This window comes from Mus musculus, chromosome 8 (assembly GCF_000001635.26).
Source record: "Mus musculus strain C57BL/6J chromosome 8, GRCm38.p6 C57BL/6J".
Classification (NCBI taxonomy): Eukaryota; Metazoa; Chordata; class Mammalia; order Rodentia; family Muridae; genus Mus; species Mus musculus.
The window spans coordinates 102102937-102247115 of NC_000074.6; the positions used below are offsets into that span (position 1 = coordinate 102102937).

The following is a 144179-nucleotide window of genomic DNA, read 5'->3' on the forward strand; positions in this document are numbered from 1 at the left end:
TGTACAAAGTCAAGGTGCAGAAAATTGAAGAAGCTTTCACAGAATAAGGCAGCATCTAATCTAAGAGTAACCCTGATGAACCCTACAGGAAGATCTATGAACACAAAATTTGCTTTCTTACTCTTTATCATTTCATTGACATGCACAGGGGTTATTATACTCACTGCTCATGGTGAAGACAAATAGCATTTCATTATAAGTACATACGCATGGCCACATCAGTTGTAAATATCTCCTAAGCTTTGTTTAGCAGTTCATGACAGGATATCAACTGATGATAATTATATGCATTCTCTATTCAGTCTGATGCTTCAACCAAAGAGGAAACCTCTGAGTTTTTCTTGTTTTTCTTATTGTTATTGGTCTTTTTTTTTTTAAATAGGTAAATCCTTTCTGAGCCAAAGCAGTCCCAACACAAAGGAGTTTGCAGGGATGGTTTATACAGAGCTACTATTTTATCTACAAAATACATGCTTTTGTTGAACTATGGTACTTGTGATGATAAAACATATTAGACCTTTTTTTTTAAAAAAAAATAATATTGCTGCCGCTGTTAATTTGTAATTTCATGTATAAACGGCTGAATGGAGAATGCTTGAATTCCTGCCATTAATTCCTCTCTACAGATCCTGTTCATCTGCTGGTTCTCTCACAGACATGTACAGATTAAAAGGTAGACATTTGTGGAACAAGCCTTGGAATCCCTCCTCCCCAGCACCCTCCCCCCAAACTTATAAGTTTTTAGCTTAAGGAAAGAGTTCAGACACGTCTACATTTCCAGTGTTTATTGATTCTGGCATGTAGATAAAGGAGACTGAAGTAATTAGAGACATGTATAGCTCCTGAAGGCATCAATCCTATCATTCCCGCTATGGGAAAATGAGAACTAGACAATGGGATCTTCTCCTGGACTCCTGGGACCCTAGGTTGTCTTTCTTTTCTTCTGCGTTAAGACATTGTCGTTGCCTGGATACAGTTGAGCTTGAGAAAAAAATGCCACTGAGTTGCTGTCACGATGGGCGTTTTATTACCGTGATTTATAAATGGATTATCTGTGAAAATGGGTCTGGTTTTAATCATGTCCCCCTCTGCAGGAAATGGACTGCTTTCATTGGTTCGTCTCAATGACAGGTCCAGACATCCTGATATTTTACAACAGTTGGCAGATGCTTTACTGCAAATGATATGCATCCTCCAGAAAGAATTAGTTAACTTTTAATAGCATTAACCTCAGGATGCATGCTCTGCCCACTCCCTCAATCTTATTTCAGACTCTGCCTTCTGGGGCACCAAACTCCCTTTAGATTTCCTCTAATTCTGTTTTAAGAAGGAAGCAATCAACAATAAATTGTTTCTGCAGTGTTCCTCATATGGGAATCTGGCTTTGATGTCTCACAACAAAAGGGTTTCAAGTGGGGCACAAGAAAAGATGCACAGCTCCCACTTTTCTGGTTGCACAAAAGGAAGATGGAACTGCCTGGGATGTATGTACCTATTACTGTCAATTTAATGTGTGGCTATGACGTGCAAAAAGATTATTTTGTTATCTTATAGATTTCAAACACCTTCCTATCACAAAGGCATCATTGTCTTTATTCCTAGTTGTTCATCACTCAATTTGCTTAAATGAAGTTGTTCAGATATCAGTAAGATTCTACTCAGGCTTCTAGAAAAAAAAAGTCCTCATTTTTGATTACTTCGTATTTCCTAATCTAGTTTTGTAAGAGAGAGGGGGGAAGGGAGAGATAGAGATAGAGATAGAGATAGAGATAGAGATAGAGAGAGAGAGAGAGAGAGAGAGAGAGAGAGAGAGAGAGAGAGAGAAAGAGAGAAAGAGATCCCTGGGACATAAAGGTTCCATATCTGGCATTTGAGCTCTTGCTCTTGCCTTTTTGCTCTCCTCTAGCTCTGTCCTCTCACCCATTCCCTTCACTCCACCATCCCCTCCCCCCTCTCTCTCCACATGTTCATGGCCAGCCTCTATTTCTATTCCTCTACTTCTCTTCATATTCTCTCTCTCTCTCTCTCTCTCTCTGTCTGTCTGTCTCGACTCCCCTCCCTATGCCATAAATAAACACTATTCTACACACACACAAACACACATACACATACACACACACACACACACACACACACACACACACACACAAAACAAATATGTATTTGAGTAATAGGCACAATGTGAATAGTGCAAATAATGTTTTTGTTGCTATGTTATTGTTGTTTTTGTTATTTTTGATAAAGAAAGGCTATTCATGTTGCCCAGATTGGTTTTGAACATGCAGTCCTCTGAGCAACCAGATCCAGCCCTTTCATTCTTGGGATATATATGATTCTGGTCAAAGTTTTTTTAAACCATAATATGGGATCTATATTTGTAAAAATGTTCCTTTTAATCAGTACATCACAGAAGTGGGATGACAGGAGGGTTTAATAATTTCTTTTTCAATGTTTCAATTGGATATTTTATTTATTTACATTTCAAATGTTATCCCTTTTCCCAGTTTCCCCCATTACCATCCCCTCTCCCTTTGCTTCATTGAGAGTATTCCACCACACAGCCACTCCCACCTCCTCTGCACACAAATTCCCCTACACTGGGTAATCTAGCCTTCTCAAAACCAAGGATCTCTTCTCCCATTGATGCCCAAAAAGGCCATCCTCTGCTACACATGCAGCTGGAGCCATGGGTCCCTCCATTTGCATTCCTTGGTTTGTGGTTTAGTGCCTAGAAGCTCTGGGTTGGGGATCTGGTTGGCTGTTATTGTTGTTCTCCCTGTGGAGTTGCAAAGCCCTTTGTGACTCTAACCCAGAAAGTGAAAGTTCTATAAGACAAGAACTACAAATCTCTGAAGAAAGAAGTTGAAGAAGATCTCAGAAGATGCATTTGAAGGATTAATATAGCAAAAATAGCTATCTTGCTGAAAGCAATCTACAGATTCAATGCAATCCCCAACAAAATTCCATCTCAATTCTTCACGGAGTTAGAAAGTGCAATTTTCAAATTCATTTGGAATAAGAAAAAAATCCAGGATAGCTAAAACTATTCTCAACAATAAAAGAACATCTTGGGGAATCACCATCCCTGACCTCAGACTGTATTACTGAGCAATAGTGATTAAATATGTATGGTGCTGATACAGAGACAGGCAAGAAGATAAATGGAATAGTATTGAAGACCCAGAAGTGAACCTATTGTTACTTGAAATTTGACAAAGGAGCTAGAAGCATGCAGTGGTGAAAAGACAGAATTTTCAACAAATGGTGCTGGTTCAACTGGTGGTCAGCATGTAGAAGAATGCAAATCAATTTATTCTTATTTCCCTGTACAAAGCTCAAGTCCAAGTGAATCAAGGACCTCCACATAAAACCAGAAACACTAAATCTAATAGAAGAGAAAGTGGAGAAAGGCGAGAAAGGCCTCAAACCCATGGGCACAGGGAAAATTTTCCCAAACAGAGCACCAATGGCTTATGCTTTAAGATCAACAATAGACAAATGGGACCTCATAAAATTGCAAAGCTTCTGTAAGGCAAAGGACATTGCCAATAGGAAAAACACGGCAACCAACAGATTGAGAAAAGATCTTTACCAACCCTACATCTGAGAGAGGGCTAATATCAAAAAAAAAAAAAAAAAAAAAAGAACCAAACCTCAAGAAGTTAGACTCTAGAGAAACAAATAACCTTATTAAAAGTGAGATAGAGAGCTAAACAAAGAATTTTCAAATGAGGAATATTGAATGGCTGAGAAGCACCTAAAGAAATGTTTAATGTCTTTAGTCACCAGGGAAATGCAAATCAAAATAACAATGAGATTCCACTTCATACCAGTCAAATTGGCTAAGATCAAAAGCGCAGGTAACAGCAAATGCGGGAGAGGATGTAGAGAAAGAGGAACACTCCTCCATTGTTGGTGGGATTGCAAGCTGGTACAACCAATTTGGAAATCAGTTTCGTGGTACCTCAGAAAAATTGAACATAGTATTACCTGAGGATCAGCTATACCACTCCTGAGCATATACCCCAAAAAGATGCTCCAACATCCAACAAGGGCACATGCATCAATATGTTCATAGAAGCCTTACTTATTATTTATTCTAAAGTCATAGAATTCTACATATTTCAATTAATATTCTGGTAGTGAGATCACAGGCAGATATGCTGGAGCATTACATACATATCTGCCTCTGACCTTGGGAAACTGTGTGAGTGGCCTGGCAGTAGGATACTCATTATAACCCAGGCCTTCTCATTCTAGGAGAGGTAGGTTCCAGAAGGATCTGAGAGCTATTTCTAGAAACACATCTAAAAGATTTTGTACCACTCCTCCTCATTTTAGGAGTTCAAATATCTGAATCGGGTCATCTAGCATGAGTATGCTCAGCAGCTTAATGCGTTTTGCAAGTAGAAACTCTACTTTTAATTAACTAGCATTGATTAGCATATGTGTTTCCCTATCTCATTACAAACAAATTGGACCAAAAATCTGATCATATGAGCATGAAATAAGCACTATTAAGTTTCTATTTGGATAGAGCTTCAACTAAACCTTTTTTTTTCCCCTAGCATTAAAAAGCAAAAATATCCTGAAGCAAGACTTAGCATAGAGTTTATAATGAAAGCTACCTCTCACCGTGTTTAATACATTTTTCTCATTTGGTAGAATTGGCTGGTCACCTACACGGTCATAAAAATAATCTCAAATAAACTTTACATTCGTGAGAAAGTTCATCAAAAGCAAGAGATCTTTGGATATATATTAACAGTTACATTTTGGAAGATGTTACAATTGCCTAGAATAATGATAGGCAGGCTGTGGGTACACTCATTTCATTGAGAAAACACAGATACTGGCAAAGATGAACTTAAAGAAACCGTAATATTTCCATGGTTAAAACACATGTTTATTAGAGAACGTTGAATGTGTGCTCTTAAAATCGTAAATCACTATATCACCATGAAATTATTTTCACAGAGTTAGCAGTGCATATTGATGAAGAGTAAAAATAGGGACAGAGAATGTTAACTAAGTTCTTCCTATGGTGGACATTTAAAAACAAATAGAAGGAAATATAATAAGGAATCTTAATACTATAGTATCATTGTAGGCATATTTTTCATTTTAAACATTTATTTATTTCTTAAATTATGTATTTATATGTGAGGTTAAAGGCATGCATATATGAATGAATGTGCCCAACGAAGTCATAGGTATCAGAAATCCCAGAGTTCGGGCTTTTAGTGATTGTGAATAGCCTTACATTGGTGCTGAGAACTGAACTCAGTTGTTCTGTATGTGAAGAACTGCTGAGCCAGCTTCTCTAACCCCATTTTGCTTCATAAAGCAAATATACGAATATACAAACATATGCATACATATGTATATATTATTGTATATACACAATATATCCATAATTCAGTATTTAGAGTGGGATTAGCTTCAGTACATTCTGTAAACTGCAACCTCTATGGATTCTTAAACCCATTATGAATACATCTATACATATGATATGCACATAGTCTTATATGCTTCAAATAATCTTTAAATTTTTGATGATTTCTCTAACATGTTGCTCTTATACAAATACCTATTGTATTTTACCGTCCATGAAATCACAACAGGAGAAAATGTTCAGCTTTACCATAGATGCAGTTAGATTTGTGCAAATGCTTTTAACATGCTGTGGGCTAGATCTGTTTATATGAAGCCTATAAATTCACGCAGCCCACTGTACATATGTTTGGAAGAGTCTGGAGTATACAAGACCCAGTCAATTTTCCTATTGGGTTGCACTATAAATTAAAATAGTTAATATGAATTCTCCCATAACTATTTCACATTTCGTACTCTAAGCAGGAGGTAGATTTGTATTGAAAATTATGCTATAGAAGTGGGTGTTGTTCTCAATGTATTAGTAAATGACTACAGAAGGCACTATCTATAGAAAGTAAGGATATTTGTTTTTCTCTTTTGGTCAGAGTTAAGTTAACAAAAGCTACCTAAGAAAACCTGAATATATTTATTTTTTCTTGAACTTTAATCTCAATCTTGATCATCACATTGGAAGCACTGCATTATTTTAAGCTTCTGAGAATATATTTATAATTTGTAAAACCATGCCTGAACCTGATAACTCTCATGAATACTTTGAGCTAAAAATGAAGTCTTCAACCTTGGACCTCTTTCATAGAAGCTAAAGCTGGAATCCAAATGAAAGATTCATGGGATGTATTAGCTGGGCAGGTTCTGTCAATACACAATATCCTGTGATTTATGGCCCTTTCCTGCACACATGAACATTACTGGAAAATACTAATTATTATTAAAACAATTCTAAGTAGAAAGTTCTAAATTTTATGTTCTCAAAATAATAATACTCGAGAATGTCAAGTTTAATATTTTCACTTTTCTATTTTTCAAATAGTGCTAAATATACACTGAAGAAATGCAATCTTTAGAATTACTTTTAAAGCAGGGAGAGGTGGACTAAAAGTCATTACTGGTTCATTAATGCCGCCATTGTGAAATCTGACCCAGCGCCTTGAAGGTATGAAGGTATGCTTCCAAGAGGAAGGACAGTTGGCTCAGAAGTCAACTGCCATCTGGAATATCAGACCTGATGTATTAGCTTTCCTGGCATTAAAGTTTAAAACATACATACATACCTACACAACCACACAACTACACACACCCATACCCAGAGAGAGAGAGAGAGAGAGAGAGAGAGAGGAGAGGGGGGATTTTTTTTCACTAGAGTGCCTAAGTTATAATATCTCTAACCTTTTTTTTTTCTTTTGATTTTAAGTGTAAATTAAGGTTTTAGTACTTCTAGGAAGATCCATGTTTTCCTCATAGATCATGTTTCTATAACATGTAATTAACCAGTATGTTTCTGTTGCATCTTATTTTTATATGTAAGTCATTTTATTGTCCACTATTGAAATTAGGTATTAACCTTTGAAAATTTTTTTTAAATTTTTTCTCTGTCTATCTTTTCTCATTCTTTAACTTATAGGAAATAAACCATCTTGGCAAAAATAGATAAAATTTAACCAATCATAAAATATCAGGCATGGAGCACTTCACATAAAAGTGTAAGAAAGTGGTATGACCTTGATCTTCATAACCATCCTGGTGAGATGAGCATGGTTTTCCTTGCCAGAGAAATTAGCTAAGTGAAGAACAGAGAGGTTTTCTAGACCAATTGGTATAGGCAGAGCTGGACCCTAAACATGAATTTCAGTGATTGCCAACCTCATCATTTTCACATTTGTTGTACCATATGTCAATGATCACAGCATCTTGTATATTAATATGCCAGTCATAAAGAATATTTAGTAGGTTTTATTTCACAGTTCCTTAATAAGTGGCAAGACATGGTACCTAAACTGGATGGGATCATACTTCAAAATCATTATGAGAATTAGTTTTGTTTAGCTAGTTAAATTTAGAAGGAGTCAGACTAAAAGTTAAATCTCTAAATTAGAAATTCATGTGGGCTGTAAGCATTGCTATGCAAGAAAAATCTTAAAGGTTCCAATGTAGAAATGGTCCCTTTGTGTGGCTTATCCATCATTCCTTTCAGTTTAGTACCATACCTATCCTGAACCATCATTCGCACACATTAATAGCACTAATTCCTTCCACATGATGATAGTTCATGTACTGAAGATGCTTAGGAATAAGCATATGTTCCACAGAAACCAGAGAATTTAAGGTAATATAAAACATCTTTGTGAATAACTTCTCTCATATTTTAGTGATCTGCAGGACTCAGTCATTGCAAAACCAAGTTTCCTGCAATAGTGACAGTTGGTGTTTATTATAAAAATTATAAAAGCCCTGGGTAGTCGTGCTTATGATTTATTTTGAAAGATAAGGTACTATTTAAGAAAGAACCACATGTACTACAAATGGTGATTATCTGATATATAAGTACAACATGTACTTAAGCCTGCAAGCATACCCAGAAATCCATCATCAACACACAAAGCATAGTACATCCACATTTATTGATGCAAGTTATTTTGTCCTAGGTTCAACTATGATGAAAAATTTTAAGCCTTAAAACTTTTAGTCTCATTAAAAATTATAATATGAATGCATAGGAAATGTATCTTTGCACGTAGATTTTTCTTCTATTCCTGGAGGAAGCCTGAATTCTTGCAGCATCAGTATAATTACACAGAACGCATATATGAGTACACGAGGCTATGATTATCCAAAAACTTTTGAGATTTCTAAACAACATGTGCACAGATCTTAATGTGGTAACATGGAGGGGTGAATTATCTTTTACAATGAGATAGGAAGATGAGGACAGACTGATCATCAAGGAAACAAAGACTAAGCAAAGCAACTCAAATTTCTTTAAAGACTTAGAAACTTGTGTTGCACGTGCTCCTAAAAGTTCAGTAATTTCTATATTGCTCTCATTCCTTTAACTTAGTTAGGCATTGTGATGAGCATTCTGAGACCTCCTCTCATTCTTTAGTCATGACTAGTTATGTTTATCTCTTCTGCCCTTTGGTTGCTTTTGGTTTCTCCATCACAATAAAAGTAAGTATAATGACAACAAGTTTTCAAGAACTTAGACTTTCATCTAAACCAATTGTACCTTCCTACTTTTTAAAAGAAAAAACTATTTTCTTTAGCCACACTCTCCCCCTCAGCAAATATTTTAACAAATTTCTCAACACCCCCACACCAAATGACCACAGGTTAATTGCTCATTTCATTAAATGTCCATGATTTAGTAATTTAACATATGATTTTGTTTTATATTAAAAGTGAATAAAGACACAGGTCCCAGAATTCCTTGGAAAACTAATAACAAAAATGTCAAAGGTCAAACTCTTACCATGGACACAGGCACTGTCCAAGAGCATCCTGCTGTCAGAAGATGTCTATGATTTTAACATCCATTTAACAATGAGCCTGAATTTACTAGAAATTCCCAACAGAGCAAAGGGCTGAGTATAGAGGGCACCTGAGCCCCATCATGCAATTGTACAATTCTTCCTAAAACCTGAGCACCTGTGTACAGACAACAGTGAAGCTAAAGGGTTGTAGATTCAGATGCCTACACTGAATTCAGTGTCTGTACCCTTTCTTCTGGATTGGACTTATATTTGTTTTACAAATTTCTCAGTTTGAATTGTTCTAAGAAATGAGGTGGGGGCTGGAGAGATGGCTCAGAAGTTAAGAGCACTGACTGCTCTTCCAGAGGTCCTGAGTTCAATTCCCAGCAGCCACATGTTGGCTCATAACCAACTATAATGGGATCTGTTGTCCTCTTCTGGGGTGTCTGAAGACAGCCACAGGATGCTCATCATATATATATGTAATATATTATATATATTTTATATATAATAAAATAAATGATGAGGAATAAATGATGAGGAATACATTTAACCACTAAATCAGACCACAGGACAAAAAGAAAAGGAGTAACTTTGTGTATCATGGTCAAAAGGAACTTTGAGCTGAGGAAGATATCAATAACAACTTAGATGACAATCCAAACTAGAACAACTGAAAAGGTTAAGGGTTTGTTTTGTTGTTGTTTATTTTTTGAGGAACCAGACCTGAACCATTGAAAAATAAACTAAATGTCTGTTTGCATTTAACTTTCTAAAAAAAAAAAATCAATGGAAACAAAAGCGATGGACTTACATATGTGTATCACATGCACACGTAAATATTATTCTATAAGTGAGATTAATGAGCAGAAAACTGGACATAGTACTACCGGAGGATCCAGCAATACCTCTCCTGGGCATATATCCAGAAGATGCCCCAACAGGTAAGAAGGACACATGCTCCACTATGTTCATAGCAGCCTTATTTATAATAGCCAGAAGCTGGAAAGAACCTAGATGCCCCTCAACAGAGGAATGGATACAGAAAATGTGGTACATCTACACAATGGAGTACTACTCAGCTATTAAAAAGAATGAATTTATGAAATTCCTAGCCAAATGGATGGACCTGGAGGGCATCATCCTGAGTGAGGTAACACATTCACAAAGAAACTCACACAATATGTATTCATTGATAAGTGGATATTAGCCCCAAACCTAGGATACCCAAGATATAAGATATAATTTGCTAAACACATGAAACTCAAGGAGAATGAAGACTGAAGTGTGGACACTATGCCCCTCCTTAGATTTGGGAACAAAACACCCATGGAAGGAGTTACAGAGACGGAGTTTGGAGCTGAGATGAAAGGATGGACCATGTAGAGACTGCCATAGCCAGGGATCCACCCCATAATCAGCATCCAAACGCTGACACCATTGCATACACTAGCAAGATTTTATTGAAAGGACGCAGATGTAGCTGTCTCTTGTGAGACTATGCCGGGGCCCAGCAAACACAGAAGTGGATGCTCACAGTCAGCTAATGGATGGATCATAGGGCTCCCAATGGAGGAGCTAGAGAAAGTAGCCAAGGAGCTAAAGGGATCTGCAACCCTATAGGTGGAACAACATTATGAGCTAACCAGTACCCCGGAGCTCTTGACTCTAGCTGCATATATATCAAAAGATGGCCTAGTCGGCCATCACTGGAAAGAGAGGCCCATTGGACTTGCAAACTTTATATGCCCCAGTACAGGGGAATACCAGGGCCAAAAAGGGGGAGTGGGTGGGCAGGGGAGTGGGGGTGGGTGGATATGGGGGACTTTTGGTATAGCATTGGAAATGTAAATGAGTTAAATACCTAATAAAAAATGGAAAAAAAAAAAGAAATTCATACAAGAAACCAGAGAGATTACACAGGAGTTAGGAGCTCTTGTTATTCTTCCAGAGGACCTGGGTTCAATTCCACAGCACCTACATGGGGACTCCTGACCATTTTTTACCATGGTTCCAGTCATGTACATGGTGTGTACACATATATGCACACAAAACAAGGGTCCAAACAATAGCTAAAAATTATTCAGATATCAGAAAATGTGTTCTAATAGAACTTTACTAAGACATAGTATGAATTTTCAGAAACAAGAAGCTTTCAATAAGACATTTTCAAGCAGGTATCTCTTGTTCATGAAAATCTGGAAGAAAAATAGCCTTGGCAGAATAAGTAGAGAAGCAAATGTTCAATGAAAACCTTGCCTTCTACACTGACATTATGAGCTTTATAGTTGATAAACAGTTACCAAAGTTGCCTGGCAACTATATTAAATTATGTGTGTGTGTGTGTGTGTGTGTGTGTGTGTGTGTGTGTGTGTATGTTTTTGCTTTTCTAATAACATAAGCAGAAGTGACCTTTTTGAATCTTGTCTAAATTCTTATATTCATAAAATTTGAAACCTAAAGATACATAAAAATAGTCTACACTGAATTTTATGCACGTTTAAGGTTTTGAATATCTTGGAAGTTAATTTGGAAAGGAGCTTGAGGTATCTTCTGTTTCTCCTACAGTTTGCCTGGGTCATGAAGAACAACTTCGTCATTTCCTTCAGTTCTAAAAACATACATATAAATAACACTGCATACATTGAGACAATTATATTTGGTAATATAACTGTTTATACATATACATATGTGCATGTAATAACAATGGAAAAAAGTCTATAAATCTGAAATAGAACAATGAGCCAGTATAGAAGGTTTCTTATGAAGAAAGGAGGAGAAAAAAATGTAATTATATTTTATACATATATGTATACCTATTGTCTTAGTCAGGGTTTCTATTCCTGCACAAACATCATGACCAAGAAGCAAGTTGGGGAGGAAAGGGTTTATTCGGCTTACACTTCCATACTGCTGTTCATCACCAAGGAAGTCAGGACTGGAACTCAAGCAGGTCAGAAAGCAGGAGCCGATGCAGAGGCCATGGAGGGATGTTCTTTACTGGCTTGCCTCCTCTGGCTTGCTAAGCCTGCTCTCTTATAGAACCAAGACTACCAGCCCAGAGATGGTCCCACCCACAAGGGGCCTTTCCCCCTTGATCACTAACTGAGTAAATGCCTTTCAGTTGGATCTCATGGAGGCATTTCCTCAAATGAAGTTCCTTTCTCTGTGATAACTCCAGCTGTGTCAAGTTGACACAAAACTAGCCAGTACAATTGACCCCTTGTCAACTTGACACACAAACACATCACTAGTAAGCCTCAGCCCTTACATTCTTATTCATCCCCAAGATCTAAATAACTTTAGAAGTCCCACAGTCTTTACATATTCTTAAAATTTCAATTTCTTTAAAATATCCATCTCTTTTAAAATCCAAAGTCTTTTTACAATTAAAAGTCTCTTAACTGTGGGCTCCACTAAAACAGTTTCTTCCTTCAAGAGGGAAAATATCAGGGCACAGCCACAATCAAAAGCAAAAGTCAATCGCCAACCGTCCAATGTCTGGGATCCAACTTACGATCTTCTGGGCTCCTCCAAGGGCTTGGGTCACTTCTCCAGCCATGCCCTTTGTAGCACACGTGTCATCCTCTAGGCTCCAGATGCCTGTACTCCACTGCTGCTGCTGCTGCTCTTGGTGGTCATCTCATGGTACTGGCATCTCCAAAACACTGCATGACCCCTTCAGTCCTGGGCCATCAATTGCAACTGAGGCTGGACTTTCACCAATGGCCTTCCATGGCCTCTCATAGTGCCAAGCCTCAGCTGCTCTGCTCAACTCCTTCATGCCTTCAAAACCAGTACCACCTGAATGACCCTTACACATTACCAAGTCCAGCCACAGCACAAGGTACAACTTTGGCTATATCTGGAACACAGCCACTGTGCTCTCAGAAAACACTTCCCAGAAGATGTCACCTCAATGATGCTGGTCTCTTCTTAATCACCGCTAATTTCTTAGCTCCAGCTAACCAGCATCAATAGTCCCAGTAATGCAAAGTTTTTGCTTTAGTAGTTCTGGTATCTTGTTAATCACAGCTGATTCTTCAGCCCCAGCTAACCAGAACTACAGAATCTTCACAATCAAAACAGGAATGGCCCTGAAAAGAGTCTTTAATTTTCCCTCTGAAATTTCACACACCAGAGCTCCATCTTCTGCAGTGTTCTCAACATTATCTTCCAAGCTCCTACACAACATCTGACAGAGCTCTTAACAACGGATGGATCTTCAAGCCCAAAGTTCCAAAGTCCTTCCACAGTCCTCCCCAAAACATGGTCAGTTTGTCACAGGAATACCCCACTCCACTGGTACCAATTTGTCTTAGTCAGGGTTTCTATTCCTGCACAAACATCATGACCAAGAAGCAAGTTGGGGAGGAAAGGGTTTATTCGGCTTACACTTCCATACTGCTGTTCATCACCAAGGAAGTCAGGACTGGAACTCAAGCAGGTCAGAAAGCAGGAGCCGATGCAGAGGCCATGGAGGGATGTTCTTTACTGGCTTGCCTCCTCTGGCTTGCTAAGCCTGCTCTCTTATAGAACCAAGACCACCAGCCCAGAGATGGTCCCACCCACAAGGGGCCTTTCCCCCTTGATCACTAACTGAGTAAATGCCTTTCAGTTGGATCTCATGGAGGCATTTCCTCAAATGAAGTTCCTTTCTCTGTGATAACTCCAGCTGTGTCAAGTTGACACAAAACTAGCCAGTACACCTATGTATTTCAAAATTAATTTTTGCAAAAAAAAAGGAACAGATTTGAAAGACATAAAGGAAGAACTATAGGTTTATCATACTCTGGTTTACAGTTGGTATAATGTGAAATGAGCATGTGTCTCTATTATTGGAAGATTAGGCAAAGTATCTTCAACCAAACAAAAACATTCTTCAGAAATTCCTCAAAATAAGAATGTTTGAGGATGAAGCAAGGCAAAGGAAGCCACTGCTCTTCTTGGCTTCTAGAATCAAAGGCTGCAGGCACTGTCACTTTGCTGTGCACCCTCTTTTACTTTAGCACTCACTTCAATTCCTTAAAGATCACTTTTTGGCTCCGGGTGTCCTTTGAAAATTGTGTTTTTAAGTTCTTAAAAGAATTCAGCAAAATATGCAATCTCGGCTAGAAACTTTCCTTTATGAAAAGCACGTGCCTCAACCACAGCATTCCTCCAAATTGTGCACAATGATGTGTTAATTACAGAGCACCCCAGGTTTTCTTAAGTACAGCTTTTAATGAAAGAAACATAGTCATAAGACTAACTGCAGCTGTTGAGGAAAAATAAAAATAAAGTCGAAATGATAGGGTGGATTAGAAAGGAGTGAGACAAATAAATCAGCTTGCAATGAAATTGTTGGACTTATGCCAAAAAAGTCATAGGAAGAAAGTGCTTGCTGGAGTGGTCCTCCTGGTTAGAGGATAATGAATGGGAATGTGCCTCCTCAATGCCACACTATCCTCAGCATCAGTAGCACATCGGTGGGTGGAGTCAAATTGTTGTGTAACTTAAGCATGGAATCTTAATCCAGAAAAGCCTCATGTTTGAAAGAGATTCTTAGAATACTGAGCTGTTTTCACAATCAAGAAGGACACCCTTTGTTACCGGTACTCCAGGAGAGATGCCAAAACGAATATATATATATATCTTTATGTGTGTGTGTGTGTGTGTGTGTGTGTGTGTGTGTGTGTATGCTTTTACACAGGTGAGCATGACAGTATGTGTAGAAGGTAAAAGAAAGATTAAAGACTCTAAATTCGTCCAGCCATTATGTAAAGCAGGAGAGAAATATTTCAATAAAGTGAAAGATGTGCTGTATCATACAGACAAAGCACTGGAGAGTATACATCAGAAGAGAAGAAAGCTAACATCCAAAAGCAATGCGTGTCTGCTCTGTCTTGTCATGGCAATATGTGCAATAGATAAAATATGCAATTAGCCTAGGGGGGTCCATTAGTGGATGCCCTTGTATTTCTGTTTCGCTGTGATGTAACACTGACCAAAAGCAAATTATAGGAGGGAAGCATATATTTCATCTCCCAGCTTCACAGTTGGCTGAAGCTTCATAAGTCAATTAGTGATCAGCAAAATACCTGACTTTATTACAGTCCAATCTGATGGAGGCATCCTTTCTGTATAGGACTCTCCTTCCCAGATGACTCTAGCTTATGTCAAGTTAAAGAAACCTAACCAGGACAGTGGATTTGTATGTAAGAAAAGCATCTTATAGATCCACAACACAGTGTTGTTCAGCTACAAAGAAGAGAGAAATGGTGCTGCCATGTGAAGAAAAATGATTGCTTGACCATCATGCTAAGAGATATAAGCAAAGGAGAAACAAGTGTGCCATGTTTTCTGTCACATGTAGAAACTAATCGTTTAAACAAGAGTGGCATGGAAAATAAAATAGGATCTGGGACTTGAATTGGGAAGAGGGAGGCACTTAATGAGAGAGTTGAGAAGAGAGTAAGCATCAACAGTGACAAAGACGCATGTCTGAAAGGCCACAGCAAACACATTAATTTGTTCAACTGATACAAGTTTGTAGAATCATATAAATTATTAACCTTATACTAGAATACCAAGAATAAGTCACGGAGAGCCTCACTTTCTATACTCCCAATAGTATAAATGGTCAGAAAGGCAAATCAGGTCTTATGTAGCCACTGATATGGCTAAGGTGTCTTAGAGATATTGAGTCTGACTCCACTGTTCCTTCCTTTTCCACTAAACCAAGCAGTGAGATTTTCATTTGAGAAATAAATTCTGTAATGAAATCATGATTTCAACATGTTCTGTAATAATAATTCATTTCAGCAAAGTGACAGAAAGATAATATGTTCCTGTTAATCTTAATGGTTGTTAAATGAGGATGTCTAGACCAAAAATTCTTCCTAATCATTTAAAGGTTAGTAAATATTAGATATTTAAAGATGGGATTATTACATAATAATGCTTCTGCAAACTGAGAGCACACATTGAATCCAGGAGATGGCATGAGATCAGAGCTGGGTTCTTTAACTCTCTTGGCTCTTTCTCCAAGCAAGTTAACATGGTTGGGAAACTGGCACAGGTATGTTTTTACTGGAACTGGTCGACAAGTATCAACTGAAACAGATCCAGCTAACCAAATTTATTGCATAGACCGGGCAAATTATCTCTAGACTCCACGCATTCTTAAGTACTTGCGAGTAACATATAGAGTTTGGGAAAGGGATAGTCATTCTTTTTTGAGTTTATTAGCCACTAGGGGATTTCCTATTCTCAAGATGCTCTCATACTTGTGCACATTTGGACAACCTTAACTGGATTTGGCAGACTATCAAAATTTTCAAAAAGAAGATATTAAATTATGAGGGGGGAGTGTTGAAAGAATCTGGAGGGAATAAATGAGAAGTGAGCATGAATGTATTTGATTGTATGATTGTATAAAATTCTCAAAGAACAATGTAATTATTAAAATGGTAGATGTTGTCTGGACATGGTGGCCCAAAACTTTAATTCCAGCATTCAGGAGGCAGAGGCATGGAGATCTCTGTGAGGTCCAAGCTAACCTTGTTTATGTAGTGATTCTGAACCTACCCAAGACTATACAATAAGACACTCTCTCATCCTGGGCCAGAAGGCTGACGACTGATGCTCCAACTTCCTCACTTACTGGAGCTGTATAGGTAGGCAGCTGTCTCTACAACTTATTTCAGTTCTGGAAGCTGAGTTAGGCGTCCTGTATTTCAGGTAATGTTGCTCATTCTCAGATCTCTGATGGTGTTGGAAGACTACTTATAGTCCCATAGTCAGCTCAGGCTACTTAACATTGAGAAAATATGTTTGAGAAGACAGTTCTCAGATAGTAAAAAGGCTAAACCAGGATATAACATATGGTTTTATAAATATCTTAAGTTAGGATAGATGACAGGGCATTCTATCTAATTGTCAAATATGATGTTTGGTGTATTTTATACTTTATAATTTACAAAATGGTAAAAAACAGTACATTAATAGATCTTCAAAATGAGTGACAATTGTGATTCAAATCTTGGATTTGGAATGGCCCAATTTTCTCCTAAGAGGAGGAAAGACCCTCCAATTTTATAGTCTCTTACTTTCTAATGATAATCAACGTGACATGCAAATGGTAGAAACCAATACTAGCATCTTTAAAATAGTAGTACCTATAGGTTATTTTCTTTTAGCTACTTATGAGTGGATACATTTAAAATGTAAACAAATAAAATAACCAATAAAAATTTAAAAACTAAAAAAATCTTGGAAGGTTTAAAATTAGAGTGTAACAGATGGAAAAAGAAAGAATCTTAAAATGTTTAATATTATTATATACATTATTTTATGCATGAGTATGTTATCTAGATATATATGTGTATGTGTTTGTGTATGTACATCGTAAACTATCATATGGGTGATGGGAAGCTTAGGTCTTCCAGAATAGCAGCCTATACTATCACCTATTTAGTAATCGCTCAATTTCCTTCAACATTTTTTTTATAACATGCACACATAGGTCTCCTGATATTCCACAGTTCATTAAAACATGCATGGTGTTTGACACTTTCTTTCTTTTCTAAACCACTGTCTGGCTGTTTGTCTTCAACTTGTTATGCCAGGTTCACTGGCTTCAAAGTCTTCATCCTCCTGAGTTAGCTCTTAGTGCTCAGATGCAGCTACAGACTATCATATCTGCTTACTACTGGTGCATTTCATTCTTCTTGGTCACAGCCCAAGCAGGGTTTGTAGGGGAAAATCTGAGAACAAAGAACAGTGACTGAGAGGAGGAAAGAAGCTCTAATCTTGTAGTCTCTTACTTTCTAATGATAACTAATATGACATCCAAATGGTAGAAACCAATACTAGTAACTTAAAAAGAGGAGTGCCTATAGGTTATTTTCTTTTAGCTAACTATGAGTGGTTATTATAAAAAATGAAATTTGTGATTTTGTAAATCAAAACAATACCTTCTGTTTCCACAGGTTCTTAGGTTGTTTGTTTGTTTACATAGTTTTGTACAGCATCTGAGAATTCTAATACCCAGGAGGCTGAGGAAATAGAAAACAAATTTCAAAGCTAATCTGTGACTCAGCTGTACCTTGTCTTAAAGAGAAGAATGAAATTAGGGTTGAGGATAAAGATCAATGATAGAGTGTGTCTTTAGCATGCCCCAGGCTAGGTTCAATACTAGCAACAAAGAGAGAGAGAGAGAGAGAGAGAGAGAGAGAGAGAGAGAGAGAGAGAGAGAGGAGAAAGATTCTGTGCTACTGTGCATCTATACTATTGATCAGTAAGTTAAGTCTCAGTATTCTGATGTTATTTCTAGAACACAATATTAGCATTAAATTTAAGCTTTTCTTTCTGCCTTCATTATTATTTGACTTCCACCAAAACTACCATAAAGCTACCACTCCACCCTTTCATCCTTCTTAGATGTAAAATACACACACACACACACACACACACACACACACACGCACACACACACACACACATATTATATAATTTTAAGTAATATTTTACAAACATATTATGTATTATATAATTTTATTATATATACATTTGAAATTATGTACATTTATGTATAGTTAAGTATTTAAACATATTAATCCAAATATTTCTGTAGAAGTTAATAGATTATATAATATGTTATATGCAACATAATAACAATTAATAATTTTAGTGAGTCATATGCACTTCTTAGACTTAAACAAATGGAAAAATACTCAAATGTGAATTTTAGAGAGAATGGTCAAAATACTGCAGTCCTATGAAATATGTGGACATACTTAAATTATGTATTATTTATTTTAAGCTACATCCTAAATTGATAGTCACCAATTTAACTAGTTATATTATCTATGAGTCATTTGAGAAAAATCTCAAAAAAATCATGTTATTTTTGTTTCTAATTTCTAATAATAAATAAATGAACAGTGTTTATAGGTACTATGTCTATGAACCAATAGTTTGGACTCTGGTTTCAGCTCCTCTTTTACTACTTATTAAAATTTGGAAGGCCATGTACATGTTGTTCCAAATTTCTCATATTTAAAATGACAATCATAATATTGATCTCACCCAGCAACTGTAAAATATAAATACATTAATAAGTGAGACATTATATGTTAAAACTCCTAACACACCTCTGAGTTTTAGAAAAATACACAGAGAGATTGACCTCTTTGGGGAATAAGAGAAAAAAATACTCTAACACAAGAAAATTCTAGCAAAAAAAAAATCGTTCTCTAGTTATAAAAATCAAACATATTTTCTCCTAAGAAAATATATTTCATTCCAAAAATTTGCCAAATTTTCTCCATAAAGCAGCCAAGCAAGGAAGTGTACATGTGTGAATGTCATGCACTGCTAAGTTCTTACCCAAATAATCCACTTAGAAAATAGTCTATCTCTTCACATCTGTGGAAATAATAAAAAGATGAGTAGTGGAGACACATTTCAGTTGTAAATTTGAGGAGAACTTTTTTCATACAATCTCACAATGGACCCAAGTAAAGGACACTCTGTCTCTTCAGTAATTAAAGCTCTGGTCACTTGGGGGAATTTGATGGCTGCCCTTCCTTTGGAATTTCTCACTTCAGGGAATAATAAGCTGTGCTTAGTGAGGCCTTTTGCTCCATATATTGTAAGGGTGATTACAGCATTGATGGGCTTTCTTGTTATCATAAGGTATACATGTGCCTTTCATTTATTCTCATGCGCAGCCAAGTTGCATTTTTTCTGTCAATGTGGTGATGTTTGAGTGTTTCAGAATAAGTATCCAGGCACCACCACTTTTTCTTCTTCTTCTTCTTCTTCTTCTTCTTCTTCTTCTTCTTCTTCTTCTTCTTCTTCTTCTTCTTCTTCTTCTTCTTCTTCTTCTTCTTCTTCTCCTTCTCCCTCTCCCTCTCCCTCTCCCTCTCCTTCTTCCTTCTTCCTTCTTCCTTCTTCCTTCTTCCTTCTTCCTTCTTCCTTCTTCCTTCTTCCTTCTTCCTTCTTCCTTCTTCCTTCTTCCTTCTTCCTTCTTTCTTCCTTCTTCATCCTCCTCTTCCTCCTCCTCATTCTTCTCCTCCTCCTCCTTCTTCTTCTGGATATTTTCTTTATTCGCATTCAAATGGTATCCCCTTTCCTGTTTTCCCCCGTCCAAGAAACCCTCCATCCCATCCTCCCTCTCCTTGCTTCTATAAGGGTGTTCCTCTACCCACCCAAATCCAAAACCAAAACCAAAATGCAGACTAGCGTGCCTGAACTGGGCCAGATTTTTTTCATTGTTGAGGTTAAGAATACGGTAGAGAAATTTCTAAAATTTGGATTTTACAAGGTAGCCAAGATATGTATGAGTAGGCAGGCTAAGCACATTGCAAAACACAGTTTCCTCTTCTCTTTTCTTATCCATTTTTGTGAGAGGGAAATATAGAAAGGTTACTATTCCAACTGTATTAGAACAAGATTCTATGGAATGGTCCAGGAATGCACCCAATGGGACGCTAAGTATTATAAAATTCAATAATGATTTCTTAGTTCTCAAAACAGACTAGTGCAAAAAACAAACAAACAAACAAAAAACAAAAAAACCACTACCACCACCACCACCAACAAAACCACAAAAATATATTAGTTATGTAAAACTTTTCCTGATATGGTTTAAATTCTTAACATTTTGCATAATCTCCTCCTATTGAGTTAGTATTGGAAAATTTAAAGCTAATAGACTTATAGCTACATGCTCAGGATCTTATTTTTGCAGAGCAGACATTTTCTAACATAGCCAACCTTTTATTGTTATCACTGGATGTTTTCAGATCTTTCTAACTTTGTAATCAAGACTGATTTGTGAATGGGAAGATAAGTAAACATTTACTGAGGAATCCATAAAAGGGACATATTACAGACAAGAACAAACAAACAAAACAAAAACAAAAACAAAAAACAAAAAACAAACCTGTGTGGCAACTAAAGTTACTTTTCATATGTGATATAAACTACTGTAGTCAAGTATTCTTGCTCTCCAATTCTCAAACTGGCTGTGCATGGTTTATATACTTGGCCTTAATATGTATGCTGCTGGCTACTTTATAAAATAGCAAGCTTACATTTGAAAGGAGGTATTTGTATTACTATGAAATAGTTGCAAGTAAATTAATTGATAAGAAGATGTAAACTATGAAATAAAGATATTATTCTCTTACAGACATGCCTTGTATCAATTCTGATATGACATTTAAACCAATCATGCTCTATCACCATCTTGACTTCAAATCCTTTTGAAGGCTTTATGCTTTCTGTCCTAAAGTTCATTTCATCAACTCATAGGCTAAATGGCCTTTAAATATTTTCAAACAATATCTTTAGTACACTAAAATCTGGAACTAAAAATATTAGCTTGTGTAATTAAACCTGGGGAAAGAAGAAAAATTCAACTCTCTCAACTATGAGTCCCAATTGGTTATCCAAGGCAAAGTGGCAAAGTGGTCATCCTTGAAATCATATACACAAGCCATATTAAGTGGAGACAGAATGTTACATTTATATCATATATCATGTGTGTGTGTGTGTGTGTGTGTGTGTGTGTGTGTGTAGTAAAAATAACCTAAAGGTCATCAACTTGAGAGGAACTGTAAGGAAAATGCAAAGTCTCCAAGGGAGGACAAGAAATAGTTTATTTCTTGGTTTAATTACCTTTAAATTACATAATTAACTAAAAATTAGGTTGAAAAGCTGCCAAAGGACTAAAAAGACCAGCCTTATAGTTAATTTTCAACCAATAGCAACAACTAAACTTTAAGTAATTTACAGGCTGCCAATTCCTTAGTTCCCTTGATGTCCACACAAAGCAAATGCCAAGCTAGATCCAATCAGCTGGTTCTCAAAGTCAAATTCTTCTGTCTATAATGTCTACTTGATTGCTGCCCTGAGTCCTTTTTGAAATAACTATCTTTTCTCTTGGTCTTACCAATTCCTGACTGTTTTATTCAAGTAAATTCAGCTAAACCTAATTACTGAATGTATTTTTTTAATCAGGAACTAAATATGAATTGATACCCTAGACTTTAGTTGCCCAAAAGTTAACAGGTTATACAGGAACTTAGTTAAAATCTCTGGTCAATTGTGAAGAATCTTTATATAATGAAAATCCCCTTCACTGACATTGTAAACTTCCTTTATCATATGCAACGAGGATTGGAACATAGTTACTAATAATTTCTAATACAAAGGACTAGTAGACGTTTCTGTTTGTTATGGAACATGCTGTATAGTAGAGGATAGACTTTGACTTTTGATACTCTTTCATCCCTTTACAAAACCTACAGTTGCAAGCATACACCACTATGCTTGGTTTATTTTTTTTTCTTTTTTTTTTCCATTTTTTATTAGGTATTTAACTCATTTACATTTCCAATGCTATACCAAAAGTCCCCCATATCCACCCACCCCCACTCCCCTGCCCACCCACTCCCCCTTTTTGGCCCTGGTATTCCCCTGTACTGGGGCATATAAAGTTTGCAAGTCCAATGGGCCTCTCTTTCCAGTGATGGCCGACTAGGCCATCTTTTGATATATATGCAGCTAGAGTCAAGAGCTCCGGGGTACTGGTTAGCTCATAATGTTGTTCCACCTATAGGGTTGCAGATCCCTTTAGCTCCTTGGCTACTTTCTCTAGCTCCTCCATTGGGAGCCCTATGATCCATCCATTAGCTGACTGTGAGCATCCACTTCTGTGTTTGCTGGGCCCCGGCATAGTCTCACAAGAGACAGCTACATCTGCGTCCTTTCAATAAAATCTTGCTAGTGTATGCAATGGTGTCAGCGTTTGGATGCTGATTATGGGGTGGATCCCTGGCTATGGCAGTCTCTACATGGTCCATCCTTTCATCTCAGCTCCAAACTCCGTCTCTGTAACTCCTTCCATGGGTGTTTTGTTCCCAAATCTAAGGAGGGGCATAGTGTCCACACTTCAGTCTTCATTCTCCTTGAGTTTCATGTGTTTAGCAAATTATATCTTATATCTTGGGTATCCTAGGTTTGGGGCTAATATCCACTTATCACTGAATACATATTGTGTGAGTTTCTTAGTGAATGTGTTACCTCACTCAGGATGATGCCCTCCAGGTCCATCCATTTGGCTAGGAATTTCATAAATTCATTCTTTTTAATAGCTGAGTAGTACTCCATTGTGTAGATGTACCACATTTTCTGTATCCATTACTCTGTTGAGGGGCATCTAGGTTCTTTCCAGCTTCTGGCTATTATAAATAAGGCTGCTATGAACATAGTGGAGCATGTGTCCTTCTTACCTGTTGGGGCATCTTCTGGATATATGCCCAGGAGAGGTATTGCTGGATCCTCCGGTAGTACTATGTCCAGTTTTCTGAGGAACCGCCAGACTGATTTCCAGAGTGGTTGTACAAGCCTGCACTCCCACCAACAATGGAGGAGTGTTCCTCTTTCTCCACATCCTCGCCAGCATCTGCTGTCACCTGAATTTTTGATCTTAGCCATTCTGACTGGTGTGAGGTGGAATCTCAGGGTTGTTTTGATTTGCATTTCCCTGATGATTAAGGATGTTGAACATTTTTTCAAGTGCTTCTCTGCCATTCGGTATTCCTCAGGTGAGAATTCTTTGTTCAGTTCTGAGCCCCATTTTTTAATGGGGTTATTTGATTTTCTGAAGTCCACCTTCTTGAGTTCTTTATATATGTTGGATATTAGTCCCCTATCTGATTTAGGATAGGTAAAGATCCTTTCCCAATCTGTTGGTGGTCTTTTTGTCTTATTGACGGTGTCTTTTGCCTTGCAGAAACTTTGGAGTTTCATTAGGTCCCATTTGTCAATTCTCGATCTTACAGCACAAGCCATTGCTGTTCTGTTCAGGAATTTTTCCCCTGTGCCCATATCTTCAAGGCTTTTCCCCACTTTCTCCTCTATAAGTTTCAGTGTCTCTGGTTTTATGTGAAGTTCCTTGATCCACTTAGATTTGACCTTAGTACAAGGAGATAAGTATGGATCGATTCGCATTCTTCTACACGATAACAACCAGTTGTGCCAGCACCAATTGTTGAAAATGCTGTCTTTCTTCCACTGGATGGTTTTAGCTCCCTTGTCGAAGATCAAGTGACCATAGGTGTGTGGGTTCATTTCTGGATCTTCAATTCTATTCCATTGGTCTACTTGTCTGTCTCTATACCAGTACCATGCAGTTTTTATCACAATTGCTCTGTAGTAAAGCTTTAGGTCTGGTGTTATTAGACGCGTTCTCTCGCCCGGCCAGGAAGAACACAACAGACCAGAATCTTCTGCGGCAAAACTTTATTGCTTACATCTTCAGGAGCAAGAGTGTAAGAAGCAAGAGAGCAAATGGCGAAACCCCATCCCTTTTTAAGGAGAATTATCCTCCACCTAGGACGTATTACTCCCTGATTAGCTGCAGCCCATCGGCCCAGTTGTCATCACGGGAAAGGCAGAACACATGGTGGGAAAACTGCCCCTGCATGTGTGCAGACTATGTTTACCACTTAGAACACAGCTGTCAGTGCCATCTTATAATGGCAAATGTGAGGGCGGCTCCTCACAGATCCCCCTTTTCTTTTAATAAGAGCAATAGGCCACCCATATTAATGAGAGTGGAGATAGAGGTCAAATCCCCAGTGTGCAGGTAAAGGAGCCGTACACATAACCTCCTCCCAGGCTCATCACCCAGAGGGGTCCTGGTCTGGTCCCGTGTTGTTTTTCCTGGGGGAAGGACACTTGAACACTCAACCTTCTTGAAAGATGACATGTCTCCCTAGAATAGGCTCATATATGCCGCAGAGCCCTTCTACTGCAGTGCTTAGCCATGCAACTCTCTCGGGCTGCTGAAGCACACTCACTCTATCCCGTGCAATGAGACTAGCCTCATGGGAATATAAGAGCTGAGTGGCCAGCGACCTATTGCCTAAGCATAGATAACCATATATCAGGGGGAGCACCATGTTCTAGAGCTGCAAGCGCCTGGGCAATAACCACCTTGTCTCTCCTAGTTTGGGCCTTAAGCTTACAGACCAACCAAAGAAGCAACACTAATCCACAGCAAAGTGTATCTCCACATAATCCCACCCCCATCCATTCTTTAAAGAAGGAAAATGCTGAGGAGATCCAATTGGGTAATCCTTTGATCAGGGACAGGTCCAAGCGCTTGGAGTTGACCTGAATGATGGCAAGTCTCAATTCCCGAAGGGTCTGTTCAAATTCAGCCATCCAATTCTGTAACATATACTGAAAAAGACTTTTTGACAAATTAGCTGCCCTAGTAAATTTAACATACTGAATGGAAATAACACACAATCCCGGAAACTTTTGTTCACAACCCTGCTGAGTTATTTGTCATAATACATCTAGTTGTATCTGGACAAGATCTATGAGTTGATTAACCAGCATGAGACCTCTCTGTACTGGGCCAAATAAGTTCATTTGCTCATTAATGGCTCTGAGGTCATGGAGCAGTCTCCACTTTCCTGACTTTTTCTTAATTACAAAAATTGGAGTATTCCAAGGTGAGGTAGAGGGCTCAATATGGCCTAGTTTTAATTGTTCCTCTACCAGTTGAATCACAGCTTCCAGTTTTTCAGAGGATAGGTGCCATTGAGGAACCCACACTGGGTCCCCTGTTTTCCATGGTATGGGTCGTGCTGCCCCAATGGCCACTAAGGAAAAACCCAGACCCTGTCTGTCTTGGTTTCCATTAGGTGAGATAGGCTCTATCCTTCCCTGTTCTTGATGTCCTAACCCTTTTCCTTCTTTATAACCCATCTTTGCCATGATATTTTTTGCTTTAGCTGAATACCCTCCTGATGGGGCGTTTTCATTGGACAAAATAAGGCCCAAATGCTGCATAATATCCCTTCCCCAGAGGTTAACCGGGAGTGGGAGCACATAAGGTATGAATTTCCCTTGCTGTCCTTCAGAGGATTCCCACGTCAAGGCAACGGAGCTTATAGTGGGACATGATTGATATCCTAGGCCCTGTAATGAATGAGATGACTCTGTGGTGGGCCATGCTTTGGGCCACCAATGTGTAGAAATTATACTTTTATCTGCTCCGGTATCAAGGATGCCTTCAAACTCTTTTCCATTAATCTTAAGGCGGAGCTTAGGTCTATCATTTAAAGATACAACCAAATAGGCAGAATCATTTCCTGAGGAGCCCATTTTCTTTATCTCAGGTCCTGCAGATTTCTCCCTGGTATTATCAGGGAGGAGCAGCAGCTGAGCTATCCTATCTCCTTTACTAATAGAAAAAACGCCTTTAGGGCTTGAGCACAGGACCTGTATTTCAGGGGAATGTTGACAATCCATAACTCCAGGGTGGACTACTAAGCCCTGCAAGGTGAGTGAACCCCGGCCGAGAATAAGGCCCATGGTTCCCAGGGGCAAGGATGGTATAGGCTCCACTGGCACCGGCTGAATACTCATTTGAGGCATTAATAGGAAGTCGGAGGCGGCACGCAGGTCCACCCTTGTGGGTCTTCCTGGGTCGCCTCTCTGACTGCTTCCTGGGTCCTGACAAACCGGTTCCCATATCTTTGAGGGCCCTGGGACCGAGGGCCCGATGACCCGTTTTTTGGCACATAAGCTGATTGACTATCAGGTGGGGGAAGGACTCTGCCCTTTATATCCCTCACAGAGCGACACTGGTCAGCTCTATGATAACCCTTGCCACACTTAGAGCAAAGAGTGAGAGTCCCTCCCTGTTTATCTGGAGCTCTGCAATCTTTCTTAAAATGCCCAGGCTTTCCGCAGTTAAAACATGTCCTCTGATTATTTCTGCTCATGGAGCGGTTCTGAGATTGGAGGATGGCAGCCGCTAAGCCTGCATTGGTGAGAGGTCCCCCAAGCTCTCGACAGACCCTGAGCCAGTCTTGTAAGCCTTTGTTCTTTCTTGGGGCTATGGCCGCTCGGCACTCCTTTGTGGCTTGCTCATAGATTAGCTGTTTTATCAGAGGCGCAGCTTGCTCTGACTCTCCAAAAATACGCTCTGCTGCCTCTGTCATTCTGGCCACAAAATCTGAGAAGGATTCCTGTGCACCTTGAGTAATCTTGGTCAACTGCCCACTTGCCTCTCCCTTCTTAGGTAGTGCTTTCCATGCCTTAACAGCAGCAGCTGAGATCTGAGCATATGCTCCCCAATGATAATTTGTCTGGTTAGCAGCGTGTTGTCCCTGACCTGTAAGTAATTCAAAAGTCCACGTTCTCTGATCCCCTTTCATGGTGGCATTGGCCCTTGCCTGCGTCTGGCAGGAGTCCTGCCACAAGGCTTTCCACTCAAGATACATTCCCATACTGGGGGCTACAGCTTTTACTACCGTCTGCCAATCACCAGGAGTCATAGCGTGATTCGCAAGCCTTTCCACTTGTGCTATAGTGAAATTAGCACTGACTCCATAGTTACGGACCGACTCGGCAAGCTCTTTAATCTGTATATACGCTACCGGAGCGTGGACACGCCCACCCTCGGCTCCTTCAAAGACCGGAAATGCCTGTTGTATTTTCCTTTGTTCCTCCTTTGGAATGAACGAGTCTGTGCATTGCCTCTCTGTCCATTGCCTCTCTGCGCAGGGCTGATGCACTACGCAGGGCGGGGGCTCAGCATAGGGTGGAGGTGCACTATGACCTTGAAGCCGACTGCCAAGAGGCCAAGCAGCAAGCTGGCCTTCGCCAGCCGCTTTTGGCTTCCTTAACTGATTAGCTAGCACTTTACCTGGCTGGTACCCTTTTTTCTCATAATGAGCTGCTTCTTCCTCCCAGTCTGTTTCCTCAGAGGAGAATTCTTCATCTGCTTCAGAGCTACCAAGAGCTGGCTTCCTGAGCTCATCCAGCGATGAGCACAGGCTCCTTTTCCTAGAGACCTCCGCTAATTGATCTTTCTTCTTTTCTTTTTTCTTTTCCTTCCTTCTAATCTCTCCCCAGGTATTCTTACCTGACCTAAACTTTTCCTCGGGTTCAAGACCCGTGGAAAGGCCTGTATACTTATTTTGTGTACCATATTTTCTCTTTGTTCCTACTCTCTCTCCCCGCTTTACTTCTGATAGATTGCCCTGAATTTCATCCAGAATCCGCCCTGCCTTAACCACTTGATAACATGTGAAAAGGAACAAAAGGGCTTCTAACATTAGAAAAAATTCAAGGCCAAATATACCTTGCAAAGCCATTTTCCACTTTACTTCTGATAGACTGTCTTGAATTTCCTTAGAAAGTTCAAGATCAGACTTACCTCGTAAAGCTGTACTCACTGGTACTCTCGTTCCCCAGCTGAAAAGTTCTGAATTCATACAGTTGAATCCTTCTTAACAGTCTGCTTTACGGGAACCTTTATTACCGCGACCCGCAGTTCTGGTTCTGGAATGAGGGATCTTCCTTGCGCCAGTCCCGAGTTTTTTCTCGTCCCGGGTTTCAGCACCAATTGTTATTAGACGCGTTCTCTCGCCCGGCCAGGAAGAACACAACAGACCAGAATCTTCTGCGGCAAAACTTTATTGCTTACATCTTCAGGAGCAAGAGTGTAAGAAGCAAGAGAGCAAATGGCGAAACCCCATCCCTTTTTAAGGAGAATTATCCTCCACCTAGGACGTATTACTCCCTGATTAGCTGCAGCCCATCGGCCCAGTTGTCATCACGGGAAAGGCAGAACACATGGTGGGAAAACTGCCCCTGCATGTGTGCAGACTATGTTTACCACTTAGAACACAGCTGTCAGTGCCATCTTATAATGGCAAATGTGAGGGCGGCTCCTCACAGTCTGGCATGGTGATTCCGACAGAAGTTCTTTTATCCTTGAGAAGACTTTTTGCTATCCTAGGTTTTTTGTTATTCCAGACAAATTTGCAAATTGCTCCTTCCAATTCGTTGAAGAATTGAGTTGGAATTTTGATGGGGATTGCATTGAATCTGTAGATTGCTTTTGGCAAGATAGCCATTTTTACAATGTTGATCCTGCCAATCCATGAGCATGGGAGATCTTTCCATCTTCTGAGATCTTCTTTAATTTCTTTCTTCAGAGATTTGAAGTTTTTATCATACAGATCTTTCACCTCCTTAGTTAGAGTCACGCCAAGATATTTTATATTATTTGTGACTATTGAGAAGGGTGTTGTTTCCCTAATTTCTTTCTCAGCCTGTTTATTCTTTGTATAGAGAAAGGCCATTGACTTGTTTGAGTTTATTTTATATCCAGCTACTTCACCGAAGCTGTTTATCAGGTTTAGGAGTTCTCTGGTAGAATTTTTAGGGTCACTTATATATACTATCATATCATCTGCAAAAAGTGATATTTTGACTTCCTCTTTTCCAATTTGAATCCCCTTGATCTCCTTTTGTTGTCGAATTGCTCTGGCTAATACTTCAAGTACTATGTTGAAAAGGTAGGGAGAAAGTGGGCAGCCTTGTCTAGTCCCTGATTTTAGTGGGATTGCTTCCAGCTTCTCTCCATTTACTTTGATGTTGGCTACTGGTTTGCTGTAGATTGCTTTTATCATGTTTAGGTATGGGCCTTGAATTCCTGATCTTTCCAAAACTTTTATCATGAATGGGTGTTGGATCTTGTCAAATGCTTTTTCTGCATCTAAGGAGATGATCATGTGGTTTTTGTCTTTGAGTTTGTTTATATAATGGATTACATTGATGGATTTTCGTATATTAAACCATCCCTGCATCCCTGGAATAAAACCTACTTGGTCAGGATGGATGATTGCTTTAATGTGTTCTTGGATTCGGTTAGCGAGAATTTTATTGAGGATTTTTGCATCGATATTCATAAGAGAAATTGGTCTGAAGTTCTCTATCTTTGTTGGATCTTTCTGTGGTTTAGGTATCAGAGTAATAGTGGCTTCATAAAATTAGTTGGGTAGAGTACCTTCTACTTCTATTTTGTGAAATAGTTTGTGCAGAATTGGAATTAGATCTTCTTTGAAGGTCTGATAGAACTCTGCACTAAACCCATCTGGTCCTGGGCTTTTTTTGGTTGGGAGACTATTAATAACTGCTTCTATTTCTTTAGGTGATATGGGACTGTTTAGATGGTCAACTTGATCCTGATTCAACTTTGGTACCTGGTATCTGTCCAGAAATTTGTCCATTTCGTCCAGGTTTTCCAGTTTTGTTGAGTATAGCCTTTTGTAGAAGGATCTGATGGTGTTTTGGATTTCTTCAGGATCTGTTGTTATGTCTCCCTTTTCATTTCTGATTTTGTTAATTAGGATTTTGTCCCTGTGCCCTTTAGTGAGTCTAGCTAAGGGTTTATCTATCTTGTTGATTTTCTCAAAGAACCAACTCCTCGTTTGGTTAATTCTTTGAATAGTTCTTCTTGTTTCCACTTGGTTGATTTCACCCCTGAGTTTGATTATTTCCTGCCGTCTACTCCTCTTGGGTGAATTTGCTTCCTTTTTTTCTAGGGCTTTTAGATGTGTTGTCAAGCTGCTAGTATGTGCTGTCTCCCGTTTCTTCTTGGAGGCACGCAGCGCTATGAGTTTCCCTCTTAGAAATGCTTTCATTGTGTCCCATAGGTTTGGGTACGTTGTGGCTTCATTTTCATTAAACTCTAAAAAGTCTTTAATTTCTTTCTTTATTCCTTCCTTGACCAAGGTATCATTGAGAAGAGTGTTATTCAGTTTCCACGTGAATGTTGGCTTTCCATTATTTATGTTGTTATTGAAGATCAGTCTTAGGCCATGGTGGTCTGATAGGATACATGGGACAATTTCAATATTTTTGTATCTATTGAGGCCTGTTTTGTGACCAATTATATGGTCAATTTTGGAGAAGGTCCCGTGAGGTGCTGAGAAGAAGGTATATCCTTTTGTTTTAGGATAAAATGTTCTGTAGATATCTGTCAGGTCCATTTGTTTCATAACTTCTGTTAGTTTCACTGTGTCCCTGTTTAGTTTCTGTTTCCACGATCTGTCCTTTGAAGAAAGTGGTGTGTTGAAGTCTCCCACTATTATTGTGTGAGGTGCAATGTATGCTTTGAGCTTTACTAAAGTGTCTCTAATGAATGTGGCTGCCCTTGCATTTGGTGCGTAGATATTCAGAATTGAGAGTTCCTCTTGGAGGATTTTACCTTTGATGAGTATGAAGTGTCCCTCCTTGTCTTTTTTGATAACTTTGGGTTGGAAGTCGATTTTATCCGATATTAAAATGGCTACTCCAGCTTGTTTCTTCAGTCCATTTGCTTGGAAAATTGTTTTCCAGCCTTTCACTCTGAGGTAGTGTCTGTCTTTTTCCCTGAGATGGGTTTCCTGTAAGCAGCAGAATGTTGGGTCCTGTTTGTGTAGCCAGTCTGTTAGTCTATGTCTTTTTATTGGGGAATTGAGTCCATTGATATTAAGAGATATTAAGGAAAAGTAATTGTTGCTCCCTTTTATTTTTGTTGTTAGAGTTGGCATTCTGTTCTTGTGGCTGTCTTCTTTTTGGTTTGTTGAATGATTACTTTCTTGGTTGTTCTAGGGCGTGATTTCCGTCCTTGTATTGCTTCTTTTCTGTTATTATCCTTTGAAGGGCTGGATTCGTGGAAAGATATTGTGTGAACTTGGTTTTGTCGTGGAATACTTTGGTTTCTCCATCTATGGTAATTGAGAGTTTGGCCGGGTATAGTAGCCTGGGCTGGCATTTGTGTTCTCTTAGTGTCTGTATAACATCTGTCCAGGCTCTTCTGGCTTTCATAGTCTCTGGTGAAAAGTCTGGTGTAATTCTGATAGGCCTTCCTTTATATGTTACTTGACCTTTCTCCCTTACTGCTTTTAATATTCTATCTTTATTTAGTGCATTTGTTGTTCTGATTATTATGTGTCGGGAGGAATTTCTTTTCTGGTCCAGTCTATTTGGAGTTCTGTATGCTTCTTGTATGATCATGGGCATCTCTTTTTTTATGTTTGGGAAGTTTTCTTCTATTATTTTGTTGAAGATATTAGCTGGCCCTTTAAGTTGAAAATCTTCATTCTCATCAATTCATATTATCCGTAGATTTGGTCTTCTCATTGTGTCCTGGATTACCTGGATGTTTTGAGTTAGGATCCTTTTGCATTTTGTATTTTCTTTGACTGTTGTGTCGATGTTCTCTATGGAATCTTCTGCACCTGAGATTCTCTCTTCCATTTCTTGTATTCTGTTGCTGATGCTCACATCTATGGTTCCAGATCTCTTTCCTAGGGTTTCTATCTCCAGCGTTGCCTCGCTTTGGGTTTTCTTTATTGTGTCTACTTCCCCTTTTAGTTCTAGTATGGTTTTGTTCATTTCCATCACCTGTTTGGCTGTGTTTTCCTGCTTTTCTTTAAGAGCCTGTAACTCTTTAGCAGTGCTCTCCTGTAAATCTTTAAGTGACTTATGAAAGTCCTTCTTGATGTCCTCTATCATCATCATGAGAAATGTTTTTAAATATGGGTCTAGATTTTCGGTTGTGTTGGGGTGCCCAGGACTAGGTGGGGTGGGAGTGCTGCGTTCTGATGATGGTGAGTGGTCTTGATTTCTGTTAGTAGGATTCTTACGTTTGCCTTTCGCCATCTGGTAATCTCTGAAGCTAGCTGTTTTAGTTGTCACTGTTAAGAGCTTGTTCTTCAGGTGACTCTGTTAGCCTCTATGAGCAGACCTGGAGGGTAGCACTCTCCTTAGTTTCAGTGGGCAGAGTATTCTCTGCAGGCAAGCTCTCTTCTTGCAAGGCAGGTACCCAGATATCTGGTGTTCGAACCAGACTCCTGGCAGAAGTTGTGTTCCACTCACTAGAGGTCTTAGGATCACGTGTGGAATCCTGTGTGGGCGCTTGCGGGTGTCAGGCGACTCAGCTGGCAAGGTAGCCGGGGCTCGAGTGGAGTGGAAGGGGTTTGTGCCCCAGATCAAGCCCGGGTAGCCTGCTTCCCTATGTACCGCAGTCTCAAGTTCCGCGCGATTGGATTGGGGCAGGCACTGTGATCCACTCACCAGAGGTCTTAGGGTCCCGTGGGGAGTCCCGTGTGGACCCTTGCGGGTGTTGGGCAAGACTCTGCTGGCAAGGTAGCCCGGGGCTCGAGTCTCGAGTCGAGCGGAAGGGCTATGCTTGGTTTATACAATGCTGGTTTTCAACTACAGAGCTTTACTGATGCTAGGCAAGCACTCTATGGAATGTGCAGTAATCCTAGCCAAGCTTGTATTTAAATTTTTGAGAATTTTTTATATAGGTTCCACTCTTTAAACAAATAAAATATCTGAAATGTGTAATCTGTGTATGTTACTGAAGTGGTGAATGTCACATTACATATGTACTAGTGTGTGTTACTCAAAACTTAGTTTTATCATGAGACATTTGAATTGGCCTATAACAGGTATACAAATGAATGAAACCCATCTTAATATTGTCAAATCATTGGCAATTAGAATTGAAAATTGAGATTTGGAAAACATCTCACAGAGTAAAGTACTTGCAAGGAGATCTGAGTTTAGATTCCCAGGGCCCATGTAAAATCTGGGTATGTATGCCAGAATTGTTAGCAAGAACAGGTATATTGTGGGCAATTTCTGGCCCTAAAATCCAACTAACATGGTTTTCTCCAGGCACTCAAGAGGTTATAGCTCAGGAAAAAAAGGAAAGAGTAATATAGGAGGATACTGCACATCCACCAGTATGTTCTACTGGTACATGTATGGCCAAGCACCCCTGCACACAAACACACAGACAGATTCAACACACATAAGATCGCAGAAAATGTAGTATTGAAAATGTTAAGTATATTATGCATTACATACTTAAGTGTTTTATTATCCTAAAATTATAATCTTATTTATAAAAAAGCATTCACTGTAATAATAAATCAAGCATTTACTCATCACAAGAGTTCAAAATCTGAGAGTAATTTTAGATTATAAAAGAGATATTAACTTTTATTTTTAAGTGCAGACATAATAAGTGCATTTTACCATTTCCTTAGATTGTGATATCAGCAATAAATCTACTTTCCTTACATGATGTCATATACAAAACAACAACAAAAACAACAACGAAACCCTGTAACATTCACAATAGGGATGTGATAGTATTTATAACCTCAGCTATATTTAAATTGCCCTAATTATAATTTTATTCTCAATTATCTATATTAGATTATGTTTAAAATTTAAGCCAAATTCTCTTCAATTTGGAGACAGGAAAGACATGGACCATTTTTGAATGATAAAAACATGAATGCTTAGATGCTTCGGTGTTCTTTAGAAAAAAAATGCCATATACTTTAATAAATGTTCTCTTAGTTTGAAAATAGCTACTGGCTTAAAGAAATTTATCATTTTGGATCTCATTTGTAAATAAAACATTTGCATCTCTGGTAGTTTGTATTCAAATGTAGAAATAGATGCCTAAAAAAATCCCTTTTTATTGAACATAGAGATTATTTTCTCATACAAAATATTCTGATGACAATTTCTTCTCCCTCTACTCTGCCCTTTTCCTCCCCACATCCCTTCACTTTTTGATCTACTTCCCCAACAAATTCCTCTACTTAGAAGACAGTCTTCTAAGATATATATATATAATTGCAAAACCAAAGCCTTCACATCAGTGTTGGACATGGCAAACCAATGGAAGGAAAGGAGCCCCCAAAAGGCACAAGGATTGGTTCCAACTTGCTTAGACACTGAAGAGTCCCATAAAAACCATGAAACTGAAAGTCATAATATTTATAAAGAGAACTTGATGCAGACCCATGCATGCAATGTGCTTGCTGTTTCAGTGGCTATGAGTTCTGTTTTGGTCTTACAATGAGTTCTCATTTGCTTATAATGCCTTGTTCTCCCTGGATCCTCCATGCCCTTTGGTTCTTACCCTATTCCCATCCTTTTCCAAAAATTCCCTGAGCTCTAAGTAGAGGAATTTGTTGGGTTCAACCATTTAGAGGTGTCATTCTGTCCAGCTATCTCTGTCTCTCTCTCTGTCTTTGTTGCTGTCTCTGTATCTCTCTCTCTCTCTCTCTCTCTCTCTCTCTCTCTCTCTGTGTGTGTGTGTGTGTGTGTGTGTGTGAGAGAGAGAGAGAGAGAGAGATTTGTTCCCATCTTCTTCACAAGGAAGTTTCTCAAATGATGGCTGAATAAAGCACTAATTTATGAGTATGGCAAATTATCATTGGGAGTCATTTTATCACTACTATTTTTTTTTCTTTTTTAGTAGAATTAGTATATGATTATTTTCTCTAGGTCTCTGGGCTATGTAATGAATCCCTGCTTATTTGTTAACCATGTCGTGTCAGGTATGGGTTCCATCACATACTCACCTTAATTCAAATCAGGCATTGGTTGGTTACCCCAACAGGTTTTATTCTACCATTGCTCTATTGTATTTTGCCAGCAGGACAGTATTACAGATCAAAGGTTTTGTGACTGTGTTGTGTATACATTTCTCTTTTGGCGACATACTTGCTGAGTACTTATTTTCTGGAATATATGGGAGTGGGTGGGTAGGGGATTGCGGGGGTGGGTATGGGGGACCTTTGGGATAGCATTGAAAATGTAAACGAGGAAAATACCTAATTAAAAAAAAAAGAAAAAAATAATGAAGTTAAATATACTGAGATTCTGTTATTGGGTACACAAAATTCTATAACTATTTTATTGCATGTGTATATACAAAGTAAATATAGTCTTTCATATTAAGCCCCTAAAATATTTCATATGCTTAACATATCTTTTACGTTTCTGATAGGGTGTTTGAACTTGGATATCAAAGCCAGAGTTTCTTCTTCCTAAACAAATTCTATACCATTGAGCTACTTCTCTAGTCTTCTATACAATTCCATTAAGTATCTAAAGTTTGTCTTTAATTTGAACACTTTAAGAAAACTCTGAGTTTTAAATATTATGTAAAAATTTGTAGTGGTTCAAATGAGAGAATATCTACTCAAAGACTTGGATACTGGACAACTTTGTTCCACTTAACAGGACTCTTTGGAGAGGATTAAGAGGCATGGCCTTGATGGAAGTATATTACTAGGGACTGGCTTTGAGATTTTTAAAAACTCTACTTTCTGCTTGAAACTGGAGATGTAGGCTGCCTTTACCAATTTGAAAATTATTCTTTTAAATTGTAATTTTATTACCCCTGGTACTTATCTTCACAAGTACTTGTAAAATGGACGAAATTAATTTATTTGATTCTTGGGGTTAACTTTGGGTTACATATTTAACTTCGTCTTTTGCAAACTGAGTAATTCGATTAAGTGGGGTCCTTGTAATTTAGTCTCAACTTGAAGTATTTGCAACCAGAAATGTGCTTTGTATAATAGGTAAATAAAAATGTTACAAAATACATTGTAATTTAGAGCTTATTGAGAATGATTTTTTTTTTTGCACAGAGTAAAGGAAGTTTTAAATTAATAAGTGCCAATATAATGTGAGTGTTACATTTGAGAAATGTGAAATAAAGTAATGTCAGGATGAAAAAAATAAATCATAAAAGGATTTAACACTTAGAAATTCAAGATTGTTATCTGCGGCTAAGACCTCAAAAGTGGAAATGAAATAATAAATCAACTGCTACTGCAGGCTTATTTTCTATGAACCCAAACAAGTTATCAAAGGAGCAACAGAGAAATAAAATCAGAAGTGACAAATTAAAAACACTGGCTGACTTCCACCTACACATATCAGTGATTTCATTAAAAGCTAGTCAGCTAAATAAATGCCTTAAATAAAAGATAAAGATTGTTACATTGAGAACATGAGGGAGGATCTCTTTTCTTTCTATAAGAGATGCATGTTATATTGAACAGCTCGGATGAACTACAAGTGAAGGATGAGAAAGAACCATGCAAAGAATAAGATTAAAAATGCATAACTGACATGAATATATGAATAAAAGACAAAGTAGATTACACAGCTAAAATACTGAAAGAGAAAAAGTGGAAAATTACATAATCATACAAGGAGCAATTTGTCAAAAGGAGAGACAATTATAAATACATTTTTACCTGATTAAAGGTAATCAAATTTTACAGGGCCATCAGTAATAAAAAGAAAAATAGATAAATCCTCTAAAATAGTTGGACGCTTTAACTCTTGCTTTAATAATCAGTAGAAATAGTTAATAAAATGAAATGAGTATATAAAAAAATAAGCAACGTTTCCAACCAAGTTGACCTATTGGGCACGGTCAGGAAATCCCCATCAAAATTCCAGAGTAACCATGCCTCTCATGTTCCTACAGAATTATCTTCCAGATAGGCCATATGCTTGCCGCCTGAAAAAAATCTCAGTAAATTTCAAATTTTAGATTTATCCACCAGAAATGTTTTCTAAATACAAAATTTAGAAATCAGTACTACTAATATATCTATAGACTCCTCCAATAGTTGCAAGACAAAATTTCTAAATGACCCATGAGAGAATGAAGCAATTAATCACAGTAAAAATATGAAAACATATTGAACCAGCTATGACTGGAAAGAGAGGACTATAACAGTCTTGAGCTACAGCAGTAGAATGCTCATAAGGCCTAGCTATAAATGACACTAAAGGAAAAAGACAAACTTACATAGTATGATCTATATTTTAACTTAAGATAGAAGAATATAAAAATATACTCCCCAAATGGGAAAATTGGAGCCCAGGAGATTAAAAGACAATGGAGAAAGTTTACAAAAATTTACATAGAAAAATAGGTGAACAAAATCAATAAGAAAAATAAGATATCCAAACTGATATTGGAAGCAGTAGAAAATATGATTGTATTAAAACTTGAAAATCAGTTTCACCTTAACAAAAGTATCCACAAAGATTTGGAAAGTATGAAATATTATCAAATTGGACACTTTGATCATCTAAGGAAGCCAGCATAATTTCATACAAATTGGAGGGTGGAAATGTTAAGAAACAAAAATAGCAGCAGTTAATATCCCTTAGGATCAAGTTATAAAAATATTGAATACAACATTACCAATTCAATCTAAGTTTTTAAATCAACTGGTTATACGTCTGTTTGTGTGAGAGTATGTGCTTGAGTATGGGTGTCTGAGGAGACCCAGTAAGCACCAAACACTCTGATGGTAGAGTCACAGGTTGTTTGTGCTGTCAAAGAAGCAATGGTATTCAAACTCTAGTCCTCTGGAAAAGGATTAAGTGCTCTTAACCAGTATGCCCACAAATTAATTCTTAAGTTAGTAAGCATCCAACACACACACACACACACACACACACACACACACACACACACACTTTTGAAAATGTGCCAGCAGCAAGAGTGCCTAACCCATGAATACTTACTTTACTTTCAGATAAATATTTCTGTTGTGCATATTTTTATGGTTTTTGTTGGAGCTCTATATACTATAATTAATCCCTTCTAAATTGTTTGTATATAAACTATCATGTCATATACACCTTCATACACACACACATACACACACACACACACACACACACACACACACACACCACTAGCATGAGGTGTGGGAATAATATAATTGAGACTTGTACTGTAGTAAACTTGTCATGACAGCCATTTAATAACAAACTTAGTTCAAACTTCAGTTTATCTTGGTGCAGACTGGTCTGTGTCTTTTCTACATCCACCTAGAGTGTCCCAAACGCAGAGGCTACGAGCAAATGTAAGTTGAAGAAATACAACTATCCATAGAACATCTAATAATGTGTCTGAGTATTTGAAACCCACAAAATCCCATTCTTTTTTTTTTTTTTTTTTTTTTTTTTTTTTTTTTTTTTTTTTTTCCATTTTTTATTAGGTATTTAGCTCATTTACATTTCCAATGCTATACCAAAAGTCCCCCTTACCCACCCACCCCCACTCCCCTACCCACCCACTCCCCCCCTTTGGCCCTGGCGTTCCCCTGTACCGGGGCACACAAAGTCTGCGTGTCCAATGGGCCTCTCTTTCCAGTGATGGCCGACTAGGCCATCTTTTGATACATATGCAGCTAGAGTCAAGAGCTCAGGGGTACTGGTTAGTTCATAATGTTGTTCCACCTATAGGGTTGAAGATCCCTTTAGCTCCTTGGGTACTTTCTCTAGCTCCTCCATTGGGAGCCCTGTGATCCATCCATTAGCTGACTGTGAGCATCCACTTCTGTGTTTGCTAGGCCCCGGCATAGTCTCACAAGAGACAGCTACATCTGGGTCCTTTCGATAAAATCTTGCTAGTATATGCAATGGTGTCAGCGTTTGGATGCTGATTATGGGGTGGATCCCTGGATATTGCAGTCTCTACATGGTCCATCCTTTCATCTCAGCTCCAAACTTTGTTTCTGTAACTCCTTCCATGGGTGTTTTGTTCCCACTTCTAAGGAGGGGCATAGTGTCCACACTTCAGTCTTCATTTTCCTTGAGTTTCATGTGTTTAGGAAATTGTATCTTATATCGTGGGTATCCTAGGTTTTGGGCTAGTATCCACTTATCAGTGAGTACATATTGTGTGAGTTCCTTTGTGATTGTGTTACCTCACTCAGGATGATGCTCTCCAGGTCCATCCATTTGGCTAGGAATTTCATAAATTCATTCTTTTTAATAGCTGAGTAGTACTCCATTGTGTAGATGTACCACATTTTCTGTATCCATTCCTCTGTTGAGGGGCATCTGGGTTCTTTCCAGTTTCTGGCTATTATAAATAAGGCTGCTATGAACATAGTGGAGCATGTGTCCTTCTTACCAGTTGGGGCTTCTTCTGGATATATGCCCAGGAGAGGTATTGCTGGATCCTCCGGTAGTACTATGTCCAATTTTCTGAGGAACCGCCAGACTGATTTCCAGAGTGGTTGTACAAGCCTGCAATCCCACCAACAATGGAGGAGTGTTCCTCTTTCTCCACATCCTCGCCAGCATCTGCTGTCACCTGAATTTTTGATCTTAGCCATTCTGACTGGTGTGAGGTGGAATCTCAGGGTTGTTTTGATTTGCATTTCCCTGATGATTAAGGATGTTGAACATTTTTTCAGGTGCTTCTCTGCCATTCGGTATTCCTCAGGTGAGAATTCTTTGTTCAGTTCTGAGCCCCATTTTTTAAGGGGGTTATTTGATTTTCTGAGGTCCACCTTCTTGAGTTCTTTATATATGTTGGATATTAGTCCCCTATCTGATTTAGGATAGGTAAAGATCCTTTCCCAGTCTGTTGGTGGTCTTTTTGTCTTATAGACAGTGTCTTTTGCCTTGCAGAAACTTTGGAGTTTCATTAGGTCCCATTTGTCAATTCTCGATCTTACAGCACAAGCCATTGCTGTTCTGTTCAGGAATTTTTCCCCTGTGCCCATATCTTCAAGGCTTTTCCCCACTTTCTCCTCTATAAGTTTCAGTGTCTCTGGTTTTATGTGAAGTTCCTTGATCCACTTAGATTTGACCTTAGTACAAGGAGATAAGTATGGATCGATTCGCATTCTTCTACATGATAACAACCAGTTGTGCCAGCACCAATTGTTGAAAATGCTGTCTTTCTTCCACTGGATGGTTTTGGCTCCCTTGTCGAAGATCAAGTGACCATAGGTGTGTGGGTTCATTTCTGGGTCTTCAATTCTATTCCATTGGTCCACTTGTCTGTCTCTATACCAGTACCATGCAGTTTTTATCACAATTGCTCTGTAGTAAAGCTTTAGGTCAGGCATGGTGATTCCACCAGAGGTTCTTTTATCCTTGAGAAGAGTTTTTGCTATCCTCGGTTTTTTGTTATTCCAGATGAATTTGCAAATTGCTCCTTCTAATTCGTTGAAGAATTGAGTTGGAATTTTAATGGGGATTGCATTGAATCTGTAGATTGCTTTTGGCAAGATAGCCATTTTTACAATGTTGGTCCTGCCAATCCATGAGCATGGGAGATCTTTCCATCTTCTGAGATCTTCTTTAATTTCTTTCTTCAGGGACTTGAAGTTTTTATCATACAGATCTTTCACTTCCTTCGTTAGAGTCACGCCGAGATATTTTATATTATTTGTGGCTATTGAGAAGGGTGTTGTTTCCCTAATTTCTTTCTCAGCCTGTTTATTCTTTGTGTAGAGAAAGGCCATTGACTTGTTTGAGTTAATTTTATATCCAGCTACTTCACCGAAGCTGTTTATCAGGTTTAGGAGTTCTCTGTTGGAATTTTTAGGGTCACTTATATATACTATCATATCATCTGCAAAAAGTGATATTTTGACTTCCTCTTTTCCAATTTGTATCCCCTTGATCTCCTTTTGTTGTCGAATTGCTCTGGCTAATACTTCAAGTACTATGTTGAAAAGGTAGGGAGAAAGTGGGCAGCCTTGTCTAGTCCCTGATTTTAGTGGGATTGCTTCCAGCTTCTCTCCATTTACTTTGATGTTGGCTACTGGTTTGCTGTAGATTGCTTTTATCATGTTTAGGTATTGGCCTTGAATTCCTGATCTTTCCAGAACTTTTATCATGAATGGGTGTTGGATCTTGTCAAATGCTTTTTCTGCATCTAACGAGATGATCATGTGGTTTTTGTCTTTGAGTTTGTTTATATAATGGATTACATTGATGGATTTTCGTATATTAAACCATCCCTGCATCCCTGGAATAAAACCTACTTGGTCAGGATGGATGATTGCTTTAATGTGTTCTTGGATTCGGTTAGCGAGAATTTTATTAAGGATTTTTGCATCGATGTTCATAAGAGAAATTGGTCTGAAGTTCTCTATCTTTGTTGGATCTTTCTGTGGTTTAGGTATCAGAGTAATAGTGGCTTCATAAAATGAGTTGGGTAGAATACCTTCTACTTCTATCTTGTGAAAAAGTTTGTGCAGAACTGGAGTTAGATCTTCTTTGAAGGTCTGATAGAACTCTGCACTAAACCCGTCTGGTCCTGGGCTTTTTTTGGCTGGGAGACTATTAATAACTGCTTCTATTTCTTTAGGGGATATGGGACTGTTTAGAAGGTCAACTTGATCCTGATTCAACTTTGGTACCTGGTATCTGTCCAGAAATTTGTCCATTTCGTCCAGGTTTTCCAGTTTTGTTGAGTATAGCCTTTTGTAGAAGGATCTGATGGTGTTTTGGATTTCTTCAGGATCTGTTGTTATGTCTCCCTTTTCATTTCTGATTTTGTTAATTAGGATTTTGTCCCTGTGCCCTTTAGTGAGTCTAGCTAAGGGTTTATCTATCTTGTTGATTTTCTCAAAGAACCAACTCCTCGTTTGGTTAATTCTTTGAATAGTTCTTCTTGTTTCCACTTGGTTGATTTCACCCCTGAGTTTGATTATTTCCTGCCGTCTACTCCTCTTGGGTGAATTTGCTTCCTTTTTTTCTAGAGCTTTTAGATGTGTTGTCAAGCTGCTAGTATGTGCTCTCTCCCGTTTTTTCTTGAAGGCACTCATAGCTATGAGTTTCCCTCTTAGAAATGCTTTCATTGTGTCCCAAAGGTTTGGGTACGTTGTGGCTTCATTTTCATTAAACTCTAAAAAGTCTTTAATTTCTTTCTTTATTCCTTCCTTGACCAAGGTATCATTGAGAAGAGTGTTGTTCAGTTTCCATGTGAATGTTGGCTTTCTGTTATTTATTTTGTTATTGAAGATCAGCCTTAGTGCATGGTGATCTGATAGGATACATGGGACAATTTCAATATTTTTGAATCTGTTGAGGCCTGATTTGTGACCTATTATGTGGTCAATTTTGGAGAAGGTACCATGAGGTGCTGAGAAGAAGGTATATCCTTTTGTTTTAGGGTAAAATGTTCTGTAGATATCTGTCAGATCCATTTGTTTCATCACTTCTGTTAGTTTCAGTGTGTCCCTGTTTAGTTTCTGTTTCCATGATCTGTCCATTGGTGAAAGTGGTGTGTTGAAGTCTCCCACTATTATTGTGTGAGGTGCAATGTGTGCTTTGAGCTTTACTAAAGTTTCTTTAGTGAATGTGGCTGCTCTTGTATTTGGAGCATAGATATTCAGAATTGAGAGTTCCTCTTGGAGGATTTTACCTTTGATGAGAATGAAGTGTCCCTCCTTGTCTTTTTTGATGACTTTGGGTTGGAAGTCAATCTTATCAGATATTAGGATGGCTACTCCTGCTTGTTTCTTCATACCATTTGCTTGGAAAATTGTTTTCCAGCCTTTCATTCTGAGGTAGTGTCTATCTTTTTCTCTGAGATGAGTTTCCTGTAAGCAGCAAAATGTTGGGTCTTGTTTGTGTAGCCAGTTTGTTAGTCTATGTCTTTTTATTGGCGAGTTGAGACCATTGATGTTAAGAGATATTAAGGAAAAGTAATTGTTGCTTCCTGTTATTTTAGTTGTTAAAGGTGGCATTCTGTTCTTGTGGCTGTCTTCTTTTAGGTTTGTTGAGGGATTACCTTCTTGTTTTTTCTAGGGCGTTGTTCCCGTTCTTGTATTGGTTTTTTTCTGTTATTATCCTTTGAAGGGCTGGATTCGTGGAGAGATAATGCGTGAATTTGGTTTTGTCGTGGAATACTTTGGTTTCTCCCTCTATGATAATTGAGAGTTTGGCTGGGTATAGTAGCCTGGGCTGCAGTTTGTGTTCTCTTAGTGTCTGTATAACATCTGTCCAGGCTCTTCTGGCTTTCATAGTCTCTGGTGAAAAATCTGGTGTAATTCTGATAGGCTTGCCTTTATATGTTACTTGACCTTTTTCCCTTACTGCTTTTAGTATTCTATCTTTATTTAGTGCATTTGATGTTCTGATTATTATGTGTCGGGAGGAATTTCTTTTCTGGTCCAGTCTATTTGGAGTTCTGTAGGCTTCTTGTATGTTCATATGCATCTCATTCTTTAGATTTGGGAAGTTTTCTTCAATAATTTTGTTGAAGATGTTTGCTGGACCTTTGAGTTGAAAATCTTCATTCTCATCCACTCCTATTATCCGTACGTTTGGTCTTCTTATTGTGTCCTGGATTTCCTGGATATTTTGAGTTAGGATCTTTTTGCATTTTCCATTTTCTTTGATTGTTGTGCCGATGTTCTCTATGGAATCTTCTGCACCTGAGATTCTCTCTTCCATCTCTTGTATTCTGTTGCTGATGCTCAAATCTATGGTTCCAGATTTCTTTCCTAGGGTTTCTATCTCTAGTGTTGCCTCGCTTTGAGTTTTCTTTATTGTGTCTACTTCCCTTTTTAGGTCTAGTATGGTTTTGTTCATTTCCATCACCTGTTTGTATGTTTTTTCCTCTTTTTCTGTAAGGACTTCTACCTGTTTGATTGTGTTTTCCTGTTTTTCTTTAAGGACTTGTAACTCTTTAGCAGTGTTCTCCTGTATTTCTTTAAGTGATTTATTAAAGTCCTTCTTGATGTCCTCTACCATCATCATGAGATATGCTTTTAAATCTAGGTCTAGGTTCTCAGGTGTGTTGGGGTTCCCTGGACTGGGCGAAGTGGGTGTGCTGGGTTCTGGTGATGGTGAGTGGTCTTGGTTCCTGTTAGTAAGATTCCTCCGTTTACCTTTCGCCATCTGGTAATCTCTGGAGTTAGTAGTTATAGTTGACTCTGTTTAGAGATTGTTCTTCTGGTGATTCTGTTACCGTCTATCAGCAGACCTGGGAGACAGATTCTCTCCTCTGAGTTTCAGTGCTCAGAGCACTCTCTGCTGGCAAGCTCTCTTACAGGGAAGGTGCGCAGATATCTTGTATTTGGACCTCCTCCTGGCCGAAGAAGAAGGCCCAAAACAGGACCTTTCTCAGACACTGTGTTGCTTTGGCAGTTCCCAGGTGGTACAGACTCTCACCTAAGCAGACTAAATTCCTAAGTTCCTTGGAGTCCCGGGACCAAGATGGCGACCGCTGCTGCTGTGGCTTAGGCCGCCTCCCCTGCCGGGTGGGCACCTGTCCTCCGGTCCGGAAGGTGGCCGGCTGTCCCCGGCCCACACAGGGTGCTGCCTCAGCGCCTCTGTGCTTCTGCCTGTTCCAGAAGCTGTCAGGTTCTCTGGCGCACCCTCTCACCTGTTCAGACTAATTCCCTAAGTTCGGCGGGTCCCGGACCAAGATGGCGACCGCTGCTGCTGTGGCTTAGGTCGCCTCCCCAGCCGGGCGGGCACCTGTCCTCCGGTCCGGAAGGTGGCAGGCTGTCCCCGGCCCACACAGGGTGCTACCTCAGCGCCTCTGTGCTTCTGCCTGTTCCAGAAGCTGTCAGGTTCTCTGGCGCACCCTCTCACCTGTTCAGACTAATTTCCTAAGTTCGGCGGGTCCCGGACCAAGATGGCGACCGCTGCTGCTGTGGCTTAGGCCGCCTCCCCAGCCGGGTGGGCACCTGTCCTCTGGTCCGGAAGGTGGCCGGCTGTCCCCGGCCCACACAGGGTGCTGCCTCAGCCCCTCTGTGCTTCTGCCTGTTCCAGAGGCTGTCAGGTTCTCTGGCGCACCCTCTCACCTGTTCAGACTAATTTCCTAAGTTCGGCGGGTCCCGGACCAAGATGGCGACCACTGCTGCTGTGGCTTAGGCCGCCTCCCCAGCCGGGCGGGCACCTGTCCTCCGGTCCAGACGGTGGCTGGCTGTCCCCGGCCCACAAAGGGTGCTGCCTCAGTGCCTCTGTGCTTCTGCCTGTTCCAGAAGCTGTCAGGTTCTCTGGCGCACCCTCTCACCTGTTCAGACTAATTTCCTAAGTTCGGCGGGTCTCGGACCAAGATGGCGACCGCTGCTGCTGTGGCTTAGGTCGCCTCCCCAGCCGGGCGGGCACCTGTCCTCTGGTCCGGAAGGTGGCCGGCTGTCCCCGGTCCACACAGGGTGCTGCCTCAGCGCCTCTGTGCTTCTGCCTGTTCCAGAAGCTGTCAGGTTCTCTGGCGCACCCTCTCACCTGTTCAGACTAATTTCCTAAGTTCGGCAGGTCCCGGACCAAGATGGCGACCGCTGCTGCTGTGGCTTAGGTCGCCTCCCCCATTCTTATTTAGTAAAGACAGAGTCAGAATTAACTCATTGTTATTAAGTCTGTGTGACAACAGGGATGTATTTACTTTGGTTTCATGGGCACACCAGGGTAGTAGTATCATATTTAAATTTTGATTTGTTTTCTGGAAGTACATTTTGCCCCATAGTAGGAGCTACTAGGAAGGTGGGTTCCCCACCCCCACCCCCAAGGACCGGAAATGTGTGTGAATGTGTGTCTTCCATGGATTTCGACGTTTTTCTTATTATTTTGTGGAAGATAGTTTGATTTGCAAAAATTGAACAATTTCAGCTTTTCTAAAGCACATTATAAAATCTGTTTGGCTGTTCATGGAATTGATAGTTCTCTCTTCCCTATTTCTTTTTACAACAGAATAAGTATACCAAAAGCTGCATTTCTATAGGCATCTAAGTGTTTAGCACACTCTACAGAATTAAATTTTCCCTCCAATGAGTGGTGGACTACTACTAATATGTACTTATGTATTTATTACATTGGATATGATTATTAAGACGATTTCACTGATGTGATCTCACACAAGAAATCGTATTTGACAGACACAGCACTATCAGTTTAGTCCCCACAATAGATCTCAAACATTTTCATTAAGAAACAATTTTCAGGATGTTTCGAAGTATCTAGCTTTTGCAAAACTAACCAGTTTTATTGACAGTGAGTTATTTCCTTCCTCCGTCCAAGACAGTGGGCTTTTTCATTTTAAGTACCAATTTATTTCGTGATCAAACACTATATCATTCATACTTATATGGCATTAAAATTTCTAATTTGTATGATGTCAAAGTCATCTCCAAAAGCTGTATGAATACTTCACCATAATTTATATTACTGGTTATGTTTCTTTATAATCCATGCTATTTAATATTTCTTATTTTGCTTATGTTTTCATTGATAATGAGGTAACTGAATTAAGGGGTTCAAACAATCAAATGATATTCCACTGTTCTTTAGCTCAGCAAAACTGTTGCTAGCATCCCTAGGAGCTACCAAGCAACTAGTTGTGTAGATTTGTATATGTGTCCACAAATTCCAAGTACAGTTACTTCACATTAAACTTACTCTAAATCTAACCCCACATTGCTCTTTTTCCATCTCCACCAGCACCTCTCAATCTAGGAAAGAAACGCATGAGGAAAATCTCTCTTGGCTCTGAATTCTCTTTGCTGAAAAAGTTAAATATGATGACTTCAGAAGAATTCTGAAAAGTTGGAGACCTCTTTTCTTAAATTCCATCCAATCACAAATTAAATATTAAAAATAACTGCTGCTTAATGAATTTATTACAAAAACTATTTGGGATGTTTTCTGTACAGCATTGCTCATAGCCCAACAATATGATCTCAAATAAAATATTGTATTTCCTTTTTTTCGATGTTCACAGTTTAAATTATACATGCATGTTTATCACCATCTTATGTGACCTTGGAAACAAATTCCTTAAAATCATACATGTGATCAAGAATTATTTTGTTCCCAATTCTAAGAAGGGGCAAAGTATCCACACTTTGGTCTTCGTTCTTCTTGAGTTTCATGTGTTTTACAAATTGTATCTTATATCTTGGGTCTTCTAAGTTTCTGGGCTAATATCCACTTATCAGTGAGTACATATTGTGTGAGTTCCTTTGTGATTGGGTTACCTCACTCAGGATGATGCTCTCCAGGTCCATCCATTTGCCTAGGAATTTCATAAATTCATTCTTTTTAATAGCTGAGTAGTACTCCATTGTGTAAATGACCCACATTTTCTGTATCCATTCCTCTGTTGAGGGGCATCTGGGTTCTTTCCAGCTTCTGGCTATTATAAATAAGGCTGCTATGAACATAGTGGAGCATGTGTCTTTCTTACTGGTTGGAACATCTTCTGGATATATGCCCAGGAGAGGTATCCCATAATCAGCTTCCAAATGCTGACACCATTGTATACACTAGCAAGATTTTGCTGAAAGGACCCAAATATAGCTGTCTCTTGTGAGACTATGCCAGGGCCTAGCAAACACAGAAGTGGATGCTCACAGTCAGCTATTGGATGGATCACAGGGTCCCCAATGGAGGAGCTAGAGAAAGTACCCAAGGAGCAGGGGGATCTGCAACCCTATAGGTGGAACAATGATATGAACTAACTAGTATCCCCATGAGCTCGTGTCTCTAGCTGCATATGTATCAGAAGATGGCCTAGTTGGCCATCAGTGGAAAGAGAGGCCCATTGGTCGTGCAAACTTTATCTGCCTCAGTACAGGGGAATGCCAGGGCCAAGAAGTGGGTGTGAGTGGGTGGGGGAGTGGGGGTGGAGGGTGTGGGGGACTTTTGGGATAGCATTGGAAATATAAATGTAAATGAAATAAATACCTAATTTAAAAAAGAATTATGTTACTATTAAGAAACTTTCCATTTCTTAAGAATGAAAAGATAAGGACCCAAGGAGCTAAAGGGGTCTGCAATCCTATAGGAACAACAACAATATGAACTAACCAGCACCCCCCAGAGTTGTGTCTATAGTTGAATATGTAGCAGAGGACGGCCTAGTTGGCCTTCAATGGGAGGAGAGGGCCTTGGTCTTGGGAAGATCATATGTCTCAACACAGGAAAATGCCAGGGCCAGAAAGCAGGAGTGGGTGGGTTGGGGAGCAGGGCGGGGGAAGGAAGGGTATAGGGGGGTTTGGGATAGCATTTGAAATGTAAATGAAGAAAATACCTAATAAATATTTTAATTTAAAAAAAGAAAAGATAAAATTTGTAATTTTCAAAGTCCTTCTTCATATATATATCATGAGGAAAATCTCTCTTATCCTTATCCTAGAATGAGGCAGAGTTCACCTATCATTTTATGAACAGCGTGAGATACCAGTCTTTTACAGAACACAAGGTCACTAAGAAATTACTCATTTCTGGATGTCTACATGGACCTTTAGTTTTTTATAAAGTACCTTTTGGAAGAAAACACAAGTACAAATATTAAAAGTTGTCATGTAAATACATAAAATATCCAATAAAAAATAAGCTGTCTCAAAAAGAAATGAGAAATAAATCTGTGGTGTGGAAATGTTTTCTTTTCCATGCAAAAGGGGGTTCCTCAAAACTTTAATAATCAAGACAGCTTGGCCTATATCCTGATTGACATCAATAGCATCATTGCAGGACTGAAAGCACCAGGGAGCTTCCTAATTATCTAAATTTGTATTATTGAGGTGAGATTATTACAATGTTTTCAAAGAAACACTCAAAAATGATTGCAGTTTTCGAAGGCATACATTTAAAGAGTACATGTCAATCAATTGATAATTTTCCTGCTTATTTAATAGTAGGCATAACCATCACCAACGATGGAAGTACAAGACACTCTGTAATTTTTTGTATAAAGTTATCTTTACTTCATTCCTACAAAATACTATGTTTGTAATGTGTCACTTGCTCCTACTATTATCTTTTTCCTATGTAGTTACAAAATATCTTTTATATTAGTTCAAGTATTAATTTCTGTATTTATTCATTGCCTTTTGAGTAGGAATTTATATTACCACATACTTCATAGGATATGGAGAATAAACAGTCTCCCCAAACATGTATTGAAACTGCAGTACCTTCTTCAGATATTCTGGGTGGGAATACTAACTCCTCTCATGCAGTGCTCAAAACATGTTATGAGTGAAATATTTGCTTGATTTCCTCATTGGCTCTATTCCTTATGTTTTCAGAAATCAGGTAGGTACAAAACAGGAACATAATGAAATCATTTATTTGCCCATGCATGATGGTCAGTTATTTTAGAAAAATCAAAGAAATAAACATGCAAGAAATTGACATCTCTTTAATTTCTTCCTGTCACATGTGTAAATATAGCATTAAGTCACATGACATGGATGTTCAGACTTACACCACATTACATTCAAATACATTTGAAAGAACAAAATATTGTTGAGAGATCAAATGTGTATGTCTTGATCTCTGGAAAATTATTCTTAAAATAAAAGTGATGTCTAATTATTGTGTGTGATAAGCTCTTATTTTTATATTTAATTATGTTTATATGTCTATTGTGTCAGATCCTCTCACAGACTCCAAATTTCAACTATACACATAACAGTCAGATATATCATCCAAATTATTTTATAATAAACGCAGACACAGTACAAAGGCACAGGAATAGTGGAAACTAAGGGAGGCAGGGACATCTTTCTACTCCCTTTCTTTTGTTTCAGTAATATTCAATGGGTATCAGGACTTACAATTCAGGTACTTTATTTGATGGAAGTATTATTAATTTAAATTTACAAATGAGATGAGCTGTCTTCCCCTTGTCAAAGAGCTACAAACTTCTAAAACTCGGCTTTTCCTCTCCAAAGCCAATGTTAATACCCAATAGTTAATTTCCTCTGAATGTCACTGGTTACTAAATTAAAACTCCATATAGATACCCATGTTTATTTTATATGTCTTCTGGTCTAAAACTTTTATTGAAATTTATGTCATAGACCATGAAATTTCAGATATTCTACTTGAATTATAGTTCTCCTGAAAAACAGACTCATATTACTTTAGTTATATAGAATAGTGTTTCTCAAAAAGTGGGAGTGGGTGGGTAGGGGAACATCGTGGGGGGGGGAGGGTATAGAGGACTCTTGAGATAGCATATGAATTGTAAATGAAGAAAATATCTAATAAAAAATTGAAAAAAAAGAAGTATCTTCTGTGCAATGATTTGTCCCTGCTACATGACAGAGATGTCATTGGTGTATTTTCTGTATATCTTTTTTAGCACTTAGTCCCGTAACAAATGTAATATTTAATTTCTAATTAGAGCTACTATGCTCTATATTATTTGGCATGCATATATCATTGCTGAGAATATAGAGTCTTTTGCTAATATCTTTTCATTATTCCAACCCTATCTCCTCCTGGTAGCTGTAACTGAAATTCTCTTTCACTGAAGTCCATAGATCTCGATCCTCAATCAAGTGATACTGTGCAAGGTTTTTCTTTTCTCCTCTGCCAGAATTTATGTAAACCATCCACGTCAAAGATCACCCACATTACTTTTTGCAGAATATTTGATCACACCCGGAGAAACCTTTCTAGTTGTGGTGTGGCTCAGTCCTAGAACACACTTTTTATTTTTTTAATTTTGTACTTTAATTTCTTCCTTTCTTTTTTTTTTCTTTTAGTTATTCATTTTTTATCATGCTCACTGACCCCTCCTGATCACCCTATCATACTTAATCCAAGAGTTTAACAGGATATTTTGTCACACTGTGAGACTGTATACTGGAAAAATACTATTTCTAGTTAGGGTGTGGCTCAGCCCAAGCACACTCTGTTTAAAGAACTTTCTGTTTATTGTAAAAAAAGATTAAATAAAATCAACCATAGGTCAAGAGGCTGAGCAAGCAAGCAGTGAACAAAGAATGAATTTAGGAAAAAAATCAGAAACTGAGAGGAAATTAGGAAGAAGATAGACAGAAAACCACTCAGTAAGTAGAAAGAAGGGACATTCAGTTGGAAGGGTTTTTAAGACAGTTTGCAGAAGGAAAACTGTCTGCCTCCCCACCCCCACCCTGGGACATCTGTGGAGGATCAAGGTCAGCTGAGTGCTTTCTCTGACTCTCTGACATGGCAGGCTTTCACCTCAGCATCTGTCTCCTGGATAATCACTTGGTAAAAATCAAAGGATCAGGACTTTGTAAAACAACAGCATTTCAATTGGAAAGATATTTTTTTCTACTTCTGAGTGTTGCATAATGGTCTCTTACATATTCAAAATTCATTATCATCATATGCACCAAAATGCCTTTATTCACCTGTGGGTGAACTTGTGGCTGTGATAGCTTTGATTTTGAGGCTAAGATCACACTGAACCACCTGTCTGTCTCCTTCATTTCCAAGTCTGAACTTGCAGATTACTTTCTGATTGATCATCTTCTTGGTACCTGGCTCAACATGTTACATTATTTTAGCAAACATTTACTAATTTTTAAACGGATATGCTAAAGTCTACACTTGGAAGTTCTTTGCTTTCATTGGTTGTTATTATTGTTGCTCATTGAATCTTTGACTTAGAAAGGTTCCTTCTAAATAGATGTATTTTTACAATAATCTTCTTTGTATCTTTGATACAAGTAGCCATAGTTTGATGTTTATTTCAGGGCTTTCAGGATGAGATAATAAAGCATCCTTTAAAATCTTATAGACTCTCTCTCTCTCTCTCTCTCTCTCTCTCTCTCTCTCTCTCTCTCTCTCTTTCTCTTGAGGCCTCTCTTGGTGGTAAATGTGTTTCTTTCAGCAGAAAATACAAACACAAAAACAAATGATCCTATTACTTGGTAATTGTCATCTCCCAGGGCTGCTTCTGGTGCCTAATAGGGATTTTTTTTTTCCTCTAAGAGAGGTCTAAATTGGTTCTATTACCTAATAAGCGTCAAATGCTTATTAAATATCCCTAGCAATGAGTTATAGGATAGACTATCAGGAACTGTGAATAGCATAGTCAAAGACAAAAGTGTGCTGGTCTTTTAGGCAACAAATTCCTTTAGAGTTAATTTTTCAAATTGAGTGTCTTACAGAAATGTAGACAAGCATTAGGAAATATTACAAGTGATATTTTATTTTCTCAGGTATAAAAATACTCTACTTTCAATTTTTTATTTTCCATTCTTTCTTTAATAATTGTCTATTTTTAATATATATATATTCCCACAAACAAATATAGAAAAAATATATGTTCAAGTTAATAGGATTGCCAAGTTCAAGGACTGTGTCAAATCCCCCACCCCCGCAAACAAACAAACAAACAAACAGACAGACAAATGAACGAAAACAATGACATGCATGCAGGTCTCTAAGAGAATAGAATATAACTCCACAGAGGCTTGGCAGATGCTCATCTTACAATGTGCCCATGCAATGTATTGCTTTATGAGTCCAGATTACTCTCTACTACAATATTGCTTTTAATGGTTTATTTACTTTTGAGTACTTTCTGAACAATTTAAAGGGAAATAACATTTGTTCTTAGGAGATTTTCTGCATGTAAATTGTGGAAAGCTGAGTTTAATATGTTATTTTTCATACACCCCTTTTCCGTATTTTGATCAAATTCATCTCACCATCCTTTCTTACCCCCCTTTTTCCCTCTCTCATAAGGTACCTCATCCAAATTGTCCTAAATATTCTCATAATTATAATTTTAATCTAGAAATTGCATATAAAAACCTTGTTTCTTTCTTTCTATGACCAGATTGCTTTAACTCAACATGATAATCTCCAATGTCATCCATTTTTCTGCAAGTGACATAATTTCACATATAATGGAAAGTAACAATCAATTATGTAATAGGCACAACACTGTCTTTTCCTTTATCTGTAGATGGACAGTTAGGCTAATTCACATCTCAACTACTGTGAATGTAGACTGATAAAAATGCATGTGTAGGAATTCTGTGGTATGCTGACATAAATTCCATCTAATAAATATATATACCTGAAGTACAACTATGTCACATGTAATTCTACATTTAGCTATTTGAAAAACTCAAAGATAAATGGATTTTAGCCAGAAAGTACAGAATAACTATGATAAAGCTCACAGACCAAAAGAAGTTAAAGAGGAATGAAGGCCCAAGTGAGGATACTTGAATCCCACTTAGGAGGAGGAACAAAATAGCTATAGGAGGCAGAGGGACAGAGGGGTCTGGGTGGAAGAATGGAGGGAAGAGGGAAATAGGGACCAAGATCAGGTGTTGGAAGACAGGAGAGAGGTCCAGAGGGCAAGGAGAATGGATAATAATCTGCAGCTACCTAAGGATGGGCATAGGAGAAATCTCTAGGCAGTCCCTGAGTCCTGGGATGAGGGAGGCTCCCAGGAGTCAATCAGGGATGGACTGAGATGCCTAACTGTGGAGCCATAAAACCAGAACAGACCCCTTCTTGTAGCAAGGCAGGACCCCCAGTAAAGGGATATGGACATCAACCCATCTACAGAACTTTCCACCCAAAATTTGACCTGCCTAAAAGAAATGCAGGGACAAAGATGGAGCAGATACTGAAGGAATGGCCAACCAACAGCCAGCTCAATTTGAGACATATCCCATGGGTAAGCACCAATCCCACAATATTAATGCTGTCCTCTTATGCTTACAGACATGAGCATAGCATAGCTATCCTGTGAGTATCTCTTCCCAGCAGCTGACTGAAACAGATGAAGATAACCAGAGCCAAACATTGCATGGAGGTCAGGAACTCTTATGGAAGACTTGAGGAAGGGATTCAAGGCATGAAGGGGACAGGAACCCTATAGGAAGACCAACAATGTTAACAAATCTGGAATGCTAGAATATCTCAGAGACTGAGCTGCCAACCAAAGAGCATTCAGGGGCTGGACTAAGGCATGGGACACAAATGTAGCACAGATCTACCTTGCCCTGCCTCAGCTAGAATGAATGAGACTAATCTTGCAGAAACTTGATATGCCAATTTGGGAAGATACCAAGGGGGTGGGGGAAGGGTCCCACCTTCTCAGAAGCAAAGGGAAGGGAGGAAGAAGGGAGAGACTCTGTGAGGGGCAGACCTGGAGGAAAAGCAGCATTTGAGATATAAATAAATAAATAAATAAATACAAAACAAAAAACAAAACACACACACATACACACACAAATAAATAAAAAACAGAAAAAAGAAAATCCTCCCAAATGATTTTGATTCCCAGTTATGGCATATAAGTAACCATTTATTCCATAACCATAATAAATACTTGTTGTGCCACCTCTCTTTCTCTATTTTCTTTTCATTTTTAAAAACATTTTCATATATACAAAGTTTTGATTGACCTCCTATCACATCCTCTCCTCTACTTCAGTGTCCCACATTCATATAAACACTTCCATCCCATTATTCTTACTTCCTATCATACATGTTCTATTGCCCTCACCAACATCCCTTCCTCTGGGATCATTATTTCCTGTTTCATTTGCCATAGCTAATGTCTTTGCTTCTACACACTCAATGCAATGAGATATAAGTTAAAAATAAAATAGTAACTATGACCCAAAATGAGAACGAACACATGGAGCCTCTCTTACTCTGACTGAGTTACCTCCTGAAACAGTATTTTCCAGTTCTACTGATCTTCTGGCAAATTCTATAACATTATTTTTGAACTGTTTGAAGAAATTTTCATAGCATACATGTATGGCATATGCCTTATCCTTTGATCATGTAATGGACAGTTAGGTTAATTAGAATCTCCCTTTTATTTTGAAAATAGGTATATGAAACATGTGTGTGCAAGGATCCTTGTGAAAAAATATAGAGGAAGTCTCATATATTCCCAAGAGTGGCAGATTTGGATAATAGGAAACTTCTGTTTTCAGATTGTTGGAATAGTTTTTTACACTTACACTCACTGTGATAAAGAAACCCCCATTACCCATATTACTGCTAGGTTCTGTCTCCATTTTCTTTCTTGATGATAAAATTTTTCACTGGTGTATCATTGAATCTTAAAATAATTTGTATCTGCATTTGCTATATGGCTAAGGATGTGAAGTATGGTTTTGGTTATATGTATATGTATATGAGGTATGACTCTATGCTCACTTCCTGAAGGAAACCCAAAGAGGTTGTTTGCTTTCTTGTTTTAGGCTTTGATCATTTTACATTCTGTGAATACCACCCACTTGTAGAAGGCATAGCTGAGAAAAGTTGTGTCTTGTCCTGATTGACTGCTTTGCAGAAGCTTTTGGGTCATATCCCATCTCTCTGGTCAATTGCTCCCCTTATTTCCTGGGCACGGAAATATATTAAGAAAGCTCATATCTCTACCTATATCTACAAGCATTTTCTCAAAGTTTACCCCGGGTAGTTCAAAGTCTCATATGATATGCTCAGGTCTTTCATAAATTTGAAGCTGCTCAGGGTTGGAGATAAAGATCTATTTTCACTCATGCAATAGCAATACCCAGTTTTCTAGCATCACTTGCTAAAGGGGCAGCCTTCTCTCAAATGGATCCTTTAAATCACTTTCAGCAAGTATGTGGCTGTAGCTATGTGGGTTTATATCAAAATTTTATGTTCTGTTCCACTGATATATATGCTGATTTTCTTCTGATATGATGCTTTTGTTATCATGTTTTTATTTTATAGTATGAAATAAACTATGGTGATACCATCAGCCTCACTTATGTAGTTAACTTTTTCATTTCCTGGATTGGTTTGGTTATCTAAGATCTTTTCTGCTGTCATGTGATTTCTTATTGTTTTCCTTTAACTTATTCATCTATGTAAGAATGAGGGTAGAATTTAGAGGAAGATTTCAGCAAATATGTGGATTGCTTTGGGTAAAGTAGCCATGGCCAAAGTATTAATCTCTCTAGTCTCTGCATATGGGACCTCTTTTTGCCTTCTAGAGTCTTCTTCAATTCATCTCTTAAATGTTTTAGGTTTTATTGTAGAAGTTTTTCATTACTTGGGTTGGGTTTATTCCAAGTTATTTGCATGTATACGTGTTTGTGATTGTGTGTGTGTGTGTTTATGTGTGTGTGTGTTGAATATATAATAATTTATCTAAGGTTTTTCTGAGCATCTTCATTGTTATTGACTTGTGGTAAAGCTATTTCGTTGCTTGTAAGGTATCACATATCATTATAATGTTTATTTTCATAGATTTTATGGCTAATAAACATTGCTATTGTAAAATTAACATAGATATCAGATAAAATAAGATCTATGACCTCTTTCTCTCTCTCCCTCTCTCTTGTCAAGGAAAAATAGATGAACACATCTGATAAAATGAAATTTAGTTTTATGGTTTTGTATAACTATTATGAGGTATGTCACCACAGTAATGACTTCAATGAGCTTGCATTGTGAAGGAGCATGCATTTTAAAAAGTTCAATTATCATTTTATCACTTTATTAAAGATATAACAATTATCTTTTTTCTCATGTCTGTGGCCTGGCATCAAGCTTTGGACCTGACCCCATAACCACCACTCAAAATGTTTGCTGAAAGAGTAAATTTAGTTTGGATTTAATTCTTCTCTCCTTGGGATCATTAAGTGCAAGCCAGTTAACTATTGTCATGAAATGTCTAAACACAGTTAATTTCTGATATACATGCTAAGTAGGGTATTTGTATTCAGTTGGTGTTTGTTCTAACTCTCCCTGACTTCAAATGAGACTTGTGTGGCCAAAGACCCTTGGAACTGAACAACATTGATTGCTTTCTCTTTATACAAAAGCAATAACAACTATATAAACTCTACTTTTGTGGAGAAATGTTTATATGCAAGCAACACTGATTCTGTCTGTTTTAAAACAATCATATTCCAGCCCATTAGTTGTATATTTAAATTTTTCCACATTTTGCTTTTCTACTTACTGACCTCTGACTGAACCAGTTTGTGACCAGTGTATTAGTCATGGTAATTTAAATCCGTAAAGAACCAAATCAAAGCAAATTTTAAAGGGAAAGCTATCTAAACTTTTAGAAAGCTAGAAAAATGGTTTTGTTAAATAATAATATAGGGCGAAGGTAGAAAGCAAAGAAGGTGTAAAGAAATCTGATTTCTTGAGACAGATATCAAATGAAGAAAACACAGCATGTCTATTCTTTTAATCCTCTTTCTCTCTATATCAATTGTTTTATTTGTTTTGCTTTGGTTGTCTTGTTTTAATACAGGGTTTCTCTCTATGTAGCCCTGTCATGGAATGTGCTCTGTAGACCAGGCTTGCTTAAAACTCATAGAGATCTACCTGCCTCTGCTTTATGAATGCTGGTACTAAAGGTGTCCTTCATTACTTCCAAGGCAAGCCTTAGATATTTCTAGCCATTAAGTATCTATATAGTGACTATATACTTTCCAAGTAAAGTCTGCTCATCTCCTACCACCAAAAGCACTTCAGCATTTAAAATTTATCTTGGACCTTATATTTTTCCAAAAGCTTCATTGCAAGTGTTTAAATGAGAAGAGAATTTTAAAAAAGAATGGTCAAGTATATCTATCTATCTATCTATCTATCTATCTATCTATCTATCTATCTATCTATCTATCTATCTATTGGTTTTTTTTTTTTTTTTGGTTTCTTTTCGAGACAGTGTTTCTCTGTGTAGCCCTGGCTGTCCTGGAACTCACTCTGTAGACCAGGCTGGCCTCGAACTCAGAAATCCACCTGCCTCTGGCTCCCAAGTGCTGGGATTAAAGGCATGTGTCACCACTGTCCAACTGAATATTGCTGCCTTCTACACCAAGCTGTATCTTGAGAGAACTTGTCAGAGAACTAAGTTCTGCTTAATCTCCATTTTCATCTCTAGTGTTTTAAGTACCTATTCCTACCTATTAGAGCAAGGAATAAAAATCTACAACCCACGTTGAACATTCTTTTTTTTTCATTTAAAATATTATTTTTTAATTGGATTTTTTAAATTTACATTTCAAATGTTCTCTCCTTTCCTGGTTTCCCCTCCAAAAAACACCCTCCCTCTCCCGCCCCCCTCTCTCTGCTCCCCAACACACCCACCCCTGCTTCCTGGCCCTGGCATTCCCAAATACTGTGGCATAAAGCCTTCACAGGACCAAGGGCCTCTCCTCCCATTGATGACCGAGTAGGCCAACCTCTGCTACATATGCAGCTGGAGCCATGAGTCCCACCATGTGTACTCTTTGGTTGGTGGTTTAGTCCCTGGGAGTTCTGGGAGTATTGGTTAATTCATTTTCATATTGTTGTTCCTCCTGTGGGGCTGAAAACCCCTTCAGCTCCTTGGGTACTTTTTCTAGCTCCTTCATTGGGGACCCTGTGGCTGTGAGCATCCACTTCTGTATTTGCCAGGCACTGGCAGAGCAAACAGGAAGTCTAGTAATTCATCAGTTCTTTTTTTTTCCCCAGATAAATCAGCCAATATGTCTATTTTATAAGAAACTTGTACTGACTTTTTGATAGGAATAATTGTTTATTAAATGGCTGTTAGTAATAGCTTTGCCAACAGATCTGGAGAAGAGTGGTCTGGGCAAGAAGTGGCATCCACCGGGGTGCTTCCTCTCATTCCCTCCCCAGGGAGCTGTTACCACTGCCCCAGATCTGGACATACAGTCCCTGTGCAGCAGTCTGCACCAATCATCTTGATGAACTCTTAACTATGCCAGAGATAATTTTACATATTTGCTTCTCCTTTATGCCTTGGCTTTTGACTCAAAATCTTTGTCAAGTATGTCATATACTAGTGCACAATACAACTCAACAGAACTTGGGGAAAGCGATTCCTGCATTTTTAACCATAATAGTAGAAGGCAGGTTTCCCCCCAAAAATGTATAGTGAATTCACCAAACATGGGAATAGAGGTGAAATTTATATAATCTTCTTTCTTGAAATGATGAAACATCATGGACTACTGCTAGGACAGATACTACCTTGAAACCTTGATATGTATTTAAGAATCTGATTTTTGTAGTACAACTGATAACTTTGAATTTGACACCTTGATATAAAGTTAAGAATATGATTTTTATAGTATGACTAAAGGCCGGGTGATGGTGGTGCACACCTTTAATCCCAGCACTTGAGAGGCAGAGGCAGGCAGATTTCTGAGTTCGAGGACAGCTTGGTCTAGAAAGTGAGTTCCAGGACAGCCAGGGCTACAGAGAGAAACCCTGTCTCGAAAAACAAACAAACCAAACCAAACCAAACCAAACCAACCAAACCAAACCAATCCATTTAGTTGCAATAATTACTATTGAAATTAGGGTGAAGTACGTGGTACATTTAGCAGCAGAGCAAGTACTTGGTAAATGTGATCAAAATTGCTCACAGGTATAACCAGGCCTAGTTCATTTAGCTGTTCTCTGATAGGTCAGTGAAACATGCGGTTATTCATTATCAGAAACTGGAGCCAACTCCAGTCCAGTTCATACTGGAATCAAAACTCTTATGATCCAGGGCACTGGAGAGGTGACCTACTGGTTAGGACCTCTTTCCAAGGACCCAGGTTCAATTCCCAGTTCCCACTCCACAGTTCTCACTCACCATCGTCTAGCTCAAGCTCCAGGGAATCTGAGATCTTCACACAGGTCCACTTGCAGGCAAACCACCAGTGCACATTCAAAGAAAACAGATCTGCACAGCTTTCTCATGACTATGGGGACTTTTTTTGGTACATATGAATATGAGGTACGTACTGTTTTAGTTACTTTTCTGGGTGCGATAACAAGTCTGACAAAGGAGAGGCTTGATTGGCTCATAGTTTGAAGGTACAGTCCTTCCTTGCGTGGAAGGCATGGCAGCAGGAGCCTGAAGTAGCTGATCACCTGGCAGTCACAGTCAGACAACAGAGAGCAATAAACGCTGTTTCCTTTTGAATTGGTCTTATATTTCAGCCCAAGAAGTGTGATGCATGCACCCTGTCAGGGAACATTTTCTTTTTTCAATTAACCTCATCTAGAAAGTCCCTCATGGACAACCTCAGAGATTTGTTTCCCTTTCAACTTCTAATCCGCTAAAGTTGACAATCACAACTAACCATGAGACACATCAATTCTGTGCACGGGCTATTTTTAATTATGCAACTTTCTTTTTTTTAATTTTTTTTATTAGGTATTTTCCTCATTTATATTTTCAATGCTATCCCAAAGGTCTCCCATACCCAACCCCCAATCCCCTAACCACCCACTCCCCCTTTTTGGCCCTGGCGTTCCCCTGTACTGGGACATATAAAGTTTGCAAGTCCAATGGACCTCTCTTTGCAGTGATGGCCGACAAGGCCATCTTTTGATACATATGCAGCTAGAGACAAGAGCTCCGTGGAACTAGTTAGTTCATAATGTTGTTCCACCTATAGGGTTGCAGTTCCCTTTAGCTCCTTGGGTAATTTCTCTAGCTCCTCCATTGGGGGCCATGTGACCCATCCAATAGCTGACTGTGATCATGCACTTCTGTGTTTGCTAGGCCTCGGCATAGTCTCACAAGAGAGAGCTATATCTGGGTCCTTTCAGCAAAATCATGCTAGTGTATGCAATGGTATCAGCATTTGGAAGCTGATTATGGGATGGATCCCTGCATATGGCAATCATTAGATGGTCCATCCTTTTGTCACAGCTCCAAATTTTGTCTCTGTAACTTCTTCCATGGGTGTTTTGTTCCCATTTCTAAGAAAGGGTAAAGTGTCCACACTTTGGTCTTCGTTCTTCTTGAATTTCATGCGTTTGGCAAGTTGTATCTTATATCTTGGGTATCCTAAGTTTCTGGGCTAATATCCACTTATCAGTGAGTACATATTGTGCGAGTTCCTTTGTGGTTGGGTTACCTCACTCAGGATGATACCCTCCAGGTCCACCCATTTGCCTAGGAATTTCACAAATTCATTTCTTTAATAGCTGAGTAGTATTCCATTGTGTAAATGTACCACATTTTCTGTATCCATTCCTCTGTTGAGGGATATCTGGGTTCTTTCCAGCTTCTGGCTATTATAAACAAGGCTGCTATGAACATAGTGGAGCATGTGTCCTCCTTACCGGTTGGGACATCTTCTGGATATATGCCCAGAAGAGGTATTGCTGGATAATCCGGTAGTACTATGTCCAATTTTCTGAGGAACTGCCAGACTGATTTCCAGAGTGGTTGTACAAGCTTGCAATCCCACCAACAATGGAGGAGTATTCCTCTTTCTCTACATCCTCGCCAGCACCTGCTGTCACCTGAATTTTTCATCTTAGCCATTCTGACTGGTGTGAGGTGGAATCTCAGGGTTGTTTTGATTTTCATTTCCCTGATGATTAAGGATGTTGAACATTTTTTCAGGTGTTTCTCTACCATTCGGTATTCCTCAGGTGAAAATTCTATGTTCAGCTCTGAGCCCATTTTTTAATGGGGTTATTTGATTTTCTGGAGTCCACCTTCTTGAGTTCTTTATATATATTGGATATTAGTCCCCTATCTGATTTGGGATAGGTAAAGATCCTTTCCCAATCTGTTGGTGGCCTTTTGTATATTGACAGTGTCTTTTGCTTTGGAGAAGCTTTGCAATTTTATGAGGTTCCATTTATCGATTCTTGATCTCACAGCACAAGCCATTGCTGTTCTATTCAGGAATTTTTCCCCTGTACCCATATCTTCTAGGCTTTTCCCTACTTTCTCCTCTATAAGTTTCAGTGTCTCTGGTTTTCTGTGGAGTTCCTTAATCCACTTAGATTTGACCTTAGTACAAGGAGATAGAAATGGATCAATTCACATTCTTCTACATGATAACTGCCAGTTGTGCCAGCACCATTTGTTGAAAATGCTGTCTTTTTTCCACTGGATGGTTTTAGCTCCCTTGTCAAAGATCAGGTGATCATAGGTGTGTGGATTCATCTCTGGGTCTTCAATTATGTTCCATTGGTCTACTTGTCTGTCACTATACCAGTACCATGCAGTTTTGATCACAACTGCTCTGTAGTACAGTTTTAGGTCAGGCATGGTGATTCCACCAGAGGTTCTTTTATCCTTGAGAAGAGTTTTTGCTATCCTCAGTTTTTTGTTATTCCAGATGAATCTGCTGATTGCCCTTTCTAAATCATTGAAGAATTGAGTTGGAATTTTGATTGGGATTGCATTGAATCTGTAGATTGCTTTTGGCAAGATAGCCATTTTTACAATGTTGATCCTGCCAATCCATGAGCATGGGAGATCTTTCCATCTTCTGAGATCTTCTTTAATTTCTTTCTTTAGAGACTTGAAGTTCTTATCATACAGATCTTTCACTTCCTTAGTCAGAGTCATGCCAAGGTTGAGAAGGGTGTTGTTTCCCTAATTTCTTTCTCAGCCTCTTTATCCTTTGTGTACAGATAGGCCATTGACTTGTTTGAGTTAATTTTATATCCAGCTACTTCATTAAAGCTGTTTATCAGGTTTAGGAGTTCTCTGGTGGAATTTTTAGGGTCACTTATATATACTATCATATCATCTGCAAAAAGTGATATTTTGACTTCTTCCTTTCCAATTTATATCCCCTTGATCTTCTTTTGTTGTCTAATTGCTCTGGCTAGGACTTCAAGTTCAATGTTGAATAGGTAGGGCGTGAGTGGACAGCCTTGTCTAGTCCCTGATTTTAGTGGGATTGTTTCCAGCTTCTCACCATTTACTTTGATGATGGCTATTGATTTGCTGTAGATTGCTTTTTATCATGTTTAGGTATGGGCCTTGAATTCCTGATCTTTCTAAGACTTTTATCATGAATGGCTGTTGGATTTTGTCAAATGCTTTCTCAGCATCTAAGGAGATGATCATGTGGTTTTTGTCTTTGAGTTTGTTTATATACTGGATTACATTGATGGATTTCCGTATATTGAACCATCCCTGCATCCCTGGGATGAAACCTACTTGGTCAGATTGGATGATTGTTTTGATGTTGAACATTCTTTTATAGTTGCCATTTTAATTTCTCAAGCTATAAAATCGTAAAGTGTTGTGACTCAATAAACACTCATGTGTTTGACATATTAAGTAAATTCAGAATTTCAAATGCTCACATGGTATAATTGTGTACTTGAAAGTTTTTAGGGAATAAATTCATGTGTTTTCATTTATCACTTCTTATAGGCTTTCCATGGCATGGATTTTCCTCCTCTGGAGTTTGCATTTCAGCAACATAGGTAGATATTTATACACAACTTTTCTGTTTGTCTAGAGAAGGACAACACTTGCAGAGCACAAGTTATAGCAAATTTGCCTGTTACTATATTTTAGAATACACACAAACACACACACACACACACACACACACACATATATTCCATTAAGTATACAAATCCTCGACAACAGAAGTGCAAAAAACAGATAATCTTCAGTGGTCATGCCTTTTCTACATGTATGTTTCATTCCCTATGTCAAAGTGTCCTTGTTCCCAAATACCTAGGTCCTTAGACATGAACATACGGAGAGTCTAGTTTAAAAGCAGCCTTATAAAATTATAATCAGAGATTGGGATGTGAAGTTTACAGAACAACAGTGCTCAGTCACTAATCTGCATTCATGCCCAAAATGCAGCTGAAAATTCCAGTATGGCAATTCACTTAGAAAAAAATATATTTAAGCACTTGTTAGAAGTCAGAAAATTCCAATGCAGGAATTTTCTTAGAGACAAACATATTTTTTACAGAATAGCAGGGAGTAAAAAAAAATGTTCTACCACCCATCTGTCCTTTATCTTTAAAAAATAAGAAGAAGAAGTGGGCATGGCCTAAAGCTGAGAATCTACACTGGTTTTGTTCTTTACACGAATACTGAAGGTTCATCCTGGGGAGATTTCCCTCCCCAATATCTCACATATTTAGTAAATTACAATATCTCTAGGATACTTAAAGGTCAAGAATTGATGTCAGAGGCATATATTGTGCAGTTTGTTACAAAAGATTTAAAACCAAAAAAAGAAAAAAAAATCTAGGCCATATCCTTGCTGATGAGTTACAATGTTGTCACTTTTGACAACATATAACATTTAGCCTCATTTCATCATCTACCAAGTGGGGGTAATACCATAAACCTTCAGGGTGTTGGAACTTATAAAATATGATTATGGCTTAAAGTTGGCTCCATTCTAAATTGTGACCTCAGGCCCACTAAAGCATTGTGAGGTTTTCTGCTTCAGTTTGTATTAACCTATGTACTGCTTGATTCACCATTGCTATCTGCATTCAGACAGGTGTCAAAAGCTACTGCCAATGGCTGTTAAACAAGGAAGATTTAATTTTGAGCTATCTTTTTAAAAGGGCAAATTCCAACGTTTGCCAACCAAAGTAAAACTTGTTTGCTGCACTGCTGTTCCTTTTGGATCACAAGATTTTACCTGAATCTTCAACAGATGAGTTCTAATTACTGTGGGTGGAAATCATGTTGCCATTGATTTGGAATCTGATTCAATTATCAAAGGCATGTTGCTCTTAAAGCATGTTGCTTGCTAAGTGGCTTCCCACCACCGTAATCATTTACCCTCAGTGACCAGTACTGTTCTTAGAAGCACTGCTGACAAGGGAAGATTTCATTTTTAATGTTCGTGGGGTCTGAAGACAATTTCCAGCCAGTGTGGAAAAAAGGAGAAATCTTAAATGAAGGTATTCTTTTATGAAAGGAATGTGTTCTAAGATAAAAGAATGAGATTCTGGTGTGACAGGGAGACAATTTATTGCCTTGAATGATGGCACAGAGCAGCAATTCCTTCTGAGTTGCAGGTGACCCCTACTCTGATGCATGATATGAGTATAATCACCCTTCTCCACATGGAATGGACCCTTCATTTTTAAACCAAGCTGGCGCAGTGATTAGTTCTGCTAAGTGACTCTGAAGAGACCCATTTGTTTAGTACTGTATGTAATTTTAAAAGAAAGGACATGTCAGCACCAGGGAGGAGAGTCAAATGAGGTCACTAAAGAAAGAGTAGGGAAATTCTGCCTGCACCACTGCCTTGTTTTACTCTATCCCATCTCCAGTGACCTATGCTGCTGAAGATGGATTCAGCAACTAAATGGAACCTTCATTTTCTCATTCACTGAATGACCAGGCCAGCTCCTCTCTGCCCTCAGAAACAGATCCTCATTTCTCTATTTCATAGGATATCACACTTAACCCTTGATGTGATAAGACCATTTGAACCTCACCATTCCCTGTACGTATGCACTGATAGTCTTATAGAAGTCCTGCATATTCAAAATTCACATCTCTGCGATGGCATTTGATCCATGTAGGTGGTAGAACAGTGTGTGTGCTCCATCTGCAGTAAGGGTGAAATATCCTAGACAAACCCCTTTCTGTACTCATAAATTACAACTGAGCAAAGTAGTCAAGCACTGCCGTTTTTGGCTTATAGTGATCTCAAACTTCAAGTGCCCTATACTTTGAAAACAAAGTTATCACCAGGGCCCTTTGGAAACCCAGCTGATAGTTCAAATTCATCTGAAAATATTCTTACAATAAACATCTCATTATGCTTTCACAGGTTATACATTTTATTGAAAATAAAAGACAAAAATAGACTAAACATCACAACTGGCTCACCAAGTTTTCTCTCCTGTTCCACAATCCTAAAGGTGTTTTTGAGTCATAGCCTCTAGTTTCTAATACTACCTGTCTCTTGCTTATGTGTCCCTGTCATCCATTTACAAGAAATGATGAATAAGTTTTTGTTTTTCATATTTATGTTTCACAGTGCTACAAGAAGATGATCATGTGAAAAACATATCAAAAGTTTGAATTAAGTATAGCAAGAAAGAGAACCAGAAGGGAGGGTGGGGCAGAGAGGGAGTGAGAGAGGAAAGTGCTTTTAAAATATGAGCAAAAGTATTTTAAAAAAATAAGGCATCACTATTCACACATTGCTCTTCTGTGCTGCAGCCCTGAACTGTTCAGTACAAAGGCTTATCTTCTTTCGGCCTATTATTTACTGCTCTGGTTATCAGCTTTTGGAGTGCTTCTTTGAAGGGGTTTTGATGGATCTCATTGGCTTCAGCCCTTCTGAGCTACTTAAAAGGGTTTGAAAATGGAAAGCTTTGAAGGGTAGGGATTATAACTTCCTTTCAGTTGTCTGTTTCTCTCCAGAAACACTAAATGGAAGCCAACCCAGGAATTCATAATTTTCTTTCTTATTTGTTTCTTTCTTGGTTTGTTCTATTTTCATATCAACAGTAACCAGGGAATTATGCTTTCATTTCACATTCAAGGATTTCAGATTGGATACTTCTGTGAGATGAGGTCTACTGATGTAAAGTTTCTGTATAGTCAGTAGTGACCACTTTATCTTTAGGGACATAAATACTAGGCTATCAGATATCAGAGATTCAAGATAAACTGGGAACACTTATTCAGTCAGTTAAGCAGTCTTTCCAGAGCCCTATTTCTTTATCTTTAAAAAAATGGAGATAATACTAACTCTGGGGAAGAGACATAAAAAATAAATGTCAAAATGCAAACACTAACCATTCATCTTTTCCTACAATAGTGCTAGCATTTAGTAAACTCCATATTAGTTTATGCATAAAGGGAGAAGTAAGGGCAAGCAAAAAGTAGTCTAGAACCTTCCGAGTTGATTATGGGTTGATTCAAAAAAAAATTAACTCAATTAGATGTTGCATAACTACAACTCAAGACACGTTATAAAGAAAAGAAAGATTCTCCTAAAACAGTAAACTTTTCCCCCCAGAGCAATTTCTAAAGAGACTGACCTGGATCTGAAATCAAAGCAGTTCATCTTGCCTTATGCCAAGGTGAGATGTGAAAAATGGTAGAGAAGCTATTCAGATGAAAGATTAGGGAAAGTACTTTATCAAAGGTACTAGTAATGGCTTAGGACCCCAGAATGGCAATATGTGATAGTATCTCAGAAAACTAGACTATATTGAATTGGGTAATCAGTAAAGGTGTGAACTGCCTTACTCAAGGGCTAGACTCTGTGGACCATGTTAAATGTTTCAGTACTTATGAGGGCTTGCAAAATATTCCTTATCATTCAAAACTAATAGTATTGTGTCTCTTAGGGTAAAAAAGGAACCTTATATCTTTCTTTTGTTATCTTTGTAATGGTTGTTTCTGCATCACTGGGTGAGCTGCAAACCAATTTATTTACTCTGAATTATGGTTCCAAGTGTACTTTGATATGACCTCCCCAAGTAGAGTTCTCTAGTTCTTTTAAAATCCCAGAATTTGAAGGAAACTCCAACAGTCATCTTTGAGATAGATTGGTGTCTGGTGAGATCATCAACAAACACAGGAGGACTATTTGAGTATATAGCAAGTTCTGATTGAGTTCTTTTTCTGCTATTTGGGTTTTTTTTCTTATTTTATCTATTTCCCTTTTCATGTCTCCCTCTATCTCTCTCTTTTTCACCCTCTCCTTTTGCCTCTCTACTTCATTTCCCCCTTTCTCCTGTCTCTATGAAAGTTCTCCCAAATTTAAAAGGAGACATTCTGCTCATCACTGCTGGCTGTGCCTCTGTCACACCCAACTGGCAGGAGACAGTATTCCAAGCTGGTTGGGTTTGGGGACCCCACAAGCTTCCAGGGGGAGGGTGGAGCTCTTGGGGTCCCACAAGTCTCCTTTGGATAGAAGCATAAGCCCAGAGAGACAAAGATAGAATAGAGGAATAGGGAATGGCCAACCAATGACCAGCCCAAATTGAGATCTGTCCCATGTGTAGCAACCAATCCCTGATTCTATTAGTGACATTTAGTTTTCTTGTATAGATATGTATAGACATCTATGATCCTTGTTATCTGTATTTGCAGACAGTAGCCTAGCTAGCATAACTCTTCTCTGAGAGGCTCTATCCAGCAACCAATTAAAACAGATAAGGAGGCCAACAGCCAAACATTAGATGGAGCTCCAAGAGTCTTCTCTAAGAGTTGGGGGAAGGACTTAAGAGCTTGAAGAGGACAGGGACTCCACAGAAAGACCAACAGAATCAACTAACCTTAACTTTTGGGGTCTACCAGAGACTAAACCACCAACCAAAGAAAATTATAGGTTTGAACCTAGGCTCCCTGCATATATGCAGCAAACATGCAGCTTGGTCTTCTTGCAGGACCCTCAACAACTGGTGCAGAGCTGTCCCAGAATCTGTTGCCTGCCTGTGAATCCTGTTCCCCTAACTGGGCCACCTTATCTGGCCTCAGTTGGAGAAAATATAGCAGTACACAACTAAATACTTAAATTTATCCTGGCAGCAACAGTGGTAAAGGTGATAGTGGCTGCTGCAGCGGCATGTTCCTTGTAACCCACTCCAATGCTCTTGGTTTGTGAATACAACACTCACAAACACACACACACACACACACACAAACACACAAACAATTTTCATAAGCCTTAAACAGCTCAATGACTAGGCCACTTCCTAACCTACACATGGCTAATCCACCTCCCTCTGATATTCCCAATTTGTTATTTACTGAAATTGATATTCCATCTTTGCTGATCTGGATCCAGTTAGGCAGGTCTTTTTGGGGCCACTATTCCTTGGCTCCTACATGGCAGCTATGCTTTCTATCCAGTACCTTCTCTGGTGTGGTGTCCCCTCTTTTCCATCTTCTGCCTCTTTTCCTCTCTTCTCTACCTTCTTCTTGTTCCTTCCAGCTTCCTCAGTCTGTTGTTTTAGGAATCCTAAAAGTCCCACCTGTGTCTTCCCTGCTCAGCCACTGGCTGCTGGCAACTTTATTTACCAAGCAAAACCAACTGGGGACAGGTTCCCTAGGTGGCTTGTGTATGTGTGTGTTGGGAACAAAATAAAGGCAGGGTGGGGGGAGGCCTGGGGAGAAGTGGGGGAAGAAAAATATGCCACATCCTGCCAGAGTTCTTGCTCTCTAGGCAGGTGGACGTGGGGAGACTGCCAGGCACTTTCCACAAGGCCCCAGGTGGAGATCTAAGCCTCTGACCCACATGGCAGGAGGTGGAGAATGGAGAAGGGGCAGCCCCCAAGGACCTCGAGGCCACACCCTGTAGCCCCAGGTTATAGGGAAGAAGGAATAGGGGAAGAAGTTCCCAACATTGACCAGAGTGTGCAGAGGGTCTTGATGGAGCAGAGACTCTCTATGGTTTAAGAGCTTTAATATAGAAATGCAGGAGAAAGAGAGAAGGTAGATAGAGAGCGGGGAGCTAGACAGAAAGAGAGAAAAGAGAGGAGAGGAGAGGAGAGGAGAGGAGAGGAGAGGAGAGGAGAGGAGAGGAGAGGAGAGGAGAGGAGAGGAGAGGAGAGGAGAGGAGAGGAGAGGAGAGGAGAGGAGAGGAGAGGACAAAGAGAAAGGGAAGAGGAGAGAGAAATGAGAAGTAAAGGAACAAAGGAATAAGAGCAAGAGGGCGAGGTGGGGGCTCCATCAATGCGCTACTGTTGCCAGTGTTGGGAACTCCTTCCTTCATCCCTCTCTCCTATAACCCTGGGGCTGCAGGCTGTGGCCTCAGGGTCCCCAGTCAGGGGCTGCCCCTTCTCCACCCCCTGCCCGTGGGTGAGAGGCTTAGATCTCCACCCTGGGCCATGTGGAAAGCTCCTAGTAGTCTCCCATGTCTGCCTGCCCAGAGCACAGGAACTCTGGCAGGACACAGCATATTTTTCCTCCCCCACTTCTCCCTGGGCCTCCCCGTCCCCCTTTTATTTTGTTCCCAACATGTGTGGACTTGGGGATCCTCATGAAATTTGGGGGACCCAAAATTAACAAAGTACAAGCAGCACCCTGTGAATTGATGAGGGAGAGTAGAGAGGGGAGAGACACAAGGATGGGCCTTCTCCTTCTTAGAGGGATGAGGAGGGAGAGTAGGGGGATGTGTGTGCTGGGGTAATGAAAGGAGGATGGACTGATATTGGAATGTAAAGCCAGTAAATTAAGAAACTAATAAACTATTTCCTGCCTTAAAATAAAATAAAAAAGGGAAGGCAAAAGAAAAAAATAGCATTTTCTATCAAGACTATAACACACTTATACTCACAATAAAAGAAGAGCACATGAAATGAGGAAACAAACCATAAATGAGGGCTAAGAGGGACAATAAGAATGAAAATTAAATTTGAGGCATCAAAATAGTTTTCTAGAACACTCAAACACAAATAGTCATTACATCTAAAAAAAAAAGTCTATCATTTTAACCTAAAATACCCTACTCATTACTACTGTGGTTGACTTGATTCTTACTTTCTTTAATTCTGCATTGATATCTGAGACAAGAATTTGTATCAGATCACCCACATTATGTATGCTTTCAGACTTCTATTTGCAATAAAGATTGGATTCTTCCTTTCCTCCACCTAAAATCCCTCTCTACCTCATTATCATCTGAAATGTGTAGCATTAAATACACACTTCCATGCAAGCAAATCTATGCAGTGGAACATTTAGACAGCTTGCATTGTATTGGCTTGGAAGGGCCAGGCATTTCCACCATGACAACTCTGAAGACTTTTCCATCTTACTTCTTAGAGCAGTGACTGTGGTAGAACAGCTTAAAGCACCAAATGGGCCCCTCTCATTTCATCATAATGCAGATGATGATCAAAGCTAGGAATTATACTAAGAATTGTTGCATGAAACTCTCCTAGGGTGACATACCACAACATGTGCACACACACACACACACACACACACACACACTGAAACTATTCCCACATTGAAAACTTACAGTGGACCCAAGTAGGGATTATATTGAAAGTAACATAATGAACCAATGAGTTCATTGGAATTCGTAACAGTAGTCTGAGCAGTGATCATTTAAAGGTATCTCTGTATGGCCAAATGCTGCCAATTGATATAAACTGCAAAACTGGGGATATTTAGATTATTTGCAGTAACCATGATGAGTCAAAAATTCTCCTTTAAGGATCTCACTTTATCCATGGAGCTCAGTTAGTCAGTTTTATTGTGGAGCTTTCATGACAGCTTCCCCAGATGTTAGAAGTTGGTCTCCTACATGAACCTTCTGGTTGGACTGTCTCAGCAGGAATTCGCCACACAGTGTTACATGGCCCGAGTCTTAAATAAATGCAATAGGCACATGTATTTGAATACTGGTCCCCATGTGACACAGCTGGTTCACGAGACATAAAATTAGTTATCAAAAGAGACAATGATTGTAAAAAAAAAGATCGATGCGGTGAGCATCTACTTCTGTATTTGCCAGACACTGGCATAGCCTCATAAGATTATATGCCCCATTACAGTGGAATGCCAGGGCCAGGAAGCAGGAGTGGGTGGTTTGTGGAGCAGGGCAGGGGGAGGGTATAGGGGACTTTGAGGATAGCATTTGAAATGTAAATATAGAAAATACCTAATATTTTTTTAAAAAAAAAGAAAGAAAGAAAGAAAGAAAGAAAGAAAGAAAGAAAGAAAGAAAGAAAGAAAGAAAGAAAGAAAGAAAGAAAGAAAAGAAATATAAATGGGGAAGGTATAGCCAAGCCCTGGATCTTGTCTATTTATATCTGCTTCCTGGTCATGTAGATCACCAAAGATCCTTAGTGCCTCACTCATATCAGAATGAATACCACACAATTTCACTACTATGATGCACTGGAATCCCATGAAACTAAATAAAAATAATTCTTTGCTCTTTCAATTTGCCTGTGTCAAATTATTTCATCAAAGGGATGATCAAAATAACTATTATAGAGCTTTACTAGATGTTATACACACGACATATTAGCTTTCCCTGGCCATGCACTGAGGTCTATTCTTACTTTCTCTGTTTATAGCTATAAAGCTGAAGCTCAGAATAAAAGTGCTTCGGGGTCACACAGCAAATGGCATGGTTTCAGTTTAGGCATAGACAGGCATGCTATGTCCAGAGGACACTATAAGCAATATAACCATATCTAAATTTATTAATTCACTTTAATGAGAAATCCACATTTCCAGGTTGTTCTGACTACAGGACTATGTGGTTACTGTTGTCAGGATATCTTCACCAAACTTTTGTGATGATAATGCCCTATTTAAAGAACTCTGCAATAATAGCACCTAAAATACTGTCATGGTCTTCCCAAGAGTCAATGTCTCTAAGCCACTGATGATGATTGCTATTTCCCCTTCTTGTATCTTGAAAGATGCTGGAGTTAATATCCAGGCTGTACACCCTATTCTATAAACCAATACCACCATCCCATTGATATTTTGCTAAAAGCCCAACACACAATATTCCAGGCCCATTATTATATGCCTTCGGTAGCATGAACTGAATAAAAATGGACACATTACACAGTCATGGTTCCTTCAAGAGTGATTGGAAATAGATCGAAAAAGCTGCAGCACTAACTCAACCAGCCATTCCATCATCAGCTTGTCTCAGGGTAGTAATAAACTTCTCGGTCTGCTAAATTTATGGAGTGGAAGTGTGAGCACAGCCTCCGTGTGCTACCCACAGTTTTTCTCAGGTCAGTAGAAGTGATATGAGGATCTGCATGCTGACCACCATACGTTCCATGTTTTACCAATGTTCTATCATTAATGATTACTTCAATAATAGCTCATTAGCTGAGGAAATCCATCAGGCTGGCTTATCAAAGAAGATAGAAAGGGGGGGTGCAAAACAGAAGTGCTTTGATATGATATTCCAGATATACAGATAACTCATAAAGTTTAGAGTTTAACTTACAAATACCCTCTTTGTCAGTATAATCCACCAATATAACCAAAAATACAGGGCCATGAAAGAATTAGGCAGGTGCATTTCTGGGTCATCTTTCCCTCAAATGAAGGGACCAGGTGAGAGAACCCTACAATATGATCCTTTATGGAACTGTGAAAGTCTAAGATGTTCATTTCTCTTTTTGACAAGGCGGTTGACTTTATATCATCAAATGGTAATGAAAAGTAGTATTTTCCCTTGAAGGATTTGGCTTACTGTCACTGTTCTTTGAGGACTTATTCTATCTGCCTTATTTTTTTCCAGTTTTTTTTTCTTCCTTAACACTGACAAATTTTCTAAGTGAATTTTCAAGAACATTATGTCAGCCTTTGATGATTTTTGTATCCATCCTTCTACCTCCCATGATTTTTTTTTTCGGGACAGACAATGTATTTGGTAATGCTTGGATTAGGGACTGCCTTCTACACTCAGATGCCAGCCCCATCGAGGCCAGTACTTATCTTGACTCACTGTTTCATTTTCAGCATGATAAAATATATAATAGAACAATAAGATCTAAGCCACAAAAGAATACCTCAAGTAACTTTTAAAATATATTTAAGTTTAAATGTATTCTTCTTAATTCTTTGAAAATTCCATGCAATGTATTTGATCATATTCACCGACAGCTAATTTCACTCCTCCCAAATTTATCCCCATCTCCCTAACCCACTCCAAATTCATGTTCTATTTTTTTCAACTTCATGTCTTTTTAATTTTTAAAAAATAACTCAGTCAATTCCAACTTGTGTTACACATGAAATTTTGCACGTGGAGTCATCCATTAGAATGTGACCACTCTATTAGGAACAACCATAATGAAACTGACTCACTCCTCCTGTTATTGTAAATCTAGCCAAGAATCCACGGCTAGGGAGCTAGCAATCCTTCTTGCTCTTAGTATGTAAACCATGCTCCAGTGGATGGCCCTATAAATGCAGGTACATGAACAACAGAAATTACAAAATAGATGTCCTATTCAATTACAAAAAGTGAAAGAATTTGGGGTGTCAGGAGGTAGGGATAGATCTTGGAAAAATTCAGGTAAATAAGTAAGCGTTATTATGGTCAAATTTATTGCATGGAATTTTTAAATAAAAAATGCCATTGGTGGACAAACATATTCTGTGTGTGTGTGTGTGTGTGTGTGTGTGTGTGTGTGTGTGTGTGTGTGAGTATGTGTATGTGTGTTTCATGCAGAAATTGTCCAAATAGTCTGAAAAGTACTTACTGTATCAAGGTTCGTTAGTCATTCATATATTCCAACACATATTTATTCACTTGCCATTTAAGGCATTTCCAGGAACATTGTTATATAATGCTAAATAAAAATCTAGCCTTGATTTTATTTCTTTATATAAAGTAAGGTCATTGGTACACATTGTTAAAACTAAAAAAGAAAAAAATATAAATCCTAACCCTGTATTTATATTTGAGTCTTTGCTGGTGAACTTTCTATATGTTCTTTATAAGAGTATAGAGTGTAGCTTATCACTGTATACACAGCACTCTGGAAACAGACCAGTAAAGTGCCATGAGTTGAGGCTATAGAGAGTGACCAGCCTAGAGTGATGCCATAGATGAAAGAAGTAGAAAAGAAGCAAAAAAGAAAGACAGAAAGACAGAAAGACAGACAGAAAAACAGACAAACAGGAAGAAAGAAAGAAAAAAAGAAAGAAAGAAAGAAAGAAAGAAAGAAAGAAAGAAGAAAGAAAGGAGAAAGAAAGAAAGAAAGAAAGAAAGAAAGAAAGAAAGAAAGAAAGAAAGAAAGAAAGAAAGAAAGAAAGAAAGAAAGAAAGAAATGAAGGAAGGAAGGAAGGAAGAAAGAATGGAAGGAAGGAAGAAAGAAAGGAAGGAAGATTATAGATAGATAATAGATAGACAGACAGATGATAGAAAAATGATATTTGAAAGGACATTTCTGTCTGTTTGAAAAACAGAATTTCCTTTACAAGGAAATTCTGTATTTATAATTAACCAAGAATCTACATGGTTTCTACATGTGATGTCAAGAAACAAAGTAAATTTCTTCTGAACATCAGGAACGATGACCAAAGCAAACATTTTCCATGTTCAAGCAGAACCAGTGCTTTTGTAAGCCATTGCTATACTGTAGTTACAGCACAAAGAACATAAGCCGAGCTTAGTCAAAAGACAAGGCTCTTGGATATGCAGGGTATGTATGCATTTCATGTGAGGATGTTAAAGTAGGCACAAGAGGAATGTCTGGAGTAACAGTTGTGTTTTAGAGGAAAAACTTGGAATTCTCAAAGCAGCATGTTGAATAAAAGCCAAATATAATACTGTACATCTGGCATACTTTCTAGAGAGATCTAAGAAATTAATTTTGCTGTAAACTAGTCTTGGTTTCTACTGAATCCCTCTATGTAAGCATGTTAGATTTGATGGTTGTTGGCTTTTACTCACTTGAGTTTTGATACACAGCTCCAAGTTTTACAGGGAAACAAAACAGCACAGTCCATATTTAATAACGGTTTACTCTATATACCTTCATGCCAGCACATTATTCACTACTTGCATGGTGATTTGGCAGTTCTGCCCTGACACATCCATACTCATTAATAGGACAGCTCTTCATAACCTCTAAATATAAAACAGGCTTATGCAGCTGAACCAAAAGTCATCTCCTCAAAGTCTCAGAATTCATAAAGCAGAGTAATTTCACATTTTCTCAGCAGGTGTGCAGCATCATGCTATGGCTTGAACATCTTAGATCAGAGGTCTTCACAGTGGGATGATCAGGTCAGCAGCAGCAAATCAAAACAAAAACCTGATAGAACTGCAAATTCCCAGGCACCATGTCAAAGTTACTGAATGAAAACTTTAGGAGTAGAGTCTACCATGTGTATTTTAACAGGTGTTCTTGGTGATTCTCATGGTCATTCCAGGTTAAGAACAGCACCCAAACCCTGTACAACTCGTGTTCTGTGATGCTGAGATCACGCATGCCCCATTAATTCTGTGATCACTTGTTTTTTTTTTAATTCTAAGTTACAAATGAGCTAAACTATGTTTAAGGATAATTGAGACTGCACTTAGCAGACAGATCACAGACAGATACAATTAGCTGCAATATCAAAATTTCACACTCACGAACACATGGATTGGGATCAGCAATAAAGAAAGATAGTTACTAGATATCAAATTCTATGTTGCGTATACTTGTGGATTTTTTGCTGTATACTTCTGGTTGGGGGGGGGGAGCAATGTAAAATATCACTCTATGGTACCGATGCATTTCTGAGATTCTGGGACATTTAAATAATTCCCTGGTTGTAAACTTCAGAGTAGTTCTTCAGACTGAAAATTTCATTGGTCTTAGTAAAATGCCATAGAACATCTGACCTCTTAGAAATTGGTGAAGAAAGAGAGTAATCAATTTTTTGACACACTGTAGCTTCTCAAATCCTTTGAATATTCTTTCTATTCTTCAGTGACTAGAAGAGTATGTTTTATAATGTAAATATGTACAAATTGGAACTATATTCAAAGATATCATTGAAAAAACTTGGGGAGTTATATTTCTTTGCCTAATTAATTTATTTTTATGTTGTTTTCTGCTTTCATCGTACAATAATTTTAAAATCCGGAAATAAAAGAGATTACTGGACTTTATACTACCTAAGTCTGAGTACTAGGATATACATTCAAAATGTTGGTCTGTATTTGTTCTATGATTCTGTGTCCTCAATATTCTCTGAATGTATAAAGGGACTTGAAGTTGCCTCTAATCAAACAAATACTGCAAAATCCCTGGGAAGTAACTTATTTGATTATATCACAAGAAATTCTAAGTCTATGTTTCTAACGGACATTTCCTGAAATGTTCTTTTTTTTTTTAATTTTAGTCACATTGTATTCATTTTTTGTGTGTTGTGGGGCTGCAGGTGCTATACCATGTAAGCATAGGCAAGAAGACAACTTTCAGCAGTTTGTTCTCTCTTTTAATCATGTGGGTTCCATGTAGCAGCCAGTGGCCATGGGTTATTTGGCTCCTGAAAGGAAAGATGGGGTTGGATGGGAAAGGTGGCGAGAGAAATAGTGAGCCAAGACAAAGTTCTCTGATCAAGGCCCAATGTTTACTTATAAGTCTGAGTGCCTATATCATTCTACAACTAGGCATACTCATGACTAGGTGAGATGAATGGATCCACTTATTGGCATATGATGTGATACTGATCAGGTATTTAATTAATATGGGGAAGAGGACATGTTTGTGTTTTTTCCACAGAATGTTGCAGATGCTGCAGGAGCTTGCTAGCTGCCAGAGTGATTGGTGTGACATACTGACACAAAAGGAGACTGCTGACCTGTGATCTTTCTGAGTGCCCTGACAATGTAACAGGAAAGCTGTGTTGGGTATATGTTCTTGACACCCCCCCCCTTTTCTTGCATATGTCCCAGACTAGACAAGCTAACCTACCTTGCTTCAAGCTTTTAGATGTTGCAGGACAGAGAACATAGAGACTATGGAAACTGATTTAGGAAAATTAACCAAGAGGAAGATTTATACTGACTCTTCTCTTTCCTTTAATGTGACCGGTTATTCTGACTCAATTGTGGACTGGTCTATAAATAAGTCCAGTATTGGAGATTCCAAATATGATGATGGCTAAAAATCTTTATGAGCCAGCAGAGTTAGCTTGGTGCATAGCCTCCACTATTTACATGAGAAGTAGAACTTTTTTTTCTGTTGATTCTCAAAGCCACATCCCCCACACCAGGAGGCCAGACTTGGGTCTGATCTTTGCTAATTTGCAACTGTGCCTGGGACATCACCACAGACAACCTTAATCTTGTTGCTTTCAGCTTTTGACTTTGTATTTCAAGCAGGTCAGTTGCCTCCATGTAGGCTTGCCTTCAGCAAAGCTCAGATGGCAGTTATTGATCACTATGAAGAGATTCATTGAGTACATATTATGGCTTTGGTCTGAATGGAGAAAAGGTGTGCAGTGAAGGCTGACAGCCAAAATCGGGCCACTGGTCTATGACTCTTTTTCGACCTACGATAGAGGTATGTGCCAAGAGGCCATATTTGTCCATAATAAATCCAAAAGAGCCTTATTTGCGCAAATAAATGAAAACAAGCTTCACAAATTCTCTAGGACAGGTCAGAAAACAGTCCAATAGATACAGTCCTAAGACAGGCATAGCTACCAGCCATGATAATTCCCAGGCAGGACCATGGAGCATAAGTAAATTTTTATGCCCCAGTCCAGCTGATTTTTAATAAATTAAAAGGGAGGAACTGTGCCATCCCCCCAGCCTTGAGCAGGTGGTTCAGACCTGGTTTGCCACAGTTGCTAGCTCACCTAGGATGGAGTCTTCCAAACTAGGTAAAGACTTTTGTCTGCCACATCTGCAGCTTCCTGTGAGAAGCTGCCTGCTGAGCAGCTGAGCTTGTTTTTCTGTCAGATCCCAACAAAACAACCATGAGACCCTGGCATGTTGGGGGATGTGTTCCCCCCTTTAACAAGCTCAGACTCATAAGTAAACATTGAGCCAAGATCAGAAAATTTTGTCTTGGCTCATTATTTCGTTTGCCGCCTTTCCCATCCTACTGCACCTTTCCTTTCATGAACCCAATAACCTGTGGTCGCTGGCTGCTACAGTCCCAGGATCCTTTGCCCACTGAACCACCTCACCAACCCCTAAAACTCTCAGTTAGTGGCTTTTACATAGTCAAGCTGCCCTAATTCCCTATGGAGACATATACATTGCAAAGGATTAAATATGGGTTCTTGTTGGCAAGCAAGAAGGACTAGAAGACCTTAGCCTGACATTCCATGAGAAGCTCATTCTGTCAGCAATAAATTAATGTACAAGCATATTCTCCCAGTCAAGTTTTCAGAATAGATCTTAATCCTGGATATGTTCTAGTGATAGAATCTATAGCAATTAATTTTTAAAAAAGTTCAAAATTTCCTACCTTCAAAATACATGACAAAATTTACATTCACCTGTGTTATATATTTCAAATCCTAAATGTGTTATGCAGCAAAAGATGTTGCAAAGATGAAGTACTTGAGAATGGAGGCTATCTGGTAGCTACTCCATGTAATATTTCAATTAGGTTTCAAAGTCATGGTCTCTTTTGTTATTTTCAGGTATTATATCAGATTATATTACGTAAATTATTTTTTAAAATGACCTTCTCTATGTCCTTCTCATCTCTGTCCTTATATTCTTTTGGTTGTATTCCTGTATCACTTGTCAGTCAGTGGAGTCTGTCCTTCCTCCCTCCCTCCCTCCCTCCCTCCCTCCCTCCCTCCCTCCCTTCCTCCTTTCCTTCCTTCCTTCCTTCCTTCCTTCCTTCCTTCCTTCCTTCCTTCCTTCCTTCTTTTAAATAAAATTTTGAATGAAATGGACAGGCATCATTTACCTCTCAGCTTTCACTCTACCTGTAGTTCATAGTGGAGAAACAAGTGAGTTTGTTGGGCTGAGTTCAGAGCATGTCTTAGGAGATTATTGAAAGGAGAGTAGGTGGGTGATTCATGCTCCAGTAAGGCAAAGTCTCTGACTAGCCTGATGAATTAATTCCCCATAATCATATAGGTAGAAACCTCTTCCCTTAGTGTCCCACACTATATTATTTAGTCTTCACCTGAAACCTCAATGCTGCTTAGAGCAGAGTTGCAAGCAATAGGCTAGGGAAAAAAAAAAGAAGTTGTAAAACATAAGAACAACTCTAATGACCTTCCCCATGCCTATTCCTCTAAAGGAATGACACCAGTCAACAAGTCAAGTTATGATGAACATTTGCAAGTCAACAAAATGGTACTCATGAAAGTGGTTGTTCTCTTTAGAGGATGGTACCACACAATGTTTCCTTGTGTAGCCTCATCCAGGTCTCAAACTCAAACCCTCATGCTTTACATACCTAAAAGTTAGGATTTTAGGGGTGCCTACCCATGCCTCTATACCTGCTGAAAGTGAACTTGCCACTTCCTTGCTTCCATCTAGATTTTCTACTTTTCATCTTGCCTTCCCCCAACATGAACTACATATACATACATAAATACATACATACATACATACATACATACATACATACATACACACATACATAGACACATGTATAGAGTCCTTAAAACATCAATAGTATTGATGTAAAAGCTATAACTCTTATTTTAGGGGGATTAAGAGATAATTTATGTCCAATTTTCTGAGGAACCACCAGACGGACTTACAGAGTGGTTGTACAATCTTGCAATCCAACCAGCAATGGAGGAGTGTTCCTCTTTCTCCACATCCTCACCAGCATCTGCTGTCACCTGAATTTTTGATCTTAGCCATTCTGACTGGTGTGAGGTGGAATCTCAAGGTTGTTTTGATTTGCATTTCCCTGATGATTAAGGATGTTGAACATTTTTTCATGTGCTTCTCAGCCCTTCAGTATTCTTCAGTTGAGAATTCTTTGTTTAGCCTGTACCTCATTTTTAATGGGGTTATTTGAATTTTTGGAGTCCAGCTTCTTGAGCTCTTTGTATATATTGGTTATTAGTCCCCTATCTGATTTGGGATTGGTAAAAATTATTTCCCAATCTGTTGGTGGCCTTTGTGTCTTATTAACAGTGTCTTTTGCCTTACAGAAGCTTTGCAATTTTATGAGGTCCCATTTGTCACTGGAAGATCTAGCAATACCTCTCCTGGGCATATACCCAGAAGATATAAGGACACATAGTCCACTATGTTCATAGCAGCGTTATTCATTATAACCAGAAGCTGGAAATAACCCAGATGTCCCTCAACAGAATAATGGATACAGAAATTGTGGTACATTTACACAATGAACTACTACGCAGCTATTAAAATCGAAGAATTTATGAAATTCTTGGACAAATGGATGTGTCTGGAGGATATCATCCTTAGTGAGGTAACAGAATCACAAAAGAAGTCACTTGATATGCACTCACTGATAAGTGGATTTTAGCCCAGAAACTTAGAATACCCAAGATACAAGTTGCAAAACACAAGAAAATCAAGAAAAAGGAAGACCAACGTTTGGATACTTCATTCCTCCTTATAATAGGGAACAAAATACCCATGGAAGGAGTTACAGAGACAAAGTTTGGAGCTAAGACGAAAGAATGGACCATCGAGAGACTACCCCACCTGGTGATCCATCCCATAATCAGCCACCAAATTCAGACACTATTGCATATGCCACCAAGATTTTGCTGAAAGGACTCTGATATAGCTGTCTCTTGTGAAGCTCTGCCAGTGCCTGGCAAATACAGAAGTGGATGCTCACAGTGGTCTATAAGATGGAACACAGGGCTCCCAATGGAGGAGCTAGAGAAAGTACCCAAGCAGCTGAAGGGGTCTGCAACCCTATAGGTGAAACAACAATATGAACTAACCAGTACCCCCCAGAGCTGTTTCTCTAGTTGCATATGTAGCAGAAGATCGCCTAGTCGGCCATCATTGGGAAGAGAGGCCCCTAGGTCTTGCAAACTTTATATGCCTTAATACAGTGCCAAGAAGTAGGAGTGGGTGGGTAGGGGAGCAGGGCAGGGGGGCGTGTTATAAAGAACTTTTGGGATAGCATTGAAATGTAAATAAAGAAAATATCTAAGAAAAAAAAAGAAAAAAAAAGAGAATTTATTCTTGAGCTAATTGAGTCACTATGGTCTGGAAACACAGATTTGTCACCCCAAATTTTGTCTTCCAACAAGGAACCAGTTTCATGAAGTTTCTATAGTTTTACCGAACAAAGAAATTCACAAAATTTCAAGGCAAGTTTAAAATATTTTGGTGGCTTTAACAGAGAGGCATGGGCAGTGAAATTGGAGTTTTCCTACAGGCCTAAGACTCTAGTGATACTCTTTGCTTTTAATTAATAGAAGGCAGTGGTCTGCTAAGTTAATGGATTCTAGAAGGTTACTATCTATTAAGTCACAAGATGTTAGTTCTGACACAGGGGTGAGCAAGAAATGCCTGTTCTGGAGGGCTCAAACTAGCCCAAGATAAATTAGCTTCTACATCTGCAACATTCCAATCTCTTTCCACAGTACTGATATACTAATCATACAATCACTTCCATCATACATACACTATTTTCAATTTTTCTTCACAGTAGCTCATATATAATAATTCAGTCAAAAGGGGGCTAAATTAACTCTTTCAATAGAGAAACCTGAAGAGCTGTGCTGGAGTTAAACCCAGTTATTTCCCAAGGCTTATACTCATTCTTCAGGCTTCCTTGTGTCCTCTACACCTGACTTGTTTTTATCTTTATTGTAAGTGACCCCTGGCTCAGAGAACTTTTGTTTTACTCTTTTTTTTTTCTTTTACCCCTCACAATTTCACCTTCTCCTTCAGTGCCTTCTGATGTGAATCCATCGACACAGTTTAAGTACTTAGTACTACGCATCTCTTTCTTTATAATATTAAGCATGTCTATGAAGGATTCACCTTGTTCTTTACTGTGTTTTATTATGTGAGCCCCTTTGGCATATCATATTATCTAGGTTGATATTCTCAATGGTTATGCTAAGCAATGCTTTGACTCTTGAACTGCATGGTTGATGCCACAACAGAATCACATGTTTCCACTGAAATAATTTTGTGAGAAAAACATTCAAAACAAATTTGAAAATATCTGATACCCCTTAAATAACACATTTTACTTAGAAGTTAAAACTATCCTAACATAAAACAGGAAAAGAGAGGGAATACTTTAGTAAACTGGGGCTCTACTTGTTTTAGAGAAGTGACTCTCAATCTGTGGGTTACAAACCCTTTGGGAGTCAAATGACATGCTATGACCTGATACAGGAGTTGCCCAATACCACCAGAAACACATATGCTTACATTAAAATTAATAACAGCAGCAAAATTACAATTGTTTTCTAGTAATGAAAATACTTTTATGATTGAGGGTCACCACAACGGGAAGAACTGTATTAAAGGTTCACAGCATTAGGAAGGTTGAGAACCACTAATTTATACAATGTAAATATATGCTATTCCAGTAATTCACCTAATAGCTAGCTCCTTTATTTACACATACTATGAATGGGCACTCCTCTCTGAACATAGCTCTTAGCAACCTCAGACACAAGACAATATCAGGCTGAATTTACGTATTTTAAACAACAGAAATTATTTACTCGATTGTCATAGTGTCTTTTCCTGGTACTGTATTAAGACACTATGACAAATGTAACCAAACGAGCAAAGGGTTTACTTAAGTCTGTAGTTCAAGGCCACAGTCCATCATTGGAGAGAAGGCAGTGTGACAGAAACTTGAATGACCTGTCATAAAATGTCTACAGTCAAGAGCAGATTATTAATCTGTGAATGCTAGTGTTCATCTCACAATCTATATTTGCATAGTATTTGTCCTACCCACAATGGAGACATATCTTCTCTCATGTACACTAAAGAAAAACTATGATTGCAGGTAAACTTTTAAACAGAATGCCTCTCATTTTAAACATCTTCTGCCTAGACATAATTATACATGCATTTCATTAAAAATAAGAAGCCTCATAGGAAAGTATATTCTCAGTAGAGAAATGTTTTAATGTTTTTTTTTTCAAAATAGAGAAAATCCCAAACTGTAGCCCCAGTGACAAGTACTTCTCTTGACCCTCAAAAAAGGAAAGATTTAAACAATAATTGTGACCCTTAAGGCATCATATTACTCTCTTGCTATGCATGTTGATCCTTTTCCTGATTTGTTTTAACTAAAGCTTCTTTGCTAATTTTGAAAGTTTTAGTGATCTCTTATTTCAGTTATATTCATAGGTGTTGCACAGGAACCCAGAAATACCTTATAACCAGTAAATAAGAAAAACAAAAACAAAAAAAAAAAAAAAAAAAGCAAAAGACCACTTCCAATGCAGTCTAATTTTCCATTCCATATCTCTAGAGTCTCATGCTTTTGTAACTTGTGTTCCTAGCCCTTGGATAATAATTTCTTACTGTTCATGTCTCCTAAGAAAATTCTAATGTTATAGAGATCCTATTACAAAATAAAATACTTCTTGTTCTCTCTACTTTCTCAAAGGCTGCCTTGTTCTTAGCTCCAGCTAATCCCGATTTAGGAGAATCTGACAGTCTTCTGGGCAGACTCATATATCAAAATACTCCACGTAACTAAACTAACATCAAAGATTCTATAATGGCTAAAAATAAACTTATTATATGGAATAAAACCTACACATTTTGACTATGAGAACAAGTATACAAACATATACCGAGGCAGAATACAAAAATTAATTAAATCAAAATATTGTCTGCACTACAGCAAATTTGGGAAGTTTAAAGAGTATACATGACATACTAAAAACAGTGTATACTGTTAGGATGTAGAGATCCCTGTATATGTTGGAATCATTCATTTGAAACAAATCTTACTATAGCAATTCTTTCTTCAGCTTGTTTGTATCACTCTGTTGTCAGCAGCAGAAGGTCCAACACCAAATTTTAGTTGCCTCAATTTTTGCCAAAAGCTTATTGGTAACGGACAAAACAACTTTCTCCTTTCCTCCTCTAGCAGAATAGTTGTCTCTGCTCTTGCATTCAGTATGTCAATCATCATGTCAATTGTAACAACTTCTCTGAGACATTCAAGTTGATTTATTTTTTTTTTTTTTGTTCTCAGCTGTCCCCCTACCTGGGACAAGCATTTTGTGTAACCTTTATAAATCTTTTATTTTAAGTATAATGCACTCATGTGATTACCCATTTGAGACTGAACCTCCATCTGACCTTTGCCTCGCTCACAGTGTTGTTTATGGTCTCATCTTGTTCTTCCCTGCATTCCACCTTTACTTGTGATTTGTGGATTCAGGTCACTCAATACGTGACTGACAAATGAATGACCATGCCATGAGCTTTTAGTTCTGTACCTGAAAACAGTAAAAGAGACATGAAAGTTTCATCAGTTGCCCAAGGACACACTGTCATGCATCTTTCATTTACTTGAAGAGGGAAAAGTAATCAATAGTTTTGGAATGTCTTCCAGATAAATTAAGCACACCTGGGTCATTTTCATATCTAGAGTGGAAATCTATAGTGCTGATCCCCTAAAATGAAATGAGCTTCACTCATCACATATATGTCTTAATAGAAATGAGTTAACATGTCTATCAATTATGACAGGCATTGAAAATGGCTTAGCTGCTATGACCACTTATTTGACACAAATGCCCCTTATCTTTTGAAGTGAATGATCTACAAACAAGTTGGTCTGGTTGCATCACTGCCCAGGTATGGTAGTTTGACACAGAGTGATGAAGAGGCAAAGCAAAAAGAGTGTTGGTCAGAGAGAATCTTTGGTCAAACTACTCTCCAACTCCACCCACCCCTTGCCATTTCTTTGTTGAATTCAATGGTGCATTTCTTCCTTGCAGAAGAGAAGGGAATAAAAGCTCTCACTTGTGTGGATAAAAGGCTGTGCTTGCAGAAGGCAACCCAGCAGTGCACAATGGAGTTGGTTGTAAGATCAAGAGCAATGTGCTCTGTCTACACAAACATCTTCCAGATGCTGTCTTTGGTGATGTTGGCTAATTTTCTTTCTTGTTTGTTTGCTTAGAAAAAAAAAAAAAAAAAAGCTGACACAGAATTAAGGATATACAGGAGATGTAGAAGTTTTTCTTATGAGATAATACCAATAGGTAATTTTAAATGAATTCTCTTAAAAGCAATGTGAGAGAAATTATATGTTCACAAGAGAAATCAGGTGGTGTAGAATTCATCAGTAGAATCCCGGGTCTCAGAGATTATGACATCTGTATGTGAGACCTGATGCACTACCTACTTTGCTAACAAGGAACATGACAACATCTTTTTTATAAAACATCAACACAGAATACTGTTTAAAAGGACAGACTTCTGAGCCAAGGATATCTATTAATTAATATGCACTTTAATGAGTAAGTACGTTGCATATAAGTGGGGAGGGCACAGCAACATTACTAAATATACTCATTTATTGCTTCTGTACTGTACACAATTATGGGTCCAAATGTAATTTCCCAGCTTCTGCTATGAAGTATGTTGGCTAAAATCACTATCCTCCCAACACTGTCTACACAAATAATACAGGTGTCAAAGGTCTAATTGAAGATTTCTGTGATTAGCTTACCTTTTATATATCTCACCAAAACCTAAGAACCCAAATGATTATATATATATATATATATATATATATATATATATATATATATTGTTTAAAATATGAGTATCTAAATATCAGGTCAAGTCTATCTGTATATATTACATTTCTGAGAACAAGCATATTATTGGATTAAGAAACAAGCTTAAGTAACAATGTTCCTAAAGATTTCCACAGGACACTATCTGCAGCATCAGCACAGAAAGAGCAAATATTGTCCTGACTATAGACCTCCTTCTCTGTTGCATTTTATTTCTTAATTGATTGGAAAGCTGAACAAGACAATAAAGCTTAAATAAAATATTTTTCTACTTACATCAAGCATTCTCAGACATGACTTCTCTAAACCCTGCAAAATTATATAGTTGAGTGCAATCGACAGGGCAGAAATAATATTATTGTGTTCATTTGCTGGCATGGTTGTTATTTATTGATTCAATCTGCATGGTTACTTTGTCATTCCTAGATCATATGTTCAGGGCTGGGTTATAAAAATAAGAAATGCATTAGAACGATCAAAACCTTTCATGGTCAAAATGTGATCTAAGAATGCAGTTCAGTTGGTAGAGTGTTTGCCGAGCACCCACAAAGTCCTGACTCCATTCTCCTGTACCACATGAATTAGGAAGAGCAGTATGCAAATGTAGATTTAGAACTTAGGGGAAAATGTAGGAAGATTAAAGTAGATGGCCATGGATACAAGAGATTTTATACATATAAAATATCTAATGAGGAAGATAAATATAAAACCACCAAGTATAATTTGCACAGGGACCGTAGTAAGCATGATAAAAGCTAGCTGTTGTAAGAATCAGCAATATTCACGTCTAAATATCTGACACTCGCATTACTTAGATGTGCTTGGCTCTTTGACTGTTACAGGACCAGCGATATGCCTCTTGGTTGATACTATGTCTAGAAATCAGGCAATACTTTTAACTTTAATTGAAGTATAATTGATACATAATGACTGTATATGTTTAGTATTTATAGTTTGATGAATTTTAATTTGAACTACATAATTCAGTCATAACAGCAACATAATAACAGTATCAAAAACATCCACCCTTCCCAAATAATGTACATAGGTTTTAAGAAAACATAATGAAAGACTCATTCTCTTCATGTATTTTAAAATGCACCAAACTATACCTTCAGGAACAGCCACTCTCTTGTATGGTGAGGTTCTAGAATTTGTTTGCCTTGTGAAATAGAAATTAATTTCTCACTTTTCTCTTACACAGATCCTGAATACTATATTTTTAGTCTACTTTTACAATTTTGATTATGCAAGATACCTCATATCAATTTAAACATGTATTATTTTTCCCTTTGCAAAAAAAGCTAATCTCACTTAGCATATTAATATTAGCTTTTGTATTATTATCCATATAATTGCAAACAAGTGGTTTTGCTTAGTTATAGCATTAACAGACACAAGCACACAAACACATAGACACAAATCCAGACAAACACATAGATATACATCCACTCACTTAATATATTTGTTCATTTACCTATAGACACAGATATTTTGTTTACTTTGCATAATATAACTTCAGAGAATCCATGGAAAATAATTTTATTAACCATCCAATTTAAAAATGTAATCATATTTTTATATGATGATATGATTTCTTGCTATATAGCAGAAAGTAAAAACACAATCCATTTGTTTAGCAAGAGTAAATGAAAGGAAACTAAAAGTGCTAAATATGAGCTATAGGTATCCATCTGCCTGCTAAATTCAAATCTTGGCCTTGTGATGATACCAGAAAATCCCAGAACATTCCTTTTTTCCATTCCTTCATTCAGAATATATATTTAACAACAGCACTTGGACTGTGTTCAATAGTACATTTATTACACTGCATCTGAAGATCTCAAAGGGATGCTTGCTTTACACATACTATCATATGAAAAAGCATATAGAAGAGCAAGAGGAAAGCCTAAAATGAGGGGAAAAAAAGGAAAGACAAAATATTCTCATTCAAATCCAGAATATAGCATGTATGTGCACAACTTGTTTCCTTAATATTCAGGGATCACTTATTGTTTTGGCATGTGAACTGATGTAGCTACAAAGTCTTTAGAGTGCTCCTTGAAACTTCAGCATAGGAAATGAACAAGAGGTAATCTTATACAGGTCTGTCAAAGTAAATAGGCATTGCCCAGCACTCAGGAGACAGAGCTCAATGGCCTGCTCAACTATGTTTAATAGAGCATAGAATCCTTGAGGTTTCAGGCACATTCATTCATATCTATGCTTTCAGCTCTTGTGAATATGTAATGTACAGAACAGTACAGCATTTGGTTCTGATTTTGAAATTATTCACAGTTTTATGTATTTTGTAAAAGTCTAACCAACCTTAATAGTACATCTGAAAAAAAAGTAAAACTTTGCAATGGATATATTACTTTAATTTTTAACATTATATATATATATATATATATATATATATATATATATATATATATATTTAACTCATAACAGATTCAAAGATAACAATATAAAATGATTTCTGTCTACAGTTTCATTTAACTTGGTGGCTTTGTATTAAGCCTGGAACAGAGTGAAGTACTTTTAAATTTTTCTATAACAATATTAAGGAATACTTGGCAAAGTTTTAAAATAACCTTGAGTGAATGAAGTCAAGTGGCTTTGTATTCCATGGCATTACCATCTTTCTTCTCCCATTTATATAACCTATCACAGTCACAAAGACAAATACTCGGGATGGGTAAGGGAGAACTATTTGGGAAAAATAATGAATACCTCTAAAAATATAAATGCAACCTAAAACTCTCAATCAAATCCATTTTCTACTCTTTCTCAATTATTTTCTAATTGATAACTCCTCTTGTTAAGAATCAATTGTTTCTATCAGTTTGGCATTTGGGTGGTGTTATTTTTGTTCTGCTAACATATAAGCAGTCATGACAAACACACCAATAAGATTTTTCAGTGTCAAATGGTTGTCCTGAAAATATACATCTAAGTATTATTATAAGACAGGGAAGCAGATAGGCTATCTGCAGATATTTACCTCTTCTTCATTTCCTCTAATACCAATACCCCAGGTTTATCGCAGGAGCTGTAGTAGACCATGTGCTTCAGCTTCCCTTCTACCCATGCCTCCTTCTCTAGTGCATAACACACCTCTTTCCCTATTACCTTTCTTCCTCCCACTCATTGCTTTATCCTAGCAACAAGCCCCAGCAGGCATCCTCTAGGAATCCACAGACCATTCCAGATAAGCTAACTGTAGATCTTCACCTATCTCACTGCTCCTCAGCATTCAACCTCAAAGTCTCCTATTCAGCTCTGTAGCAGGCCCTCTTCTTTAGCCTTCTGTTCCTCTCTACCACCATCTCCAGGGCAATCACACACATCTTCCAGACCAAATGTCCCTCCCTTCACTCATTGTTTTCTCCAAGAACTCAAATCCCAGGAGGTATCCTACATAGGCCCCATGGTCACATAGCCCACAAAAGAAGGTAAGTTAACTGCACATTTTGCTCACTCTCGATTTTTCCAATAAAATCTGTCTTTTTTTATCCTTATCTTTGTGCAGAAATACTCCTACTTCCCCTCACTACTCTCTGCTACCATTCACAAGGGACAAAGTAGATCCCTGTGGAATATCCTAATTTTGTCCCTCCAATGGAACCCCCTTCCCTGGCTATTCTCATTCCTAGTTGTCAAATGCCAAAACCTAGAAACACATTGTAACTGGAAATCCCAGAGCTCAAATATTTTTTTTTTAAATTATGCAACACACAGCCATCAAACTCTCCTAAGAACTAGAAAGGGCAACAGAAATCTAGAAAAAAAATCACCCCTGCTCAACAAAGAGAAGGTCAGATACCGGCCAGTAGAAATACAACCTTTCCAAACCCCCAAACCCAGTATAGAAAGACAATTATTAACACCCAAGAAAGTAAAAACAGTCTCTACTAGTGCCTCTCGACCCTACCACAGCAGACCCTGAATATTGAAATAAACCTGAATAAAAAGGTAAAAGACTGTTAAAAATGAATGTATGAATACAATAAGAATCTTTTAAGAGGAAAATCAATAAATTTCTTAAAGAAATATAGGAAAATACAAACAGTGAAAGGAAATGAATGAAACTGGTCAAGAGCTGCAATAGAATTTAGTAAGGAAACCCAAAACTGAGAGAAATCTGGAAATGAAAAATTTAGAACCTCAAACAGGAACCAAAGAGGCAAGACTCACCCACAGACTACAAGACATAGACGACAGAATTTCAAACATTAAAAACATGAGAGAGGAAATTGATACTTTAGTTTTAAAATGTTAAGTCTTAAATAAAATAAAATAAAATAAAAAGTGAAACAAAGTTCTGCTGAGTCCCAGAACCAAGAGTTACAGAGACAAAGTTTGGAGCTGAGATGAAAGGATGGACCATGTAGAGACTGCCTTATCCAGGGATCCACCCCATAATCAGCATCCAAACGCTGACACCATTGCATACACTAGCAAGATTTTATCGAAAGGACCCAGATGTAGCTGTCTCTTGTGAGACTATGTCGGGGCCTAGCAAACACAGAAGTGGATGCCCACAGTCAGCTAATGGATGGATCACAGGGCTCCCAATGGAGGAGCTAGAGAAAGTACCCAAGGAGCTAAAGGGATCTGCAACCCTATAGGTGGATCAACATTATGAACTAACCAGTACCCCGGAGCTCTTGACTCTAGCTGCATATGTATCAAAAGATGGCCTAGTCGGCCATCACTGGAAAGAGAGGCCCATTGGACACACAAACTTTATATGCCCCAGAACAGGGGAACGCCAGGGCCAAAACGGGGGAGTGGGCGGGTAGGGGAGTGGGGGTGGGTGGGTATGGGGGACTTTTGGTATAGCATTGGAAATGTAAATGAGCTAAATACCTAATAAAAAATGGAAAGGAAAAAAAAAGTGAAACAAAGCATTCAGGGACAAAATGAAAAGATCAAATCTAAAAATGATAAGAAAAAAATCAAAGTATAGGATATATTTTCAAATATCATAGAGAAAACTTCCCAAACCTGGAGAAGAAGACGCCAGTCTAGGTACACAAGTATACAGAACACAGAATACAGAAGATCAGAATAAGTAATTCCCAATCAAAATATTGAATGTACAGAAAAATAATTAATATTGCAAGCTGCTGTGGAAAAAGAATACATATCATATCAAGACAGTCCTCTTATCACAGCATCTAACTATTCACTGGAGACTATAAAAGCCTGAAAGGACGGTACACATCTTCCACAGAATCTAAAAGAACACAAATTCGACCCCATACTATAAAATGTTTGAGTGAAAAACTTGGAGAAAATAAGATATACCGTGATAAACCAACTGTAAGCAATATCTGTCTATAAATCCAGCCCTACGGAAGAACTAGAAGGAAATCTCCAACCTAGAAATGTTCACCACTCCCAAGAACACACAAAGATTATATAATCCCAGAACAACTAATTAAATGAGGGAACACACACACACACACACACACTGAAATAACTGGAATCAACAAGCACTGATCCTTGATGTCTCCCAACATCAATTCTCAAAACCAGTTTCCCAGTAAGATACACATGAACAGAATGGACAGAAATGAAGTGTCCATCCTTCTGCAGCATCCAAAAGCAATACTTTACCATCAATAATAAATATCACCTCAGGGTATAAGGATGAATAAAGATATCCCACAAAAAGAAAATTTAAAGAAAAAAAAACTTGTTTGGCCATTTCAATATCTGACAAAATAGACCTCATGCTAATGCTATTCAAAAGAGATAGAGGAAAAACCACATACAAATGAAAAATTCACCAAGCAGACATTTCAAACCTTACCATCAATTCTTTAAAATAAATAACATTTGTAAAAGGAACACTACTAAAGCTTAAATCACATATTAGCCTTCACATACTCATAGTGGAAAAGTTCAAAAATATTCTCTTACTACTACACACATCTTCCAGACAAAAATTAAACACAGAAATGCTTGGAATAACTGATATAAACTAAATGGAGTTAACAGATATTAACAGAACAGTTTAAACAAACACAAAAACCTCAGTCTCAACACCTTATGACTTTCTCCAAAATTGATCACATAATTGAACACAAAGCAAGTCTAAACAGATTAAAGAAAACTGAAATAACAGGATACATCCAGTTTGGAATCCATGGATTAAAACTGCCTATTAACAACAATAAAAACAACCCACTAGAAACCTGAAAAAATTATAAAAACTGAATCACTGCTGAACAACAACGACAACCAGAAAAGTCAAAACAGAAATAAACAAATTGAAGACATTTTGGGATTGAAAAAAAATGAATATACAATTTATCAGAAACAATGAAGACACCTTTAAGAATCCACCTAGCTCAAGCATGGTGGATCTCTCCATGGGCAGCAACCCACAGCATTGGAGTTCACAGAGACATACCTGACTGTTATGTTAGATAGCCTGTACATACCTATTTTTAGCACATTCTTCTTCAATTCATCTCATCAAAAAGATACTAACATGGGTAGGGAAAGTCTGAATGCACTAAGTAAGCCTTTGACTCTGCTCACAGTGTTGGATTGGTCAGTACAGTTTGAACCCAAAGCACAGACATTCCTCAGAAACCCTCTCTGTGTTTAGCCAAAACTGGACTAAGGAAGGAGGAAAGGATCTTGTTTCAAACATCCACAACTTTCTTTGCCACTTACCCAGTCTAAGTCATCTCCCAAAAGAGGATTTTTCAGGGAAGAAACAGATCACTTAATAATAATTAAAAAACAACAAACAAACAAACAAACAAACAAACACCTTCCAGGCAAGAGAATTAGTAAACTTATTAGCTCTTTTGATGACCTCCAGGACAACTCTCTAGAGTTCTATGACAACTGGGGTAGCAAGCCTAAAGACTACCATGGCTTGTACTTGACTCACATTGATGGGCCGGATATCAAGGTATGGGCTCAGATCTATTTACATTGGATTCCAGAAGCCCAAATCCTAGGTGGTGGTAGAGTGGCCACTATGGGCAAACTCTTGGGAAGGATGGATGAAGTGCAGAGCTTACATAGAGAAAATAGAGAGAGGCAAAGCATCACAGGCAGGAGGATGTCCACTGGCCTGATCGGGAATTCTGCATGCCTGTCTTCTTTGTTCCCTTTTGCGCTGTTCCAGACACATTCAGCCAAACCTGTCTTACCCACCAGTGACTGGAAAGCTTTAGAAGGTGAAGATGCTCCTTCTAATGAGAAGACGAGTTTGTGGACCTAGGGGATATATGACCTGTCTCCGCAGGGACCATGAAAGAAGCACACTGTAAGGTGGGTGCCTTGAACTGGTGTCACGGTGTTAGACAAGGGCTGTGAAGGAGAGAGCAGAGGCTTTTGGGAACATAGCTGGTTCTCCTTTTCTTCCACAGTTCTGGAGGACAATGCAATGGAAGCCATGCCTCTAAGATGCATAGGAGGAAGTTCCGCCTTGACCTGTCATAGGATGGGGGTCATCTCTTGACATCTTTATTATATGTGACATCTGTAAGTGGAGAGACAGGTATTAAGAAATGTGCTTTGACTTAAACCACAGCATATTCCAAGGTGTGCATACGTGTACACACACACACACACACACACACACACACACACACACACACACACTCATTCACCACAGAAAAGTTGGACAATTCTGCTGGTGTCCCCCATCCTAACATTCAGTCATTCCATTCTGAACTCTAACAAGGCTCGGTGTAGGGGCAAACACCTTCCAGTCTCCTTTGCTGTCATTCCCACCTTACCTTTTCCTGCTCCATGCCATTCTGCGAGTCTACCTCAGCGCACATTGCCCCAGGGTCTTGCTGCTGTGACCTGATGATTAAATGGGGGAAAGTCCTCTGTCCTCCACAGGGGAGCTCATTCCTTAGAGCCTTCACTGTGAACCTCACTTGGCCCTCTGCTCACATACCAAGGATCACTGCTCCTGGGCTGAGTCTCTCTGCAGGCCCACACAGCTGATTCCCTAGGCTTCCCCATTACAGTCACAGATGCTGGGGCAGGCGGGCAAATTCGAATGTAGCTTTCACTGGAAAGCAGTCATGTCAGAAGCAATTATCACGGGATGCATCAGTGATTTAAAAAGCCATAGGAGAAGCCGGGCATGGTGGCCCATGCCTTTAATCCCAGCACTCAGGAGGCAGAGGCAGGCGGATTTCTGAGTTCGAGGCCAGCCTGGTCTACAAAGTGAGTTTCAGGACAGCCAGGGCTATACAGAGAAACCCTGTCTCAAAAAAAAAAAAAAACAAAAAAAGCCATACATATGAGAAACTCAGCTCCCTAGTCATCTTGGGTATGCTATTTTAATATATATATATAAATGTTTGAAAGCATACTTTGTAAGGCTCAGTCCTATCATTCTCAACAGAGTCCTGTCCAGGCCCATAAAAGGTGTGGAGAGGGGAGTGCAAGGGACCTCACTGAAACTACCTCAAGTGTTTGCCTTTAATCTACATTTGCTGGTCACGGACAGTAAGGAGGTCTGAAACTTTAGAGTCCTGATTGTACTGAATCATCTTTCATATGCAATGATCATTATTTTCTTGTCTCCCTCCATAGTAATGTACAATCCGGGTTGGTGTGTTGACACCACCTATTGTGGGCAGGTCAAGATTTGTGTTTCTGGGGCCATATATATATGGCCTCTGCAGCCTTAGTGACCACAAGGCCATGACCCTTGTTATACCAGTTGAATTTGAAATTGAAATATTTTTCTATTTTTTTTAAATCACAGAATAAAAAGTAGGCAAGCTATTGCAACCAGTGTGGTTATGAAAATATATGAATTTATATTTGAAGCAAGATTTCTATAACTTGTATGAGTTTATGGATTGTGTATTTTTATTCGAGATTGAGATGTAGATTATGCTTAACAATAAAGGATAATATAAGACCATTTGTCTAAAACACACACACACACACACACACACACACACACACACACAAGTTTATCCTACCAAGGAGACACTTGCTCAAACATTTCTGCTATTTTCAATATAGCCTACAACTTGAAACAACCCAGATTTCCATCAATGGATAGAATAATTGCATACATGCACACATATACTAAATGTGCCATATCTGTGTTTGTATGTGATTAAAATGTAATCTTAAAACTAACCAAACAAATCAATGAACTTGTATCATAACCGCTCATTGATATATCACAGTCATCTTCCATCTTCAATGGAATATTTTATATTTTAGCATTGTTTTACAGTCACAATTACTTAATTCAATTTGTCTTTTAATGTCAGTGATCATATTTTCCTTTACTGTGCATGAACATTGGGTTTTACAAATACATTAATTCAAGCTCAACAGGATTTATTAGACATAGTCTACACCTGTACTTCAAGAGATATGAGGAGTCCAAGCTTTTGACACAGAGCTATCAAAGCATTGCATTTTAATTTTCCATGCATGGTTTTCCAGAAGCCATAATCTTGAGTAAAACAACTTTTTCATTCTTATCATTAAGAGACAAGAGGTCTGATTGAATAAAAGTGAAACATCTCTCAATTTATCACATTATAAATTGAGATCCGTGGCTCGTAGTTGCTCAATATTAAGATTCTGGTATGCCAGAGTTCTGTAAAAACATTTCATATACCTTCAAGTACATCATTATGTTGTCTATGGTAATTTTTTAAGCAGTAGATAGAATGTAAAGATTAAATAGGTCAAATAAGGAATGCTTCATGAGTGACATTAAAATGACTTTAAATTAGGATTTGATAGCATTATTAATTTTATAAATGAGAACATAAGTAGTTATGTCTTAATATAGTCAATCAAATTTATATTTTGATATCTCTTCTGCTATTGCACAGTGAGTGATGGAGTCTCTCTTTTGAGCGTAAGCATAACTCTCATTAACTACTATAAGAGCTCTATAAGTTTTCAAATATTGGTTGGAGTAAGAAAGCTGAAAGCTTACACTTGTCTAAAATGAATGAAGATATAATTATATCTCACTGGTCAATACTACATTGATCAAGACATACATATATAGTAGCATGTACAGTGATTGCCCAGGACTAATTAATTTGATAGGAAAACCCCTAATCTGTAAAAGGGTGACACTGAGGGTAACTTTCACTCAAGACAACTTTATAAACTCAAAGTTTATAAATTAAAGGAAAGGCATACTTTAATCATACATCAAGTACAAAAAGATACAAAGGAACAAGTTATTTCACAACTTTGAGGAATGCATGACAAATCGCCCTCTCCTTTTATATTTTATGTACATGTATGATATGTACATCATGCTATGTACAAAGCTAATGATAATGCAATGTCTAGTTCTTGATTACATTCTACTTTAATTTACTCACTGAACCGAGAGTGCACTGTTTCAGATAGTCTGGCTAGACAAACCATTGAATTTTATATGAATTTGGAAAAATGAGATCTTTGATTATGACCCTGATCAGTCTGTCGATACATCTTATAGATAAGCCATTTCCCAGCCTCATCTTTTGTTGTATGCCATCCATATGCCATGGAGTGATTTTCCTTGTGTGTTGTTCTTTCACCAGATTGCTGTCATTTTCTTGTCATCTCAAGCTTCTTTGGTTCCAACTCTCTAAGGGGAGAGACCAGAGGAAGTTCTTCATAAGCTACTACGGTTCTAACTGTTTAAGAGGAGGTACCAGAATAAGTTCTTCATGAGCTACTTTGGTTCCAACTGTCTAAATAGAGGCAGCAGAGAAAGATCTTCATTAGGTTAGAATTTGTGCTTCCAGGACACATATTGCCTTAAAGAAATTATCTTTGAAATGTAAGTTTGATCTCCATCATGCATGTGTTTATCCAATTCTGCCCCTCAGACACATTTCAGAACTAACAAAATGGCAAAATGTTACACTTGAAATTCAGAACCTCATGTAATGCAATAGTTTAGTTTGGTACACATATTAAGATATATTGTGTATTATGTCTATATTTTAAAATGGGATCTTTCACAGGAAGGAGGATCATAGCCTTCTTTAACATGATCCTCACATGAATTCATTTTAAGTGTTTCTTGCTTATATCTTCATTTCTAGCACTTTCCTTCAAGGATATCATACAATTTACCTTATGTCTGATCAAAGAAAGGCTTTAGACATTTCTCAAAATCTGTCTTCATTGTAGAATATGTTGAATGCAACATCAGAACAGACATTTGTTCTATAGCAACCACATGCATCCATCTCCAAAATTATTTTCATTTAATTTATTTTTATCTCTTCTTTGTTGTAGGTTCTGTACCAAATGATAAACTTCCATAGTCCTATGTAGCACATATTTCAATAAAAATATGTTTAGGGGTGAAATAATGTTAGTATAAACTGTTACTTCTTTATAATTTAATTACCATTGTACATTAGAGTTTAAATTCATTCCTCAAAGCATTGTATGTTTGCTTACTTGGGAAGGATAATCTTTGAACTTCATAAAGCTAGAGCATTCAGTTAATCACCTATGCACTTATTACACTCACCCTCCAAACAGGAACATAACAGCAGTATGTAGGTATAGAATATGGAAACATAAATTCATGTTCCTTATAAGTACACTTATTCATGAAAACAATTCATAATCATATGTTAATTAAAACTGCAATAGAATTATATTAACCATAGCATGAAAGGTAAATGGCAAGGGGAATGAGTGACACATGTTAAGCTCTAATAGTAGTTAAGTGATTGCAGAAATGACTTTAATTTTAAGATGAATGTGACTTCAGACATCAAGGAATTTAAGTGCTCTTGAATTACCAGGACCAATGAATTGACCAACTGAAGAAAAGCACTACTCTTGCTTCCCATTGACCAGAACTGCTAACTCTTTACACAGAAGAATTGTAAAATACATGCACTCTTATTGCAGTAATTAATTCAGATTCATGTCAAGCAGCACGGCCCAGTAGTAAGTGCTATATTTGGGCATCCTTTAATTACAATAGGAATCACTCTCAGGGCAATAGTGCTGTATTTGTATTTGGAGACCCCAGGTATGTTCATTAAAGAACTGTTTCTAACATTTTGTAAAAATCAAAAGAGCATATTGCACAGTCCACAGAAAGACTTTAAAGTCAACATATCTATCCAGAGTAAGGAATCAGTGAAGGTATAAAGGCACAGTCCATATCTGAACCCACATATAGGTAAGAAAATGTTAGCCAGTCCCAAGCCGTAGGAAAACATTCGACGGTCAAGTCAGGGTGTGCATGCAGACCCCTGCCAGAAGGAGCCACGTGAACATGGGGGTTAACTGAATTGCAAATGGATCTTACAGGAATATGAAAGAATAAACACAACCAAAAGCTATGAAAGACAAGGACAGCAATGTATAAGTAACTCCAACAATCATTTGCAGATACCACGAGTGACTCTAAGCTCTTTATAGACACCAACAAAGCTGTTCCTCTTAGCAGTTCCACGAGAAATATAAGGAAAGTATTCAGAATTTAGGTACTTGTGTATTGTTACCTTAACTATTTGAAGGCGGAAAGTAAAAGTCTTACACTCCTCTTCATCGTCCAAATAACATATTCTGAATTTTATATGGTCTTATACTGAAGGTAAAAATAAGTGATTAGCTTTGCTTAAAAGACACTATAACTGGTAGAATTGGCATATTACTTCCAAGCTAATAGCAGATAGGACATTCTAATTATATTCAAGAGATAAACCACAAAAAGCTCGTAATTTGAATTAATTGAGTGAGAATTCTTTGTTGGCCTACTCAGTAGCAGCCAAGGCAAATGGCTCTAATATAACAGAGAAAAGACAACGTTTACAAGAATAATGGACAGTAATGATCACAGCCAACATGGAGGTCTTTCAAACCATCATTATGGTAAGACAGGGAATCACATGTCCAGGTATGAGTTTCACTTCTAGTTAATCTTCCAGAGTTTTACAGTGTTTACTGATTATCATTCTCCCTTCACGTCTCTGAACTCCCAGTGATCCCACACAAGGCCACATCCCACATTTGTCTTATAATTTTGTTGTTGTTGTTGTTTATTCTATGGTTTATTGAGCTTAACAAGTACCATCCATTTCACTATGGATTGAGAACTAATAATTGGAGCCTAGAAGATCTAGAAAAGCATTGGTATTTGAAAACTATAATCTTATAATTCTTGAGTCCCCTATTGATGTAATGTTCGGGTGTGTATTCAGGTAGGCAGGTGAAATTAAATTTACTGATGCTGAAGAAGTAAATTTTACATTTCCATAGAAATGTGGTTTGGGGAAAAATAAACCATCTGTTAAGGGAACTAATAAATTATTATGAAATATCCTGTTCTTGGGACATTAATTAGAAATAAACTGAAGTTACTAGGAAATTTCCACTGAATTTAGATTCTGAGAGTTATCTCTTAGGAACCCAATTTTTTAATAATAACTAAAATATTTTCAACACTCTTTAAGAAATGAGCTGGGCTGTCTTTAAAATGCGGTGAAGAATAAGAGAAAGGTTTCATATTTTAAGTGACAAACTAAAATTAGAAAAATGAAGGTATATTTCAGGTACTTTAAACATCAGCCCCTTAAATTTTCCATGACCATATGATAGTGAAGATGGAAAAAAAAGAGCAAGAAGAAATTAAACAAGGAAGAATAGAATGGGGATGCTTGATAAAGGTGATGAAGAATATGATAGAAAAAAAATGATGATATTGGTGATAGCAGTGGTAATATAACAATGGGTGCAACAGGTCATGAAGCAGGCTAAGGAGACATTACACACAGAATCCCAGGGTATTAAAACGACTCCATGCACCCCTGTTTCTCCTTCAAATACATACTCTGGCTTTGGGCAGGATTGAGATGTGTCCTGGAAGATAGACTGCCCTAAATTTTCATGTTAATTTATTGTTGCTAGTTGGTATGACTTTGAAAAAAATGTAATATAGGTTGAGGGTTTATATGGATAATAAAAGGAGAGAATTTTAAAACTCCTGCCATTACTGCACATGCATATAAGGGAATATCTCCATACCTTGATTTCTTGTTTAATGATTAGAAGAAATAAACTGTTTGACCCTGCACTTTGACATATATCTCATGACCTGTACTGTGATTTAAATGTACAATAAATGATTAGTTTGGCCACAGAGTCCATATTTGGAAGGTATGAGAATGACCCAGGTTCAATGCTCAATTATGACCCTAGAGATTTCTCAGGTTTTTTTTTCCCTAAAATTGGAATAAAACAGTTCCTTCTATATGCTTCTAATATGAGGCTCTGGCAATAGATGCTGACAAACTTTTGGGTAGTACCTTTTCCTATTATGCAAGGAAGTGTTTAAGCAATTTAACCCTCTCTTACTACTATTCCCAGTTCTATTTCCTTTCTTTTCAATTGCTTCATTTACTCCCCTTATACTTTCAACATGCACTGGAAATAGTTCATTATTGTTATTTTTAATTCCTTTTTCTAATTTTTCTTGAATTAATCATTGCTTTTGTTTACATCTAAAATGATATATATCCCACTTCCTGGTTACCCCTCCACAAGCTTCCCATCCCACAACCTCCTTTTCCTCCCTCCCCTTTGCTTCTCTGAGGGTGCTCCCTCAAACAGCTACCCTCTCCCACCCCACCCCTCCATCATCCCCCTACTCTGGGACATCAAATTCCAGAAAAACAAGGGCATCCCCTCCCATTGATGTCAGACAAGGCCATCCTCTGCTACTTATGTATCTGGAGCCATGGATTCCTCCCTGTACACTCCTTGTAAACAGTACTTTATTGATTCTTTGGAAATTCCACAGAGTGTGCCCTGATTGTACTCACTTTCCAGCTCTCTCACGTTCATCACCCAATCTTTGACTCCACCATAAGAAAAAAAATCAATAAATGGTAATAAAAATTTTAAATTAAAAATAAAATAAAATCCAACAAGTCTAGCTTGTTTTATCTATGTACTCACAGGAGCAAAGTCAAGCTCTCAGTGGTCTTCCTCTTAAGTAGAGCTGAGTCCTCACCACCACCATCACCACCATCACCAGCATCACCACCACCACCACTACCACCACCAGCAGCAACAACCTTGCAACCCTACCAGAGGCTATCAGTTGTGAAGAGATATACTTCAGCATCCCTTTCATGCTATGGCTTCCTGTTTTGGTTGTTACTCTTTTTTTTTTTTTTTTAATTTTTGCAGGATTAAAGATGACAAACGAACAATGTAATTGGAATTCTTTGTCATTCTAAGCAATATCAGCTAGAAACAGTGGAAATGGAAAATGGTTGTCAGAGAAGAAAAGGAACGATTATCGTTTTAACTCTTGTTCCCTGTAATTGTTCCTTACTAAAAGATTACCTCCTTCATGCACATCTATTGCACCATTGCCATCATGATGTCTAGAACCCGTGATAAAAACCTTAATTTACAGGGGCAAATTTGTTGAAGCCTTCCTTCAAGGTACATCCTTGGTAGACAGCTCCATTATCGAACTACTCAAGAATGTTGGAAGAACAACTGATTTTGTGGCTACAGTTGGAGGAGCTCAGAGAAATCTCTGGCTATTCAGAAAATGATGTGGAAGCTCATGTGCCTGGCAACCAAAGAATCAGTGCTCTGGGTGGGAAAATTTGGAGGTAACATTAATTAGATTGACTATAACGGATTGGTTAACCAAATTTTTCAGAAAAGGGATCCTGTTAAGTGTATAGGAAGGGAGAAGTTTTATAAGGCTGGAATAAAATGAGTCATAAGACTAGCAATGGTGGTTAAGGAAAGAAGCAGTGGTCATCTCAGGAAGGACTTAAATTATGGCTGGAGAAAAGGTGCATCCTGGTGACTATAGAAAGCCACATCACTTCTTAGATTAGAAGCTGCTTCCTGAAGAAGGATGGATTATGAAAAACTACATTCTAAATTAGTTGTAGTATATTATATTAGGACTGGGGATGTTAACTAAAGGGAAGTAAAGTTTGTGGAAGTAAAAGTAACTTAAATATAAAATATCACGAGTACTATAAACTTTAAATTTGGAAGGAAACATAGAGATTAGAAAGAAGTAGCCGGGCATTGTGGCACACGCCTTTAATCCCACCACTTGGGAGGCAGGTGAATTTCTGAGCTCGAGGCCAGCCTGGTCTACAGAGTGAGTTCCAGGACAGCCAGGACTACACAGAGAAACCCTGTCTCAAAACAAACAAACAAACAAACAAACAAACAAACAAACACAAAAACAAAAACAGAAATAAAGAAGTAAGGATGTAAGATGATATAAAATAAATGCAAGCAAGTTAAGGAGCACTAAATCACTGTACGGACTTTTACCAAGAATCCATGAACAGGAAGGGTGTTTGAAATAACAGTATTCAGACAGGTACTTTATTCTGTATCTGTGAACCAATGATAAATATATGTTAATTTTAAAAATACTCATTGGATAGCTATCATACCCTACGTAGAAAATTCAAGTTTCAGACACTCAGGTTCAAAACTTCCCCTTTCTTTTCCTTGGTTTTTGTTTCCTGTTGAGACCAGGATGAAACTTTTATTCATTTGCTCCCAGTTAGTGATAGTCTCAAGATTTCAATGATCCTTATAAATATTGAGAACCTTCTCCAAATTAAAGAGCTCAACTTAAGCAATCATGCATCACTTTCACTTCACTTCAAGTGAGCTCTGAATGAACATTCACTTCTAAAATAATTCGCAATATTAAAAATATTGACCTCCCTTCGAAGACACAAAGATACTTTTGCAAACACCATCAAAATTCTCTGAAAAGTTGAATTTAGGGTAACTGGAAATGCTTTCTCCAGGTATTTTATCACATTCACTTAAGTGGGGCTGGAATTAGGGTACAAATAACTCTGATCTTGCACTCTCCATGGTCCATAAAACTTTGGAGCAAAGAAGAAAGGAAGTGGCCATTCATCAAGCTACCTAGGGGAAGGGGAGGAGAGTGCCAAATTACTACTCCAGTCTGCATTAATGCTGACAGTTCAAACCATGAACTTTTTAACTATGTTGCTATTCTTGCATTTAAAGGTCATTTTCATGTAATGACCTCAACTATGAAAAATAAATCTTAGCCCATGGATTTTATAGAGAGAGAATGAAGAAAAATTAATTCAAATGACTTTTGCTAAAGTAAGTGCCTACTTTCTCTGTAACAGATGTGCTTCTCTGTGTTTTTTTTTCTTTTTACATCATTTTTATTAAAGTGCTTGGATAAGTTTTTCATAGATTTCTCAAATTGCCTTCTTTAAAGAATACCTTAAAATAATATACCAATATAGATCTCTTAAGAATTTTTTAAATTATTATTAATGGCATTGCCCCAAGGTTCTGTGACTTATTTTGAGAGATGTTCATTGGTAAAGTTGCATATTAAGTAGTATGCCTAGCAAGACATTTTACATGTGAAAATGTTCATCTTCATATTTTGTAAGTAAAATTCACAGTCGCAATAATAGTAAATAGGATAACAACATATTGGTAAGTAAATTGCTACACTGTTATTCTTGACTGTGACAACCTGATTGTATTGTAATATGCCAACTATTATGTAAGTCAAAAAACTATAAGTGTAGCAATGAACTAAATCAGAATAAATAAATAAATAAATAAATAAATAAATAAATAATTTTAGTAGGCACCCAAAATTTTTCATATTGATGTGTGAAGGGCTAAGGCTTAGAAAGTATCTGAAGTGGTGGCAAAATTACTTAGTGAGCAAAGAGAGCTGTTTCGAAGCTATAAGATGGGAATTCAATCCTCCAGTATTCACCGAATGGTGAGAGATAATCACCTTCAGAAAGCAGCTTTCTGACATCTACTAGGCATGTGCCTTGAAATGTCCTGTCCTTTGTCCTGCAAGCCATAAAGAAACCTTTAGAAATAGCAAGTGATTCTTTCTTGATAAACCAGGGCAACAAACCCTGCAATTGAGAAACAACACTGGAATTCCCTTATGGGAAGGCCCATGTTTTTATGCTACTAAATTTAAACTCTAATTACATATAAAAATAGGCTAAATGAGTGAATTAATTTGAATAATATAATGTAGAAGATTTTCTGATGCCAGAATTCAAGATAGAATGTCTAATTTCCAGACTTTGGGCTCTAAAATGTGGGGTTTGCCTTCTAAAACTGTTTTCCCTCCCACTCTGTCTTTATAGCTGTACCTAAAGTAGGTCAACCAGGATCAGCATATCAACTTATGAACTAAGATTGAGGAAACAACACAAGTCTTTTTTTTTGCATCTTTGACCAAGAGAATTGTTACCCTTAACTCAGTGTTGATTTGTGCTTCTGAACACTCTGGAATTCTCTACCTAGATATGTCCACCTTATAAGCACACAAATAGCAGTCAAGCCAGTACTTTCTAAAGGGACTGGCATTGTGGTTAAAACTGAATCATATATTTAAACACCTCTATGCTTTATTATTGAATATAGATCGTCAGTCATGTAGACTCTTCTTTATTCACCAGCCTAAGCTCTATTCGCCCCTAACAACTGAAAGCTGACTTAACTGAGCTCCCACAAAGGAAACACTGGCTACATATAGTCTGCATTTTATTTTTATTATTCCATATGGAATCATTTTATTTATTGGGTAAAATTTATATGTGATTGGAGGAAACAAATAAAGAGAATATCTAGTTTGTGGATAGTCTTTTTGTCCTTTAATAAATCAGATCTGTGTCTTGTTTCCTGTCCTATTATTTGGGATCCTGTCTACTCTTTCCTATTACTGTCTTGTACACTTTTGGCCATTCACAGCTCACACTGTAATATGATAACTGCTGTAATGTACTCTGACAAGAAAATTAGCTTGAAAATTAGATGCAGTAAAACAATTTCAAATTGAAAACTATCTTAAAACAAAGATTATCATTTTCAGCAAAATATCACCTTATAGACCCAAAGTTTTAAAAGAACTGGACATGATAGAATAATCATATATCTTTGTCTTTCTCTATCCTAGTCACTGAGCCATAGGTGGCCCTAATGACAGAAACAGTAGTAACCTCCTATTCATAGGACTGGACGATGAAGCTAGCGACAAAGCACTGGCCCTTTGTCTGTCAACACTGCCATTGATTTTGAAAGTATCAGTTGATAATACTGCATCTGCCACTCACTAACAGTCGCCGAGGACACCATATATCATCTTTTTTAGTCCCTTCTGTGTATCTGGAATGGAAATAATTACACTTGCCACATGAAAGTGACATGAGGATTAGGTTAGCTAAATCTAAGCAATAGTACAGTGTGGCACATTTATTGGCCATCTCAATAAATAGTAGCTTATTATGCAAACAGGCTGAAAAAGTACTCCATGTACCAAATGTACGCAGAATATCTTATGTATTCAGACACCTCTTTTGACAAATCTTCCTTTTTTTTAAACTAAATAAGTGAAGGTCAGAGTCGCAAGCTGTACAGACTAGTACTCAGCTCTCTGAGTGAGGGCCAAGCAACTGAAATTCATCTGGCTGCAAAGGCCATTGATTCACCTTAGCTCAAAGTCCACAGGGTACCGTTGCATTATTGAGCCTGGACCTTGGATACCCTCTGACCTCCTTATGTATGGACACTAGTGATCTTGGGGCATGTTATCTAAAATCAATGCATGGAGGAGACAATTTTTTTTGTTGCATGTATCCCAGGCAATATGCTTCTATTGTTAATATAAATATATGCATGGTACAAAGCATCACTGAGACCATGATAATATCTCTCTCTGCATGGGTCCTCTCACTGGCTCAACACTGTAATCCTTGTTCTGCTTTGCGTTCTCCTGGAGAATGAGTGCTTATTTTCATAGTAATACAGTATTCTGATTTCTCCTGTGGACGGGAAAAAAAAGAAAACATGATTTCAATTGTTGGCTTTGTAAGCTATAATCATGTAATTGGAAACAGCTGTGCACACAAGAAATCTAAATCCAAAGTAGTTTAATTAAAACATATCTTCATTGATAAAACCCACTCATAATGCTAATAGTAGTATTTGCTTCTAAAATCAAATAACCAGTGTCTCACTTCTGTCTATTTCCAGATATTTTTACTTTTTAAAAGAAATCTTAAAGAGAAATCTATTCCACTAAAATTGTTCCAATGTCTGCTGTAACAACATCTCCTCTGAAAGATGCAGATCAATAAAATTATAAAATTATACCTCTAGATTTTACAGTGGATATGAGTGTATGTACATTAGTCTTCTCTTCAAACTTTAGGCACTCAATCCCACAGTTCCTAGTGCCCAGTCTATAATTGCAGTAAACTGAAGAGAATGGCTTTAAGGTTTTTGAACATCCTGATGTGCAGCTCCTAACTAAAGAGAAAGACTTTCAGGTTTTTGAACTCCTGGTGTGTAGCTCCTAACTGAAGAAAGATTCCAGGTAGTAGCTAGGCTCACAAAAAGACTTGACCTGAATCTCTTATTGGAACCCAAAGTCAAAGAATTGCTTTGGCCATCTTTTTTTTTTTTTTTCAACCATTTCCTGGATAAATTTTCCCTTTACACAGTCCAATTTCTTTCATCCCTTAATGGATATAGAATCCAAAAGACATTGCCTAAAACTCAAGATAACAGAAGGAAAGTTTTAGACTGCCTTTTACTGTATATGGTGACCCTTTTCCTGAACTTTAAGCTGCTGCCCATGAAATTGGAACTCTGATCAGTACCCATTTTTCTTATACTGCACATTCCATGGTTCTAACACATTTTCATAAATTCTTCATTTGAATTATGCTTTGTTTAAAGTAAAAGCCTTATAGTAAATTCAATTACTCTATGTAAACATTTGTTGATTTAGTTATCTTTACATTAGAAGTTAAAATGTAAACAGATATGCATTCACAGGTACACAGGGTATGCACACATACAGACACACAAATGCACAAACACACACACATACGCACATAGTACTTTGCAAGGTAGAAGAATGTTTGAACATTAAGAATAGCAATCAAATCCTCTAGAGCTAAACCACCAACCAAAGAGTCCACGTGGAGGGACCCATGGCTCCAGCTGCATAAGCAGCAGAAGAAAGATTTATCTGATAATCAATGGGAGGGGAAGCCCTTGGTCTTGAGAAGTCTCAATGCCCCAAACTAAGGAAATGCTAGGGTGAGGAGGTGGAAGTGGGTGGTGGGTGGGGGAGCACCCTTGTACAAGTAGGGGGAGCAGATAGGAGCTTTGCAGAGGGGAAACTGTGAAGGGGGATAACACTTGAAATGTAAATAAATAAAATAACCAATAATATGCTAAAAATAATGTAAAAACAAAGAATAGTAACTCTTTTCCAGGAAGTATATCACTTATTAGAAAATACAATTAAGAAACATTATCATTTTAAGAAGCACCTACTGAATTCAATACAATGCAATAGCTTTGTCATATGACACATTAATTTACTTGCTATGTCTAAATAGTATGTGTGTGTATTTTCTCAATCATTCTTTAAAAAGTGTTGTGATATCCTTTATTGTCATATGATATCATAAGAGACAAGCTATTTAGAACATTATAACTTATAAAAATAGGAGATCATTTTAAACATAATACCAACAATTCTTTTGGAAGACATTTATTTCAATACATTGTTGACCTATTTTAAATTTTACAAAGAAGTGCAAGTAGCTTTTAAGAAATTTCACAGTATTGAACATGTACACTACAAGATGAATTTTTCAAGTCAGGATTCATGAGTTTGATCTCTCACAAATCTAATATCCTAATGGGTCTCAATACATATGCGCCGTAAATTTGGTCATTAACTGATATTTGAGTTCACTTTCAGTTTTGTCTTCCAATCAACTTCTTTGGTTACTATGTTGGTTAAAACACTGGAAGAAAAGCTAACTTGCCACTTCAGCAACGCTTATTATTCATAATAATAACATTAAAATGGAAAATTTAAGTTTATTTAAAAGATATGATATATGGATTCTGTTGTTCTCTCTTTCTGGTTTGAGTGTAAATGTTATAGTGACCTATGAAGTCTTGGCTCTAATTGAATAAGATAAACATACTGGCATTATGTTGAATTAGTGAGAAATTTGAGAATCTACACAAAAGAATGTATTATTATTTAAATGTCAGAGGGGAAATGACATCAAAACAAATTACAAATCAGAGTTCCTCTTGTCAATATGCTAAACATACCAGTTTTCTTAGTATAAGAACGTCTACCCACCCTCAGTGGCCAATACTGCTTTGAGTTGTTTAGATTTGAGTATAATGATTGGCATTTCCTCTCATCATTGACAAGAGTAGTAGATTATCACATCTCAAATGACACTAGTGGTGGCAGAATTAAATAGCACTAATGTATTTTATTTTATGCCATGTTCTAAAGGTCTCTAATGCAAACTCCATGTGGGGGCAAGCTGGACATACACTGCTGAATACAATACACTGTTCTGATCTGACATATGCTATCCGTTTATCTCCTGTTTGGATGATATCTTGTTTCAGGCATGACTGTTTCAACTCCAGCAGTTCACAACTTTTAATACTTCACCTGAGTCTTAAAGCATAACTTAAAAGAACCAGGAAAAATGAAATGGTTTCTTTTCAGAGGGGAAAAAAAAAGGAGGAAATTTCCTAAGAATTTAATTTTAATGTTTTTTCTTTTTTTCCATTTTTATTAGGTATTTAGCTCATTTACATTTCCAATGCTGTTATTAGACGCGTTCTCACGCCCGGCCAGGAAAGACGCAACAAACCAAAATCTTCTGCGGCAAAACTTTATTGCTTACATCTTTGGGAGCCAGGAGGGCAAGCGCCCAGCGCCCAGCCCCAAAAACGAAAGCCCCTTCAATAATGAAACCGAAACCCCTTCCCTCTTTAGGAGAGTTATATTTCCTAGGACGCATCACTCCCTGATTGGCTGCAGCCCATGGCCGAGCTGACGTTCACGGGAAAGGTAGAGTACAAGTAGTCATAAAATACCCTTGGCTCATGCGCAGATTATTTGTTTACCACTTAGAACACAGGATGTCAGCGCCATCTTGTGACGGCGAATGTGGGGGCGGCTCCCAACACAATGCTATACCAAAAGTCCCCCATACCCACCCACCCCCAATCCCCTACCCACCCACTCCCCCTTTTTGGCCCTGGCATTCCCCTGTACTGGGGCATATAAAGTTTGCGTGTCCAATGGGCCTCTCTTTCCAGTGATGGCCGACTAGGCCATTTTTGATACATATGCAGCTAGAGTCAAGAGCTCCAGGGTACTGGTGAGTTCATAATGTTGTTCCACCTATAGGGTTGCAGATCCCTTTAGCTCCTTGGGTACTTTCTCTAGCTCTTCCATTGGGAGCCCTGTGATCCATCCATTAGCTGACTGTGAGCATCCACTTCTGTGTTTGCTAGGCCCCGGCATAGTCTCACAAGAGACAGCTACATCTGGGTCCTTTCGATAAAATCTTGCTAGTATATGCAATGGTGTCAGCGTTTGGATGCTGATTATGGGGTGGATCCCTGGATATGGCAGTCTCTACATGGTCCATCCTTTCATTTCAGCTCCAAACTTTGTCTCTGTAACTCCTTCCATGGGTGTTTTGTTCCCACTTCTAAGGAGGGGCATAGTTTTTTCTATGGACCATTTGGAAAAGTTGTGCCCTGCCCAGCCCAGTGTGGCCTTGGTGGGGCCAGCATGACATGGTTCTTGCTGCTGGGGCAGGGAGCCTGGTGTGAGCCTCCATTTGTGTTAAAGGCTGCTGTGGGAATAATGCTTGTTTTTGTAATAATGTACATACTTTCTGGAATCATAACTGCCAGTGGAGGACTCTTTCCTCCCTGTTAACATTAATGACTGCATGATAATTAGAAACAGCACAAAGGCAGGAGTTGAGAGTTTGTCTATATCTCAGCAAAATGGTGAACACTGAGACCTTCAGGCCAACCCCTAATCTTGTGGAAAAGAATTAAAAAACCATGAGCTTGAATATACACAATTTCTCAACTATTCAAAAATATAAGAATGCAAAATGAATTATGTATGACTGGTTTCATGAATCTAAAGGAACAAAGGCAACTACACTATGAGGTACTGTGTCAGAAAGATACAAATGTAGATAGATTCCTGAGTTCAGGGACAGCCTAGAACAGAGCAAAGGTAGGTCCAGGCATGGTGGAAATGGTCATTTCAGTGCAGGGTCCCACCCAACTAGTTTATTGTCAGTGCTTAACATAGGCAGACAGATCTCTTTAATTCTTTTCCAATAATAAGAAAAAAACATGTATGTCTTCTGTCTCCTAAGAATCAAAGGGCTGGGGTCAAGTGGTGCTAATTTACAGGATATCAAAAGGAAATCTGGAGTAAATGACTAGATTATTATGAAAACAAAACAAAACAAAAACAAACAAACAAACAAACAAACAAAAACTTGTTTTTGGTGTGCATGAGATGAGCTAGCAGAAAGCAGTAGCAGATCTTCTTTACAAGTTTGTCCTGGGAGAGTGTTGAGCTGTCTGGAGGTGTCTGGAGAGTGACAACAGCTCTTCAATATTTTCCTCTAACAGCATTCCTGACTTGGTTGGAAGATATAATTTTTTTATAGTAACTTTTCTGACATTGGTCATAAACCCAATGAGCTATCCAGAAACTTTTACAATTTTCACTAGCAGAGAGAGCTGTCTCAACCAGAATGTTTTTATAATGATAATAAAAAAAAGTTGTAGGCAGAACACAGAGAGAGAGGGGAAGAGGGAGAGTAGGATGGAGAGAGGAAGAAGGAGAGGGAAATGGAGAGAAAAGGGAGATACAGAGATAGAAGAGAGAAGAGAAGAGAGAAAGACAGAAGAGAATAGTGAGAGAGTGAGCAGTTTGTAAAGCTATCCCTGCCATCTCAGCGGAACCTAGGCCACCAGTTTGGACTCATGATTTGACCATGATGCTCTTATTTTTGCAGCTTGCAAACAGCCCTTCTCTCAGGAACCCCTCTCCAAGCTGAGGCTGATCCTTGGCAGTGCTCTATTACAGAAAAATGAAATAATTTCGGTGACATCATTATTAGAAGTCAAGATGTGGTTACAAGGCGAATGGCACCTTCCATTTTGTATAATTCAGATATAAATTGAATGTGTAATGTTTTGCCTCAAAATTAATACACTAAAAAATTTGTCCTCAAGTGTGGTGATTTGTATGGAAAGGTGTATTAAGAGGAAGGGCAGGTTTGCGTCTCTGTAGATAAGAGCACTCACACATACTCACACACACACACACACACACACACACACACACACACGCTTGACTAGATATTGTGAGGAGAAGGACTGTGTCTCATGATAGTAGGATTTTTATAAGTCAGGCTGGCCCCTGATTTTAGAACCAGCATCTGCATTTCTATTTTCAAAAATAATATCTGCTTTTTGGGTATCTCTTTAGTTTGCATACTGTTGATGCCTCTTATTAGAGCTGAGCTGATGCTTTTGAAAAATCCAGTGTCAAGAGGTCATCTCTGAACCCATATACACAATTAACATTATATGAAGTCAAGCATTGTTATTTTATACATAAAATAGCAATGAAAATTAGCCATGATTTTGAGGAGAATGGGGAAGGGTATATTCCAGGTTTTAAGGTAAAATCAGGAGCTAGAAAGATGTTTAAGTCACTATTAAGTAGATTCCGGTTTAGATCCAGACTGCAATTCCCAGTGCTCATATCAAGGGGGCAAACTGCCTGTAAATCTTGACCCAAGGAGTCCATTGCCCTTCCCATGCCATGAACACTTACACATATATATAGCCGTGCAGAATACATTTCCTAAAACACACTCATGCACATTATACATAAAAAATAATAAAAAATAATTTTAGACACATCAGTTAACTTCATAAAAATAATTATATTTGTTTCATATTAGCTTGAAAATGATGAGTTATCGAGTCACTGGCAAAGTTCCATGAAGGCATTTGGAGACATACATCACTGTTCCAGTGCTCTTGACTGAATTGCCACAATCCAGAGGCAAAGGAAATATCTCATAAAATGCAGGGATTGCACAGAAAGCTCTAGAGTTCAGTTGGTCACTACGCTTGGATGACAGTTTCCTATGGCCTACAAAAATGTTTAAAGTCATGTGAGGTCCCATTCATCAATTGTTGACATTACCAATGGGGAATAAGAGGACACTAAGAGAAGGAAGTATTGTATTAAATTAATCTCAATTGGAGTTTTCTACACTGTCTTTCATCACCTTTATATTTAAAGCACTAGACCTTTAAAGCACTAGAATTGGGCAGCTATCTACACTCTATGCTATTATGTCTACTTCCCTATCAATAACTCTGATGTATAACTTGCCAACTTCTATCTGGGCTTGGAAATCCAATCAGCCAGCCCTCTTGGCCAGTATTCATGATTCAATAACCCCATGGAATATTTTCTTCTCTCCAACTTCTCCATTTCCCTTCTTCTTGCGGTCTCCTGCCTCAGACCCTCAAGCCCAGTAACCAAACTCCACATGCATTTCTTTTGCCCAACTTTACACTGTTGGAATCTTTATTCAAGCCATTGTTTTAAATTAAGGAGGAGAGTAATATAGCATTGCCCCATTTGGACTCCCTTGTCACTGATGCAAGCAGGACCAGTATTTAGCATTACAATACATAGACACTTTACAGAAGCTTTTCAGATTTTGTTTTTTTTAATAAATGTATATTTTTATTACGTGTTTTCCTCAATTACATTTCCAATGCTATCCCAAAAGTCTCCCCCACCCTCCCCCCCACCCACTCCCCTACCCACCCATTCCCATTTTTGACCCTGGTGTTCCCCTGTACTGGAGCATATAAAGTTTACCTGTCCCAATGGGCCTCTCTTTCCAGTGATGGCCGACTAGGCCATCTTTTGATACATATGCAGCTAGAGTCAAGAGCTCCGGGGTATTGGTTAGTTCATAATGTTGCACCTACAGGGTTGCAGATCTCTTTAGCTCCTTGGATACTTTCTCTAGCTCCTCAATTGGGGGCCCTGTAATCCATCCAATAGTTGACTGTGAGCATCCACTTCTGTGTTTGCTAGGCCCCGCCCTAGTCTCACAAGAGACAGCTATATCACTGTCCTTGCAACAAACTCTTGCTGGTGTATGCAATGGTGTCATCGTTTTATAGGGTCACATTTAAAAATTGTTGATCTTAATTAAAGCCTGAATCTTAGGTGTTCTCTTCAGGAAGTTGTCTCCTGATTTCCAGGCTATTTCTACTTCCTATTGATTCTACATGGTCTTGAGTTTTGAGCATAGTGATATATATGTATCTATTTACATGTTTCCACATGTACACATCCATTTGGACCAGCACCATTTGTTGAAGATTCTTTCTTTTTTCTAATGTATAGATTTTGCATTCTTTGTAAAAAATCAAGTATTCATGTGTGTGTGGGTTTATGTCAGGGACTTTGTTTTTTTGGGGGGTGTATTTATTTCATTTACATTTCCAATGCTATCCCAAAATCCCCCACACCCTCCCACACCCACTCCCCCACCCACCCATTCCCACATCTTGGTCCTGGCGTTCCCCTGTACTGAGGCATATAAAGTCTGCACGACCAATGGGCCTCTTTCCACTGATGGCCGACCAGGACATTTACTGATATATATGCAGCTAGAGACACGAGCTCTGGGGATAACTGGTTAGTTCATATTGTTGTTCCACCTATAGGGTTGCAGATCCTCCCAGCTCCCTGGGTACTTCCTCCAGCTCCTCCATTGTGAGCCCTGTGATCCTTCAAATAGCTGACTGTGAGCATAACCACTTCTGTGTTTGCTAGGCCCTGGCATAGTTTAACAAGAGACAGCTATATCAGGGATCTTTCAGCAGAATCTTGCTAGTGTATGCAATGGTGTCAGCATTTGTAGGCTGGGTATGGAATGGATCCCCGGGTATGGCAGCCTCTAGATGGTCCATCCTTTCGTCTCATCTCCAAACTCTGTCTCTGTTGTTCCTTCCATGGGTGCCTTGCTCCCAATTCCGAGAAGGGGCAAAGAATCCATACCTTGGTCATCATTCTTCCTGAGCTTCCTGTGTTTCACGAATTGTATCTTATATCTTGGGTATTCTAAGTTTCTGGGCTAATATCCAATTCTCAGTGAGTACATATCATTTGAGTTCTTTTGTGATTGGGTTACCACACTCAGGATGATGCCCTCCAGGTCCATCAGTTTGCCTAGGAATTTCATAAATTCGTTCTTTTTAATAGCTGAGTAGTACTCCATTGTGTAACTGTACCACATTTTCTGTATCCATTCCTCTGTTGAGCAACATCTGGGTTCTTTCCAGCTTCTGGCTATTATACATAAGGCTGCTATGAACATAGTGGAGCACGTGTCCTTTTTACCACTTAGAACATCTTCTGGATATATGCCCAGGAGAGGTATTGCGTGATCCTCCAGTAGTACTATGTCCAATTTTTTGAGGAACCACCAAACTGATTTCCAGAGTGGTTTTACAAGCTTGCAATCCCACCAAAAATGGAGGAGTGTTCCTCTTTCTCCACATCCTCGCCAGCATCTGCTGTCACCTAAATTTTTGCTCTTAGCCATTCTGACTGGTGTGAGGTAGAATCTCAGGGTTGTTTTAATTTGCATTTCCCTGATGATTAAGGATGTTGAACATTTTTTCAGGTGCTTCTCAGCCATTCAGTATTCCTCAGGTGAGAATTCTTTGTTTAGCTCTGAGCCACATTTTTTAATGGGGTTATTTGATTTCCTGGAATATACCTTCTTGAGTTCTTTATATATATTGGATATTAGTCCCCTATCTGATTTAGGATAGGTAAAGAACCTTTCCCAATCTGTTGGTGGCCTTTTTGTCTTATTGACGGTGTCTTTTGCCTTATAGAAGCTTTGCAATTTTATGAGGTCCTATTTGTAGATTCTTGATGTTACAGCACAAGCTATTGCTGTTCTATTCAGGAATTATTACCCTCTGCCTATATCTTCGAGACTTTTCCCCACTTTCTTTTCTATAAGTTTCAGTGTCACTTGTTTTATGTGGAGTTCCTTAATCCACTTAGATTTGACCTTAGTACAAGGAAATAGAATGGATCAATTCGCATTCTTCTACATGATAACCGCCAGTTGCGCCAACACCATTTGTTGAAAATGCTGTCTTTTTTCCACTGGATGGTGTTAGCTCCCTTGTCAAAGATCAAGTGACCATAGGTGTGTGGTTCATTTCTGGGGCTTCAATTCTATTGTATTGTTGTACTTATCTGTTGCTTTACCAATACCATGCAGTTTTTATCACAATTGCTCTGTAGTACAGCCTTAGGTCAGGCATGGTGATTCTGCCAGAGGTTCTTTATTCCTTGAGAAGAGTTTTTGCTATCCTAGGTTTTTTGTTATTCCAGATGAATTGGAGATTGCTCTTTCCAATTCGTTGAAGAATTGAGTTGGAAATTTGATAGGGATTGCATTGAATCTGTAGTTTGCTTTTGGCATGATAGCCATTTTTACTATATTGATCCCACCAATCCATGAACATGGAAGATCTTTCCATCTTCTGAGATCTTCTTTAATTTCTTTCTTTAGACACTTAAAGTTCTTATCATACAGATCTTTCACTCCCTTAGTTAGAATCAAGCCAAGGTATTTTATATTATTTGTGACTATTGAGAAGGGTGTTGTGTCTCTAATTTCTTTCTCAGCCCATTTTTCCTTTGTGTAGAGAAAGGCCATTGACTTAAGTTTGAGTTAATTTTATATCCAGATACTTCACTGAAGCTGTTTATCAGATTTAGGAGTTCTCTGGTGGTATTTTTAGGGTCACTTATATATACTATCATATCATCTGCAAATAGAGATATTTTGACTTCTTCCTTTCCAATTTCTATCCCGTTGACCTCCTTTTGTTGTTTAATTGCTCCTGCTAGGACTTCAACTACAATGTTGAATAGGTAGAAAGAAAGTGGGCATCCTTGTATAGTCCTTGATTTTAGTGGGATTGTTTCCAGCTTCTCACCATTTACTTTGATGTTGGCTACTGGTTTGCTGTAGATTGCTTTTATCATGCTTAGGTATGGGCCTTGAATTCCTGATCTTTCCAAGACTTTTATAATGAAATGGTGTTGGATTTTGTCAAATGCTTTCTCTGTATCTAAGGAGATGATCATGTGATTTTTGTCTTTGTGTTTGTTTATAAAATGGATTACGTTGATGGATTTCCATATATTAAACCATCCCTGCATCCCTGGAATGAAATCTACTTCAGAATGGATGTTTGTTTTGATGTGTTCTTGGATTTGGTTAGTGAGAATTTTATTGAGTATATTTGCATAGCTTTTTATAAGGGAAATTGGTCTGAATTTCTCTATGTTTCTTGGATCTTTCTGTGATTTAGGTATCAGAGTAATTGTGGCTTCAGAGAATGAGTTGGGTAGAGGACATTCTGCTTCTATTTTGTGGAACAGCTTGTGAAGAACTGGAATTAGATCTTCTTTGAAGGTCTGGTAGAAGTCTGCATTAAACCCATCTGGTCCTGGGCATTTTTTGGTTGGGAGACTATTAATGACTGCTTCTATTTCTTTAGGGGATATGGGACTGTTTAGATTATTAACCTGATCCTGATTTAACTTTGCTACCTGGTATCTGTCTAGAAATTTGTCCATTTCATCCAGGTTCTCCAGTTTTGTTGCGAATAGCCTTTTGTAGAAGGATCTGATGGTGTTTTGGATTTCTTCAGGATCTGTTGTTATGTCTCCCTTTTCATTTCTGATTTTAATTATGATGCTGTCCCTGTGCCCTTTAGTGAGTCTGGCTATGGATTTATCTATCTTGTTGATTTTCTCAAAGAACCAGCTCCTGGTTTGGTTGATTCTTTGAATAGCTCTTCTTGTTTCCACTTGGTTTATTTCACCCCTGAGTGATTATTTCCTGCCATCTACTCCTCTTGGGTGAATTTACTTCCTTTTGTTCTAGATCTTTTAGGTGTTTTGTCAGCTGCTAGTGTGTGCTATCTCTAGTTTCTTTTCGGAGGCACTCAGAGCTATGAGTTTTCCTCTTAGAAATACTTTCATTGTGTCCCATAAGTTTGGGTGTGTTGTGGCTTCATTTTCATTAAACACTAAAAAGTCCTTAATTTCTTTATTTATTCCTTCCTTGACCAAGGTATCATTGAGAAGAGTGTTGTTCAGTTTCCACGTGAATGTTGGCATTCTATTATTTATGTTGTTATAGAAGAGCAGCCTTCATCCATGGTGATCTGATAGGATGCATGGGACAATTTCAATATTTTTGTATCTGTTGAGGCCTGTTTTGTCACTAATTATATGGTCAATTTTGGAGAAGGTACCATGAGGTGCTGAGAAGACGGTATATCCTTTTGATTTAGGATAAAATGTTCTGTAGATATCTCTTAGATCAATTTATTTCATAATTTCTGTTAGGTTCACTGTGTCCCTATTTAGTTTCTGTTTCCATGATCTCTCCATTGATGAAGAGTGTGTTGAAGTCCCCGACTATTATTGTGTGAGGTGCAATGTGTGCTTTGAGCTTTACTAAAGTTTCTTTAATGAATGTGGCTGTCCTTTTATTTGGAGCATAGATATTCAGAATTGAGAGTTCCTCTTGGAAGATTTTACCTTTGATGAGTATGACGTGCCCCTCCTTGTCTTTTTTGATGACATTGGGTTGGAAGTCAATTTTATTAGATATTAGAATGGCTATGGTAATTGAAACTTTGGCTGGGTATAGTAGCCTGGGCTGGCATTTGTGTTCTTTTAGTTTCTGTATAACATCTGTCCGGGATCTTCTTGCTTTCATAGTCTCTGGTGAAAAATCTGGTGTAATTCTGATAGGCCTGCCTTTATATGTTACTTGACCATTTTCCCTTTTAATATTCTATCTTTATTTAGTGCATTTGTTATTCTGATTATTATTGTTTGGAGGAATTTCTTTTCTGGTCCAGTCTATTTGGAGTTCTGTAGGCTTCTTGTATGTTCATGGGTATCTCTTTCTTTAGGTTTGGGAAATTTTCTTCTATAATTTTGTTGAAGATATTTGCTGGCCCATTAAGTTGAAAATCTTCATTCTCATCTACTCCTGTTATTCGTAGGCTTGGTCTTCTCATTGTGTCCTGGATTTTCTGGATGTTTTGAGTTAATATCTTTTTGTATTTTCCATTGTCTTTTATTGTTGTGCAGATGTTCTCTATGGAATCTTCTGCACCTGAGATTCTCTCTTCCATATGTTGAATTCTGTTGCTGATGTTTGCATCTATGTTTCCAGATTTCTTTCCTAGGGTTTCTATCTTCAGTGTTGCCTCACTTTGGGTTTTCTTTATTGTGTCCACTTCCCTTTTTAGGTCTAGTATGGTTTTGTTCATTTCCATCACCTGTTTGGATGTGTTTTCCTCTTTTTCTTTAAGGACTTATAACTCTTTAGCAGTGTTCTCCTGTATTTCTTTAAGTGAGTTATAAAAGTCCTTCTTGATGTCCTCTGCCATCATCATGAGATATGCCTTTAAATCCATGTCTAGATTTTTGGGTGTTTTGAGGTACCCAGGACTTCTGAGGTGGGAGTGCTGGGTTCTGATGAAGGTGAATGGTCTTAGTTTCTGTTAGTAAGTTTCTTACGTCTGCTTTTCACCATCTGGTAATCTCTGGAGTCAGTTGTTATAGTTGTCTCTGGTTAGAGTTTTTTTTCTTTTGTGATTCTGTTAGCCTCTATCAGCAGACCTGGGAGACTAGCTCTCTCCTGAGTTTCAGTGGTTAGAGCACTCCCTGCAGGCAAGCTCTCCTCTTGCAGAGAAGGTGCACAGATATCTGTTGATCGGATTTGCTTCCTGGCAGAAGATGAAGACCCAAAACAGGGCCTGTCCCAGAAGCTGTTAGCTTCTGTAGTCCACACTTTCACCTGTGCAGACTAGTCTTGGTGGGATCTGGGAAGGAAGATAGCTCTCGAGAATGCTCAAGGGAAGCCCTCCGGGGCAGGGTGGACAACTCTCCTCTGGCAGGGAGGTGCCTGGATGTCTGGAGCCTGTGCAGACTAGTCTTGGCTGGATCAGGGAACCAAGATGTCTCTGGCAGATGCTCTGGCAAGGCCTCCCGGGCTTGGTGGACTCCTCTCCTCTGGCAGGGAAGGTGCCCAGGTGTCTGGAGCCCAAAACAGGGCCCGCCTTAGAAGCTCTGTGGCTCCTGCCTATGTCAGGGACTTTGAATTGATTCCAGTAATCACCCAGCCTATTTCTATACTAATACCATGCAGTTTTTATTACTACTGCTCTGTAGTATAGCTTGAAGTCAGGGAAAGTGATGCCTTCAGAACTTCTTTTACTGTTCAGGATTGTTTTTAGCCACCCTGGGCTTTTTGTTTTCCGTATGAAAGTGAGAATGACTCTGTCAAGGTCTGTAAAGAGTTGTATTGGAATTTTGATGGGAATTGGATTGTATCTTTTACCAAAATGGCAATTTCACTATGATAATCCTACAAATTAATGAGCATGGGAGATCTTTCCATTTTCTGTTGTCTTCCTCAACTTCTTTCTGCAGCAACTTGATGTTCTTGCCATATCGCTCTTCCTCTTGCTTGGTTACACCAGTGTATTTTATTTTAACTTTGGTTATTATAAAGGGTGTTGTCTCTCTAATTTCTTTATCATTTGTATAAAATGGTAGCTACTGATTTAGTTTTAGTTAATTTTATATCCAGTCACTTTGCTGAAGTTGTATATCAGCTGTAGAAGTTCTCTGGTAGAATTTTTGGGATATGCTATCATATCATCCATAAATGGCAATATGATACTTTGACTAAATCCTTTCCAGTTTGTATCCTCTTGATATTCTTTAGTTGTCTTATTGCTCTGGCTATAACTACAAGTACTATACTGAATAGACAGGGAGAGAGTAGGTCACCTTGTCTTGTCCTAAATTTTGTGGAACTGCATTTAGTTTATCTCCATTTAATGCTATATTAGCTATTGGCTTGCTGTTTATTGTTTTTATTATGTTTAGATATGTGTTTTGTATCCCTGTTCTCTCTAAGACCCTTAGCATGAAGAGGCTTCTGTATGGCAAAGAACAGTATAAATGGGACAAAACATCACCCTACTGACTGGGAAAGGATCTTGACCAACCATTTGGCAGAAGGCTAATATCCAAAATTTATGAAAAAATAATGATGCTAGACACCAATGACCCAAATAACCCAGTTTAAAAAAATGAGATAGAGAATTCTCAAGAGAGGAATCTCTAATGGCTGAGAAGCACTTAAAGAAATGTTTAAAGTCTTTAGTCATTAGGTGTAGGGCAGTGGACCACGCCACCAGACAGAAGAACTGGTAAGGTAGAGCAGATTAAGGAACCCTGGCAAGTCTCATAATTGAGAACATTAGGTATTTAAATCTACGCCTGACCAGGTTCCTGTCCTGAAGCATTTGACCATGACACTGCACTAAGCAGACCATGACAACTGGTCACAAAGCAAAGAAACAGAGTTCCCTATGCTAATGAAGTATTTAGATAGGCCCTGAGGGTTGAGCTAATAAACTTCCCTTTCCAGGCTTCCCTTCCTGAAAAGCATATTTAGTCCTGAGTTGACCCTGAATAAGTAGTACACACCTTTTCCAACATGAGGTAACAGTTTGTACAATCAAGGACTCCCTCTCATCAAGGACCTCTGAGGGGGAGACCTTCATCATACAGAGCAACACCTAAGTCTCTGTCAGAAGACCTCTCCACACTTCTGGAACTCACCCTGAGCTAAACTGGATTTCCCCTGCACCTCCCACCCTGGCTCATTTCAGGCCCTCAGGCCCTCAGGCCCTGTTGGCAGTTCCACACAGTCCTCAGTGGCATCTGGGTACACAGGAGGATGGAAGCCCATTTTCAACTCTTCAGAATTCCCATCAGCATCAGGATACACAGATGTTTGAAAACCACAGGCTGTGTCCCAGCCTGCACCTTTTCTCACCTGGAAAAATGTGGGCTAGGATGCCTAGCTTATGCTATGTTTTGTACTCCTGCCCCCTCACCCATGTCAGTGTCCCACAAGCCTGGCACCCCAACAGGGAGAAAGGCATCTTGCTTTCCCAAGTATTGGTGATCTGATGTCTGAACTACGAAGCAAAAATCAGGAAAATGCAAATCAAAACAACTGTGTGATTCCATTTTACACTGGTCAAAATGGCTAAAATAAAAAAATACCAGCACATGGGAGGCAGAGCAGGTAAAATTCTGATTTAGAGGCCAACCTGGTCAACAGAGTGAGTTCCAGGACAGTCAGGGCTACACAGAGAAACCCTGTCTCTAAAAACAAACAAACAAACAAAAAAACAAAGAAAAGACAAAAACAAAACAAAACAAAAAACAAACAAACAACAACAAAAACAAACCTCAAGAAAATACATATGCCAGCAAGGATGTGGAGCAAGAGGAACACTCCTCCAATGCTGGTAAGAGGGCAAACTTTATAAACACTTTTGAAATCAATTTGTAAGTTTCTCAGAAAACAGGAAATATTTCTACCTCAAGACCCAGCTATACTACCCCTATACCCAAAATATGCCCCACTGAACTACAAGGACACTTGCTCAACTATGTTCATAGCAGCTTTATTCATAATATCTAGAAACAAGAAACAATCTAGATGTCTGTTAACTGAAGAAAGGATAAAGAAAATATAGTACATCTATACAGTGGTATACTACTATTCAGCTATTAAAAACAAAGACATCATGAACTTTTCAGGCAAATGGTGAATATTGAGAACATCATCCTAAGTGAGGTAACCCAGTCCCAAAAGAACAGGTATGTTACATATTCAGTTATAAGTGTAGGTTAGCCATAAAATACAGGATACCTACAATACACTTCCCATACCCAAAGAAGCTAAACAAGAAGGAAGGCCCAAGCCAGGGTGCTCAAATCTCACTTAGAAGTGGGGATGAAATTGTTGCAGGAGGTAGATATAGGAAGGGAGCTGATGGGAGAGGGGATGGGAAGGGGGATGGTAGCAGTTCAAGATCAGGTGTGAGAAGGAACAGGGAAGGCCAGATGCCCAAAAGAATGAATGTAAACCTGCAACTGGAGGGGGTGGGGAGTTGGAAGCATCTCAAGGACATGTTAGAAACTTGGGATAAGGGAGATACTCAATAATCAATGGAGGTGACCTTAGCTGAGAGTCAACATTGGGGATAGAACCTGGGGCTAGAACCCACCTCCTATAGCCAGACAGGAACCCCAGTGGAGTGGTAGAGATACCAATACCCCACAGGCACACCAAACATTCAACCCCTAGTTTATCCTTTCTACAAGAAATGCAGGCACAGGGGATGGAGCAGAGACTGAGGTAATAGCCAAGCAATGATGGACCCAACTAGATACCTCAACCTCAGACAACTTTCACCATTCAATATTAGTAGGTACATATATGTGGGTGGGTCTGGGTTGCTATATGTAAATGTGAAATGTATATGTAAATGTGAAACAGTCAAAGAGACAAAATGAGAGAGTAAGAGAAATAGAGAATAAGAGAAAGAGAGGGAATATGAGAGAGAATATGAGTGAGAGACAGAGACAGAGAGAGAAACAGAGAGAGAGAATATATAAGTTGTATAGGCAGAACAAAGGTTTTGGAGTTTCTTCCAGAAATGTCTACTATCACAAAAGTCAGGATCAGTTTATAGTAATACAGAGAGAATAAAAACTATTAGGTTACCAGATTCATTAAGCTCAAACTATAATATTTGGCAATCACTGTTGTTTAATTGCCAATAGCTTTTCATGAAGAGTGTGTCACTATGAAGAACTACTTATCTATGACGATGCAAAGGTATGTTTATCTTTTGGGTTCCTTCAAAGAACTCACATGGAAATGTAGCATTCCTCCAACTGCAACATTCTGTCTGGGAGACTAATGTTCAAGAAATCCTGAGCCATTCTCAGTTTAATTCCCGATTTCGTCATCCTTAACCTAGCTTTAAGTAGGATGATTTGTGCTCTCAATTAGCTGTATCTAAAATATTCTTCTGTCACCCAAATTATTTCTAGAATATTTCATTTTAGGTTAATATACTTTTTAATAGGATTCAAATCACAGAATGCTAAATGTGTAAACTTCTTATGAATTAACATCATTAAAATAGAATGCATGTACACTTTAATTGCATTATCTAATTTTGTTAAAATATATTTTGAAAGAGAACGATGTTTTAAGTTAAATTTTTGCTGTGGTGCCTGGTTTTTCTCTGCCTTTGCCTAAAGCATTTTCAGATAAAACAGGCTCTGTTTCAAAATTAGTAAGTTGTGTGTGTGTGTGTGTGTGTGTGCATTTACATCACCCACTAATCCTGATACTCTATCTTTCTCCAGTCTTTCCTGGAATTTATTAAAGCCCTTGCTAGGTCTGTGTCCTTGGGTAAATCTCCTTATCTCTAAGCATCTAAGATTTCAATTCCTATACATTTGAAATGAGACTGTCTGTTCTGGACACATTTATTTATTATAGAGGAGAACTTTAAAATGGTGGAAAGCAAAGGGACACACTCAAACACACCAAGTGTCTCTAGTGAATTAAGTTACAGCATTTGATAGATAGTCCCCAAAAGTCCCTGAAATTTACAACTTCTTGTTTCAACCACACTTCCTCTAATCTCAGTGATTTCTTAAGAAGTCACAAAATGTGTCCATGCATAGTGGATCTACTTGTACTCCCACCATCATTGTGGTTGAAGCAAGAATTTGTTTAATGCAGGGACTTTAGGGGACATCTATCAAGACTGAGACAAAGTCTTTTTTTTTTTTTCTAAATGTAACTGATTTCCATTTTCCTAAAAAAAAAAAAAGTGTCTTATTAATCTGATCAGGCCCCATGCTTGAATTTGATGACTAATTCTAAAGAAGTGACAGTCCCACTTGAAATGTATCATCACTCAGAAAAGAATTATCTAATAAACAGGTTCCATGGACTATATAAAACATATCTCATGTATGCTAAGCTTGACATATGGAAGGAAAGACAAATCAGTACAAAGATGTCCTGGGATATCACACCAGTTTCTGATTTACAGAAAGAAAAAGCTGTCAGTTCACTGGAAGAAAACATCATGTGAAGAGAGCATAACTTCTTTAGTCCTTAAATTAGATTTATGGTTCAGAGTACTTGTGTCAATATATTCTGCAAATGAATAAAATGGATAGCAAACAGATCAGATTAATACAGAAAGCTCAAAAGGAAGCAAGATTTGTGAGAATCTTCTTGATAATTATTATTGGAAATATTCCAGACCTCTATTAATAATTGAAACCAAATTTTAAATAAGGTTGTTCCTATGATCTGGTTACTAAAACCTCCAGCAAGAAAACATGAGCTCAACCTGGGGACCTGTTCCTCATGTCATGAATGTGATGCTAAATGAAATAATGCACTGCAAGGTCAAGTTCGCATATTTATAGCTGTCAACCATAGCCACTTGTGTTTCATGTTTATTAGGAATAGGTAAATAGCTGAATAAATCATCGGCTGCTTTTAACACAAATATAAATGAGTAATATACATAAGTAATCAGGGTGGCTAATTAGACTAAAGAAATTCAAAAGTTAATCACAGTCACAGTTGCAAAAACAAAATTATCTAATAGGTTCATGTTTACAATGTTTTTAAATGGGGGTCACACAATTTAAAAATAACAAATTGAAAAGAGATGAGCAATGTATTGTTGATGGTTAGATACTGGTAGAGGCTTACAGAATTTCATAATGTACTCATATGGGAGATGCTGGTATGGCCAAACCCAAGTAACAACATAGGTTCATTTCATTTCTTATAAAATTAATAGAGTTTAAAATTACGCTCCTCATCAGAGCCTGTAGTGTTCATGGCTTTCTGGGCATTTCTTAAAGTGTAACCAGGAAGATAGAGAAGCAATTTAATGTGTGTTAACTGCTTAAAGCACACAAACAAACAAAAAAAAACCTTAATGAGGTTTTAAATCAATGCTTATTGATTCCTAAGATATTTATAGAAAACATTGGGAAAAGCAGCAATCGAAACAATACTGAGGCACACAAGCAAAAGCAAAGTTTAGCAATAAATGAGTCCACTTTCCTCTTCTCAACAAAGCTCTCAGCAACTTGGGACTCTCATTTGCATGTATGCCTTTCTCTGATGCAATACATGGCAAAGTGGTAAAGTTTCCCATCACTGCTTATTTACTGCCCACTTGTAGACAAAGACATCTTAAAATAGATCTTGCAAGTAGAGAAACTGCATTCATCCAGCCTGGAAAATTCCTGTTTACCATCTTATACCTAGGTATGATTGAAAATGCAAATGACTGCAATCAGAGACATCATGGAAAAAGACACATATGGTGAACTAATTCTCATATAACCTACACCTAAAATGGAGAAACCACCTCCATCCTGCCCATAGTAGCACCTGCCAATTTCTCATTCTCCATTTTAGAACTACAAAAAATAATCCCTAGGCAAGAATAAACAAGGATTTTTGATTCACAGGACTATGCAAGTCCTGCTCCTGTTTTGCAGTACCTTTACTCTGTACTTACAAGTAACTATTTTGTGCTCTGATTTCTGTGTTCTTTTCCACTGTTATTCTCTCTCATCTCTAATTTCTTCTGTTTTCCTCCTAGGTCTCCACCTCTCCCATTCTTTCCCTCTGTGTATTGTTCAGGGTTCTCTAGATGGAAAAAAAAATGGTAGAATTTGTATGTATAGGGTTTTTAAAATTATACTTGTTTACAGACTATGGTTCTGTGAGTCCTACAATGGTTGTCTACCAATAGAAAAAAACCAAGAATCCAGTAGATGTTCAGTCCTCAAAGCTAGATGTCTCAACTGGTCTTCAGTATATGCTAGAATCCCTAAGAAGTATGCTCTAATGTCAGTGAAGGACTTTCTAGAGAAAGAAAAAGACAAACAGGCAAAGTGAGAATGCATTTCTCCTTTTCATGCACTGTATATGGGCTCCCAGCAGAAAGTACTGCTAATGTTAAAGGTGGCTATTCACACCTCAAAAGATCCAGATTAAAGATGTGTCTTCCCACTTTAAGTGGTTTAATTAAGATTTACTGAATTTAATAAATTTAATAATTCCCTAAGGTATCCTCAGCCTCTTGAGTTTTAGTTAATTTTGTATGTAGTCAGCTTAGTACCATAAATAGCTGCAACAATTTTCTTTTGTTCCCGTTCCTCCTTCTTCACACACACTCTCTCTCTTTCTCTTCTTTGTTTCTCAAAATGAACAGGTTCTGGTCATGTATATGTATATGTATGTGTATGTGCATGTGCATGTGTATGTGTATGTGTATGTGTATGTGTATGTGTGTGTGTGTGTGTGTGTGTGTGTGTGTGTGTGTGTATGTGTATGTATATGATGTATATGTATATGTACAAGTATATGTATAAGTATAAGTATATTTATATGCATATAAGACTATATATATAGTCATATATATATATATATATATATATATATATGTGTGTATATATATATATATATAGTCCTAATTATAAAACACAATTATATGGTGAACACATCTAAACTAATTTTTAAAAGATAAGGAAACATGCCAAACTTGTAAAATGTATATGAAAAATATGAAAGCATATAACTTTATCATATATATGTTACAAATATACATACATATATTTTAAAAATTTGTTTTAGACATGGTAAAGGAATCAAATAAAAACTTGCCATTAGCAGCTACTGTATTGCTTAGCTATTTATGGATATCAATTCCTGTGTTTAGATTTGATATTAGCCTAATTTCGAAAGAACCGAGGCATGTTCTAACATATTCTATATTATCACCATCTCTTTGGCGTATCTTTTCTATATGGTAAAAATTTATTAAAAATTCCTCAAATATTAAATTGATTTTCAAAGAAATTATTTTAAAGTTAAATGTTTAAATTTACAAGCACTTTAAAGAAATATATATTTGGGAAGTAGGCACAATGCTCAATACTTCAAAATACAAGACTATCTTATAATAGCGCACAGTATGAATGAAGATTAAACATAAGCTATTAGAGAAATACAGTCACTAAACAGAATATTACTTTCATATTTACATGTATTTTGGGCTTATTGCAGTAATCTTTGGATTTTTTGTTCTTTTTAAATTTTTAATGTTTTTCCAAAAAATTTAGTTGTTATTTACTTCCCTCCAAAAAGAATATAGATAATAATTCATTGTGTTCTAAGTTCTAACCTCAAGCCTGTTTGTGATTGATAATTACATTTACTCATTTGTGTTTATTATAGGTGTTTACATTTACTTATCAAATAAGATTTACCCATATTTAACCTACTGATCATATTCCAACAGCATATTTTAATTAACTCGGATTTCAAAAAACTGGTCTTACTACTTTAACAGTTTTCTGCTAATCCTTTTCAATTCCACTCACAGTAAATATTACCTAGTCCTGTGTGCAACTGCTTTCTTCACTTTGATTACAGGGTCTTTTGTTAAGTAGAAAAATGTCCTCTTATTGCAGTTTAATTTCTCATTTACTTCAACAATATTTTGTCTGAGTGAATGTACTATGTGTACATATTGTAATAGATTCCTCTGCACTCTCAAGACACATAGATATTATCTCACATTTGCATTTAATATGATGTAAAGGATTTAATTGTCACAAGTAGTGTTGATTCTATGAAATGATTTTGGATGGTGAATGGGCAAAGATCTTGTTTTCCCTCTGGAACAGCCCCTTTATCTCTGTGCACCTTCCTAAATATTTTGCCTTTCCCCAAAGCCTTGTAATGCCCACTCCATGGGATGTACTCTTCCAAGTCATTTACAGTCTCCAAAGCTATTTGCAGTTATTTCTTAATTAAATTCCTCAAACTATGCCAATCATCTTTGTCATTGGTGTTTTCAAATTAGGACTCATGGGCCATACCCCACATCTTCACCTTCCCCACTTCCTCTGTTTTGTCTCCAGCTTCTCCCTCCTTCTCTTGTCTGTCTTCTTTTGACCTTCCTCCTCCTCCTCCTCTTCCTAGACTGCATTTCCTCCTGAACAGAAGGAGTGGAATTTTTCTTCCATTCTTCTAGAATCTTTTGATTTGGACTCTATTTAAATTTTAAACTCTTATAACTACGTTTTTGAGGCCCACAAAATTGAATTTACTCTCTGTGAGGCTCCAATGACATTTCAATTTAATCATGCATGGATTTCTTCATTTCTGCACAAATAATCACCTTTTCAAATATTTCACCTTTTAATTTTCTCTGTTTTCTTACAGAACAATAGAATGCTGCAAAGACATCCTCTCCTTTCTTGCTCTGGTTCCCACTTAAGTCTGGACTTACTTTTCGGTTCATTGGTTTCAGCCTCAAAATGTACAATACTGTGTCTGTCTTTTCTTTCCCTTACACTATTTAAATGAAACATGCCTTTCATTTGGCTACTTTTGTACCCACATTTATATTTCAGTTCTTTTGTGATTTCTTATTGTAGCATTTTTCAATCAACGAAAGCATCATTTTTTCTGAAAAGTGTAGAATTTCACTAACTGGATAATGCATGTTGTATTAATTTCAGTTTTGGACAAATTTGCTTTGTCTCCTCATTTAATATTTACAACTTTACACTGTATAATTCTGTGGTGGAACAAGTTTGTGCTGATTGATAATACAGCATGCCCATATCTTTCTCCTGATCCCACACTCCTCCTTTTGCTTAAGTGCTGGTCCGTTTATAACCTGTTGATTGACCAATGAATTTCACCCTTGGCTTCAGAACTCAGAGTCATGACACACTCAGCATGAAATCAGCTGACATCACTGCCTCTCTCACTGAATTTCTTGTCTAGACTGTGAGATCATTTGTTTTATTATAGAATGTTTCAGTGTTTTTTAAAAACGTATCTTGTAGAGTTTATATATAACCAATGGGTGTGACTAATGCAAGTATAATATGGGACAGGAATTTAAATTCTGAATTTATGGTGTTTTCTGAGTATAAATCTCTGATTAGTTTGGTTAACTATGCAAATGATGCATTAATGTTTATGTTGCATTCCCTGCTGTTTTAACATTTAAGATGCATCCTACATTATAAATAACAAATTTTACTCTGCTATATTTCATATTTCTCAATATCTTGATTTAAGTTTCAGAGGGTCTGTGTCGTATTCTACTATTTTTAACAACTTGAATATCATCAGAAAATTATTATTTCTTTTACTTTGATGGATACCTAACTTTAGTTTACAAAAGCAAATTTACTTGCAAAGGAAGATAAGAATTATATAACATCAGGTCATTATCAGTTTATTTAAATATTTATGAGCGCTGAAATGTATCTTAATGACTATAGAAACACTGGGGTTCATTCTTCCCATGAAAGTTTCCATACACCAAAGCTTACTTACTGAGTAATCTATATACACTGTCTCACATACGTAACCATTTGTTATGGATAAATTTGCACATTAATTGCATTTCTATATTTCACATTTATATTAACCTGTATCTCATTGTCTTAAAGTATTATTTAATGTGATGCAAAATTATGGTATGTGAATAATTTAAAGGGGTCAACACCTCCACCTTACTACCTCCACAAATTTGGACTTTGAAATTACATTATGGTATTAGATTATTTTTGCATATGGTCCTTTTGAGAAAATTTAGGCCTTTATTAAAGCAAAACAAAGAGGAAGCCCTTTACAACGAGAGAATTTTATTCTAGGAACTCTTTTTAAAAAACTAAATGTAGAAATATTCTTCTCTTTTGATTGAAGACAAATCTCCAGAAAGGAATAATTAAACAGATCTGTGAGTTTCAGGCAACTGTGTTTGGGCAATAATGGCATGAATATCAGGCCCTGCAATGTCATTTCTTACTTCTCTCATGTGTTCAGCCTATACAAATTCATGGCTCATGTCCCTGGGCAGTGTTCAGCCTTTCCTGGATTTGAATGTTGTCCCATTCATATGCTACTCTTCTCACAACTAAATTTTGTTGAATATATGCTGCCTACATATTTCTGTTTACTAAAACTAAGACAAATTGATATACAGATAGATACTTGAACATTTTCAGAAAGATGGCTGTTCTTTGTGTATTTGAACTTATTCTATAACATTCTAGGTTACTCGTTACTGTCTTGGGCCTCATTTCACAATGAAACTATGACCCAGTATTATAGTTTCCATAAATGCTCAGGCACAATTACGTGGATTAAGAATTTTGTCCACATGAGAAAATAAATTTTGGAAACTGTTAAGGATTATTTTTAAAAATTCTACTTTTTAATTTTACTGATTATTTTATTTATTTACATTTCAAATGTTATCCCCCTTCCGAGTTAACCCATCCAGCCCCTCCTCAGTTCCTCCTGCTCCTATGAGAGTGCTCCCCCAACTCTATTCTGCTTCAGTGCCCCAGCATTCTCCTACACCAGGGCATTAAGCCTCCATAGGACCAAGGGCTCCCCTCCCATTGATGCCAGATAAGGTAATCCTCTGCTACATATGTAGCTGGAGCCATGGGTTCCTCCATGTGTACTCTTTGGTTGGTGGTTTAGCCCCTGGGGGCTCTGGTTGTTTGATATTGTTGTTCTTCTTATGGGATTGCTAACACCTTCAGCTCCTTCAGCTTTTTCCCTAACCTCTCCATTGGGATCCTCATGCTTAGTAGGATGGTTGGCTGTGTGCATCAAGTATTCAAAGGAATAGCTTATATTTTTGTTTCTTTTTTCACTTTTGAAACCAGTTAAAATCTTAGCTTTTAGCTATCCACGGTTTTGGATGTCAGTAAATATATGTTCAGTGAAGGAAATATTCTTAGAATTGGAAAATGATGAGCGAGGGATCACTGAGATACTAAAGTAAGCTGGGTCTACTTACTCCATGTCAGAGTAATGGATACATATGTACTTCAATAACAATGGAAGGAAGTTAGAAGTACATAGAGGTTGCTCTGGCTCTGTTTTACAATTAAAGAAGTAACTAATTCCTCAGCAAAGAAAAGTAATGGGAGTAAGACATGGGACAATTGTCAGATCTAAGACTCTTAGACATTTGCCCTATACCTACTCTATTGTGCTTGTATTCTCATGACATTATCTATCACTTCATTGAGTTACTTTTAGTTGTTTTACAACCTCACTCAATTACTATGCCTAATGTTACCCATTGTATTTCCAAAGATAGATTGGATGATTCCAAAAAACAGTGTTGAAACACACTAACGTAATTGATATATTATTAATGAAACACATTTAAACTATTTTATGTTTTTCTCTGTAATTTATTAAGTACAGAGTTTAAGGTAACCCTCAAAAAGAAATTAAGCATTCACAACAAATTTTCTCTTGATCTAGGCAACCTTCTTTTCTTAGTGGTAAGGATTATTAAAAAACAGACAACACAACTGAAAGGAATGATTTACACAAATGCTCACAAAAAATTATTTTGCACATATACTTAGCCATAGAGGATTAGCATCCCTTTAACATCCAAACAAACTCATATTCAGGCATTTATTTTCTTCAGGGAGATGTTTTAGTGTTTCTCATGCAATATATAACATGTTCATAATTCACATTTTCCTACAGAACTGCATTTAGATTGTTATATTTCTTCTTCTACATTTATTGATGTCATGAACTTTTCAATCATTCATATTAAACAATGTTTTCAACACAAAATTTTAACCAGTTTCATCATAAATTGATACTAGGTATTTATACATGAAGACCATTTCTCCCAAAAGACCACTTAACATTTTAGGAATAAAGAACGATTCATACTGAATGAGTATGGGAATGGTTTGATAATGACAGCATGTCTCCCTCATACATGTCATTTGTACCTACTTGGGGTAGTAAGTAGAACAATGGCAAAATAGAACTTATATGATAATCTATCTTTGAGGCAACATTAGTAGCAAGCACCCCAAGGAAAAGAATATCATTCTAAGTGCAATGATCAATATGACTTTTTGAATTGAAGTATAATAAAGAAAACTATATGTGTCTTTTATAAATAAATTCCTTTATTTACAAAATTAAGATGATGCCTTGTTAACTAAAGAAATACTATCTCATTGTACTGAGTCTTTATTTTTTCCTCTCTTCTAAATCAAGGACTTGGACAAGTGGTCATTCATTTCTTCATAAACTAATGCATAATGGCTATTTTTGACTTTTCAACCTTCTGTTTTGTCTTTTCAGTTGAACAAATATATTTTGACAGCTAGCAGTCAGTTGTCATCCACAATGATGAGTGGCTTTTGTTTTTGTTTTTTTGTTTGTTTGTTTGTTTGTTTGTTTTAAATGCTAGCAGGGATATCTGTTACTAAGTGTAGAGACTGTGGTATATATCATTGTATTTTGTGGGCAACCTGCAGGGATACAGAAAACTCTGTTCTACTTTGACCCACAAAGCTTTGTTTTTCTTCATCCTATGCATACACCTGTACTCCTTGACTCCTTCATGCCAATCCAGGTTTCTTTGAGTTTCAAAAAACATGCTTCTTGAAACCTCCTGGAAATATACTCTTGTGAATGTTAATGGGGTATTCTCAGGTCATGATCTCAAGATGGAAAAATGTCCCTTTTTATTTTCAGCATACTTGTTTGCTGAAACCATTTTGTCCAGTCCACATTGGAAAGCCATAACATATTATTATATGTGATAAATTTAATAAACAGAATTTTAACCTGTTCATTATCGAATCTTCCGTGGTACGTGCCTCACAGTTCAGTTTGGCTTTACTGTCCTTTGCTTTACTCAATATTTTAGAGAAAGTATGAAAACACGGAGAATGTACATTTTATTTATTAGTTTATTTGCTTTACATGGGAGTAAAATTGCTTTTATGCAGCAAAATTCAAAGACGAGAGTAGGGATCAGTCATTTCCAGTTTGCAAAGCAGAGAGATTCTAATATGTTGGCGATTTCCCTCAACCTGCTTATAAAATTGTGTGATATTGTAAAAGATTTTCCTAGTAGAATCCATAGTCCAAAGTAGTTTTCTGCCTGTAAGTAATCACAAGAAAGTTAAAATATTTCCCTTCCTTGGCCAGCATGCTCTGCTGTACATGCTTCTTCTATGCTTCTCCTGCAATGCCTGCCTGTAGCAGGCTTAGTCCCAAGTACATGGTACACTTAGGAAGTAGTAGAGGCTTTTAGAAGTAGGTAGTAGTGGTCGGTGCTTAGGGCCTGACTCCAGTCTCTTCTTTCAATTACCCTTAGACCAATAAGTGAGCAGATTTTCTTCATCATCACAGGACGCTACAGGCACAAAATTACAGGAACATCCTCCTTTAGGCTGAAACAAAGAAAATCATCAGTGGAACAAAACTTTCTGTTCTTTATAAGCTGATTCCATCAAGCATTAATTATAGCAATAAAACGATGGCACACTCTCCCAGAAAGTAACATGAAAACGTGGGTCTCAAGTGTAAATTGGATTAACAAAAGGTGCAAAGCATTACGATATTCTTTCATACTAACAAAAGAAAATTTGAAAAAATGGAAAGTTCAAATCTTGGTATTAACAAACATGCAACCATTCAGACCAAATTCAATATCAAGCTAATTGCATTTTTGAAGGCATGTCTGATTATGAGAGATGCAAATTAGACATTTCTATTTTTCTGACTCTTGTACCTGGGGAGTGTTCTGTTTGGATAAAAGAAGCCTCTGTTTGATATTAAAAAAAAATTGGAACTGTTCCTAAGCATCAAGATATTTAGGTTTATCTGCACACTGATCAGAATGCAGGCAAGCAACAGCCAGAATGATTGCTTAACACTTGAACGTCCTTAAATTACAGTCTTTACAAAGCTGGTTCATTGAACTGGTAGATTTGTTCATCATTTTATTAGACAAATTGGCATACATAGAAAACATACAGTATATTAAGCCATAGAGTTAAAATATTCAACTTGAGTTTGTACAATGATTATGAATATCCCAGCATCTAATTTAAACTGTTATTGTTATAAATAAATCATTGGAATACCAAAACAACTCTTGTTTATTATTCTCATTGTTATTTTTCTCTGTGTTGGCTATATTATTTATTCATTTAATAACTGGAACTACTAAGCCCATACATGTTTTTATGAACAATCATAAAATTTTGTTTTGTGATACACTGAGCCAAAAATGTATTTCAAGGTTACTGCTTTCCAACAGCCTGTAGATCTTAATTACTAGTTGTGTGAAACAATATCTAAGATATGCAAGGGTGTGTTTGGTCACAATTACCCCACACGTATTCAGTCATTCAGACTACTAGCCAAGTGTTCTTATAGGAAGATGTAAATTAGGTTTTATTAGCCTCATAGGAGAAAGAATTGATCTATCTTTGCAGAAGGTCTCTCAGTTAAACAAAGTCATGTTCGAAGATTTGTATGCTATGACAATTCACATTTATTACATACACAGAATCCTATTAAACTCTATTGACTATGCATTTATTTCCATCCACTGAACATAAAGTGATCATCTGTTAATAATGAAGCAGTGTTTACTGTGGTCACAGTTCATTCACGTTTAAAACTTAAAATAAGTGAAAAAAAATTTATTATTTCTGAACATACACAAAGCAGTACACACTGAAACAGAGTTACTGTTTTGAGGTCAAAGGACCACAATATTAAAGCTGTTTTACCACTTAAACCTATTTGGTTCTGAAAACCATACTCTCCTTCCAGTTCAAGTTTCCTTTACTAGATTCAATTGCATTCCTAATGTGCGATCATGAGACTATTCCATTTTTCTATATTTCAACACTTTCTATATGAACACCCTGTATCTGATCCAGCATTTATTTGTCATTACAATGACAAAGATTTAGTAACAGTCAGTATAAATACACTTAATAACAAACATAGGGAGTTGTTTCTATATACATACTACTGATAGTAAATTTTAAGTCGGCCATAAAACATACAGATATCTAGCTATACATTATTCTACATGTGATTGTCAGTGAATTTTCTGAATAAGGTTACCTTTGGAATGCAAAGACTGAGTCAAAAGAAATGGTTATCCCTATTTGGAGTAGATACACTCCAATCTGCTGGAGAATTAAGCAAAAATAGTGAACTAAGGTGAAATTTGTTCCTGATATTCAATTCCATTTTTTTTTCATCTGAGATATTGGCCTACATTCAAAATGAATATATCACTATTGGCTCAATGGGTCTCAGGTTCCAGAGTCAGAACAGAAATGGGTGACCAGCTCTCTGGATTTTGTAATTACAGAAGCCAATTATTTAAAATAAATATTTTATAATATATATATTATATTATATCCTATTTATATAGGGACTGATGAGTAAGCTATCTATTGACAATGAGTGATGAAGCTGATTCTGTGGGGGTTTATTTGGGATGTTCTTAGTACCTCTGGTCCCTTCCTTCCCCTCTTCCACAGACTTCCCCAACTCTGACTAATATTTATTTGGCTGTGGGTCTGTGCATGAGTTGCCATGAGTTGCTGGATGAATTCTCTTTGATGACTCTTATGCTAGACTCTGATCTAATTTTTGCCAGACACATTTGATTCTATCATAAGTCTCTAGATTATCTAGCCTGCAGTTCCTAGCCCTCGCAGCAGTATCAACACTGGCTTTCCTCATTGTTTGGTTTCTCCCAAAACATCCCTCCTATTCATATCATTCACATCTGCCACAGTCTACCAGGGACATCTATTCTATTTTCCTTTCCTAGGAAGATTCATGTGTCCCCTTTAGAGACCTCCTTGTAACATAGCCTTTCTAGGTTTGTGATTCCGTTTTTTATTATTATAAAAAGGATCGCCCATCATAATCAAGTAGGCTTCATCCCAGGGATGCAGGAATGGTCTAATATACAGAAATCCATCAACATAATCCACAATATAAACAAAATCAAAGACAAAAACCACATGATCATCTCATTAGATGCTGAGAAAGCATTTGGAAAAATTCAACAAGCATTCATGATAAAAGTCTTGGAAAGATCAGGAATTCAAGGCCCATACTTAAATATAATAAAAGCAATATACAGCAAACCAGTAGCCAACATCAAACTAAATGAAGAGAAACTTGAAGCAATCCCACTAAAATCAGGGACTAGAAAAGGCTGCCCACTTTCTCCCTACCTATTCAATATAGTACTTGAAGTCCTAGCCAGAGCTATTAGATATCAAAGGATATCAAAGGAATACAAATTGGAAAAGAAGTCAAAATATCACTATTTGCAAATGATATGATAGTATATGTAAGTGACTCCAACAATTCCATCTCTTAAACCTGATAAACAGCTTCAGTGAAGTAGCTGGATATAAAATTAACTCAAACATATCAGTGATATTTCTCTACATAAAGGATAAACAGGCTGAGAAAGAAATTAGTTAAACAACACCCTTCAAAATAGTAACAAATAATATAAAACACCTTGGTGTTATTTTAACTAAGGAAGTGAAAAATCTGCTTGATAAGAACTTCAAGTCTTTGAAGAAATAAATCAAAGAAGATCTCAGAAGATGGAAAGATCTCCTATGCTCATGGATTGGCAGGATTGATATAGTAAAAGTGACTATCTTGCCAAAAGCAATCTACAGATTCAAGGCAATCCCCATCAAAATTCCAACTCAATTCTTCACAGAGTTAGAAAGGGCAATTTGCAAATTCATTTGAAATAACAAAAAAACCAATGATAGCAAAAAATATTCTGAATGATAAAAGAACCTCTGGTGGAATCACCATGCCTGACCTCAAGCTGTACTACAGAGCACTTGTGGAAAAAAACCTGCATGATACTGGAACAGTGACAGACAGGTAGACCAATGGAACAGAACTGAAGACCCAGAAATGAACCCATGCACCTATGGTCACTTGATCTTTGACAAAGGAGCTAAAACCATCCAGTTGAAAGAAGACAGCATTTTCAACAAATGGTGCTGGCTCAACTGGCAGTTATCATGTAGAAGAATGTGAATTGATTCATTCTTATCTTCTTGTACAAAGCACAAGTCTAAGTGCATCAAAAAACTCCACATTAAACAAGAGACATTGAAACTTATAAAGGAGAAAGTGGGGAAGAACCTCAAAGATATGGGCACAGGGGAAAGATTCCTAAACAGAACACCAAAGACTTGTGTTGCACATGTCTCTAGCTGCATATGTAGCAAAAGATAACCTAGTCAGCCATCATTGGAAGGAGAGGCCCTTGGTCTTGCAAAGATTATATGCACCAGTACAGGGGAATGCCAGGGTCAGAAAGTGGGAATGGGTGGGTTGGGGAGCAGGGCGTGGGTAGTGTATACAGGACATTCAGAATAGCATTTGAAATGTAAATGAAGTAAATATCTAATTAAAAATGTTAAATTAAAAAAAATTGACAAATGGGACCTCATAAAGTTGTAAAGCTTCTGTAAGGCAAAGGAAACTGTCAATAAGATCAAAAGGCAACCAACATATTGGGAAAAGATCTTTACCAATCCTAAATCTGATAGGGGGCTAATATCCAATATATATAAAGAACTCAAGAAGTTTGACTCCAGAAAATCAAATAACCCTATTAAAAATGGGGTAGAGAGCTAAACAAAGAATTCTTAACTGAGGAATACCAAATGGCTGACAAACTCCTAAAAAAATATTCAATATCCTTAATCATCAGGGTAATGCAAATAAAAACAACTCTGAGATTCCACCTCACACAAGTCAAAATGGCTAATTTCAAAAACTCAGGTGACAGAAGATGCTGCCAAGGATGTGGAGAAAGAGGAACACTTCTCCATTGCTGGTGGAACTACAAGCAGATGCAAACACTCTGGATATCAGTTTGGTGGTTCCTCAGAAAATTGGACATATTTCTACCAGAAGATCCAGCAATACCACTCCTTAGTATATACTCAGAAGATGCTCCAACATGTAATAAGGACACATGCTCCACTATGTTCATAGCAGCCTTATTTATAATAGCCAGAATTTGGAAAGAACCCAGATGTCCCTCAACAGAGGAATGGATACAGAAATGTTGTATATTTACCAATGGAGTACTACTAACCTATTAAAAACAATGAGTTTATGAATTTCTTAGAGAAATAGAGGGATCTGGATGATATCATCTTGAGTGAGGTAACCCAATCACAGAAGAACACACATGATATGCACTCACTGATAGGTGGATATTAGCTCAGAAACTTGGAATCCTTCTTAGAATGGGGAACATAATACCCATGGAAGGAGACAAAGTTCGGAGCAGAGACTGAAGGAATGACCATCCAGTGACTGCCCCACTTGGTGATCCATCCCATAAACAACCACCAAACCCAGACAGTATGACAGATGCCAACAAGTACCTGCTGAAAGGAGCCTGATATAGCTGCCTTCTGACGGCCTTTGTCAGTGCCTAGCAAATACAGAAGTAGATGCTCACAATCATCCATTGGACAGAGCACAAGGTCTCCAATAAAGGAGCTAGAAAAAGTACTCAAGGAACTGAAGGGGGCTGAAGCCCTATAGGAGGAACGTCAATATGAACTAATCAGTACCCCCAGAGTTCCTTTGAACTAAACCACCAATCAAAGAAAACACATGGTGGGACATGTGGCTCTAGCTGTATATGTAGATGAGGATAGCCTAGTGGATCATCAATAGGAGGAGAGGCCCTAGGTCCTGTGAAGGTTCTATGCCCCAGTATAGGGGAATACCAGGACTGGGAATGGGAGTGGGTGGGTTGGAAAGCAGGGGGAGGGGGAGGGGATAGGGGATTTTCAGAAGGAAAACTAGGAATGGGGATAATATTTGTAATGTAAATAAAGAAAATATTTTTAAAAAATAAATAAATAAACAGAAAAGAAAAGAAAGAAATCAGTAGGATAATGGATTTTATCTTTACCTACAGTGTCTGTTGACTTAACCTCCAACTATTTCTCCTGTTGAAAATTTGGCATTATATCCCTGAGATTTCTATATGCAATAAATACATTTATGGTATGATTGGGATATTTTTCTCAATTCTATATATTAATTAAAGTATGCAAAAACTCAAATACATAAGATGTAATCTATGTACATGATATATAGGATGAATACATTAAAATATATTCTTATCACTGTTATGATAGAGAAAACACTTATGAAATAGTGCCAGAAATTTTTTTAAAGTAATCTTGAAAAATGTCATCACCATATTCATTTTGTATCTCTTTTACACATTCTTTCAAGAATATATTAAAAGAAGAAAAAATAAAAGGAAATACCTATAACTGAACAGTAGCTTGTTAGGGATATTTATAAATAAATAGTTTGCATTTTGACTTTTCTCTTTTTATTATTCTGTGCATTTTAGAAATGCAGGATTCATTACTTTTAAAAAAAGTGAGTAAACACAATTACTGTAATTTCAGGTATTACAACCTGCACCTACTACCAGACTATGTGTTTAGCTTTAGACATGATTTTTCTGTAGAAACAGCTCATGGCACAAGGCTTGCACCCATTGCCACACTCATTGTACAAGGCTTATTCTGAAGAATTATGGGAGTGCTCAACAGGCTTGATGACATATGAGTGAGATCTGAAGGACCTGTTCCTAAAATTAGGTAAGGGGCAGTGAACATTTCCTATAGAGTGAATGGTGAAGCTGATGGACCATATTCATACATTCAGCCTTGTTGTCATGACTATGTATTATGTGCCAAAAATCCTTCCAGGCATTTGGAATATATAAGTGAAATATGGAGATGTGTGAAATATTCAGTCTCTAAATGTTTAGCTCAGATAATATAGCTGAAGAGTCAAACTGAAATCAACACTCAAATAGTATTTAAGCTATATTGAATAAAGAGTCGCACTACAGAAACAGATGTCTGTCTAAAATGCATCCTTCAACAAAATGATCCCTATCAAATGGCTATGAATTGAAAAAAAGATATTTGATAAAGACACCAATTGTTTATTTGAAACAATATTTGCTAATGATCACATTTATTTTTCATATTGTCCTAAGAAACTCACCTAAAAATAAGCAAGGATAACCATTTTCCCGTATAATCAGTTACTGATAGATACAAGGTGGTACCGCTGCTTTCGATTCATTTGTGAGCAATTAGAAACATTTCTTAAAATATCAAATATACAGGGTTTTTATTTGTTTACTATTTAGGTGTGTGGCTATTGAGTAATTCCCCAGATGCATTGACCTACACTTTCTTGGTTAAAAATTCAAATATGTCAATGCCTAGTGTAGGTGGGTGCCATGACTATAGCTGTTGTGGAGATTCCAGCCATGAAAACAAGATCTCAGAGCATTAGTTTTTATTGAATAATATCATACTTATAATTTAGTATCTGCCCAACCAGCCTAAAAAATAAGAAATAAAGAGTTATTTTCCAGATATCTCTAATAGACTTATTGTACCAGCCCTTGCATGTACTATAATAACTCTTTTTGTTTTGTTTTGTTTTTTTGTTTTGTTTTCTAATTTTCATTTTTTTATTAGATACTTTCTTAACATTTCAAATTTTATCCTTTGTCCTCATTTCCCTTCCTAAAACCCTGATATCCCATCCCTCACCCCCTGCTCACTAACCAACCCACTCCTGCTTCCCTGTACTGACATTCCCCTATACTGGGACAAGACCAAAGGCCTCTCCTCTTATTGATGTCCCACAAGGCCATCCTCTGATACATATGTGGCTGGAATTTGGGAACTGTATATGGGATAGATCTCCATGGGACAGTCACTGGATAGCCTTTCTTTCTCATTATGCTCCAAACTTTGTCTCCATATCTCCTCCCATGGATATTTTGATCTCCCTTCTAAGAAGGACCGAAGTATCCACACTGTGGTCTTCATTCTTCTTGAGTTTCATATGGGCTTTGAATTGTATCTTGAGTATTCCAAGCTTCTGGACTAATATCCACTTATCAGTGAGTGCATATCATGTGTATTCTTTTGGGATTTAGTTACTTCACTCAGGATGATGTTTTCTAGTTCCAGCCATATGCCCAAGAACTTCATGAATTCATCGCTTTTAATAGCTGAGTAGTACTCCATTATGTAAATATACCACATTTTCTGTATCGATTCCTCTGTTGAAGGACATCTGGGTTCTTTCCAGCTTATTCTCAAAGATTAAGAATTGACAAGTGGGACCTCATAAAATTGCAAAGCACCTGTAAGGCAAAGGACACTGTCAATAGGACAAAAGCGCAACCAACAGATTGGGAAAGATCTTTATCAACCCTACATCCGATAGAGGGCTATTTAACAACAATGTTTATGAAACTCTTAGCCAAATGGATGGAACTAAAAAATATCATCCTAAGTGAAGTAACTCAATTGCAAAAGAACACACATGGTATGTACTCACTGATTCAAGGATATTAGCCCAGAAGCTTGGAATACTCGAGATACAATTCAAAACCCACATGAAGCTCAAGAAGAAGGAAGAACAAAGTGTAGATCTTCTGGTCCTTCTTAGAAGGGGGAACAAAATACCCTTGGGAGGAGATACAGAGACAAAGTACAAAGCAGAGATTGAAGGAACAGCCATCCAGAGACTGTCATGCCTGGGGATTCATCCCATATACAGTTTCCAAACACAGACACTATTGTGGATGCCAACAAGTCCTTGCTGACAGGAGCCTGATATAGCTGTCCCCTGTGAGGCTCTGCTTATGCCTGACAATTACAGAACTTTGGCAGTGCCTTGAAAAATTGGACATAGAACTACCAGAGGACCCAGCTATACCACTCCTGGACATACACCTAGAAGATTATCCAACATGTAATAAGGACACATGCTTCACTATGTTCATAGCAGTCTTATTTATAATAGCCAGATGCTGGAAAGAACCCAGATGTCCTTCAAAAGAGGAATGGATACAGAAAATATGGTACATTTACATAATAACCCTTTATATGTGTAATATACTGTATGCAATATAGCATTTTATACTCTTTAAAGTGGTTTTTACTCACCTATTTAACACAAAAGTGTTAAGCATTTCTGCAGTAAGAGTCTCCTTTTTTGGAATTTTTTTCTCAAGTGACTAGAGAGGCTAGCATGAGGAAGACCAGAAAGTCATTGGATATCGTTTTACTGATAAATGGAAAATTCTGTTCTAATGAAGAACACAGAAATTACCAAAAATAAAATCATCCCAGTATTTTTTGCTGTTGAGTAGCAGTTTCTTCCAAGGGAAAAAAGGAAACTTCTTGGAAAAAAGTTCATTAATATTTGAATGTTCTAAAGGAGAGTAATCAGTCCATCCTGTAGAGAAGCTCTTTAAAGCTTGGGACATCTAAAGAAATGCTCATTAACACTCAGAAATTTAATAACCCAACACCTTCAGCAAATCCCTAAAACTGATCAGATGGCACCTGACCCTTTCATCCTAAGCTCAAATAAACCTTATACTTCGATATACTATCAAAGTATCAGAGATACCTAGAACAGGATCGTCAGTCAAATGACCAGCATGATGTGCAAACCAATTAATGTGATTTAAGAAGACTTTCCTCAATTTGTTGAGTTGTCTGCATGTTCTACAGTGACCTTCAGTTTTCCAGCTTTAATGAACCAATAAGAATGAACACATGCTTGTGTGAGCTTTTGGTGATGCAGCTATCTTTGTATCATCTCTACACCTCTGAATACCTTAGTACCCATAATATTTTGAATGTCCTCACTGAAACTCATTGGTTCTACAAAGTGGAATTTGTTGATATCAATACTGCAATCTGTTGATTCTATCTCTAAAGTCAGTATACTTTCATACTTGTCAGAAATATTGTCACACAGGATACGGTCCTTGATTTCCACTCCATTTTACATATCGTACATGCAATTGACTTAAGGTGGCACTACATAACTTTACATTTCAGAAAATTCTAAAAATGCAAGCAAGAACAGCTAATCTTAGACTTTTGAGACATGTACTTACTTTAAAATGTACTTTCCTCAACCCCACACGGATAAGAAAATTTTGTTTGACATAAATATTTTGGGAAACAAACAAACAGATAGAAAGGTGTTTGCTTAGTATCATACTCTACTAGAAAGCTAAAAGCTTGCAGCAAATGTAAATTCTAAGTCTTGATGTACTTTTTAATTGTGAAATTATCAAAATGCATGGGTCAATTTTTTATACACAGTCTGATGGCTCAATGAGTCTGTCTTTATACACAGTATGACAGGTACATGAGGCAATGAAGACATTGCACCATTTCTTAATTTAGGTCCTCAGTCATGGCATTATTCTACAGTGTAACACTAACATTCAATTAAAATAAATATATGAAAGAAAAATGCAAGCCATCATTAGACGTGTATAGAGAAAGTATATTTTTCTATTATAAAACCCAACTTCTTTATTTGATGGTCTGCAACACCCCAAATTTTACAAAATTGATGAAGCATCATAATTAGATTTCTTGGTAAAATATTGATGCTTAAAATTAAATAAATAGGAGCCCCGGGCTACCTTGCCAGCAGAGTCTTGCCCAACACCCGCAAGGGACCACACGGGACTCCCCACGGGACCCTAAGACCTCTGGTGAGTGGATCACAGTGCCTGCCCCAATCCAATCGCGCGGAACTTGAGACTGCGGTACATAGGGAAGCAGGCTACCCGGGCCTGATCTGGGGCACAAGTCCCTTCCGCTCGACTCGAGACTCGAGCCCCGGGCTACCTTGCCAGCAGAGTATTGCCCAACACCCGCAAGGGTCCACACGGGACTCCCCACGGGACCCTAAGACCTCTGGTGAGTGGAACACAGCGCCTACCCCAATCCAATCGCATGGAACTTGAGACTGCGGTACATAGGGAAGCAGGCTACCCGGGCTTGATCTGGGGCACAAACCCCTTCCACTCCACTCGAGCCCCGGCTACCTTGCCAGCTGAGTCGCCTGACACCCGCAAGGGCCCACACAGGATTCCACACGTGATCCTAAGACCTCTAGTGAGTGGAACACAACTTCTGCCAGGAGTCTGGTTCGAACACCAGATATCTGGGTACCTGCCTTGCAAGAAGAGAGCTTGCCTGCAGAGAATACTCTGCCCACTGAAACTAAGGAGAGTGCTACCCTCCAGGACTGCTCATAGAGGCTAACAGAGTCACCTGAAGAACAAGCTCTTAACAGTGACAACTAAAACAGCTAGCTTCAGAGATTACCAGATGGCGAAAGGCAAACGTAAGAATCCTACTAACAGAAATCAAGACCACTCACCATCATCAGAAC

The 144179-nt window shown here is 37.8% G+C and overlaps 1 pseudogene; it reads left to right on the top strand.

Annotated features, from left to right (window-relative positions):
• Nucleotides 1–15903: 15903 nt before the first annotated feature.
• On the top strand, nucleotides 15904–93234 carry Gm51539 (annotated as a pseudogene).
• Nucleotides 93235–144179: the final 50945 nt, after the last annotated feature.